We start from the raw sequence: 144,179 nt of genomic DNA, 5'->3' as shown, positions 1-144,179 counted from the left end.
GCCACCATTGTGGAAAACTGCAGTGGGTTACACATTGAGAGAAAACTTCCATCTGCCCAGTGCCGTCTGCTAGGTGGAGCATCCTGAAGATGTATAACTGTGTAAATAAAAACATGGAAATAAAAATGTCATACTATTTTTCTTTCCAAATAATATTTGAATTTCCTCTCTCCAGCAATCTCCTAGCCTTATAGCATGCTGTCTAAGTAACAAAAAACAAAACAAGACAAACAATAAAACTAGACTCCCTAATCATATCCTTTTTATCTTCCTAGTTGTAACGGAAGCTTTATTGGAAAATCCGCTCCTGGGCCCCCTTCACACAGAGTGGAGGGAAGATGGAGAAAGCGAAAAAGGTTGGCTGAGGTACGTGTTTGGGAGTTTTATACTCCTTTAGACACGCGGGCTGGCAACGGGCTGTCTATGCCCCAATTATGTAGGAATGTCCATTCAGGTGTGCCATTGGTCAGCTGGAATGCTGCCAGGCTGATGACGTAACTGGCTCCTGTGGCCCCTCCTGTTCCGGGCTGAAGCCTGGGCGACATACTGGGTCTGGAGCTGACCCAGCTCCTTGCCTCCAGTGCCCTGGTAGCAATCATTCCGGACTCTTGGTAATAGGAAAAGGGGCGATGAAGTCGTCCTGGCTACTTCCTGCTGGAGAGGGACTTAGTCCCTAACTGTGTTCTGGAGAGGGCTCTTTGGGCACCAGAATGTAGGGGTGGAGTAACGGTTGAGAGTGACGCGTGAAGCTTTGAGGACTTTTTCTTTGGAGAACCTTAGAAAACAAGGGGCAGTTGTTAATAAAAGGCCTGTAACTATTAGTGGAGTTAGCATGGCATGAGCCGGGTTACTAGGGGGATTCCCAGATGTTAAAACCTGAATTTTTGCTCATATCGATCCCTTGTCGATTGGAGATTTTTTTTTTTTATCCCAGTTTCTACTATGCCAGATTCATTAACATGATAGCAACACTGTTCCTGTGGAAAGGCACAGGTTCCCCCTTTGCTTGTGGTCAGAAGATCCAGGGCTCGTCGATTCTGGGGTGCCACTTCAGCCGGCGAGTGATTTGTCACTGTAGGGATACCAGGGACCAGGCTGAGTCCTCTGTTGCTGGCTTGAGGACTGTGTGGAGCTCGGTGACCTTGATGATGGTGTGACCAGACCTCCTGCACTGAGGTCTGCTGCTGGTAGGTGTTTCTCAAAAACTAACTAGATATTGACTTTTTAAAGAATGTTTGGGAAAGTGTGAATGTATCTAGAGGAATAGGAATTTGGGGGGAGTTGTTTCAGCCATTACTTTAAATCTTATTTGTTTTCTCACTTTCAGGTACATTAAAATGTTTCTCCCTAAATATGAGCTCATATTTAAATATTATTTCAGAGACAGACGTTCCTATTACAGTGACATTTGCTTTAAAAATGATATAAGTACATGAGCAGAGTTCACAGAAAAGATGTCAAAGTGGCCCTTAAACAAGTGAAAATATGTTCTACCTCACTGAATACAGTAGAAATGTCTACTAAAGTTACTCTAAAATGATATTTTTCACTGTTTAGAATGGCTGCTGAGCCTGGAGCATCTTCCAGGCCTCCCCTGTGAGTGCAGGGGCCCAGGGCTCCTTTCCCAGACCCTAGCAGGGAAGCCGGCTTGGAAGTGAGCACCAGGGATAAGAACAGGTGCCTGCCTACTGTGCAGCTTGCTGTGCCGTGGTGCTGGCTCCAGGTCCGGGGATATTTTCTTTTTGAGGTGTGGAGAAAAGGAGTATAGTTAAATTTTTAAAAAAGAGAGTGTTATAAAATATACTATAGCACAAAAATAACCCTTTCCCTCTTATTTGTAATTAAAATGTTCGTTTCTGGGTTTAGATCTTGTTTATCCTCAAGGGGAAATGTAATATTCAAATGATTCCACTAGAGGGAGCATGGTGATTATAGTATTAAAAAATCAAGAGACTTAAGCAAGTGCATTCACCTTATTTTATCTTGTGATCCTCACCAAATTTTTTCTGTATGACCAAGCGAACCTTTCACTTTTCCATGTTTTTTGGCAAGCTGAGCTTATTAAAGTTCATTTTTAAATTAGTCTGTAGGCATGCTACATCTTGAAGTCCTCAGAATGTTGCCTCACACAGGACTGGCAATCTTTCTTTCATAATCTTGTCCATAAATTGATTTGCTTTAGTCTGGTTTCGATTTATTTTGTCTCTCAAGGCGATGGTTATTATAATTAATAACTAATTAATTTTCAGTGCTTGCTTTGGCCTTAGATTAGATTTCCTTAATTTATCTGTTTGTTTTTTCCTTAGCCCCAGTTCTTATCAGTGTTTGGCTTTATTTCACCTTAAACAAAAACATTATGTTTTACTTCTTCATAATCAATTACAGATGTCTTTTCTGCGAGTATTATCTTTAGTCCTCCATTTTACTCCCCATTAATCACACTATTAGCTAATCTTTTCCCAAGGTGTGCTTGGGTTTCCTTATATGTAAAATCAGTTTGTGAACAGCAGACTGATGGAATTGTAACTCCTTATGAAGAGTTGTGACCTTGTGGGAAAAATCAATCAGGGGGTGGAAATTGGGGTAAGGGGAATCCCAGACTATACAGAATTGTACGATAAATTTCAAAAATAAAAATAAAAAAAAGAAGTTTGTAATATTCTCTACCTCCAGGAACTATTGTGACAATGACATGAGTTTGTCATGTAAAGTACCTGACAATAGTACCTAGCACAAAGTCAGCACCAAATATAACTTAATTTCATTATAAAGATTTTTAAAGTATTTTAAAAATCTTTTTTTAGCAAACCATATTTTTAAATGTCTTTCGACCATCTTTATCCACTTTAAGCCATTTCTTATTTTCTTTTCTAGCCTTCTTTAGAAATAAAAGAAATATAAAAGATTACTTAATTTGGTATAGTAGTCCAAAGCTCTAGCTATAGGGCTGATAGGCATAACGACATTTGTACGTATGAGACCACACTCTTGGGCATGTAGTATCTTTGCAGGCTTAGTTTTTTCATATGTATGAATACTTATGACTTAAACTATTATTTATCATCACCATCCTTGTCATTGTTATGGTTTCTGTTAAGAGCATGCCACTGCTATGTTGTATCATGATGCTGGCGTTCTGTAAATGTGTGGTAAGTACTTACTGAATCTAAACCTCTTAGCAAATTGACAGGTACACTCTCTGTGACTTCTCTATGTCAGGGCAAGCCTCCACACATCTTTAGACCACACAGCTTTATGCCGAAGACTAAGGAGTGGTTCGTATTTCTTGCCTGCAGGCCTTAGTTAGCTGTGGAATGTGAAAGCTGTCAAAAACGTGATGCTACGTATTAATAGAGATAAGCTAGGGATAAGAACTCTTTCTGCAAATAATCTGCTCTCTGGAATTCTGCAGTTTTAAATGCCATGTCACATTCCGAGGGGGCATACCTGATTTTAGGAAATGTTTTCCTTTCAATTTAGTCTTAGATCAGAGCCGCTCCCGCAGTATGTTCTTCGTTTTTTTGTTTGTTTTTTCTGTCCTTTCCTCTCTCTCCCTTTGTCTGGCCTCCTCCACCATCCTCCATGTTCCCTGCTCCTCTCCCCTCCTCTTCTTGTCCATCCACTGGTGTTTCTTTCTCCTTTTTTCACAACCTATTTTTAGAAATCATACTGTCAGAACTTGAGTTAATATATTTTGAAAAACATAGCATTCATTCTAACTTGGTTTTATGACCAGGGAGTATTTTGCTTAAGTTTATTCATCAGTCTGAAGTAACTCACTTTTTTATAAGTTGTGGATTGTTTCTTAAAGTATAAAATATTTTCATGCTTATATTAGTGTATGTTTTCCTTTCCTGGTTTCAAAAACCATATTATGAGGGAAAGAAGAAAGAATGGGAGGAAGGAGAAATGGACAGTAATGCCTCCTTCCATCCACTCTGTCTCTTTCACATCCACTTTTTTTTTTTAAAAGATTTTATTATTATTGGAAAACCGGATATACAGAGAGGAGGAGAGACAGAGAGGAAGATCTTCCATCTGATGTTTCACTCCCCAAGTGAGCCACAACGGGCCGGTGCGCACTGATCTGATGCCGGAAACCAGGAACCTCTTCCGGGTCTCCCACACGGGTGCAGGGTCCCAAAGCATTGGGCCGTCCTCGACTGCTTTCCCAGGCCACAAGCAGGGAGCTGGATGGGAAGTGGAGCTGCCGGGATTAGAACCGGCGCCCATATGGGATCCCGGGGCGTTCAAGGCGAGGACTTTAGCCGCTAGGCCACGCCGCCGGGCCCAAGACATACTGTATTAATTTAACTGTTCCATTAAATGTATAGAAAGAATAATCACTTTTTTTTACTGATTCTATAAAAATGATGCATGCTCATTTATAAAAATTGCACAGAATACAAGGAAAGAAGAGAAACAAGCAACAGATTACCTGCAGGCCTCTAAATATAAGTAATGTCACCACTTAACATTATTTTAAGTACCAAAGTGGATAGGCACAGATGAAAGGATGGATATATAGATTGTTAAAAAGAAATTAAAGGGAGAGAATATAGAAAAGGAATGAAATAGCTATAAAATATTGTACACATCTTCAATGTGCTACCTTTTTTTTTTTTTTGTTAAGGAGAAAGGAAAGGAGAAGAAGAGGGAGAGAAATGGGGAGTGAGGCAGAGGAATGGAGTCAGGTAGGGAAGTTTCATTATATTATTACAGATGTGTCTACTAACTACATTGAATCTGTTCTTTCTATTAATATATCAACATAAAAACTGATGAGAATTATTTTGCAGTAATTTGTTGATTGCATATCACATTTGTTGTGACCCTGAGAATCTAATGTATTAATAAGTTCCTTTAAATAAAATGAAATGTACCTTAAAAAAAAAACACATCCACTTTTAATTGAGTGTTCAAAATATAAGTGTAAATTCTTATTGTGCATGATTTTATATATAATATACATTGTTATTTATAATTACTTTTTGTTTTCATTTTAAAATTATAGTTATTTATTTTAGTTTGTTTGAAGATTTATTTATTTTTATTGGAAAGTCAGATATACAAGGAGGGAGAAAGACAGAGAGGAAGATCTTCTGTCTGATGATTCACTCCACAAGTGGCCACAACAGCTGGAGCTGCACCGATCCAAAGCCAGGAGCCTCTTCCGGGTCTCCCACACAGGTGTAGGGTCCCAAAGCCCTGGGGTTCTTGACTGCTTTCCCAGGCCACAGGCAGGGAGCTGGATGGGAAAAAGGGCACTAGGACCAGAACTGGAGCCTATACGGGATTGTGGCACATGTAAGGCGAGAACTTTAGTCACTAGGCTACCACACCATGCCCTATTTATCTTAGTTTTTGACTTTTAACATATCCCATATTTTCTTTGTATGTAGGTATTATATGCATATACACACATATTACTTTTCTGGAAAACAGTTATTAAATTCATATAATGTGTGATAACATGATCACAAAATGAGTAAAGAAGGGTATATTATATGGAGGGCATAATTCAACGAAAACAGTATCATGCTATGTGTTACAAATAATGTATTTACACTTTTTAATAGGTTGTATATTAACACATATGAGAGAGAACATGTGCCATTTGTCTTCTATGTCTGGCGTATTTTGTTTAGCATAATGATCTCTAGTTCTATTCATTTTGTTGCAGGTATCTGGATATCTTTCTTTTTGTGTGTGGTGTGTATCTGTTTATTTGAAGATAGATAAATACCTTTAACATCTGATTAACACAAGAAATTAAAAACAAAGAATAGAAAATGAGGTTTTATTTTATTTTATTGTATTTTATTTTATTTTTAATACTGTTTGCATAGTTGAGACGGATGCATGCCTATGTGGGCCACTGCTTAGGGTGGGGAGGGTTGGGAGGAAGGTGGGTGGAGCAAGTGTTTCCGATTTTGCTTTTTCTCCTCTATCTGCGGCAGGGTGTGGCGGGCTGGTGCCGGCCGAAAGGGGACCCGTCACTGCTGCCAAACTCCACTGACACCCAGGGAAGGGACGGCCTCTTGGTGTCACCTTAGAGACCCTGATGCTCCGAAGGTGTTACCTGAGTGGTTGTGACAGTTCTGAAGCATTGGTTTCATTGTTCCAGGGTTGGGAAAAATCTTTCCAAGGTCTACTGTTTGACAAAGTCCACCCGAGTGTACCCACACTCCCAGACACTTGCTGTCAGAGCTTGGCCAGGAGAGTTGTCCAACCTGTTTTGCTTTCTGATCTTTGACATGGCGCTGAACGTCCTCTGCCGGTCTAAATGAGCCAGGCGTCATGTCTCCTGCGTGCCTCTGGACATGCTGTTGATTGCACAAGAATGAGCGTCTGAGAATGCTCTGTCCTGATATGTGCGCTTCAAGGTCAGATCACATATCTTCAGATTTTCCTCATGGCCAGTTTGAGTCTAGTGATCGATTTGGGGAGTCCCCCGAAGAAACCTTGCCTAGGGTGATTCCAGACCTGACTCTCATGTGTGCCACCTAGTGAGGGGTATGGTTCAGTCTGTCATCTGCGTCAGCCTATACACACATCAGTGAATGCTGCCTGGTCAGTTCCGTCCCCAGTCCCGTCTCCTATACAAGCTGATGGATGCTGTGTCCTAGCGCAATACAACCAGGCACAAACCCAGTCCTAAACCACACCAGTGGGAACTGAAGCCTAGTTTGGGCGACCCCTAATTATCCTCACCAGGCCCACCCACAGCCTCAGTTCCTGCACGTGCCTGTATGTGCAGCACACTACTCTAGTCCATCCCATGTCCTATCTGTCTGGCATATACACCAATGGGTTCTTCGGCTTAACTCAGCTTGACATACCCCCACGCTTGGCTCACACACATGCTGACAGGTGCTGCCGCCTTCCCCAACCTGGCCACCCCCGCCCTGACACTCATGCACACTAGGGGGAGCTACAGCCTAGCAATATAAATTGGTCGTAACAGGATGTGCCTTTGTTAAATGACTTATTCAAAGAGCTTTGTTAAGCTGTGTGTGAGAGTCTGGAAATAAAGAGACTCTTCCCATCTCTACCCATCAAAATATATCAGTCACAGGGGTGAAACCTCTTTTGTTTAGAGACCTAGTAGAGAACTACACTTAAAGAAAAAAATGGATTTAATGAGAAGACATCAATCTAACAGGCTAAGTGACAGTGGGAGTAATTGGATCCTTTTCAGTCAGTGTTTTTCAAACTAGAGGATATGTCCATCAGTGAGTTGCAAGCAACACTAAAAATGATAAAGAATAGAATATTTATTTCTAGAACACTTTTCTTAGTTTCTTAAAGTCAGATTAGATCTCTGATGGAGTATGTATTTGGACTATTGCCATGGTGGTTTGAAACCACTGCTTTCAAAAGAGCTGGATGTAATTCTGTTATTTCTGGAAAGAGAGCAGCAAGGTATCTTCTATTTACTCCACAGTGGCAGCCTATCAGACAAGATCAGCGCGTGAACTCGTCAAGAAACTTCAGCAAAGTGCTTTACAGAGTCAGTCTTACTGAAAGTAATGCTAAGTCATTTGTTTAACAAAGTAAAACAGCTTCATCCTTTTTTGTATTATAGTAAATTTCTTTGGCAGAATAATGTCTTGAGATGAGTCTGTTAATGTGTCTTAATTTGAAATTAGCTTCATAACTTTTACACTGATATACATAAGTATAATATTTTGCATTATCTTTCTATTATTATTGTGTTAATTCTTAGGTAAAAAATAATGGAATTTAAAAATAATTGACAGGTGATAGCTTCAGGAGAATATTTCATGGACAATAAAACTGAATTTGTCGTTCAATTAGAATTACAAAATTGGTTTTCTTCTACTTCTTTCCAGATTTCCAACTACATCAGTATCTCAAATTAGCAACTGCTTTTTAGTTGGCTTTACTTACACACAAATCTTATGTTTCCTATGTTATGTCCTAAAGCAAATACTTTTACATTTTCTTGCAGTCTACTTACCATCTCCCCTCAAATAAAAGGACAGCAGGCAGGTAGACAAAGTCTCTTCATCACTATTTCAGTGTTTTATGTGTTTTGAAATTCTTTTTTTTTTGCTAAAAATATGGAGTCTTATTTTCCTTTTATTTTATGAAAAAAACCTCTAAATGTGCCAAAATAGACTCATTTCTTCATCACATTTCCTGCAAACTTTTTAAAATAATTTCATATTATTACCCTCCTTAAATTTGTTGACAATTTTAATTTTGGTTTGAGATATTCCTTTTATGGTTATTTCATTTGCTGCTACCCTGTTTCTCAACTGAATGAGCTCACTGCCAGATGATTAAACAAAATTGGGTCTTGGGGCCCGGCGCAGTAGCCTAGTGGCTTAAGTTCTTGCCTTTCATGTGCCTGGATCCCTTATGGGTACTGATTCTAATCTCCCATTTCCCATTCAGCTCCCTGCTTGTTGCCTGGGAAAGCAGTCAAGAATGGCCTAGGGCCTTGGGACTCTGCACCTTCATGGGATACCCGGATGAAGCTCCTGGCTCCTGGCTTTGGATCAGTGCAGCTCCAGCCATTGCAGTCACTTGTGGAGTGAATCATTGGCCAGAAGATCTTCCTCATTGTCTCTTCTCCTCTCTGTATATCTGACTTCCCCCCACCAAAAAAAATAAAATAAATCTTAAAAAAATTGGGTACTTCTTAGTCAACTGCATGGACCCATAGAAACTTTATTTGTTTGTTTCACTTTTTATTTGAGGTGAATTGGTCATTGCAAAATATGCACATGTAGAAAAACATCATATTCCATGCAATAAATACATACAATTATTATGTCAATTAAAGCCCTTTATTCTTGGAACAGCACTCACAGGGGATATAAGACTACCACATCAATTTCAGAATTTTTCAAGACTAAGGACATATTCAATAATATAAAGCTTTAAGCCTCTCATTTATTCATATAAACATTTAAAATTTCTATTTTTACTGAGCAGCTTATTAGGTACTGTGACTATTATTGAAGTTGAATATAATAGCTTTTTGTCATAGTCAGTTTCATGAAAAATAATTGCACTTTATAGCCTTTATTGAATAATATATCTCATGCTTGAGATTTATATTTCTACCCAAATACCATTTATCTTTAACATCAGCTTATTATCATGACTAAAGTCTATGTTAATATCAACCCAAACTTTCTGTTCATCTTATAATTTTAGTAGGATTAACATTGTTTAATATTTGGTTGTTGGTTCAAATTGTCACAACTGAACTCCATTTTCTTTGTGGGCTATATCTTTGTTTTACCAGCAGAAAGTTAACACCATCTCATTTATAACTTCTAAGAAAACCAGTAGAAAAGTGGCAATCATAGTTGAAACAAACAAAATAGAAATAGGTTTGGCTAAATTTCAAGTGACATGTGTTAAGATTATTCTTGAATTTTAATCACTGTGATGGTGAGTATTGTACAATTTTCTCCTGGAATATATTTTCATTTTTTCAAAGTTCTTCAATCACAAAGACACAATAATTAGATTTACCTGCTATTTGTAAAACATTAGCTAAGTTTTATGCAAAAATTTACATTCTACATTTTGCAACAGTTTGTAAGTTGTATTATAGTTTATGGCAATCTGGCTAGTTTAGCTTGTTTAGGAAAATGTCCATATATAGAGGCAAGTGTGGTTAACTCTGCCTGTACTTCTTTATACATATTTGTACCCTAGGTTCATTACACAGTTTACTTTATGCATAGAAAGGATCTTTGTTATTTGCGAAAGTTTGTTCTTCAGAGAGGTGAGTGTTGAAAAGCCATGTTCTGCAGGTCAGTCAGCTGGGCTATCCTGATGCAGGTAATTGGGAGGGCTCTGCCTTGAACAGCAGAGGGCTGTCACAAAGCTTTGCTGACAACTTAGCTCAGCTAAGTGCAAGCCAACTCAGGGGAATGTTGGAATTTTCTGAAGTTGCAGAATAACATACTAACCAAGAATAATTCTCTTTTAAACTATACTGATAGAATGCTTAAAGTTTTCATATTGGCAATCTCCAAAAAGAAACCTTTTATTTTCTACCTATGAAAATTTCAGTTTCTAAAACTCTTTCAACCATAAGTCCATGTCATCATGGATAAAATAGAAGAACAGGATGGAGATGAGGTCAATGTGACAGTTGTTACCTTTTTGGGGGACAGCTTAACTATTTTCTAGAGACTATGCTAGAAGCTTTAATGCATTGTTTATATTCATGACAAAAACACCTTATCCCCATTTTATAAATAAAGATGCAGACACATGGAAGTTAAGAAATTTGCTTAAGGTAACAATAGAGTCAGTATTAAACCTCACCCTCTAACTTCTAGACTTGAGCCACTAACAGGGAATACCATATGTGCTGCCTTTGGAAAGTCTTTCATTCGAATTTAGGCAGGATATCCGTGATTACCATATCCTAACAAAGTGAAGAAGGATGCATTACCTGTGGTCCGGCGAACAGACTACTGAGGAGCCAGGCAAGACCAATCATGGACTGCTTCAGTTTGTGGCTGCTTTTCACAGCAAGGGGTCTCGTGATGGCCAGGGAGCGGTCCAGGCTGATCACCACCATCATAAAGGCTGGGGCGTACATGGAGAACAGCTTCAGGTAGCTGAGGACTTTGCAGAGGAACTCTCCTGCATACCACTGGACTGTGATATTCCACATTCCGTCCAAGGGCATGACAATCAGCGTCTCCAACAGGTTGGCCAAGGTCAGATGTTTTAGAAGCACCTTCATTCTAGAGAGCGTTTTCCCCTTCTGAGTCCACTTCTGGAGTCTCAGCAAAAAAGAAGCGTTGAAGGTTGTGGAGAGGAGGAAAAGGAAGAAAGTAATGGTCACTCGAATCTTTCCAGATAAGGTCAGGGTGGGGAGGTTGGCTTGCATCACCAGGATGCTGTTGTTGATGGCTAAGCAGTGGTTCTGATTCTGTTCGGAAACAGCACTGTTGGCCATATTTCTGCAGGAAGAGAGCTTGGAGACTGTGTTCTGTATTTCTGATGGTTTAAGTGAAGCAAAGGTCCTACTTTATTTGTGCCTTCTCTAGATGGAAACATCATTGTATCAGATTTGTGTCAGATTGTATGTCTGAGATATTTTAGACTTACCATGAAAGATCAAGGTGAACTTGTTTTGTGGGTTTTTAATCTGACAGAGTGCTAAAACAACACATGCTAAACACATCCCGAAGGCCGCCTGTAACTGGACCGCTTCGGCAGATGGCCTGGTTTCCACAACGATGTTGCTGAGTGAAGAAAGACCCTTGATGCCTAATTTTGGATTTAAGACATTGTGATGTAATTCAGATCACCTTATGAAGAGATTTTTCTAAGTAAGTGTTCTAACAGCAGCAAAGTTTAATTGGAGAAAATACTAAAGGAAACCCTTGACCTGATCAAAGTCTGTTCTCTCAAGAAATCAATACATTTGTTTAGAACATTTATTTGTTTTATTTTTGAAGCACATAATGTTGCACCTGAATACAATGTGTGAATATGTTAATTTAAAACTGACAGCATTGGGGCCAGCACAGTGGCATCACAACCTAATCTCTCCGAGGCAAAGGCATCCCTATGGCCCTGCCACTCCACTTCTGATCCAGCTCCCTATTTGTGACCAGGGAAAGTCACAAAAGCAGAGGATGGTTCAAGTCCTTGGACCACTGTAACTAAATGGGAGATGCAGAGGAAGCTCCTGGCTCCTAGCTATTGGCTTCTGGCTTTGGACCAACTTAATTTCAACTGTTGTGGTCATTTAGGGAGTGAACTAGTGGATGGAACACCTCTCTTTCCCTGTGTCTCTTCTTCTCTCTTCCTATTTTTCAAATAAAAATAAACATTAAAAAGCTCAAAACATCAAAATCCTGATAACTGACTTTCTCTTCTCTGAGAAAAATATACATTAATATTATCAATAGTCATACTACGCAATAGAATCACAGAAGTTCTTTCTACCTAACTATAACTGTATTCAATAATCAATTTTTCACCTTTATCCCATCTTTTCCCCTTTCTGCCCCAGTGTCTGGTAATTGCATTATACATTTTCCTTCTGTGAAATAACATTTTTTTAAGGTTCCACAGGAGTGGATTCATGTGGTACTTTCTGTACTTACTGTATTATGTAACGTAGTGCAATACCCTCCATTTCTATCCATGTCATAGTGAATGACATGATTCCATTATTTTAATGGCTGCAAGTATTCCACTGTGTATATACACCACAGTTTTTGTATTCACGTATAAGTGGATGGACCCTTAGGCTGACCCATCTCTACCAAACATGATAATATAGAGGTTCCATTGACAGAGTGACTTTATTTCCCTGGAATATAAATCCACAAAGGAATTGCTAGATCACATAGTAGTTACAGATAGATTTTTGTTCTGTTTTGGTTTGGTTTTGGAAGGTCCATGTTGATTTCTACAATGACTACATCAACTTTTGTCCCCACCAATGGTGTGTAACGGTTCCATTTTTCCACATGCTCGTTAGCATTTTTATTTTTAAATATTTCTTTAAAAAATAATTTGAGTGGTAGAAGAGACAAAGACAAAGCAGACGCACAAAGAGAACCCTCATCCTTTGCTTCACTGTTCAGATTCTTGCAATGAGCTGTCTAGATGATACTGAATTTGGGAATCAAGAACTGAGTCCAAGTCTCCCATGAGGGTGGCAGGGATCCAGCTTCTTGAGCCATTACCTGCTGACTCTTAGGATGTGGTCTGCAATTGCAGGAAGCTGGAATCAGGAGAAAGAAACAGGAATAAAACCCAGATGCTCACTACGAGATGCAAGCATGTTAACCATTAGGCTAAAAGTCTGTTCCTTTTTGGATAAGACCTGATCTAACTGGAGTGAGGATATATTTCATCAGGGTTTTTGATTTGCATTTTCCTGGTAATGAGTAATAGTGACCACTTTTCTATGTACTTACTGGCTATGTCTACCATTCTCTGAGAAATGTCTGTTTAGATCTACTGCACATTCTAAAATTAGACCTTTTTTGACTATTGGTTTGTTGAGTTCCTTTTCTGTCTTATAACTTGCAAGTATAGTCTCCCCTCTTTAGTTGTCTCTTCACTTCGCTGATATGTTCCTTTCTTGTGCAGAAGCTCTTTAGTTTGATGTAGTCACAGTTGTCTATTTTTGATTTTGTTTCATTTTGGAATCTGATCCAAAAAATTCTTATATATTCCAATGTCATAAAGAAGTTGCCCTAGTAGTTTTAGTTTTAGGTCTTACATTTTTAAGTCCTTAACAATCATTTTTAGTGTCTCATTTAATCGTAATGGTCAGACTATTATCCATGTTTTTATTAAAATAAGGAAAATTGAGGGTCTTTTTATTATAATTTTTTTGAGTATTGCTTTTTGCTTACAGTTGTCTAGATTTTGAACCTGCTTTAGTTTTATGCTTTACTAGATATTAGAGACAGAACTGTTTTTTTTTAAGATTTATTTATTTTTATTGGAAAGTCAGATATACAGAGAGAGGGAGAGACAGAGAGGATCTTCTGCTTGCTAATTCACCCCCCAAGTGGGCACAATGGCCAGAGCTGAGCCAATATGAAGTCAGAAGCCTCCTCTGGGTCTCCCATGCGGGTGCAGGGTTCTAAGGCTTTGGGCCATTCTCAGCTGCTTCCCCAAGCCATAATCAGGGAGCTAGATGGGAAGTTGGGCTGCTGGGATGCAAACTGGCTCCCATATTGGATCCTGGAGAATGCAATGGAAGGACTTTAGCCACTAGGCTACCACACCGGGCCTGAGAGAACTGTTTAAATACTATTACTGTATTTGTAAACGCTTATACATAATATAATATGGATATTTATATTTGGTTTTATTTAATCTATCATTTCTTGCTAGGACCACTTGGAAACTCTCTGTGTTGATATTTTAGCTTTCATGGTAAGTGATTGATGGTATTATGAACTAGTACTGATAGGACTTACCCTGGGATTTTTAAAATCATCAGTTTGATTTTTTTTATGGTTTGCTTTTATGGAAGCCTAAACAAGAAGAACATCATAGATAAAAGAGAATATTTTTACCTCGATCCATCTTCATGGTTTATGTGTTTATAGTGTCTTACAATCATGTATTTAGCAAACAGCTTCTAAGTGTCTACTATATATACTCTCCTAACCTTTACTGTTGAAAAACAAGGAGCACAGCTTTCAGGGGTCCAAGGAGCTCAGTTGGTGCTGCAGATTATTATTATTATTATTTAAATGTTTTTTTCATTTCGAATTCTGAATTATGTGGTACGATGTCATATAGGCTGGGATTCCCCCCTAACTCCCATCCCTGACGGATTTTCCCCATTTTACTACAATGGTGTAGTCCTTCATAAGGAATCATAATTCTATCAGTCTCTTATTTAAGTGTGCCCCGACATTGTTGGTACAGACAATGTCAGACAGTCCAGCATCCCGTTGTCTACACATGTCCAACAGTTTCATTGGGAATCCATCTTTAGTGTGCAAGCAAAGATGCATGTTCCATTATATCCTCACATCTGTATAGGATAGACCCCAGTACTCCATGACTATACATTTCCATAATTGAGAAGCCATGAAACAAGTTCAACAATTGGTATGAGTTAGAATAGCCACAACAACAACAACAACATCAACAACAAATTACAGCACCATGAAAAAAAGCGCCACTGAGTAACCAACACATGAGTGACAAAAGGAAACACAAAAGTCTCTTGGGAAAAATGTTGCCACCCAGACATTTCACAAAAGAACAATCCCAAATGGCAAATAAACATATGAAAAAATGCTCAAGTTCCCTGGCAATAAGGGAAGTCCAAATTAAAACATCAATGAGGTACCACCTAATGCCACTAAGAGTGGCCCACATGAAAAAAGCACCAATAACACTTGTTGGCGGGGTTGCGGGGAAAAGGGAACCCTACTCCATTGCTGGTGGGGCTGCAGGCTGGTACAGCCTCTATGGAAATCAGTATGGAGGACATTTGAACAACTCAAAATCGACATACCGTATGATCCAGCAATAGCACTGCTAGGAATATATCCACAATGCCTGTTTTACGAGAAACCAACATGCATCCCTATGTTCATAGCAGCACAATCAGTAATTGCAAAAACATGGAAGCAACCAAAATGTCCATCAGCAGAAGACTGGATAAGAAAGCTATGGTTCATCTACTCCATGGAACACTACTCAGCTATTAAAAAAACAAAATGCAATTCTTTGTGGCCAAATGGGCCAAACTGGAAACCGTAATGCTAAGGGAAATGAGCCAATCCCAAAAGGTTAGATACCACATGTTTGCCTTAATTTAAGATGATATGATGTTATGTAAAACATGTTATTTTATGTATGTTATGTTATATGTTGTGTATAAACTAAAATTGAAATGTCAATGAGGTGACCACAGAATGTGGTTAAGAAATCGCATTTTTTTTTTTAACATATTGGTTACTCAATACTATATCAATTAATTCCACAACGAAGTTAATTGTTGCTGATGGTATGTTGGAGCTTTTACTTGATTGGGATGATACTCTGCTAGTTCTGCCCTCGGGCCGGACAGGGTCTCCCCAAGAAGCCGAGGAACTTGACTGGACTATAAGATGCTGGACTCTATGTTTAGTATATGCTTGCGAAGAGGGAATCTTAACTGAACTTGAGCTGTGGTTATGCAACAAGGTGGAGTAATCCACCATGGGGGGAGGGTGTGGGAAGGGGGCGGGGAGAATTCCCAGTACCTATGAAACTGTGTCACATAATACAATGTAATTAACGAATAAAAAAAAAATGATGCCACCGTGTAATCCATGAGCCAGTGATGGATTCAACAAGAGAAAAGAAATTATTTGGAATAAACAAAACTGAAATAAAAAACATCAAAACATGGTTCCGGTGCGATAGTGTGGCAGTTAAAGTCCTCGCCTTGAACGCTCCAAGATCCCATGTGGACGCAAGTTCTAATGCCGGCTGCTCCATTTCCCATCCAGCTCCCTGCTTGTGGCCTGGGAAAGCAGTCGAGGACGGCCCAAAGCCTTGGGACCCTGTACCCGCGTGGGAGACCTGGAATAGGCTCCTGGGTTTGGATTGGCTCAGCTCCAGCAGTTGTGGTCACTTGCGGAGTGAATCATCGGATGGAAGATTTTCCTCTCTTTCTCTTCTCCTTTCTGTATAACTGCCTTTCCAATAACAATAAATAAATCTTAAAAAATATGAAGACACATAGGATACAGCAAACAAACAAACAAACAAACGAAAAACAGTATGGATCAGATTATTGAAGTTACACTTTCCATGTGCTGCAGGTTATCGATAGGTCGACGGGACATACATTTTGTGCCTCCTCCGCTTCCCTCGGCTCTGGATGATTCCTGAATCTTGAGCGGCTTACATAGCTGCTTACCTGGGCTCCTTATTGGCTGTTACTTTGTTCCGAGAAACATCTCTCGTAACTTCCAGATTCAGAAGAAATACTACAGAGTGAAGGATGGAATTGGCCTGCTGAAGTAGCTTTTGAAGATCTAGATATATTTCCTAATGGAGTATTTTGATTCTGCCATTGATAGTTTTGAATTATTACTTTGGAGAGATGGGTAAGTAAAAAATGTGGAAAGTGAGTCTTCTGGGACAACATAACAATCTAGTTATAAGCACAGATACAACGTAACATTTAGTTGTCTCTAATTTGCCATATTTAATTCTTGTGAAGTTGCCATGAAGATTGAATTAGTAAATAGTGAATAAAAATTGCTTCTAGGGCATAAATGATTAGATTCCTATGAACCCATACACCATCTGTTCACATGTCTATTCACTCGACAATGTCTTTACAAACTAGGCACTATCATTAGTGATGAACCCTCACTCTTCCATCAAATGCCTTGTCTGTGTAATGATAGCAGATATTTAAACTATTCTTTGGCTGTTCCCTCACATGGAAGCTTAATTTTTAAAAAAATATTTATTTATTTTTTATTGGAAAGGCAGACATACAGAGAGGAGGAGAGACAGAGAGGACGATCTTCAGTCTGATGATTCACTCCCCAAGTGGCCGCAACAGCTGGAGCTGAGCCAATCCGAAGCCAGGAGCCAGGAGCTCTTCCGGGTCTCTCACATGGTTGCAGGGTCCTCAGACTTTGGGCCATCCTCAACTGCTTTCCCAGGCCACAGGCAGGGGGCTAGATGAAAGCGGGGCTGTCCGGATTAGAACCGGGGCCCATATGGGATCCCGACGCATGCAAAGTGAGGATTCTAACCACTACGCTATTATGCTGGGCCCGGAAACTGAACTTTTACCACACTTTTACCACACAATGTTGTCTTTAGAAATGTGCACCCAATCAGGTTTCAATGGCCATTGAAATGTATGAGAGCTTAATGGAATGTGGGACAGAATGTACAAGTCCGTGGTACATACTGGCAAGCATGGGAACCAGGGTAGGACACAGGCCTGGTGCAGGTTATGGGGAGTCGTCCCGACTAGGCTGCAGCTCCCACTGTTTTGCGTGAGGACCGAGTGTGAAGTGGGCAGGATCGGGCTGGATTACAACACCCACTGGTTCGTGTGAAAGACAGGGCTGGAAATAGAACTGACCCACAATTGCAACTCCAGCATATGTACAAGCTGATTGGAGTGACGGACCATGCCAGACTCTGAACTGGGAAGCACACACAAGAATTAGGTCTGGGGTCACCTTAGACAAAGTTTCTCTGAGGATTCCTCCAACAGAACTGCTGATCTCAGAACCCCAACCATGAAGAGACTATGTCAGCCAGTGGATTCTGCATGGATTTCATCAGGCTTGGAGCAGCGAGATTGGCAGCAATTCAGGACCTATCAAAACTGCGTGAGCAGGACCCTCGGAGCATGCCCCACGTCGGGGACCTGGGATGGGCGGGAGGCTGGGTGGGGCTTTTCCCTTCATCTCTTCCCTTACCCCAGATACAGAAAAATAAATAATATTAATGTCGAAACAATCGTCTTATCCACTTTCCTGTAGCCCTTGACTCTTTGTGCCCTAATCAACTATGCAAAGATTGCCAAAATAAAAGAAAAAAAAGGAAATGTGCTCCGAGCTACCATAAGTTTCTTTAGCTTTCTGTTACACCACAGCATTATCTCTTGCATTAAAAACGATCAGTCGTAGAGACTCTTACATCCAGATTTGAAGATACAATGCAGAATGTCTTTCTACTTCCAAATCAAAGATGGACTCCCAATGAAATTGTGATATGTATCTTGACAATAGGATGGAGGACTCTTTGCCATTGTCGGTACCTACAATGTCAAGATACGCTTAAATAAGAGAATGATGCACTTATGACTGTTTATGAAGGACTGTATTATTGTAATGATATACAGGAAATCAGTGTGTGTAAGGGAGATTTGGAGAGAGGGGAAGGGAATCCTAGAGCCTAAGGAACTGTATCATAAAATAATAAAATAAATTAAAAAAAGATCAGTCCTTGCCTCATGAATGCATGAATTTAGTTTACATAGCTTCAGCAGCAAACACTACAAATATCACTAGCACTTCTTGGAGCAGTCATTGTACAGATTGGCAAATTTCCCCCTCCTTTTTCTGAAAGATACATCGTAACCTTCCTGCATGTGAGAACCCAAGACAGGGGAAGAGAGAGAGCGAGCGAGCAAGCCGACAAAATCAGGAGCAGGAAGCTCGATCCAGGTCATCCGTGTGGGTGGCAGGGACCCAAGCACTTGAATCATTGTCTTCTGCATTCCAGCCAATGCAAACACAGGAAACCCGAATCAGGAGCAGAGCTGGAACTTGAACCCAGGGTCTTAGAAATGTATTGTGGATTTACCAGCTGTGTCAACATGACTGCCCTTAGGAAGTTGTTTTAAATGGTGAAATCACCAACATAAGGCACAAAAGTGTGAGAAGCAAGACACTACATAGAGCACAAAGAGGTAGTTATTTCCAGTATCATCAGCACCAACAACATAACTATATAGAACACCTGGTGTCTCCTGAATCCTGGGAATTGCTCGAAGCAGAAGTGGGAGAAAGGTTATACAGACAACGGTGCAGCCCCAACACAGTATCACAGGAAGTGGAGAGCGCTGAGCCAGGAGCTGGGGCTATGGAGACCATGGTAGAAATCTAACATAAGAACTCAGACCTGGAACTTGCTGGAGGGAGTGGTAGCAAAGAGAATTGTACCAACGGCAATAAGTAAAATTGAACTGTAGACATGTGGGTGATACAGCTTAGAAACCTGCCCCAAGAAGAAGACTCTGCTAATCAGAAGTACAATGACCAAGAGCAAAAAAAGAGACAGAGTCACAATGAATCCCCTGAAAAGGAGGAAAAGCCTTTGCCAATCTCAGGGTTAAGTGAGGAAGACATTGAGAAAATGGGGGATACAGAATTCAAAACTAGTTAAAAAGCTTCTTATCAACAAGAAACACATAATGCAGAAATTCAAGGAATATGTCACACAGGAAATAGCACACTGAAACAAAATCAAGTCAAATTATGGGAAATGAAGGACACAATAGAGCAAATTAAAAATTCAGTGTAAAGTCTCAATAATAGAATGAAGGAGGCAATGAAAGAATCTCAGAACTGGAAGATATTTCTTGTCACAATGGTGAAACAATACAAAAGCTTCAAGTAGAGCTAGGTCAAGCTAAAAAAAGTATTCAAGAATCTAGGAACACTATTAAAAGGCCAAATATAAGAGTTATATGGGAGTTCCAGAAGGTGCAGAAAGAGAAATTGGGTTTAAAAATGTGTTTAATGAAATAATGGAGGAAGATTTCCCTAATCTGGAGAAAGAGTTGGGAAACAAGATCCAGGAGGGGCACAGAACTCCCAATACGGTTGACCAAGAATGATCTTCACCAAGACACATGATAATCAAGTCCTCTTCAATTGAACATAGGGAGACGATTCTTAAATATGCTAATGAAGAAAATCAATTGGTTTACGGAGGAATGACAATTAAATTCACAGCTGAGCTCTCACAGGAAACTCCATAAGCCACAGGAGAATGGAGTGACATATTCCTGGTTCTAAAAGCTAAAAAATTTTAGCCCAGAGTAACATACCCAGCAAAGCTTTCTTTTTTCTTTGAAAATGAAAGTTCTTCCACAGTAAAGAAAACCTCCAAGAATATGCCTCTTCCAAAACTGCCCTATAAATGAAACTTGCAAATGCTCTTTTGACAAAGAAAAGAAATAACATCCACCAAAACTAAAGGCAAATGTAAAGAGCATCCAGTAAAATAACAACAGAAATGTAAATCAATTAATAACCCATTGGGCCTGGGATCCCATATGGTCACCAGTTCTAATCCCAGTGGCCCCGCTTCCCATCCAGCTCCCTGCCTGTGCCCTGGGACAGAAGTTGAGGATGGCCCATAACCTGAGGACCCTGCACCCACGTGGGAGAGCCAGAAGAAGCTCCTGGCTCCTTGCTCCTGGCTTTGGATTGGCTAAGCTCCAGTCATTGCGGCCACTTGGGGAGTGAACCATCGGATGGAAGATCTTCCTCTCTGTCTCTCCTCCTGTCTCCTATCTGCCTTTCCAGTAAAAATGGATAAATCTTAAAAAAAATTAACAACCCATTGCTACATGACAGGAACAAATTACCACCCATTCATATTAACCCTGAATGTAAATGGCTTAAACTCATCAGTCAAGCATCATAGATTAGTGGAGTGGATTAAAAACACAAACCCCATCTATTTGTTGCCTACAGGAGACATAGCTCACCAACAAAGATCAGCGGAAACTACATTTCATGGATTTTGATGTTTTTGTTTTTATTTTCATTTCTTCAAAACACCTTTTCTCATAAAATCCTTCACTGACTCACAGATCATATAGTAGCATCATTTTCTTCAAGGTTTTTAATTTTCTTTTTCATTTCTTCAACAACACACTAGTCATTCAGTGGCATGTTATTTAACTCCATGGTGTTGTAAATTGCTTTTTCCCCCCTTCCTTTTGTTGATTTTGTGTTGTGGATTTTCTTTTGGGGGGATGTGTAGTGACTGTGTAGTGGAGATTAACATGTCCAGATATGAGGATGCATTGCAGTGTGCATCTCTGCTTCCAGATCGAGGATGGACTCCCAGTGAGACTATTGGAAGTGTCTTGACAATGGGATGCTGGACTTTCTGCCATTGTCTATGCTTTAAATGATGGACTTGTGTCTGTTTATGAGAAACTATACTGTTGTAATGATATGGAGGAACTCAGTAGGTGGGTGATTTGGGGAGGGAGTAGGGGAAATTCCATGGCCTATGGAACTGGATCATAAGGTGATAATAATAAAAAAATGAAAAAAATTTTAAAAATTAAAAAAAGAGGTACTTGTGTGCTGTGTTACAACTGAAACAGGAAGGTAGAATACCTCCTTGTTGAACCTCTGCTGCAAAACTGTGCAAGGCATTGCATTAACCTTTCACCATCTGTGCATGCACACTGTAAGTGATCACAACATCATCACAAATATCAATAAGGGGATTACAGAAAGTTTCATCTAATAGGTCAAGTTTTAGGAATCATATTTGCAAATAATGATAGGGATCTGTAAATACGAATCATAAAGTAAAATCAAGTAACTAAAAGAAAAATTAAAAATCCTACTGGAGCTTCCATGTAAGTTGAACTGTTAAAACAAATAGAAACCATTCATAACATAAAAAATAGATTTTGAAAAATTTTTAATGTTTTACAATACACCAGAAAAGATACGGATTAAACCATCAACTATCAAGGTTTTAATGGAAACAGAGATATTTTTTAGTATCATATATATACGATCATAAGATATTACTGCCTTAGCTTTAATAGATTTCTTATAATCAAATAATTCTCATTAAAAAAAGTAGCTTATTTTTCTGGAAAACTCAAAAGACTTTGTAGGTGCCTCATATCAGTTACTCTGATCAGGGCCATATATTTTAGCAAATCAAAACAAGAAAGGTATCCATTGGATAGATTTACAAATCTGAAGAGCTACCTATAGGAGCCACAAAGAAAAAAATGTCCACGATAAAATATGATTTGATTGAAATATATTTTCCTTTTGTCCTCTATAGATAGAGCAAAAACAAAAAAATATCTGGGAAAGGAATGCCTCATTTTTTTCCCCCTTCCTTGCTTTGTCCTCCTCCAGCCTCCCTCCGTTTTTTCCCCTCTTGTCTTTGTCAACGATGGGCTGATCTATTTTTCCAGAAAATGTGACCAAGCTCAATCTTGAGGGATGTATATCTTTGTGTATATATATGTGTATATATCTAAAACATGATATTTTTATGTATCTCATCTATACATGTATATATATGAACAGGGGGAAAAAGTGCATGATAGTTGGGCTGGATGGCTCAGAGAGCATTTTCATGTTTTCAGCTGCTGGGGTACCAGGCTGAAATGCAGAGGTTAGGTTAGGAGGTTCCAGTGCAGCTGGAAAAGGGTCCATGGGAACAAAAGTCGCACATAATAATTACCTTCTGATCAGAACACGTTTCCGTACTAAGAGGTTTAAGATTTATTTATAAGAAGTGCCTTGGATATAGAGTCAAATGTAGCCACCTGATCATGTGTTGCAGAAAGAGTATTGTATAGCAGAATGCTTTGAAAGGATTTGGGGGATTTTGAGATTTCAAAATTCGAAGCATTTAATCTGTTAAAAAAAAAAACCCTTGATGCCACAGAAGGCATAAAGCTCTAATGTAAAAGGTGTGGCCATGAAAGTAGCTGAAGTGGAGGGTGAATGAAATTCCATGCAGTTGAAGATTTCAGTTGTTGGATAAGTCAACCCCATGGATTTTGAATGTCCATTGATTCAGTAGTGATGCTCATATCATAGTTATCATTTACTGAGTTTTCCAATATATTTCTGAGCACAGGCACTTTTCTAAGCACGTTGCAGACATTAGCATGTTAAATCCTTACAACACTGTGAAGGTCAGTACTATAATGGTTTTCACTCTTGCTCTGTCTCTTCCTCCCCCTCTGTAACTTTAAAACAAACAAATAAAAACAAGTGTTGCATTTATTTATTATACAATGAAAATAATATACTTTAACTTTTACTTATAATTAATAACATGTAAGAATTATATTTAACAATGCAATCAAATATCATTAACCACTGTATAGTAGATATTGTACTTGTAGATTCCAAAGAAAGGCTAGATAAAGTTCATATGATCTTTTCACTCACTTAATTTACAGCATTCACGTGGATTACTGGTTATTCAAAATTGTGTACCATTTTTAAAGGATTTACTTATGCATTTGCTTGATAGAATTACAGAGATCAGAGAGAGAGATAGAGAGAGGGACTCAGTCCTCAAATGTCTTTAATATCATGGGCTGAGCCTGATTGAAGTCAGGAACTCAAGTTTTGTTCCGGTCTCCCACTTGGGTGCTGGACTCCAAACACTTGAGTCATCTTCTCATTGTTTTTTCAAGGAATTAGCAGGGATCTGGATCAAAAGTAGAGCAGCTGTAAATCCAACCAGTGCCCCTTTGTGATGCCAGTGTCATAGGAAGTTGCTTAGCATGCTATGCCACAGTGCTAGCCCCAGTATACTATTCTTTTATTGACAATCTATTGATGCAGATATCAATTTTATTTGATAAAGTAATATGATTCTAAAACACAGTCATCCTAATCTCATCTTCTTCAGAATTAGAAGTTTGAAAGTTGAATTTCTCATAATAATAAGTTTTTATAAGGAAAATGTGGCATATATACACCTTAGAGCACTATTCAGCCATAAATAATGAAATCCTTGTTATGCAGCAAAATGATGCAACTGGAAATAGTTATACTTAGCTTACAATACAGTTAACAAGGCAAACAACATGTTTACTCTAATATGTGGTGGCTAATACAGAACAAAAAAGTATATGTAGGAATGAAATGGTCACTTTGAAATACGACTGTCATTTTTAGATCGTGTTTATACTACAGTGGAACTGTGGTCTTCGCTACTAACACAGTAATATCTGCTGAATGATAACCCTCTTACTTCAAGCAGGGAAAACTCATGAATGAAGATTTTGTTTAATAAACACCAATATACAAATTATTTGCCAAGAACTATTTGTTTGAGTATAGATACATAGTCACTGAATATGAGGTAGGTAATACTATTAGTCTCCTTCTGTAAGATGAGGAAGTGAGGCCACCCAAGGTCACACAGCTAGGATGGAGCCATGGTTTGAATACAGGTAATTGCTGTGTTACACTGCTTTAGCCTTCCTGGAAAAACTCACTGACTTGACTTTCTCCCCTAATAAAACATAGTGATTCATCTCAGACTTAATGGTAATAAGTCTTTTTTGACAAGCATTTTTTTTATAAAATGAAAATTTTCTTAAAATTGCACTTAAAAATGATTTATTTAATTGAAAGGCAGATTACAAAAAGAGAAGGAGAGACAAAGAGAGAAGTCTTCCATCTGCTGGTTCACTCTTCAAATGTCTACACCGATGGGAACTGAGCCATCCAAACCTGGGAGCCAGGATCCAGGAGTTTCTTTCCAGGTCTCCCACATGGTGTAGGGCTCAAGGACTTGGGCCATCCTGCACTGCTTCAGCAACTTGTAACTAGTGAGCTGGATGAGAAGTGAAGCAGCTGGGACATGAAGTGACACCCATATGGGATGAGAGCACTGTAGGTGAAAGGTTAGCTTGTAACCTTGCTTCCTCTGCCAATTACATTTATAAAATGAATGTAATGTGTTTTTTCTTAATCTTTGGGGTATAATGCTAGAGCAGAGTTGAAATCTGTATTGTATTTATTAGGAGTTTTAAAAGAATTGGTAGTAAAATATAGCTATGTGATTTTCATCTGAAATGTTTAAATTAATTGTTTCATTTGATTGTGTAATTTGGAAATTTATTTGTATGCTTTTCTAATTTAGGAATGACAACAGGAAGTTGAAGTATAAATAACCCTTCTTTATGAACCAATTTCTCCTGATATAGACATCACTTATGCTAGGCTTTGTTATAAAGAATAATCTCCTGAATAGGGGTCCATATCTGTGATAAAGTGGTTTTTTTTTTTCCATAATTTTCCCTCATTAGATCAACAACGCATCTTGCAGGGACAAGGAAAATTTTGTTGAAAGTCTTTGAATAGCAGAGCATGATTAATTGGAGTTTCTTACAGTGTTATAGTTTTCTATAATTGTTTTTATGTTATACTTTCATCAGAAAAAGTGTTTAAAAACTACAGAGGCTTTTTTTTTTCTGTCACAGTAATATGCCCCCAAATCAGTTTACTTATATTTAAATACTTAATCTACCTGCTTCGAATGTTTTAGTGTAATGTGAGAAGACGTCATTTTGGAATCGTGAAGTTTAGGCATGATATTCTGAAACAGTGAAGATCCAATTGAGTTTACTATACTGGATTTATTTAATTAAAAAATATGCTCATGTGCTCGTATTCAAGAAAAACACAAGAAAATTCTTTCCCAATCCAATTTCATATAATTAGGGGTAGAATGGGAATTGCTGGTTTTTATTTTTAGACTTATTTTTATTTTTATTTGGAGGGTAGATTTACAGAGGGAAGGAGATGTAGAAACAGGGAGATCTTTTATCTGATGGTTCAGTTCCCAAAATGGCTGCAGTAGCCAAAGCTGAGCTAATTCAAAGCCAGGAGCAAGGAGTTTCCTCTGGGTCTCACTCATGGTCGCAGAGTCTCAAGGACCTGAGCCATCTTCTGCTGCCTTCCTAGACCAAAAGCAGGGAGCTGGATCAGAAGTGGAGCAGCCAGGACATGAACCAATGCACATGTGGGATGTTAGCACCACAAGCATGAGATTAGCCTGAATGCTACTGTACCAGCTCCAGATAAAAGTTATTGTTTGTGTTTTTAAAAGTTATACATGTACCTTTTGAAACAGGTTGGGGCGGGGAGGGAGTGTGAGAGACAGAAAAAGAGAGAATGAATGAAAGATCTTTCATCTGCTGATTCACCCTCCAAAATGCCTATAAGAGCCAGGGTTTACACCACCAGGGTTTGCCACCAGTCAGGGTGGCAAGAATCCAAATTCTAGAGTTGTCCTCTGCTGACTACTCAGAGTATGCTAATAATAAACTAGATCAGAAGCAGGGTACTTTAAAAATTTTATTTTATTTTTTTATTGGAAAGTCAGATATATAGAGAGGAGGAGAGACAGAGAAGATCCTCTGTCTGATGATTCACTCCCCAAGTGGCCGCAATGTTTGGAACTGTGCTGACCTGAAGCCAGGAGCCCGGAACCTATTCCAGGTCTTCCACATGGGTGCAAGGTTTGGGCTGTCCTCGACTGCTTTCCCAGTCCACAAGCAGAGAGCTAGAGAAGAAGCAGGGCTGCTGAGATTAGAATCAGTGCCCATATGGGATCCTGGCTTCTACAAGGTGAGGACTTTAGTCTCTAGGCTACTGTGCCAGGCCCAGGAGCAGGGTGCTTGAATTTGATTCAGACATTCCAATATGGGATGTAGATGTCCCAAGCAGTGGCCTAACCCACTGAGTCACAAAACCCATTTGTAGATGGGAATTCTTGTGCAAGTGATTTGAGATGATGCTCTGAGGTGACTCCTTCAAGCATGTGGGGTGAGCAGATAGGGCTTAGGAGAAACTGAACCAACCAATGGCTGCATCTAGCCTAAGTCTGATCACACATAGACACTGAGACATGATTGGAGTGATGGAATCGCCACTCCATTAGTTGTGAACTTCTGTATCAGTTACTCATTGGCTGAGGACCACCTGTTAGGTGGGCCGAACTTCTCAGGCATATCTGGGTGGTGATTCCAGTAAACCAATAGTAATTGTCAGACTACGGCAGTTGTGAGCCCTTGACAGTCAATAGGTAGTTGAGGAGAGTTCATGTTTGTCCAGGTAGCCTGGATAACCACTCATGTTCATTGCAATCAACATAATTTCATTCCAGGAAACCGTAGAAAATCATTATTTGAGGGCAACATCACTCCATATGGAGATAACAAGTTAAACCTTATTTTCATAATGAATATAGTATATTAGAAAAAAACCCACTATTTTGGGAATCAGGAGGTCCCAGGTCTATTGTATGACCCTCAAGCCTCCTGTTTCTCATAGTTAACTTTTGTGAAATTCACAATATGGAGTTTAGAATGTTCTCTACCTTCAAATTAATTTTGTATTATTCTTGTTTGTTGCAGACAGTCTACTATTCATTAAAATGCTTTTTATTTAATAGATGTCTTATTTAATTCAATCACTGATTCTTTAATTCATTTGCTGAAAAAATATTCATTATATAACAGACTTCTAGGAAACTATATCGCATGGGTTTTGATGTTTTCTGTTAGTTTCATCTCTTCAAAATACCTTCTTCTGATTAAATTCTTCAGTGACTCGTAGATCATACAGTAGCATCATTTTCTGCAAGAAGGTTCTTGATTTTCATTTCTTCAGCTACACGTTAGTCATTTAGTAGCATGTTATTCAACTTTATGGTGTTGTTAATTTCTTTTTTCTTCCTGATGTTGATTTTGTTTTGTGTCTTTTCCTTTAAGGGGATGTATTGTAGCTGTGTAATGCAGTCTGTCATATCTAGTAACATGTTATTTAACTTCACGGCATTGTAAATTTCTATTTTTGCTTCTATTGCTGATTTTGTATTATGACTTTTCATTTGAGGGGATGTACAGTAGCTGTGAAATGGAGACTAACATATCCAGATGTGAGGATACAATGTAGTATGCATTTCTACTTCCAGACAAAGATGGACTTACAATGAAACTGTTTTCTATATCCTGACAATAGGATTCTGGACTCTCTGCCATTGACCATGCCAGCAATGATGGACATGACTGTGTATGAAGAACTATACTTTAGTAATGATATAGAGGAACTAGGTGGGGGGGGATTTGGGACGGGGATAAGGGAAATCCCAGTAGCCTGTGGAACTGTATCATAAAATGATGATAATAATAATAATAATAACAATAACTAAAAAATGTAAAATGTGAAAAAAATGTAAAAATAAATCCATGTAGCATTTTTTTCAAGAGATGACAATCAAGAGCTTTCCAACCCCCCCTCCCTTCCCGTTAAAAGTGGAGCATCGGTCTAAGCTAGGCAATTCTTGTCAAATAAACATTTTTTTGGTGAACTTCTAAGATATTAATATGTAGAAGGGTTAATTCTCATAATTGATAAAAAAGGTATGTCAAACTAACCTAAACAATCAGATCATAAAGAAATTTTGTTAATCTATCCGTAAAATTCACAACATTTTAGAATATTAAACTAAATTGATTCATAATTCTTATATAACATTACAGAGCATACTTTTAAGTGTCAGTTCTGGAATGGAATTGTATGCTTTTAAAATTCCAGTTGGATGAATTATAAACTCTATGGTTTTTGTAAAATAGTTTGATTTCTCTATATATCATTTTTTTTCCTTATCTATTTAGTTGTGATAGCAGGGGAATTATCTTTATGGTTGTTTTGGGAAGGTTCAATTTAATTATATATAAAGTGTATTTAGAACATAGGAAGGACCCAATAAAAGTTTATCTTATTATTGACAAATTTTTGGGATGTTATGAAAAATTACATCGTAAGGAAGGCCATGAGTGGCAGTTGTAAATGGTCAGTGTTGAAAAATAGAAAGATTGGCACCAGCACCGTAGTGCAGCAGGCTAATTCCTGAAGTGCGGGCATCCAATACAGACCTTGGTTTGTGTCCTGGCTGTTCCATTTCCAGCTCAGCTCCCTGCTAATGGCCCCTGCACCCACGCAGGAAACCCAGAAGACCTCCTGGCTTCCAGCTTTGGGCAGGCTCAGCTTTGGTCATTACCATCATGTGGGTTGATCCAGATGATAGAAGACAACTGTCTTTCTCCTTCCTTCTCCCTTTCTCCCTCTCTTTGTGTATCCAACTGTATCCCCCTCTTTTTCTCTGTAATTATTTCAAGTAAAAATAAACAAATCTTAAAAATAAAAAAGAAAAAATTAAGCTCCCATTGCCATATTGGTGGACTTACCATCTGAGAAACTACCTTGATGAGAGAAAATTAACTGGACTGCCTGTAGAGACCATCATATTTAGATGTGAAGATAAAATGCAGTATGCATTTCTACTTCCAAATCAATGAAACTGTGAAATATATCTTGACAATAGGATGATGGACCCTACAATGTCAAGATACACTTAAATAGGAGAATGATGGACTTAATGCCCATTTATGAAGGACTGTACTACTGTAATGATATAGGGGAAATCAGTGTGTGTAAGGGGGATTTGCAGAGGAGAAAGGGCGAAATTCCAAGGCCTATGGAACTGTATCATAAAATAATAAAATATGTTTCAAAAAAAAGAAAAAAAAGATTGATTTTTGTGCAAATACTTTTTGGAATCCATATGACAATTTTCAAGAAGTTGGGATGCAACGTGTATATTATGAAAATGCTGGGCCTGGCGGCATGGACTAGCGGCTAAAGTCCTCGCGCCAGGATCCCATATGGGCGCCAGTTCTAATCCCGGCAGCTCTACTTCCCATCCAGCTCCCTGCTTGTGGTCTGGGAAAGCAGTTGAGGACGGCCCAATGCCTTGGGACCCTGCACCCATGTGGGAAAATGCCATGCTTTAGTTGCAACATTTGTACCTAAATAAACACTTAATTCTGTTTTCCATCAAAAAGAGAAAATATATTGGATTGCAACTAACCTATAGGTTTGGCATAATATTCGACTTGTAGATATGTATGCCTTCAGCTTAGAACTTTTTATATGTGCAAAAGGACAGTTAAGCAAAGGAAAATTTCCATATTAATTATTCTGGTGGATAATTTGTATTATTGAGAGGATGGGAATAAGTCAATAAACACTGGTCTATTCATTGCGACAAATGGATTATTATATAATTTTGTGTTACTGAAGGTAAGAAAGACATAAATTGAGAAGGGATTAGCATTAGCACAAGGACTGGAAAAAGTACAAGTAGATTTTTGAATAATTTTTATAGCCTGTATTACTGCAAATGATTACACTACAACCTATCAGTAGGCTGACTTTTTTGTATCCGTTTCTTATGAGCAGAAAATTATACACTCAGAAGTTGGTTTATTTCTAAATTGCCTAGTCAGTGATTTCCCGAGATTTTGATCTGAAAATTAACAGAGCCTTCTCTTTAATAAATTGTAATCCATATTTACTCACATAGTTACTCCCCATCTGGAAAAGAGTAAAGGGAAAATTGCATATCCTGGTTCGGTCTCAATGAAAGTTTGTCAAAGCCTAATAGTAGGTTTTCATGTTTCTAAGATTGTTTTAAAATTTTCAACATCAAATTTCCATAAGGTGATATGTAGCTTGGGAATGACAAGCATACATAACAAAAGCACAACCTTTGTGCTATCATCCACAGAGGACTCCCCCACTAAAGACCAGTTTTGGACATGATCCAGTCCCGGTAGTATGTCACTCGGGTGTAGATGCCAGGCTTGTTCGGAAGAGCACATTCATCTCCCCAGCTTACGATACCAGCAAGGAACCACAGTCCTTTAGAATCTTCACTAACTAGTGGTCCACCAGAGTCACCCTAAGGAGGAAAAAGTAGGCAGAAATATATAATCACTGCAGTTTAAAGGCAAATAGTGCATATTTTCCCTTTCGTAGCAAAGAGAGAGAAGAACAGAATAGTCCTAGGTGTTTCAATACGAAAATCATTTTAGTCTAGGATATTTTTGGATCCTATAATAGTTGATTTGAATCAAAGAAGTCAATGTATGTCTTTTTTACATAGCAATACAACAATGGCAAAAATATGTGAAAAGTTTCAGCTTAGTTAATATCCAAGAGTATTTGAAGGTATTATTTCTATGCATCCAGCGTGCAGAGAAACCCTCTGATTATCTTCCCAAGCTCCCTTATTTCTCAGAAGATGATGGAATAAAGGAATGTTTGTATTTAGCTACCACCCAAACTGGACTGTGCTCTCCCGTTCTCATGTAAATACTGCTCTTCCAGAATTGTGTGAGTTGGCTAGATCTCTACACTTATTGTTTTCATCTGCTTATCTTGGGCTCATTTCCCCAGAATAATGGAGTACTTTAATGCTACATTTTCCTTTGCTCTGATCCTTCCAATTATCCTGGATAATTTTAATATCTATTGCATGTTGCATCGAATACTTTTTCTTCTGCTGTTACAAGCTATTTTGTTCTTTTGCCTGTGTTCTTTGCCCATGCTTCTTCCACTTACACAGGTATGTTAACTTTGATTAACTTGAGCTAAATCCTTGCCTTTCATGCATCAGGATTCCAAAAGGCACCAGTTCTAATCTCAGTAGTCCCGCTTCCCTTCCAGCTCCCTGCTTGAGGCCTGGGAAAGCAGTAGAGGATGGCCCGAAGCCTTGGGACCCTGCACATACATGGGAGACCTGGAAGAGGCTCCTGGCTCCTGGCTTTGGATTGGCTCAGCTCTGGCTGTTGTAGCTGCTTAGGGAGTGGATCATTGGATCTTTCTCTCTCTCCTCCTCTCTGTATATCTGACTTTCCAATACAAATAAATAAATCTTAAAAAAAAAAAAAAAAAAAGGAAACTGAGAGTCTGTAACAAAATGGTTTCAGCTGGAAACCCTTATCCTTAGTGAAATAAGCCAGTCCCCAAAGGACAGATATCACGTGCTCTGTCTGATATATGGCAACTAACACACAAAGCACACACAGCAAAAGCATATAAACTCTACAAGGGAAAATAATGGAAAAATGGAAAACAATGGATGTTTACAGCATGTGTCTATTCCCACATAATAGTAGGATTCTCATTATTATTTATAGTTACACATTCCACTACATTATTTTATTATCTTTCTTTTCTTGTACTTGCCATGTCATGATACAGTTGTATATTATAAAGTTAAGCTTGTGATAGTGAAACAAATGACTCTGCTATTACAATAATTTGGAGACAAATAGTAGGAGGGGAATATAGGAAAGACAGAGGGGTAGGGACAGAGATGGTCCTATGCTTACAACTGTATCGTGGATGAAGGAAATAAATGTATTAAAATAGTAATTAACAATGAAATTCTGACATTTACAGAAAAATGGATGAAAGTGGAAATCATTATGCTAAGTGAAGAAAGCCAGATACAGAAAAACAAATTCCATGTGTTTGTGGAACCCAAGAAATATACAGAGTATAAAAGTTATGTGGATGTCATATTTTTGGTGTACTAATAGTTACGAATATTGTCTTCATTGATTCACACCATTTACATGACAATATATCCTTCTTTCCTCATTTTATAATCATTATCCTGAATCCCATCTTATGTGCTATTATTAGTGCTCCTGTTTTCAAGAAAAATATTCAGTAATAAATATGAAGTACATGTGGAAAATGATAAAATTATTACATATTAAATGTAAAAACGCTCCCAGAAGCACACAGAAAAAAATCAATATAATTTTACTTAAATATTTTAGATGTCAAAAATATTTAGGGTATTAAAAATTGAGAAAACTGCCCTGGTTAATCAGAAATTTAAAATTGCAAGGCAAGGATTGGCATTGTGGCACAGTGCATTAAGCTGCCACTTGCTGTGCTTACATCCCACATGGTAGTGCTGATTCAAGTCCTGGCTATTCTGCTTTCAATCCAACTCCCTACAGTGACAGCTGACCCAACATTTTGGATCCCTGACGCCCAAGATGGAGATGCAGATGGAGCTCAGGACTTACGGCTTTGGCCTAATCCAGCTCCGACTGTTGGAGTCATGTGGGGCGTGAGCCAGGGGAATGGAGTCTCTCTCCGTCTCCTCTCTGTCTCCTCTCTGTCTCTTTCTCAATTCTTTTTCTCAATGTTGCGCTACCCCGTTGAAAAATATATATGAGATAAAATACAATGAAAACAGTTTTCCTGAAAATGAATGAGGTGTACTTACCTGGCAGGCATCCACACTGCCCTCCAGGAACCCTGCACACAGCATTCCAGGTGTAACGACTCCGCCATATGCCTTTGCGCTGTTACATATTTTATTATCTATAATCTTCACTAATCCTTTTTGGAGTATATTAGGACTTGCCCCTAAAGGAAGAAATGTTTATAGTTTTTATTGATCCCTCTGGTATGTAACTTTAACACTATGTACAGCTTCCAAATCAATGTAAAACATGTTTTAATTAAAGCTTAGTTTCATGTCTTGGTAATAAAGAAACAACTAATGTTTATGAACACTGTGAACATTACAATATTTAGATAGTATTATAAATCTATATGTAAATATTCAGAAAAACCTAAAAAGTACACCTATGTGTGATGGGATTTCTCCTTTTGAATTATTTTGAACTTTTATATTTATTGCATGTGTATCTTAGAAAACCAGATTTAAAATTTATATCCTGAACTACACATTTTATTCCTGTTTTTAGCTTAGTTTCTTACTGTAGCGCTGAACCTTGGAATAAGTTTTAGGTGTATTTTCAGCTACTAAAATACAGTTGTGAATATAAATGACCAATAAGTCTTTACATTTTTATTGCCATGAAGAAGCACGTATTTAAATACAAGGCTACTTGAAAAAGTTTGTGAAACACGAATGAAAAGTCCGAGTTAATTTTGGTGCAAAAACTTTTTGATGTAAAAAAATGAATTTGGAAAAAAATTCACTAAAATAAACTCACACTTTTGGTTCCATTTTGGCACAAGCTTTTTCTGAAGTACATTCGTGGTATTTGTTAGAGTCTTACCTTCTCACTACCCATTGCATCAGAAATGCTTATTCCTGAAGTAGGCATTTGACTGGGCTAGTAAGAGTCCAACACACCATATGGGATTACTTGTATTTGAGTCCTGACTCTAGCTCCTGGTTCAAATTTCATTAAATGTTCACTTTGGGAAGCTGTAAATGACAGCTCAAATACTTGGGTTCCTGTCACCCACATGGGACACCTGGATTGAATCCCTGGCTCTTAGCTTCAGACTCATGGTCATCTGAGGGATGAACTAGTTGGTAGGAATTCTTTGTCTATCATCCCTATCTCTGCCTTTGAGTATATTCCCCTGTCTTTCTCTTTCTTCCTCTCAAATGAGTAAATAAAGCAATTCTATGTAGTTCCCATTTTTCTTACATTTGCATAAAGCATATTCTGTAATTTACTTTAGTTCTTATATTTGATGATTGCTGTCTGTCTTCCTTTGTTGAGAAAGAAAATTTCTCTGCCTCTTGCTAAGAAAACATACAGGGATATTTGTTTATTTTACACATTATCATATGCAAACCATCTAGAGTAATACTTGATGCAAGAATTGCAGTAAACATAAATGTTTGTTGAATGAATAAATAAACGAAATGGAGGCAAATAAGTTACTCAAATAATACATTTCTGTAAAAAAAAGCCATTTTATGGGGACTTATGTAAATAACTATGAAATTATAGTGTCTGTGTGAATATTAGGATACTTTTCATTGTTACACTTTATACTCTTTAGAATGATCCATAGGAAAAAAACGTTTAGAATTAGTTGTAATTTTCCGTACTTTACAGCTCCTAAAATTGAAGTCCTGGGACACAGGAATGTTAGGAACTCACCATCAGACTTCAATGCTCCCCATCCTGTGACCACGACTTTTGTATTGGGTGGGAATCTGTAGTGAGCTTCTGGAAGACATGCTCTTCGAATGTTGCTTGCATACAACACTGGGGAAGATAGACGCACAACAGCAATGTCGTTGTCGTGTGCAGGGTGCCGGTAATTCTCATGAATTATAATCTCCTCGACAGTCCGTTTTATTTGTGGGTCACTTAAGAGAAGCCCAAAACTTACAATCCAATCTTTGGGATCATTTGCACTAAAAAAGTGGATATACTTATTAAAATTCTTGTATGTTAGAGTCATAAGCACTTATACCTTAAGCTACTTAAAATATAACATTTGTTTTGAGTGCCCATGGTGCTTAAAAGCATATAAAAATGAAGTTGGATGAAGAGAAAAAGTAAACATAATGATCACATGAATAGATTTTTATTAACGAATAAACAATTTTTCAAAAATAAAACCCTGGACTGTCAGGCATGATGGCTCAATTGGCTAAGTCCTCACCTTGCAGGCACTGGGATCTCATGTGGGCACCAGTTTGTGTCCCAGCTCCTCCACTTCCCATCCAGCTCTCTGTTTATGCCCTGCAAAAGCAGTAGAGAAAGGCCCAAAGCCCTGGGACCCTGCACCAATGTGGGAGACCTGGAAGAAGCCTCTGGCTCCTGGCTTTGGATTGGCTCAGCTCTGGCCACTGTGGCCATTTGGGCAGTGAACCTTCGGATGGAGGATCTTTCTCTCTTTTTGTCCTCTCTGTAAATCCGCCTTCCAATAAATAATAAATAAATATTGAAAAAACAACCTGGAAGTGAGACTATATTTCTTGTTTTATATTCTAAATGATCAAGGAGGCTTAGGAAAGCAATTTTAACAGCGCAATAGAATTAAAAATGGACAAATATGGAATAGAATAAATTTATGGAGATGAGGAAATTAAGGCATTTTGTAATCTTTAAAACTCTAGATTAATAGGAATGCATTTTAAATTTTAATTTTTACTAGTTAATCAAGGATTTATATTTTAAAAACCGGAAACAGTATTTTACTAAAAGAATAATCAAAATAGCAAACAGTGTTTTACTAAAGGAATAATAAGCTCAGCTAAACATTTGAAGGGAGTTGATTAAATCTGAGAGAAATTTTTGTTTAAAAAATTAAATAAATGCTACAGAAAACCAATGGAAATTAATGAAAAAGAATCATCAAACAAAAATGTTAAAATATTATAGGTAAACAAAGGAGACTTTGGGTGCAACAACATGTTGTTTGAAAGTCATCATGTCCATATCTGCCATGTTGCTGATAAATCATTGAACAATTTTGAGGCTGTGCTCTTACTACTGGACAGTTGGCAATACAGTTGTGTAACTACTGTGTTGGAAAGTATGATCAGATTTTGAGTGGATCTGAGGTCTTCCCCTGGGCCAGAGCTTACTTTATGAAACAGTGAGCAGCAGTGACAAGCCAGTTATTACTGATCAGAGTGGCTCCGCATCGGTGGACATGATTCTGTTGAAGGCTGGCTTGCCAGGGCCATTCTCCTTCCTCAGCATCCAGGCCCCCTGCAATTTTGTTGCCAGTGGGAGTTATTGTGCGACGTCCACAACCTGATCAAAATAGAGTTTATTAGTATTGATGCACTTGTGCACACACATTGCTGCAGTGAAAGGATAAGTGTCTGTATTAACCGAGGGAAAGCTCACAATCTTAAGAGAAATTAGGATGGATTTAACTGTTGACATGAGGTTTCCTCTCCTATCCTCATGGTTCACAATGCACTTCCTGTTAACCTGATGGAAGGAGCTAGGTGGAAGTAAATGTTATGATTTAGAAGACAAAAATTCTATATTACTAAATTATACAGGTAAGTATTTTTTTTCATCCTAGAGGGCAGTTTTTGGGCAGTGAGTCTATGAAAATCACCACAGGAAAAAGAGAATGAATATGAATGTGAATGAGGTACTGATGAGACACAGAGTGAACAGGAATGTATTCACACTCAGATCACAGCGCACAACACTTGGATAAAAGGAGCAACGACTTCTTTCCAAAGTTCTGTGCTGATGAGATCAGGACTGTGATTCTAGTTGCAGAGGAACTCTCATGAAGTGATTAAAGCAAATTGGTAGTAGTAGTACAATTTCATTAGTATTTTCTCCAGCTTGATGACTTTCCTTCATAGACTCCCTTGAGTGCTTTAACTTTGCTCCAACTAAAGCACTGAGCTTGTCTCTTGCATATCTGCTTTTTATTGTAGATGTTATTTTATTAATAAACAGAGTAGAGGAATCATGTATATATTATTATATGTCTATGTGTATATATTTTTTGTTTTGTTTTGTTTTTGAAAAACATGAATCTCTAGAAGCTACCATGAACTTACCACATAAAAGGAGCTTAAAATATATTTGTGAAAGTAATGGTTCAGCAGTGTAATCATGAGGCTTCTGGAAATAAAAATGGTAATTGATTATAAAATCACTTTCCTCTGATGAGTATGCTCCAAAGAATTGGAGAGCAAATAATTGGACAAAATCAATGTAGGAGGCATGGATTAAAACAGTGGCTCTCAGAGAAAGTTTCCACACTTTCTCTCTGGAAGATATTTGGCAATGATTAAAGACTTTCTGAGTTGTCACATTTGGAGGCGAGGGACGACTACTACCTCGTGGGTACAGACCAAGATCGTGATCAATTTCATCTAACACACAGAACATCCCTGGTAACAACAACATTAAGGTTAAGAAACCCGTTGAACTTGACTGGACAATAAGATGATGGACTCTATGTTTGGTATATGCTTGCAATGGGGGAATCTCAACTGAACTTGAACTGTGGTTATGCAACAAGGTGGAGGAATCCACCATGGTGGGTGGGTTTGGGGAGGGTTGGGGAGCATCCAAGTACCTATGAAACTGTGTTACATAATACAATGTAATTAATGAATTAAAAATAATAATAATAATAAAAAGAAACAATTGGGAAAGTGAAATGGTCAGTTGTTGCAGGGAGGTACTAATCGTATGCCACCAGATGTTGAGATAGTCTTCCCTGAGACCGAAAAGGCATTGAAGGCACAGTGGAGGGTAACATATTTTTTTTTGAGGCCTTAACTAGTCCTTTGAGTCTTATTTCACGTATTTCTTTGATTCTAGGTTATTTTGTTGTTCAGCCCAAATCTCAAACCTCAGGGCAGCCTCTTCATAAAAATCACTCCGCCGAGCGGGTGATTCTGTGACCCTTGTTTCTCACTGGGACCCCTGGAATGTTACTTCCTTTGCTCTCCCATTCTCTTTTCACTCCCTTAGGATGGACACTGTGAAGGAAAAAAACACATAATCCAGTAGCCAGAGGCAGCTCTGGGTCCCTTCTCTTTGGGTCACTCCTAAGGGAAGCTTGCTTCTACTCAACTTCCGCCAGAGGAATATAAAAACAGAGATGAGCAGAACCTCGCCTGTGTGACTGCAGTTCCCAGTTTCTGCTTACTCAGAATTCCTAACTAATTTGTATCCACGCATCAACGCCCATTCTAAAGTCTCACTTGCTCATGATTGTTTTGTTTGTCAAGCTTTCTGCCAGCACTTCGGCATTTCACCTTGTTATTGCTGCTGCCAGTCTTACCTGCTACCTTACAGCTTTGGTATAATATCGAGAGAGATCATACAGCACATTTCAGGGATTTAAAGTTATAATGAAGTTTGCTGGTTCATACTTTCAGAACGTGAGCAAGTCTTGTGAGTTTGTATTACCTCTCCATTGTCTTGTTAATACATTTTAATTCACCTTTGTCACATACCAAAACTCTCTTCTTTAACCCTGTTCATTTTTTATACTCCTCCCTCCTTTTTAAAAAATTATTGAATTCCTAGATCGGTCAAGTTGGATTTAGAATACTGAAATGATGGTTGTTTAGTGTTCTAACTGTGAGAGCAGAGGATTGAGCCAATCTTTCTTAACATTCCTTCCATTATTCACTTGATCGGATTTTTTGAACCTGACAAATTCCTGGTTGTGGATTTTGATATTTATCAATATTGACTTTAATTGGAATGATTGGTTTTAACGTGTTTTATTAACTTGCTTGAGCTTTTTGAGTTAAAATCTATGAGAAAGCAAAAAAATCAAATATTGTTTTTGCATTTAACTTTTGGTCAAGCTTCTCAGAAATAATTGCATTATGACTTTGGGAGATGGAGAGCCTGGGGTTGGTGTCACCTGGTTCTTGTGGGTGATTTCTCTAATCCAGTGGCCTCTACCAATCTCAGTTTCCAGATAAAAGCAGTGTGTTTCCTGGCAGCCTGCTCCAGGTTTCTGTGACCAGAAGATCACATTTCCCAGGGCAGATGTTGGGAAAATGGAAGCAGACTGTCTTTGGTCAGTAACAGAAAAGCTGCTTATATCTAAGGCAAATTATTATTATTATTTTTTGCACACTAGGCTTTGTTGGCTCTTAAGACTGAATTCTATAGTAAATTCCTGGACCTGGAGTTTCCAAGAGGAAAACAGAAAATACAGATAATTGACATTTCTTGAGTGCTTGTTATGAGCCATACATTCTTTTTGATGATTTTCTTGTGTTATTCTACTTTATTTTCACAATTAGAATGGAGTCTTGGAAAAATTAAATAACATGTAAGTAAATTCATCTAGCAATTTAAGTGGCGTATGTGAGACTCAAAAATTATGAGTTTCATTTCAGATTCTTAAGTTCTTAGTTGTTACTGCTGGTCTCCAGGCACTTTGTGCCACGTGGTTACGTGTAGCTTAACTTACAGCTGTGATACCAGTCAATCTGAGACCAACTACAGTGTCCTTCATACAAACTTCTAAAAGCAGGTGTCCTATTGTACCACTATATTGACCCGCAAGTGAAAATCCTTTCTGGCATCCGAGGAATTTTTACTAGGATGATAACTCTTGGTTGATACACTTACATGTATTGAGAAGATTTTCTGCTTCCAGCATTGCAATATCTACAAGTCAAGGAGAGAAAGTGGAAATATTTACATTTATGAATATATTTATTTTAATATTAATATTGTTTTGGGAAATACATTATTGCAGAGGCGTAATTCTTATTATCCAGTCTTTTAAAAAACATTCTTTTTTTTAATTTGCAAAGGAAACAGAGAGAGTGAGAGAGAGAGAGAGTGAGAGAGCTATCTTCTCTCTGATAGTTAACTCCCCAAATGGCTACAATGGCTAGAGCTGGGCTAGTTGAAGCCAGGAATGAAGAACTCCAACTTGGTCTCCCACATGAGTGCAAGGACTCAGGAAGCTGAGTTCCATTCACATTAGAAGGGAACTAGATCAGAAGCAGCATGGCTGGGACTGGGGCAGGCGTCCCATGTGGATCAGGAGTCACAATCAGAATGTTAACCCACTGCACCACAATCCCTGCTCCATATTATTCAATCCTGAATATATGCTTCTATGTTCATAAATTAGAACAGAGGATTACAAAACTTTAGTATTTACTTTTTTTTTAAAAGATACCCAAATTCTTCATTACTTATTTTAAAAAGTGGTCCAGGTCCTGAAAATTATGGAAATGTTTGAAAAATAATGATCTTACATTACTTCCTAAATTCAAATCATCAGAAAAATGAGTAAATTTAATACCTTTTGTGAATCACTTTGGATAATTTTTGCTCATTGCCTATTTTTACCACAGTTGTGGTGACAGAGTTGAATCAGTTCTTTAAAAAATTTTTTTAGAATGGTTTTAAATTTGCAAAACAAAAATTGTGAGGTACTGCATACAAAACATCGACATATGACTCTGTTTCCCCAGTTGATCTCGAATTACTTTATTTGTCATGATTAATGAATGGGTTAGTTCTGTTCAGGATTAACTTCCTGGGTCAGCACCTAAGACTACTAACTATTTTCCAAAAGAAAGGCACAGGAAGCTTAAATGCAAAACTAGAAAGTGGGGAATTTTGTGCTGTAGAACCATCGATCAATCCAAGATGAGAGGTGATGAACAGAAGTTTTTGTGTTTAGTTATAATGAAGAATACAGTTCCAAAACATAGTTTATTAGGTCCCACAGATTGAAACTAGAATTGTCTTTAGTGATGCTTAACTGACTCTCCTCAAGTTCAAAGACTAAGCAAGTCTTTGTCTTGGGTCCTGCTGTTCTGGACTATAGTCTAAGACACTCAGACAACTATTGAATAGCTGTTCTTTGCGGGGCACTGTGCTAAGTGCTTTAGGTGCATGTGCTGCTTTGCTCTCCAGGAAAAAAAGCACCATAATCTCATGGAAGAAACCAAGTCTCAACGGGATAAAGTGATTTTTTAATGGGGGCTTGGCAATAAAGAGGGAAGGAGTTATTGTTGCTCTACCAGAACTTTGGGAAATCATCTACTTCCTTACCCTCATCTATAAGGCAACTCAACTTTAAGGGGAAGGTCAGTAGAAGGACTTTATAGAAAGCAGTAGCTCACTTTTCCTTCCTTCCTTCCTGCCTTCCTTCCTTCCTGCCTTCCTGCCTTCCTGCCTTCCTGCCTTCCTTCCTTCCTCCCTTCCTCCCATCCTTCGCTTTTTCTCTCCCTCCCCTCCATCTCTCTCTTCCTCCATCCCTTTATTTTATCTATCAATAATCTATTTATCCAGTTGCTTTACAAATCTAGAATCCACAGGACATACATTTGGACTGTGTTTTTCCTCATGGTAAAAGCCCCAAAAGTCGTAATTCTTCCTTTGTAGCAATCCTGCTTTTTAAAGTGCTTTGTATGTGTTAGGTATTTGACATTTGTACAATGGATTAAATGAACTACTTTTAAAATTCTCGTCAATAAATGGCAGACTCAGTAAATTTTCCAAAATTACACAGCTAATATATAAAGGACTTGGAATTAAAATCTCAGGTAATCTCATAATGGAGTCCATGATGTTAGCCACTATACTGTGTCACCTCTTTCTGTGCATAGTACTACAGCATTGATGCTAATAGCTCTGGGCAATGATGTGTAAGCCCCTGCTGTAGGTGGTAGCGACCTTTCCCTCTTTTTAGCAGTTGTGTGAAATAAAACTCACAACCTTGACATTTGCAGGTACTGGTGTTAAGTAATAGAACTAATGAGTAACATAAGAAGGCCAGGTTGTTCAATGAGGTATGAACAGCATCCTTGACTGCCTAGATAAACTTGTCACAGATTCATGAGACACAGTTTCATTCATGTGGCAATCAGTGAAGATTTCTCATGCTGAGAGGGACTTGAATGAGAGGCAGGTGTCAAATTGCTTCACTGATTTGGAGAACTGTTTTGGTCAGTTGCTGGTTCAAGCTTGTACCTGTGTAGCTTTTGTTTAATTTTTTGAGGCATCTACCTTTTGATGAAGGGTAATCAGAAAAGAGTAAAGGATTCATCAAACACAGAGATTAGAACAACACAAAGCATCATTTGTTCTTAAGATGCTATACGTCACTGATCTTCATGAAATTTTAGAGCGGCATCAAAACAAGTGAAACTAATGTAAAACTAAGAAAAACCACAAATCTGGAAATGGGCCTCAGGCAGCACTTTTTGGAACTGTATAATGTTTAGGAACATAATATAAAGTTACATCTTGAAATTTGAGTTCATATCTTAGCAAATGAGTTTCTAAAAATAAACCTTTGTAGAAAAATATCTCTTCAAATTGGAGAGTTAATTTCCTTATCTCCATTCCTTTGATGTCACCACACACAGATGACCTCTGTGATAAAGAAGGCTCTAAGAAAGAGTATATAATATCCCAGGAAAAGTTATGTTTTTATAACACAATGGCTTTTTGTTGTGGTAAAGTATGTTCAGATCTTGTTTTTGGTGTTTCTGATGTTTCATGCAAATGAACCATTGGTGTAAAAATCCACTCCTCTCTCTGCCCCCAACAGTTTAGTCCTTCCTCTAAGGGTGGCACTAGCATTTTGTCCTTGTGCATATTTGTTGTAGCAGGTAACTCGTGGCCCAGTTCCAAACTGTGTACTCTGGTGACTACCCTTTGATCAAGATCTGAGAGACATTTATTATCCTCATCTTTTAGAAATGTTCAGAATACTGTCAGGTGACTAAGATTAAGAATTAGATTATACATGAGAAGAAGAGAGATAATGTCCATTAATGGTGCATGGAGAAGTAAGTTGGATGTTAAAAAGGCTCTAACAATTCAGAAATTTGAGTCTAGATTCTTGAGCTAAAGAACATTGAGGAAGGTATCATGGCACACAGAATATTTAAGGCAAAGTAATATTACTAGTGGTTAAAACTAGCTGTCCTTAAATCTTAAATGATATTTATGGACAGAAATGCTATTTTCATCTGTATAACAAAGCACCATATTAAAAGATGAAAAGCATATAAAGTCTTACCTGAAAATCTAAATGTAGAAAAATCTATAAGTAAAGAACCAATTTTACCCTTTAGCTTTTGATATAAAATGCTTTCAACCTTATCCCAATATTTCGCTGCATTATTTTTATAAAAAGATTCAAACTTCAGCACAGCATGTATTAACACCTTCCCTTTGGATCGGCTGCAAAACATAAACAGGTAAACAAATTATGCTTTAAATGCTGAACTCTATTATCCTCAGTGGCAGAGATGTGCAGTTCCTACACAAGTAAAGGTTAAGGTGATAACAAAGTGGAATTATATTATACTTCATTAACTCTCTTAGTTTCCCAAGAGAATGGAAATGGTGCTTGATAGACATAGCAGAAGCAGTGTCAGGGGTCATTGGGATATTTTTAACATTATTCATAGTCCATATAAAATTGTCAACTTAAAGTTTGTCTGCTGTACATTTCTGAGTGCCTTTTGTGGTTATATTGCAGGGCCAGACTAAGGAATATGGCCTTATATGGCCCACAGGCCAGATGTCTCCCACTCCCGGTAGAGCGTGATTTACATTCAGGAGAACTGGATTTGTAATTGGCCAACTCCTTGACAAGAGATACCTGCTTGCTTTTTCTGTACCCAAGCTCTTCATCTCTGAAATGGCAGTCTTATTTACTGTGTCATTGCAAATACCACTATATATGGGAAGCATCTTTAGATAACGTGTGTATTCAAATCTCAAGCACTGTGCACACTCATTTCTTAATAAAATATATGCATGTGTTGTGAATGAACTGAGGACTGTATAGGAAGGGCCAGTGGAAAATAGTAAAGTAACAGATAACATGAGAGAATTGCTTTATTATTTTTCCTTTATTTTAATGCAAGCAAAATTTGCAATAGTGGGTCCATTGTCTCTCATCTGTTGGGAATCAGTACTGACAGCAAAAATATTAGCATAGAGCACTTTCATTTGTAATTCTGACTTGAAGATGCAATGTGTAAGCCAGAAATTTTAAAAGCAAATAATTCTGCTGACTATACAATCTCTAATATGCTTTGTTCTGTTTCTGTGTCTCTTTATCTTTTCTCAAGCAAGACTCTGCATGTTTGAAAATAAAGAGCAGTTGTGAATCTCTATGTAGCTCAAGGAGGAGTCTAAAAACATTTACTTCCAAGCCTTTGTAACACTCATGAACACAAAACAAAAACCATATCCATGATCTGGTATTTTCTGAGTAAGCATAATTTTTATTACTGTAATTTTTAAGATAATTTAAAATAAATGAATTAGCTATTTTTATGTCACTGTGTCATTTTATGTTTTAAGGTATATATGTATCAGAAACTCTTCCTTAGGTTGTTGCAAATATACTATTTTTACTTCCTTCACATAATATTAAATTGTTAGCAATTTAATGCAAATGTATTAATTATTCTCACTGTTTTTCTGCTTTTTGCTTCTCAGAGGTCTTATCTAATCTGTAGGGGGACAGTTCTCTGTCCCTTAGGGAGCAGACAAGACATATCACGTAACTGTTTATTTTAAATATTTTGTCCAACCACAGGGGTCATGCTGAACTTATCTCTTGGGTCAAATAACAGTATGAAACCAAAGCTAAATCTAGACATGTGTACTGCAATTCTGATATCAATGGGGTCATATGATCCTCTTTTTAATTGGAAATATGACTTATTTTAATTTTGTCTTCTCATGATTCACAAAAACTCTGCAGTTCTGTGTAACAAAATGCCTATACTTCTTTGCCACAGGAAGCTTTCCTTTCTGTTCTGAACTTGCCATTCATTGGTTCCCTTGACAAATCTCTATCAGTTCAGATAATATGCCAGGCCGACCACAGAATCTTGTTTATATTCCAGTAGGAGAGAAAGCCTCTTTGAAGTGAGATCTTAACAATGAGAAGAAGGGCGTCATGCTAAAATCTGGGAGAGGAATATTCCAGGAGGAGGAAACACCCCTGCAAAGACCCTGAACAAGATGGGCTCAATGTTTCCTGCAGCATCACTAAATATTAGAGACAATCCTCTTCCTTTGCAATTTCCATGGGAGAGTGGGGCCTAACTTCAGTGGGCACCTTTCTGGGAACTGTAAAACTACTCTGTGTCACTAAGAAACAGACGTTTACTTTTCCTGTGGTAAAGCCAATTAGCAGCTAAACATGGTGTAAGCGCTTTCTTTTTACCTATGTCTATAAAACCCTATCACCCTTTGTTTCAGTAGAGTTGGGTTCTTCCCTCTCATTGCATTAGCCTTTAATCATGTTTTCTTTTCTGTTTATCTTTATTCAATGTAGGTTTATTTTGACAACCCCGTGATGGGAACACGTAGAGTTAGTTGACGGGAGGAGTAGTAGCAGATGAGTAATGAATATAAAGTTTGAGTGAAGGTGATGGCATGAGTTGGGGCTAGAGAGACAGAGAGAGGGTGGGGGGCAAGGACCAGGTTAAGGAGGGTCACGTGTATTTCTGAATTACTGTGGGAAACTTTGAAGGTGTTATAAAAGGGAACAATATACGGCTCTGACTCATTTTTTCTGCTGCGTGGAAAAGAAGCAAAGCCTTCATGTTAGAATGATTGATACAAAATTTAGATACAACCATTTGTGTTCAAATTACCGCTATATTATTTACTAAATCTGTCAAGCATCTTGCTGTGGTACTGTCTTGTGGTCTGTATTGTCTAGAAGATACTTAACCTTCTTTTGTTTTAGTTTCTGTAAAATTTTAATATACACCTATATATTCCATATATATACATACATACATACACACATATATATTTCAAATGGATATCATCCCAAACCAAACTAAACCAACCAAACAAGCAAAAATGTTGGCCATTATGCATGGGAAAAGGGTACATTACTACACTGCTTAGAGGAATGTAAACTAGCACAACAATTATAGAAGACAGTATGGCGATTCCTCAGAAATCTGAAAATAGATCTGCCACGTAACCCAGTCACTCACTTCCGGGAATTTAACCAAAGGAAATTAAATCAGCATATGGTAGAGGTTTTTTTTTTGTAACCACCACATTTAAAGCACCTCAATTCACAATAGTTAAAATATGGAATTATGTCAGATGTCCTTCAGCTGATGACTGGATAAGAAAAAAATGTGAAAAAAACATATACACTATGGAACACTACTCAGCCATATAAAAGAATGAAATCCTGTCTTTTGCAACAAAATGGATGAAATTGCAGGTCATTATGCTCAATTCCCCAAAGATGAATAGCATATGTTTCTATTGATTTATCATGATTAGAGAACATTAAAAATATGATATACATGAATGAAATTCACATCTTGAGATTTGATTGTTATTTGTAGTTATTGTCTATACTATTTTATTTACTATTCAATCAATTGCTTATTTAGTAGAGGATTAAGGCTATAATTATAAAGTAAATTGAAAGTATGTCATTGAAAGAATTAAAATAAAAATTAGAAAAGAATGGAGTAGAGAATGTGAATCTGAGAGGGAGGGGAGATAATTCTGTTCCTAGAACTATATATGTGAAATAAATTAGTATCACTTATATGAATAGCTTTAAAAATTAGAAACCAATTAAAAAGGAAAAATTACTTAAAAGGAAAATAACCAAGGAGAAAGAAAAAAAGAGAACATTTAAGCTTACAGGCATCTTGGTTAAGTTTACCATGTTGGTCTTACAAAAAAGCAAGGACATCCTTGATATTTTGATTGTGGTCACAATGAATCTATAAATTGCTTTGAATAGTATGGATGTTTTTGTGATAGTATTTCTTCCAATTCATGAACATTAAAGATCTTTCCATTTTTTTGATACCTCTATTTCTTTCCTTAATATTTTGTGATTTACACGACAGAGATCTTTCATACCATTCCCACTGAAACCTTTGGAGCTATTATTGATAGGACTGAATTTGCAAGCTCTTTCTCAGCTGTAGCATTTTTTTGTAGTTTCTGCGTACAAAGGCTCCATGTTTCCAAACAGATGTAACTTTTACAAGCCAGCTACAGGTATTATTTTAGAGTATTCACATTCAGAAATTTTTTGCTGGAATTTCATGCAATTTTCCCATTGACAAATGAAATTAGTGCATTTGAGGAATACCTTCCACTGCAAATTGTTTGTTAAGCCATTATGTATTATATCTCCTCTTTCCAGAGCAATTCTGTCTCTACCTTCCTCTTGAGAATTCGGTAGAACTGAGAGTACTAAATAAACATTTAAAAGGTGATATTAGGTCTTATTTTGCTGTATCTTATCCTGACTTGAGTTTCCATGGGATAATTAGGGTAATTCTTATACTCTTAATTCTGTAGCTCCTGTGCAGCATCAATCGCAGAACTTTGATTATAACTTTTAATAGTTAGTAATACTGATGGCAAATACAAAGAGAAACACAGCACATACAATGCACAAGAAGGAGGGTACTATCATTGATCTTATAAATAAAGAAGAAAACCCAGTATGCTTCCTTGAGGGAACCTAGCTGCCCATACAGAGTATGTATTGGCCTGTATGATTTTTCTCCAGTGTATGCGATTAATACAGGATCATAATATTGCTCATTCAGAAGGACACTGCTTATTGGGATAATAAATATGTTAATTTGCTTGGGACTCTGGAATGCTTACATGGATTGTGGACATACCAATTGGTTATGCGATCACTTGCTTAATGACTAAGGTGCTTTATTTATTTTTTTAAAAGATTTAAAAAAAATTTTTACTGGAACGTCAGATATACAGAGAGGAGGAGAGACAGAAAGGAAGATTTTGCATCTGCTGATTTACTCCCCAAGTGGCTGCAGTGGGCAGAGCTGCACCGATCCGAAACAAGGAGCCCGGAGCCTCTTCTGGATTTCCCACTCAAGTGCAGGACCCCAAGGCTTTGGGCCATCCTTGACTACTCTCGCAGGCCACAAGCACAGAGCTGGATGGGAAGTGGGAATGCCAGGATTAGAACTGGTACCCATATGGGATCCTGACGCGTGCAAGGCAAGGACTGTAGCCACTAGGCTACCATGCCAGGGATGTTACTAAGGGTTTTGAGAACCCAAATTCCAATTTATTTCAACCCTTCAGTTGTATGTCAAGCAGAAATTTTTCTGTTGCATATGAGATATATAAATGAAGGAAAAATTTCTTCTTCCTGCCTTTCAGTCAGTTGTACATACCTTACTTGAACAGTATGAGATTTGACATACTGTCTTCGCAATTCAGATCCATGAAATGTTTCATTCATCTGATATAAAACAAAACAGTGATTTGCATTTAATTTTGTCCATTTTAAGTTTTTCACTTCAGAAAACTTTATATAACAGCTTAAATGATACTAACATGCATCTGTTATTCAGCATTACCAATTATCAGTATATGGTCAGTTTCCTTTTGATTCCTTCCACCTCAGAGGAATTAAATGATTTCTGTAAATCACCCAATTTACAGTGTTAAGATTTTCCCAACTCAAGAGGAATAGCTTCTAAAATAGTTAAGAATCATTAATCAAATATTTCAAAATAGCTTGTATAAAAACACAGGGGATTGATACATGTCTGAGACAATACGTATGTCACTTATCATTTTCATTATGTATTGTATACGTACATTAAATGTTATAGTGTGGAAAATAATTAAAGTTACTATGCATGAATAAAAAGGTTATTATACTTCAGAAAGAAAGTTTAATAATTAAAGCACATCATATCAGTTTGCAAGGATCATTGCCATTTTTGCTATCTAGTTTTGTGACCTGGAAATCGAAATTAAATATATATATGAAAATTAACTTTAAGGTGATTGAATTTATACTTAAATATGATTATCAAACTGGCATAAGATAAAAAGCACAATAATGACTTGTTGATGGAAGTGCAGGCAAGACACTTGCATACACTTACTGCTGGAAATAGAAGTGGTTTTAATCTCTTTGAAAGTAATGTGTTAGCATTTCTTAGAATTAAAAACCCCATTTAATTAAAAAAATTTTAGTCTGGAAATCTTTGAATAACTGCAGTGATTGCATGTGAGGATATTTTTTACAATGTTGATTACATTAGTAAAAAACTTGAAATGGTGACTGTTTAGAAATGCAAGTGATGTTGGAAGCATTGTGGTATATTCATTTATGAGTAATACAATAGACCCTTATACCTACTTGGAGGGATTTTTGTGGCATACAGAGAAAAAAAAACTTATGAAATTCTGTGCTTAATTCCATTTTGGCAACATAGGACAAATATCTTTGTGTCTTATTTTCCTATATGCCAATATATAAGCAAAGAGTGAAATAAGGAAAAAATATATGTGCTGTTGTTCATGTGGGTTGTTTAGAAATGGTATTTGGGACATGTGTGGAAGGAGAGGAAGAACTGGGAAAAATCAAGCCAAAAAATGTCTATACTAATATAATCCTTTTTATATGAGATGTTCTTGTGCTTCAGTTGATGTGGGTTATTTATGTTATTCCTTTTCTTCATTTATATATATATGCACACACTAGGGAAATGAAAAAGTCATCATAGGTTTCTTTTCTTGGGGTGTGTGTACATACATGTATATATACACATATATATTTGTTTACATTTTAACTTATTTATTTATTTATTTATTAATTTTGATATTTTTTTTATTGTTAATTATTTTGCATTATGTGACAGTTTCATAGGCTCTGGGAATCCCCTCATCCCTCCCCCTCCCCTCCCCCCGGTGGATTCCTCCACCTTGATGCAGCATTACAGTTCAAATTCAATCAAGATTCTTTCCTTGCAAACATATACCAAGCATAGAGTCCAGCTACTTATTGTCCAGATGGGTTGAACAGTTTCTTGGGGAGACCATTTCTGGTCTGAAGTTTGAGCTGGCAGAATATCATCCCAGTCAATTAAGAGTCCCAATATAACATCAACAGCAATTTGCAATGTTATAGAATTGACATGGTTTTGAGTAACCAGTGTATTAAAAAGAAAAAAAAAAAAAAAGGAAAACAAGTCCTAGCCACAAACTATGATTAGCTCATTGACATCTCAATTTTAGTTCATATACAGGACCGGCTGCTCTATACCTTAAAATGGCCATAAGGCACCATTCAGCTGTTTTGTGTCCATTTCATCTTAGTATTTAGCCAGTTGTTGTGTTGAAGTAAAATTTTGCTGATCTTGGCAGATTTTAGGATAATCCAGACTGGCTTGTAACTCTAACAAGATATATGTCAACATTTTAGGTGCAGAACATTTTTTTTGGGGGGGGGGGATGTGCAGGAAAATCCTCAACACCATGGTGAGGAGTAACTAATCTTTGTGACCCACCCAGTGAGGCATGAGCCAATCCATGCCAGCTCTTTCCTGTCAGATTTCAAGCTCTACTTTCTGTTGTTTATTTATTTTAGTTTTTTTTTTTTTTTTTTTTTTTTTTAGTTTGTAGGATTGTTTGCTGTGAGGGGTTTTCGAAGCGATCCCGATGGTCATTGCGAGGGGGGGGGGGTCCAGAGGTGGAGCCAGGCTCGGACCAGAGAAAGCTCTCCTCCCTGGTCCCGAAGGACATTTATTGTTCTGTTTCTGCGGACCACTCAGGGCTCTGGTTGTCTTTCCAATGACGTTGGTTTCTGCACGGTAGTGTTTGGACTTCTTCCATCCCCTGTGGAAGCTCCGGTTGGGGGTGGGTGACCTCAGAGTACTCGGCCTCCGAGGGCATCCAATTCCCTGTGGCCTCCTTGGCAGTTGGGATATAGTCCTTGTTGCTCTTATTAATAGTTTGTGGTGAAGGTCTGGGAGTCTTCATGGTTGGGATCCAAGCTTCCTCCTTACCACCTGCTCCACTCTGGAGTACTCCCCTGCTCCACGCACATGACCTCCTGCATTTTAACTTATTTATATAAAATAAAAAATGTTCAAGTTTCACTGTATAGATTCTGGAGCATACTGATACTTCTACCCTCCTTCCTTCTTCCTTTCCATATTCCAAATTGTTCTCTGCACAATTTTAAAAATAAAATTTAAAGCACGACATTCATCAAGGTTAAGAGCCCTATTATAGGTTCAATAAAATTCTAACTGTTATTTTTATTTATTTATTTTGTATTATGGAGCCTTTATTAACCAAGCTTGGTGATGGCAGAGCCCACTAGAAATTAGCAAAGGACAAGTCCATGTGGCAAGTCCAGTGAAAGTCAAAGCCCTGAGAGGCACAAATGGTCATTACCGTGAAACCAGTCTGTTAAACTGAAGACTTATGTCCCAGCTTCCCCAGCAATATAAGCTATCTTAAGAGACATGCAGTGGACAACCTGGACAGACTTACAAAGCTGAAAATATTTGCCCTTTCTTGAGCACTTTCATTTCTTCTTTAATTTTTAAAGATTTCTTAATTTTTACTTGAAAATTAGAGTTACACACGCACAGAGAGTATTTGGAGCTCCTGGTTGAGTAACTGGGTTGATTTTCATCTTATTTACTGAGATAGTTAGCACTGGGGAAGGAACTGATTATACGGTGAGGACACTATCTTCTGTTTTTGGGGTTTGTTCCTGCTCGCAGGCCCCGAGACCACTGAGGGTGAGGTGGTGATATTCTTCAGCCACAAACTGGTGAAGGATGCCCACTTATTGGGGGAACTTACAGGCTTAAATAGTAATAGAAAATGGGGAAGGTAGAAGGGCAGTCCGACGGTTCTCACATCCAACAATGACATTGTAAGTGGCATGTAAGCATACCTATTTCTCTGGACCCTCCAACCAACTCACAAGTCACGTTCTTCATGCAGGGCTGGAAGCTGAGCCTCAGGTCTTGGGCAGGCAGACCTTGACTCAGAGAACAAAAAAGCTAGCACCTAGGCTAAAAGCTATGCCCTGGGTGGTATTCATCACATGTGATTGGCAAGCAGGATATGGGTAGGTTTTGACTTCTTAGAGTTGCTTATCAGAAGTCCTAGCACAGCTCATCCTCACACAGAGAAGAGAGACTGGGGTGTGGCTCACTGCTCTCTGCATGCCCAGTGAACAGGCCAGCTTGGAGTCCTGATTCCCCTGGGGACACAGTGTGCCTAGGCCTCTCACATGGGCTAGACAGAGATCCAGCGGTGATCACCCACATTCTCTTTTAGAAGTTGTCAATGTAAATGGTTTTCATTTACATTGAATGAAATGAGTATAGGGAAAATGAAGCTAGAGATTAGAGAAGGAATGGAGAGAGAAGGAAGGGAGAGAGGGAGAGATAGAGAAAGAAGATGGGATAGACCACCTGTTATGTCCTTCTTTACGCCACAGATGACCAAATGTGCACAGCCACACTAGACAGAGTACGGGAGCAGAGACTTCAGTTTAGGCCTCCCATACCAGTGGGAAGAATCCGATTACTTCAACCTTCTCCACTGCCTCCCAGTGACTAAATGCCTGGCTAAGAATTGAACCAGGCGCTCCCACGTGGGTTACAGGCACAAATACGGACATCCTGAATATCTGGAGTTGATTTTTCCATGTGCTTTTTTTCCAGTTATGGAAAAGAAAACCAACATATTAGTAATTTTTTATGAGGGTGATTTCAAATCACCTGAGATACAAATGATAGCTCTGTAATGTTCATTTCATTTTTGATAAACCCTGTATCTTAGTTCCTTTGGGTCTGGAAACTTAGTGAAAATGACTTTCATTAATCAGCTACATATTTTATTTTAAACATAACTTGGATCAGAGAGTGCAGTAATTTTTGAGTTATCAACCATCTTAGAATTCTTATATTAACCTTCTAATACATGTAATAGAATGAACCTAAAAGATTTTTTCCTAAAATGAAGCAGCACTGTCAACACGTTAGGTGGAATAGACCCTGAACATTTTCATTTATTTTGTTATCTTTTAAAATCATACATTTCTTCCTCTGTTGAATTTGATCATTTATATGACATTGGATAGGCTTTCCCAGAGAGGGGCATATGTGAAAATATGTATGTCCCTAGCAAGTTCAACTTAGCTCAATGGAAAATTTATTGATAAATGTCTTGGTTTTATTCTGACCTAAAATGTCTCCCCCTGTTTTTGGCTCTGATAAAAGACTTGGTTTATAAGCTTGATTACCCAGTGTGATCCGGTGATTTAAGTGCCTTTCACCTACCAGTGTTGCTTTGGGCATAAACAACCCAATATATTTATAGTCATGCTGATTTTGGTTGAATATTTTGGAATGTTTATTGAATCTTATGGAATTTATGTAAACTGAGGTGTGCTCAAGATTTTCGAAAAGCTGTGTGTTCTTAAATTATAGGATCCTAAGTCAGAGTGGAAGCATATTTTTAGTATGATTTTGGGTAAATTAACTTCATGATGGCTGCACTGTCATAAGCAAAATGATCTGGATCAGTACTGAAAGTTCGTGAAAATAGGAAAGTAGTGACAGATTTTTTTCTCCCCCTAAATTTCTAGGGTTTTTATTCACTTTTATTGGATACCATGTCTGCTGGAGATCTACATATAAATAAGATTAATATTAAATGACTTTTGATTAGGAAACTACATATCTAAAATATGAAATTCCATAAGACCTGTAAGACCTAGTAAACAATATAACTAAGACACATCTTGATCCAATTTTGCTTTTACTGTGAATCATCACATGAATTATATCATGAAAATCAGTTGAAAAATAGGTTGTATTTATCATAATGACTTAAAAGTAGGTTTGTCTAATGATTCACAACTCTCTTGGTACATATTATTATCATCAGAACTTAGGAATGTCATGTGTATGATAATAACTGTAAAATGTGGAGCGTCATTGTGCTCCACAAACAATGGGAAGATGGGCATGTAAAAGCAGGCGTGCCAACATGTGTAATGAAAAAAGAAAGCTCGAGAAACATATAGTGAGTGACTTAGCGCCAGTGAATTAGAAACTAGGAATGAGAATTGCTAAGGAACCCGAAGGAAGCTGTCAGGATTGATAGTGGACCAGCCAGGATTTGAATCAATGGTGCTAATTTACAGCACAAATGATGATTTGTTAGTGTAGGTATTTTTGGAGTCATTCTAAAATTATTTACTTACACACACACACACACCTATATACACATTAATTTTGTTATATACCTAAGTTCATTGAGAATATGAGTAATGCTCTCTGGTTGAGGTAACTTTTAGTTGAAGAAACTAAGATGCTGGGAAATTAAACATCACCTGTCTATGATCATAAGGCTGGTAAGTGATTACAAGAATATTAAGTTTAAAGCCTATTTTTTAAATTGTTATGTTGAATTGCCTCTGTATTTTTTTTCCTTTTTATCACAATACTAAACCTAGGGATTTCCTGTCTTTATTTTCTATAAAATATTAGGAAAATGGCAAAAAGCTTGCCGGGAACATCAAGACTGAGTTTATTATGGCTCAGGAGACAGTGGGATATGATTGGATGGTCACAGGTTCAGCCAATATCTGGTTGTATCAGAAGATGTCTGATCAGATAGCTGCAGGGGGAAGTGGGAACTGAGTGGTCCTGCCATTGATCTTGACAGAGTTCGAACTGGTTTCAGAATCATTTGACTTAATTATAGCAGCATTCGCTACTGAAAATATGTCATAAATATGGTCAGGCTCTTTCATTGATCACTTACTCAGATAAATGTGTACTCTTAATTGCTCCATAGTTTTCACTGAACCCTAAGGACTTAAAAGATGGTTTTTGCTTTGGACCATATTTCCTGTCTTTGTTTGGTCCTTCCTTTTGCTTGCAGGACTACCTAGTAAAAGGAGCAGAGACAATATATCCTTAGTGACGCTTTCTGGAAGTGTAATATATGGAACTACTTCACAAAGTTTTATAGAAATGGAACTGAAAGATTACTTTGGTATAAAAAATAATTTTAAAACCTGTGAGTTTTTAAAAAGGTATTTCCATGAAATTTTTGAAAACACCTGCTATATATGGATTTTTACATGCAATGAAAGTTATCTTTTTTGTTTCATTTTCCATGAACTTTCTGATGTATTATCACATGCATATTCCTCCCTTCTATTTGTTTATTTGAACAATAATTGACTGTCTCACATGTCAGGCATTTCCTGGGAGGTCTTAAAACTTGTCCTTCTTATTTTTCCCTGCAATTGTTTGCTAACTGACTTAATGAAAGGGCTGACTCTCCTAACCTGGAGCTAAGGTAGCATTAGAAAATTGTTTCCAACTTACAAGATGACCAGTAAGGTGCTAGTGCTTCTAAGAACCGGGCATTTAAAGGGCAAGGCACAGAAAAGTTCGACTTACCAAAGACACAATTTTTTTATTTAGGCTCATATATTCTTCTGAGTATGGTTTTTTAAACTTGCTGTCATAGTCAATGTTGTTGATTTTAAAGCTCACATGATAGTAGAAAGGTGTCTTTCCTGAAGAGAGAAAAGAAAAAAAAATAGTTCTCACTTATGCAGCACTTGTGTTCAAAGAATATCGTGTGCAATTGGACAATCCAATGAAATTTTAGGTTTATTGACTCTTTTACAAAAGATTTATTTAATCTTTATTGGAAAATCAGATATATAGAGAGGAGATACAGAAAGGAAGCTCTTCCATCTGCTGATTCACTCCCGAAGTGACTGCAATGGGCAAAGCTTCAATGATCCTAAGCCAGGAGCCCGGAGTCTCTTCTGGGTCACCCACACGGGCAAGAACCCAAGGCCTTGGGCTGTTTTGGATTGCTTTCCCAGGCCACAAACAGCTGGATGGGAAGTGGGGCTGTCCAATTAGGACTGGCGCTCATATGGGATTCTGGCATGTGCAAGGCAAGGACTTTAGCCACTAGGCCACTGCACTGGGCCCAGTTTTGTTGACTTTTAAATGTTCTTGATGCCTAGTGATTGTCAAAATTATTTTGGTAGAGAGATGTTAATTGAATTATAACATTTTCTGAGAATCAGATTTTTTGGTGAAAAATTTAATTTACCTTTTTCAAGTCAGGAAAATATGCAGACAGATATGTTATTATGAAAAGAAATGGCATTAAATATAGATAATTATAGTTTGTGATCACACAGATTACATTTTAGGAAATTGGCACAGTCAGAGGGTTTATCGCTTATGAAGTTCCTATGTAATTAAAATGAAGAAGAGAAAGTAAAATGAGACAAGATTTGTTAGTATTGCACATGAAGTGGAGAGGAAAAAGAAATGAAACCTACAATTACATAAAAGTCAAACAAAGAAAATAGCATGAGGGCTAGGTTGGATTATACTTTTGAATATGTGTAGTCGAAAATGAACCATTATAAAATGTTCAGGTTCTAAGATATTCCTCTATTCTGTGGACTAGGAAACCGAAATAAGAAAGAGAGAGAGAGAGAAGAGAGAGAGGAAGAGAGAGAGAGAGGAAGAGGGGGAGAGAAAGAATGAGAATATGGTTGGGGAAGACAGAGAAAGCAGTAGAGAAAGGGGACATTTTGTAACATTCTGGTATTTTCATGCTCCTGGACATATAATGGACGTAGTTAATTATTTGGACAAATCCTTATTATCGCCTCACAAGTAATCAAATGCAATGTAGAATAAGAGAGTATCATTTTTGGGTTAAGTTGGTCAAGATGACCAGTGCTCCTCTTGCCAAAAAAAGACCCCAAACACAAAAAATACTCATATTTTTGCCAGTGTGAATGCTCATTTGAACACATTTTTGGAGGTCAATTTGGGCATACTGTCAAAAGCCTTAGATGTATTCTCATTTTGTTTTCTGCCATTTCTTTTTCCTTTTATATTTTATTTTCAGCATAATGAGTTTCTGACAAATTTGTGTATAAAAGTGAATTGGGATCAGGCATTCGGTAGAGCAGTGGAAACACAGACTGGGCTATCTACATCTCATTTATGGGGACCTGACTCCCAGTCCAAGCTCTACTTGTGAGTCCAGCTTTCTGCTGACGTGCAATCTGACAAGCAGCAGGTGGTTCAATACGTGAGTCTCTATCACCTTGTGAGACACCTGGATGGAGCTCTCGGTTTCCAGTTACTGCTGGACTCAACACTGGTTGCTGCAGACATTCGGAGAAAGAATCAGTAACTGTGACCCCTCTCTGCCTGCTCCTTCCTGTCTCTATCTTTCAGATAAATAAAACTTATGATAAAAATGAACTATTTCAAATAACAAAAAATTAGAAATGAGCTTGGAAATTAGACAATGTACACAATAAACTATAATCTATTCATATAATATAATATATTACGGTCATGAATATTTTAGATGAATATTTACGGCATGAATAATTTAAAGTATTCTATCTCAAAAACAAACAAGCAAAAAAAGAAATAGAGGGAAAGGTGGAAATGAGGGAGGAAGGGATTATGATTAAGTTCTTAGAATTGTATCTACATTCTGAATAGGTTTCATCGCAATTGGAACGGCGAGATAGGCAGCAATTCAGAACTGTTGAACTATCAAAAATGCTTGAGCAGGACCTTCGGAGCATGCCTCACGTTGGGGACCTGGGATGGGTGGGAGGCTGGATGGGGCTTTTCCCTTTGTTTCTCCTCTGACCCCAGATACAGGGAAAAAAAATGATATTAGCGTGGAAGCAATGGTATTACCCACTTTCCAGTAGCCTTTGACGCTTTGTACCCTAATCAACTATGTAAGATCATTAAAAAAAATAAATAAAATTATATAAAAAAGAATTGTATCTACAAATTGCATTGAACATGTTAAAACCTAACTAAAAATTAAACTGAATGATATTTAAGAAAAACACGTTAAAGTCAGTGAGAAGATAGGAAGCAAATGGACCAAAAATTTTAGGAGTGTTTCTCACGGCTGTTGTGATGATGAAATTCACCAGTCTTCTGTTTTCAATGTCAGCATCCTATATGGGCACTGGTTCATGTCCCAACAGCCTCACTTTCCATCCAGCTCCCTGAGTATGATCTGGAAAACAACAGAGGATGGCCCAAAGTCTTGGGATCCTGAACCTGCAGCGAGCCCCTGAAGAAGGTTCTGGCTCCTGTTTGAGATTGGCTCAGCTCTGGCCTGTTGCCCCGATTTGGGGAAGTGAGTCAGTGGATGAAAGATCTTTCCTTCTCTCCCTTCTCTGTAAATCTGTCTTTCTAATAATAATCAAATTATTTCCTGAGTAGATGGTAGGATTATTGACTGTTTCTATTTTCTTACTTGTGTTTTTCTGTATTTTCATTGTATCTAAGTGAATATTATCACGTTAATTCAGATGGTTTTGAGAAAAGTATTCTTTATATATAATGACTCCTTTTAGCCACTGATTTTCTATTTCTCCTCTCCACACTTTTTCCATTCTTTTTTTCTAAAGATTTATTTATTTTTATTTTGGAAAGGCAGATTGGCAGATTTAAAGAGAGAAGGAAACACAAAGATAAATATCTTCCATTCACGGGTTCACTCCCCAAGTGGCCACAATGGCCAAAGCTAAGCTGATCTGAAGCCAGGACCCAGGAGTTTTTTCTTGGTCTCCCACATGGGTGCATGGCCCAAGTACTAGTGCCACGCTCCACTACTTTCCCAAGCCATAAGCAGGGAACTGGGTCAGAAGTGAGGTAGTTGGCATATGAACAAATGGCCATATAGGATGCGAATGCTTAGAGGTAGAGGATTAGCCAGTTGAGCCAACATGCTGGCCTACCATTCTTAATGTGTGTATGTATATATATATAAAATATATATATATTAAAGATTTATTCATTTTATTACAGCCAGATATACACAGAGGAGGAGAGACAGAGAGAAAGATCTTCCGTCCGATGATTCAATCCCCAAGTGAGCCGCAACGGGCCGATGCGCGCCAAACCGATGCCTGGAGCCTGGAACCTCTTTTGGGTCTCCCATGCGGGTGCAGTGTCCCAATGCATTGGGCCGTCCTCAATTGCTTTCCCAGGCCACAAGCAGGGAGCTGGATGGGAAGTGGAGCTGCTGGGATTAGAACCGGCGCCCATATGGGATCCTGGGGCTTTCAAGGCGAGGACTTTAGCCGCTAGGCCACGGTGCCAGGCCCATATTTATGTATTTTTCCTTGCCATATGTAAAACAACTCCAAAAGAATATTTTTGTTGTTAGATATTTACACAAATGCTATATGTCTTCTTATTTTTGCATTAAGTATGTCATGTTATAATACTGTGATTTGAATCCAGGGGCACTGAAGCAGTATTAGGTTACATTAAATTGTGTGGCTACTACTTGGTTATTAAAGTTAATAATTTGTGAATTATTAGCTTATTGGAATGATGCATATGACAGAACTCTACACAGCCACAAAAAGAAAAAAAATCCTATCTTTGGCAAAATGATTGTGACCTGAAACTACTAAACTTAGTGAAATAAGCCAGACACCAAAAGACAAAAAATCATACATTTTCTGTGATTTGTGGTATGTAGTGTATGAAGTATAAAAAAAAAGCCATTTAATATATATGAGTAAAATTGAAAAACAAGATCAAAGGTAAGTGAATGACAGGTATTTTGAAGGAGTTCACTCAGCCAGCAGTCACATTATGGTTGCTGACTACAAAATGTGAAACAGAGGGTGAGGACTTGGATACCTGTCTGTTCTACTCTTCTACCTTCTTTCTCTCTTTTTCTTTCTTTCTCTCTCTTACTATTTCTTCCTCCCTTCCTCCCTCTCTCCCTTCCTCCCTGCCCCCCTTCCTTCCTCCCTTCCTTCCTTCTTTAGATTTGTTTATCTTCATTGGAAAGTCAGATTTACAGAGAGAAGGAGAGACAGAGAGAAAGATCTACCTTGTGCTGGTTCACTTTGCAAGTGATTGCAATGGCTGGCACTGAGTCAATGTGAAACTAGGAGCCAAAAGCTTCTTCTGGGTCTCCCACATTGGTGCAGGGGCCCAGGGCTTTGCTCCATCCTCTATTGTTTTCCCAGGCCACAAGCAGGGAGCTGGTAGGGAAGTGGAGCAGCCAGGACATGAACTGGCGCCCACATGGGATCCCAGTGCATGCAGGACGAGGACTTTAGCCACTAGGCTACTGTGCTGGACTCTACTGTTCTTCCTTTATTGAAATATTTGGTTTTTGTTGAAAAAGAAAAAGAAAATTTAAAATACGTAATAATGCCTAAAAGAAACCTTTATTTGTAATTTTAAGGTTTTTGGAAATAGTTTCTAATAGTAGCTCATGGCCACATTTGCATCAGAGACAGATCTCTGTAAATTATGTGGGGAGATGAATTATGGGGAATATGAATGCAGTAGGTTAAAAAAGGGCAGGTTTCCGGCATGATAGCATAGTGGTTAAAGTCCTTGCCTTGCACATGCTGGGATCCCATATGGTCTCCGATTTTAATCCCGGCAGCCCCACTTCCCATCCAGCTTCCTGCTTGTGGCCTGGGAAAGCAGTCGAGGACGGCCCAAAGCCTTGGGACCCTGCACCCGTGTGGGAGACCCGGAAGAGCTCCTGGCTCCTGGCTTTGGATTGGCGCAGCATTGGCCGTTGCTAATGTTAGTCTTTATTATGCTGTTATTATACATTCCCTTAAATGAGAAGCCATGAAACAAAGTCAACAACAGATATGAAGCTAAAAACAAAAATTTACAGAACCATGGAGTTGAAAAACATGCCACTAAATAACCAACACATGAGTGAAGAAATGAAAAAGAAAACACAAACGCCTCCTGGTTACAAGATGGTTTTTGATTTTCATTTTTTTAACAACATGTTGGCCATTCAGTAACATGTTATTTAACTTCATGTTGTTGTTAATTTTCAACTTTATTCCTGTTATTGATTTTGTTTTATTTCTTTTCATTTAAACGGTTGTATAGTAACTGTGTATTAGAGACTAGCATACTGAGATGTGAAGATACAATGCCGTATGCATCTCTATATTTAAATCAAAGATGAACCCCCAATTAAACTGCTGGATATATCTTGACAATATGATGCTGCACTGTCTGTCATTGTCCATATCTACAATGTCAGTATACACTTATAAAACCGAATGATAGATTTAGGGCTGCTTATGAGAGACTATGCTATTGTAATGACACAGGGGAAGTCATTGGGGGGAGGGGTTTTAGGGAGCAGAGAAGAGAAATCCCAGAGCCTATGGAACTGTATCATAAAAGAAATAAATAAACAAATAAGAATATATACCACAATTTATTTATTTTCATTAGAAAGACATATTTTCAGAGAAAAAGAGAGACAAAGATAGATCCTACATCCACTGATTCACTCCCCAAATGGTTGCAATGGTCAGAGCTGAGCCAATCTGAAGCTAGGACCTAGGTACATTTTTTGGGTCTCCCATATGGTTGCAGGGTCCTAAGGCTTTGGAATGTGCTCCATTGCTTTCCCAGACAACAAGCAGGGACCTGGATGGGACGTGTAGCAACTGGGACACAAACTGGATCCCATATGGAATTGTGGTACTTGGAGGTGTAGGATCAGCCGATAGAACCATTACACCAGGCCCAAGATTGCTTCTTTATTCTACAATGCACACCTTTATTTCCCTTTGTATAAATTCTTTTCCCTTAATAAGGTGACATGGATGTTTGTTTTTAAATATTTATATACTAGGGCTGGTTCTTTGGTGCAGTGAGTAAAACTCTCATTTGTGGTGTTGACACCCCAAATGAGTTCTGGTTGAAATTCTGGCTGTACCACTTCCAATCCAGCTCCCTGGTAGTGCCCCTAGAAAAGCAGTGGAGGTTGTTCCAAGTCCCTAGGCCCTGTACCCGTGTGGGATAGCTGAATGGAGATCCTGGCTCCTGGGCCTGACTCAGCCCCAGCCATTGTAGCCATTTAGGAGAGAGACAGTGGATGGGAACCCTCTGTCTCTCACTCTTATTCTCTCTGACTCTGCCTTTCAGACAAGTGAAAAAACTTTTTCAAAAAGGTTTATTTATTTATTTACTTGAAAGGCAGTGTGTGAGGGAGAGGGAGAGTAGGAGCACAGGATAGGGGTACTTCCGTTTTCTGTTTATGGTTGGGCCAGGCAGAAGTTAGGGATAAGGAAATCCATGTGTGTGAGCTACAATAACCAAAGAATTTTGGCCCTCTTCCATGGCCTTCCTGGATAATTACCCGAAAGACAGGTTGGAAGTGGGGTAGCTGGATCTCCATCCCAGTCAGTATGTGTCAAGATCTCTTTCAAGTACCCTATATACACAAAATATTGTTCATATAGATTTAATAAACAACACTTTTTGTACATGTATTGTTGCTGAATTTCAAGCACAAGTTATGTGATGAAATACCAATTAATTTTTAAAAATTGCCAAATTTACATTACGTATTTTTCTTATTATCTTCCAAAGTAGCTATTTTCTTGTGAGAATAAAGAAAAAAATTCCTTATGAAAATATTCTTAGTATTGAAGAGTTTAGGAAAAAGTTTATTAAGGAAAATAATGAGCAAAGACTCAGGGAAGTGGGTACAAAAAGCTATTTTGAACACACAGATCTCGTTCTTTTCTGCGAAGTATGAATAGGAAAAATCTTTATAGACCATCTTTTCCTTTTTACCCTGAATATAAGGAATATTTTACTTTTCAGTAGAGATTTTTTTGAGAATAAAATAGTGTATAAAGAAAAAATGACACACATAGGAATGAGAAATGTTGGATTAGAATAACAGATTATAGGTTTTCATATTTGTTACTCACTTAATACCTCTTCAGAGAGTTTTAAGTTCAACAAAGTAAGAATGATTATATTATTCATTAGTGTATTCCCAGCATTTGAATCTGTACGAAACTTTGTTAGTTTGCCCTAAATAAAATTTACTAAAGAATAAAGTTTTCAGGGCCTGGCGCCGTGGCCTTGCCTTGAACGCTCTGGGATCCCATATGGGCGCTGATTCTAATCCCGGCAACTCCATTTCTCATCCAACTCCCTACTTGTGGCTTGGGAAAGCAGTGGAGAACGGCCCAAGGCTTTGGGACTCTGCACCCGTGTGGGAGACCTGGAGGAAGTTCCTGGCTCCTGGCTTTGGATCGGCACAGCACTGGCCATTGCGCTCACTTGGGGAGTGAATAATCGGACGGAGGATCTTCCTCTCTGTCCCTCCTCTCTGTATATCTGACTTTGTAATAAAAATAAATAAAATCTTAAAAAAAATTAAAGTTTTCAGACAGGAACAATTTTGGGGGGTGTGGGTTGGTATGCTTAGTACCTTAATTGTAGTATCACAGGTCTTTACATTTATTAAAACTCATCAAAATGTTTTTATTAAACATTAAAATATTTTAAAACTAGCAAAGTCTGAAGTAAATGTTTGTAGCCATTGCAATTTTCCTCTCTGAAATTGTCTCATTAAATTTTTTCTTCCTTTTTTAAATCAAAATTCCTAACTTTCCCAATATAGTATCAATAACTCCATGTGATTGGAAAGCCAGACTTAATGAGCACTTACCAAACGCAACAAAGTAGACAATGAGTCCAATAACTACTACAGCAATCACCATCATTAAGATACCCAAGGTAATCTTGCCACACCTTGTGAGTTTCATTCTTGTTTTTGACTCCATTCTTCTAAGGGAAAAAGGGTATGAAAGCAAATGTCATTATGAGGTTAATATAGGACTTTAAGAAATAAATTGGATTATCTAAGGGTAAAAGTATATTATTTATATTGACTATGGGTTCAAGGACTATTGAACTTGAAGAGCAGTGTTGAGTTAGCAAATATAAGTATTTGGCTGCTTATTTTTCATCACACATGAATCATGATGGTATTAGGAAATCAATATTCATTGATCTAGCAAATATTTGTGATGTTTTACTGTGTACTAGACACTGCTGTCTTACTAAAGATGTCTTTTCTTATGGAGCTTGTATCATAAAAGTGGAGGTAGGCAACAAACAAAAAGATAATAAATAAAATATATAATTGATAAAAGTACTAAGTACTACAGAAAATAAAGTAGAGGTAGGCAAAGAAAGCCTGAAATATGGGGGAGAAGGAAGAAAATGAACGAATCAGCAGGTGTTGGTTCTTTCTCCCAATTTCTGTCTCCTTCTGTGCCACTCTGCCTTTCAAATAAGAGAATCTTAAAAACAGAGTGACAGGGCCCGGAACTGTGGCCTAGTGGCCAAATCCTCACCTTGAACAAATTGGAATGGCATATGTGTGTCGGTTCTAATCCCAGAGGCCCCACTTCCCATGCAGCTTCCTGCTTGTGGCCTGGGAAAGTAGTCGAGGACGGCCCAATGCCTTGGGACCTTGTACCCACATGGGAAACCTGGAAGAGGCTCCAGGCTCCTGGCTTCGGGTTGGCACCACTCTGGCCATTGCAGTCACTTGGGGAGTGAACCATCAGAGGGAAGATCTTCCTCTCTATCTCTCCTCCTCTCTGTATATCTCACTTTGCAATAAAAATAAATAAATCTTAAAAAAAAAAACCCAGAGTGACAAGAGTAGGCAAAATCTGAGTATATCTAAAGCATGCGGTGGATTTTTCCAGGCAGAGGAATTCCTCAACCAAGGCCTCCAGTTATGGGAATGCTAGGAATGTTAGACAGTATGATTGAAAACAGTGAAGAATGGGAATAATAGTGAAAGTTAAGCCCAAGCATTACCCAAGTCCAAGTCTTCTAGAGCTTTGCATGTCATGATAATAATTTGGGTTTTTCCAAGTGAAATGGTAGCAATGGAGTGTTTGAAAAAAAAAAACTATGATGATTTAATATCAGAATGAGACCAGTCTGACTACTCTATAGATTTAACTGTTGGAGCAAAAGTTGAAGCAGAGGAATAGATAGGAAATGAATACAATAACCCACCCAGGAAGATGATATTGGCATAGACATGAAACGAAATTTGGCTATATTTTCTACATAGTGTTGTCAGTGTTCTGAAGGCTTGGTGTGGAAGGAAAGTGGAAAAGACAATTCAAAAATGATTTCTAGGCCCTCAGTTTGAGGACTTCAGAGGTGGTGTTATCATTAGCTGAGATGGAAAGACTGGCAATAAAGCAGGTTATGGGGATATGTATACATTCATTTTTATTTATTTTGTATTTGATGAGCTGTTAGGCATACAATTGGTGATGCAAGTTGTGTGGTTGTAAGTTGAGAATAGAAGTCTAGGTTGGCAACGTTTTCATTTTGTTGTGGACAATTTTCCATATGCACAAAGTAGAAGGACTAATATCTTAAAAAAAAAAACAAACAGAAAAAAAGACCACTTTATTTTGTAAAAGTCATTTGGGAAAGAAGGAGGGAGGGAGGGAGGGAGAGAAACATGCTCTCTCATTTGTTAGTTCACTCCCCAAATGCTCCCCCCAAACCCAGGCTGAGTCAGATTTAACATCAAGAACCAAGAACTCAGTCCTGGTTTACTGTGCCAGGGAGGGAGTGGGCAGGTAGAATGGGCAGAGCCCAACTATTTGATCTATAACCTGGTGCCCTCAAGATTGTGCATTAGTGGGCCTGGCACCGTGGCCTAGCGGTTAAAGTCCTCGACCTTGAATGCACTGGGATCCCAGATGATCACTGGTTCTAATCCCGGCAGCTCCACTTCCCATCCAGCTCCCTGCTTGTGGCTTGGGCAAGCAGTTAAGGATGACCCAAAGCCTTGGGACCTTGCACCCATGTGGGAGACCTAGAAGAAGTTCCTGGCTCTTGGCTTTGGATCGGTACAGCACTGGCCATTGTGCTCACTTGGGGAGTGAATCATCAGATGGAAGACCTTCCTCTCTGTCTGTCCTCCTCTCTGTATATCTGACTTTGTAATAAAAATAAAATAAACCTTTTTTTTTAATGTCGACAAATGTCTTGTTAGAGTTACAAGCCAGTCTAGATTATCCTAAAATCTGCCAAGATCAGCAAAATTATACTTCAACACAACAAACGGCTAAATACTAAAATGAAATAGACACGAGACAGCTGAATGGTACCTTATAGCCATTTTAAGGTATATAGCAGCCGGTCCTGTATATAAACTAAAATTGAAATGTCAATGAGCTAATCATAGGTTGTGGTTAGGACTTGCTTTTTTTTTAAATTTTATTTATTTATTTTTAACATACTGGTTACTCAAAGCCATGTCAATTCCATAATATTGCAAATTGCTGTTGATGTTATATTGGGACTCTTAATTGACTGTGATGATATTCGACCAGCTCTAACTTCGGACCAGAAATGGTCTCCCCAAGAAACTGTTCAACCCATCTGGACAATAAGTAGCTGGACTCTATGCTTGGTATATGTTTCAAGGAAAAAATCTTGACTGAATTTGAACTGTAATACTGCATCAAGGTGGAGGAATCCACCAGGGGGGAGGGGAGGGGGAGGGGTGGGGGGAGTCCCAGAGCCTATGAAACTGTCACATAATGCAAAATAATTAATAAAAAAATAAAATAAATCTATATAAAAATTGTACATTAGCAAGAAGCTGGGAAATTTGCCAAATGAGTGAATTTTTTTTATTAAGTTTATTCATTAATTACATTGTGTTGTAATTTCGTAGGAACTGGGATTCTCCCCACCCCTCCCCACACCCTCCCCACATGGTGGGTTCCTCCACCTTGTTGCTTAATCATAGTTCAAGTTCCAAATGAGTGAATTTTGATGTGACACGTTTTGGTATATATTTTCCCATTTGTTTCAAACATGTCTTTCTTGAATTATCTGAAAATTGATTCTTATATATCAAAAAGTGGAATGTTGACATGTTACCAATAATTCAGTCTGTGGCTACACAGAAATCCTCCATTTGTTATATCTCTATGAGGGATATAGAAACTATTTTTATATGAATTTGACTAACGGGGAACTTTACTTGACTTCAAATTCCCTCCAATATAAACTTCCTAGAGTGAGGAACTCATAGCCTTCTGGAGTTGGAAAGATTTCCTAAATCCTCCATTTAGGTTTTGTAATTTAAAGAACAACAACAACAAAAATTAAAGGACAATGTTTCTAAAAAGACATTTCACATCTAAAGAAGGTAAGAAATACAGGTAGAGATTTTTCTTCTTTTCATTATCAATATATACACATTTACGGTTAGGATGAAAGATGAAGGCTTGACATTTCTAATCAACATAAGGATAATTAAATAATAAGAGGCCATCTTATAATTTTCATTAATTCCTTTTTCCAAATCTACGATCACTGAGTGACCCATGTATCTTGATTCAAAATGCAAATACATAATTAATAAATAAAAATTAATTCCAAAGTTGAATAATAAACTATTTTGGGTTTCTTCTACGTTTTGTAAGATTTTTGTATTTTTTTACCTAGTTGCAAAATGTTTTGTCAATTTGAATGTCTGAGCTAACCTGTGTGGTTGTGGCAGTGGTAGTGTGTGTGTGTTCTAAAATTTAAAAGGAAAATTCCACTTTGTCAACATTCAGATTCTTTGTTTTAAAGCATTCCTGAAGAACAATGTCAGAAGCATGAATTCCATTTTTTTCTTAAATGTTATTGTTAATTTTCAGTAGAAATTGGATCATGGATGAGTACTGAGAACAGAACCCCCCCCAAAAATAGTGTTGATTTCAGCAAAATGTCTTAATTTTTGTTTGGGTTTTATTTGCTCAAAAAGTATATCTTTGAAACAATTTAGATCTAGTATCAGGTAATAATGACATAGAATTATTTAAAGATCTGAGAAATAGTGGCTTACTGCTGTGTATGCCTAAAAAATTCCTTGAAAGAATGAAGTCTGGATCTGTTTTCATACTGTTTCTAATATAGTCTTTAAAGTTCACTGGGAACTGAACAAGGGATATGTGGAACACGCATGCAATATATTACTTAGAAGCTGAGATGAAACATTGTAGCACTATTTGGTTTTTAAATAAAAATTAACAGCGTCTTGATTTTATGGAAAAAAATTTCAATATTTCTGTCAAAGTCAATTACATTAAATTTTAATTTGAGTGTGTAAAGAGGTGTTATTTGAGATATTCATCGGGGATTTCACTGGTTCTGATAACATACTGGTAATTTAGAATCTAGAAGTTTGGCAAACATCAAAACTGAATTATGAATTAGGCTCAATGCATACATTTTGTTGGAGTGTCAAGAATGACTGCAGTGGGGATGTAAACATTTATTTTTGTGTTAATTTGATTGGCTTAAGAATAGAAATGTAGAAAATATTTGTTTATTGGTGTGAATCATGGAGTCAGTCGGCACATTTCTTGGGCTTTCAAGCCAAATCTTCTGTAACCATATGACATGGTAATGGGGCGGAACAAAATCCTCTCTGTTCTCAACTACAATGTTCTATTACACCACTAAATATGTGTAGTAGTGAGGCATTACATTTTTCTAGTTTTAAAAACTACTACCTAAGCTTTGTTCGACCACTTCCTGTCATTAAAAAGACAAATTGTAAACATAAGTATTAATGTCTCTGTTTCAACATACAATATTAAAAGTACATAGGTACAATTGCTTTATTTTTCACAGTGAAATAATGCTTTAAAAATGAACTCTTCTAGGCATTTTCAGATTTCATCATTTGTTTATGTCATTCTCTGGAGTGGATTCATGTGATCGACACATTTTCCACAAAATTAGTAATCAAAACTGTATCTAATTATTTAAATTTGTGTGTATTAATACATTTTATTTTCGTTTCGCTCCTATGTTTATAAAAAATTGAGGAAGCAGGTGATTTTTTAGAACCATGAAATACAGATTGAATTGCTTTAGTGAGTTAGGTCTCTATAGAACATTCACCAGAAGAGCAAGGCTAAGCCCCCTGCCCTCCCTCTCTGACCCACCTGTTTCGTAGAGGTGTCCATGGCTCCTCTCTCAGTGGAGGTTGCTCCTTTGTCATCTTCCTCTCAAATGCTGGGTGGCACAGTCATTCTTCACCTATTTAGCTTACGAGAATCTGTGACTTTTATGTGTTTTATGATAATGGGTATAATGATAATACTGAGAACTTACACAACTTTTCATCTTCAAAGCGCTTTCCTGACATTTACTAATTGATATTAAAACCTTAGTAAAACATGAGTAGCATACATGTTGCTCCATAAATAATAAAAAATGAAATGCACTGTTGTGACGGAGGAAGCAGTGAGGCCACGCATTTAGGAAGGACAGTGACCCTCTCCTGTGCTGCCTGTCTACTCACTGGAGAGCTGTGGCTCTCTTCCCACTCTCAGAACCCACTTGCAATGATAAGGGTAATTTATTTTTTGCTTTTATGTGTAAAGCCAGTGGCTCTCTAAAACCTAACACCACATTAGGATCTGAATGTTTTCTAACTTATAACTCCGTTGCCTCCTTCTGCTATATATCATCCTTTCATAAATTCTTCCCTGAAATTTAACTGCAGCCTTAATATTAATCCCCATTAAAGAATGTTTGATTCCTTGAAATTCACAGGGTGTTGGTTTTTAATTAAAAAAAAAAAGTATGGGTTTAACCGGTAATTTTCCCAAGGTTTTGGACAGCATTCTGGTTTGTTGCAGCCAATTTTGACTGGTGTGTAGTCAAGATAGCACAACCTGAATGTTCAGCCATTTGAAAGAAAGAGAATTTGCCAGAGGCCAGGATCACTATTAAAGGAGAAGTAAGTTATTACGATGGAAGAGAGGCCTGTTTTGGGTTAACAGTTTTTGTTAAAGAGGCTCAACCTTACAATAGTATCAAGCAGAATTATTACCTTGACTGTGCTGCCTCCCTTGTTTCAAGAACTTGGACAGGGAAAACAGACAATCAGAGAAACTATGTGTGTATTAGGATAAAAAGACCTTAATGGCAATTTCTGTGTCATTTATTAGTGTGGTTCTGATCAGACCTATCTACAGCCATTAAAAAATCTTTACACTAATTATATTTGTCTGAGCACCCCAGTCACAATATTTTTTGTGCCTGTATTCAGAATACCTAGAATATTCTTCTGACCCTCACTTGACTATATAAATATCATATTATTGTTGCCTTTGGATATCAAATATGATGAGTCTATGTTTTTTATATTGTTGATTAAAAATGTGCTGTACACCTGTGGCATCAGAATATTGTTAATTATACAAATAGAAATATGATATTTATGGTCTAGTGCTGTAGTCTCGTGGCTTAAGTCCTCACCTTGTATCCGCTGGGATCCCATATGGCAGCCGGTTCATGTCCTGGCTGTTCCACTTCCCATTCAGCTCCCTGCTGAATGAATGACTATGAAGTAGAGGGAGAGGATGTTGATGGGAGTTGAGATGAGATTAATCAGAAGCAGCCAGATTGTGCAAGGACTGGAAGTCTGTTGCAGAAGTTTGAATTTGATTCCAGAGCAATGAATTGCCATTGAAGAGTGTGAACAAGACAAGAACGATGGTTTGTTAAAATAACTTTGACTTCTTATTTAAAGAACAGTCAGAAACATGGAAATGCTGGAGTTGGAAGTAGAAAGGGCAGCTAAAAATTATTTCAGCCATTGAAGTGCAAGTGCTTTGAGCTGAGGCGGTGAGATGGAGATATGTAAACTTGAGGACTTAATGACCATCTGGATGTAAGCACAGGGGAAGTGGAGAAATAGAGACCAATACTGAATGACTTATCTCGTAGAAAGATATATGTCTTTCTTCATCTCTTTTAGTGTTTTCACATCAACGTCTATATTATCTGATATGATAATGGCTACACAAGCTCATTTTTTCCTTTCCACGAGTCTGTGATATCCTTTTCTATCTTTTCACTTTCAGTTTCTGTGCATCTTTGTTGGTGAGATGTGTCTCCTGTAGGCAACAGACAGACGGGTCCAATTTTTCATCTAGTTCACTAACCTATGTCTTTTTATTGATGATTTTAAGTCATTTGCATTCTGTGTTCATAGTGACACATAGTGATTTGATCCTGTTATTTTAGCATTGAATTTTTTATTGTTTGATTTAGGTTTCTTTTGTGGTTTTGTTGAGGTCTTCTTCATGTTTGCCTTTGAATTTGTTAGGGAATTTTCATTTTCCTCTGTCTGTAGTGGTTTCCTCTATCTTGTGTGGTTTTCTTAGCTTTATATGGTTCCTCTTCCAGCCTTCTTTCTGACTGTTTTAGCATTTTTGCAGTGGTGTCTTCCAGTTTTGAGATTCTTTGTGTCTCACTTATTCTATTTGTGAAGCTTTCCAATGAGTTTTCTTTTTTATTTACTGTACTATATTTGTGTCTAATAATTCAATTTGGCTTTGTTTCAATGTTGTTATTTCTTGTGTAATATATTCCTTAAATCTTTGAACTCCAGTGTGTGCTTGTTATTGTTTTTAAAGAGTCTTATAACAATTTAAAAAAATTCTTTGGTAGTTTCTTGATGTCTCCATCAGTTAATTCTGGGTTTGAAATAGTCTTTTGCCCTTTTGTGAGGAAAGCATCGATAACATTATTATTGTGTCTGTCTCTTTTTTCCGCTTGGCCATTGCAATTCTGATTAGCAGATTTTTCTCTTTCCAGCTTGTTTTTGAGCTGTGTCATCCACACATCAGTGTTACTGATCCTATTCACTGCCTGGTTCTCCATTTGCATCAATTGTGCACTCCCTCCTGTGAGTTTCAGTCCTGGGCTTCCATGCTGCTCTTCTGCTATAGCCTCCCTAGGAGGGGATCCTGGGTAGCCACTCTCCACCCACCGTACTCCTGTGTTGTGGCCACACTGTGGTCTGTTCAGCCTTTCTCTGGTTTCTGGTTCCAGCAGTACCAGGACTAGGAAAACACCAGCTGTGATTTAAACTAGATCACAGGGCTATCAGTGGCATCTATTGCATGGAATTTCCTTTTCCATTGTTTTAGAACAACCTGGAAGTTAAATCTAGGGGCAACCTAGATCTATTTTGGGTGGAAGTCATAGGATGCCAAGTTGGTATTATTTTCTGATGGGATCACTGCAATGCATTAAATAAAAATTAAAAATATTTATTTTGATGTTTAGTTGACATTCAGGAAAGATGAAATTTAACTGGTTTTCAATATAATAAGCTTAGAGGGCAAAGATTTTATAGAAACATTTTTAATTTAAATGCCAACAAAGCTATTATATACAATTCATTAGCTATGCAACCATAATTTGGCTTTTGTTAATAAATATGAATATATATATGTATATTCACTGGTGGTAATTGATATTTTAGCTATATTTCCAAAAAATATCTAACACAAAAAAGCTACTTTTATGTAAATTTCTCCATTATTACCTGGAATACTTTATTGCTTTATATATTTAAAATACTCAAGGCCTTGAATAGAAGTATAGTTTATAGTAGTAAAAGATTTGGAAAAAAATTTTTTAAAGATTTATTTATTTTTATTACAAAGTCAGATATACAGAGAGGAGAGACAGAGAGGAAGATCTTCTGTCCTATGATTCACTCATGCAATGGCCGGTGCTGCGCCGATCCGAAGCCGGGAACCTGGAACCAGGAACCTCTTCCAGGTCTCCCACGCAGGTGCAGGGTCCCAAGGCATTGGGTCATCCTTGACTGCCTTTCCAGGCCACAAGCAGGGAGCTGGATGGGAAGTAGAGCTGCCGGGATTAAAACCGGCACCCATATGGGATCCTGGCGCGCCCAAGGCGAGGACTTTAATCGCTAGGCCATGGCGCCAGGCCCAGAATCTGGTAAAATTTTAAGGAAGAAGTGATAAATCAAAGTGGAATAAAATGCTCCAGAGATCTTTTCTGACACATCAAATCTCACAAAAATGATTTATTATGAGGACTGGTAGCAACCTAATCCTCTTCCCTTGGTGCCGGCACCCCATGTGGGTGCCGTTCATGTTCCAGCTGCTCTGCTTCTGATCTGACTCCTTGCTTGTAGATTAGGAGGCCAGTGGATGATGGCTCATGTCCTTGAAACCTTGCACCCACCCGGGAGACACAGAGAAACCTCCTGGCTTCTGACTCTACAGCAGCTCAGTTCTGGCCTTGCAGCTATTTTTGGTGGTGAACCGGTGGATGAAACATCTTCCTCTTTCTCCTTCTCTCTCTAAACCTGCCCTTTCTAATAAGAATAAATAAATTTTGGGAAATAAAAATTTAAACAATATTTTATTAGGAAGAAGCATGCCATAGATTTGAGGAAGGACAATCTTTCTGCACCTGTACGGATTCTTCCATAGGTCTTAAAGATTAGCAGCTTCTAAGACTTCCAGAGACAGCACTCCTGACTCGGATGATAGACAAGAAGGACGCAGTGAACAGGTTTGTATGAGTGGATTTCAAGTGCAAGGGAAAGAGAGGAAAGCAAGACACAATCTATGTGTTGCCTGCAGCTGGAAGCAGCCTAGTATATGGAAGAGCCATATGTGTTTTATCATCATGCCAATAGCAAGAATATGTTTATAGAGCCATGCAGAAGAGGACACAGAAACTTAATTTGTTGAAGTGCCATCTCTGAATTATGCAATTTAAATGAAAGAAAGTCCACAGATTTTGGGGGAATCAGGGTTGTGAGTCTATTTGTATAATGATACTTTGAAATTTAAATCATCAGAGCATGATTAGCATCTTGTTTAGTCCATTAGGGATAGCTTTTCATTGTAACATAGAGGAAGTTGCATTGAGTCTTACTCCAGGTTAGAAACTCGGAGTGGGAAACTCAGTGTCAGAAATAATCCAAGTAATGTCAACAATTCATATCTAAAGGATTAGTGTACAGGCCTTAGAATTTGAAACTTGGTTTGAATTCCTGCTATGACGGATTATCAATCCTGTAATGCAAAGATATTTTATTTGATTTCTTTGAAACTCAGATCCTTCCTTTTAAAAATAGTAATAAAGTCAACAATAAACAACTCTCCTGGATCTAGCATATACACGGCTTGGTAGATGGTAAATGCTTCGCAAACATTAAGTGTTATAGCTTTCTTTATTACCAGATTCCTTGCTACTTTTCTAATTTATAAGAATTTTTTGGTGAATAAAATTTTACTTGTTTTTTATTAATGATAATTTTTCTTGCATAGTTTTGTTTGTTTCCTAATATGTGAGGAAAATATAGTATTCTAGATGCTGGAACATGTGGTCTCTGAAGGTCATGCTTCATGAGATCTCAACAGGAGTTAAACAGTGAGCCCTAGTAAGCAGTCAAGCTTCATGTAAAGTATGTGCAAGTACTCTATTGGAAATGAACCAATCATTCATCTTTTATCATCTGGACCTGAATTACCTGATAAGGAAACCAACCTGAGGTACATGTCCAGGTATTGAACAGGCTGTATACCTGAGGGATGTGGCCAGGTACTGTATAGGTTGCAGCCGCAAGGAATCCAAGGCTGTTAGTTCCACTGTCACGTGGTTTCCCCCAAATCCTGAGGAAAAATGAAATCCTAATTCCTGTAGTTTCCATTTAGAAACAATCGATACACCCTTTGGAGTAGGACAGTTAATGATGAGTGAAATTAAAATAGATCTGAGGTGGAGCAAATGTTAAAGTTGTTCGAGAGACTGGAGGAATTCTGCAACTGAGCTTTTGTAAGAGAATGCGAACAAAACTGCTGCCAGTGAACACATAAGTGTCCTTGTAAAACAGTTTTATGTGGAGCAAGTTTAAACAGAGCAGAAGTAGTCTTGGATGATTTACCAACTGTAGTGTTAGAATAGACCTTAAAATGTAACTACCACATTTTTGATAGATTTAGTACTGTATTCAGAGAAATTACATCTGTTTTATAAGTTCTACCCAAATGATCTCCATAATTGTGTAACAAAAGCTATCTTCAGAGTATGAGAGATATGATTTATTTTTTAAAACAAAGAAATCAAGAAGCATTTTTATCGGTGCCTCGTTTTTCCTGTGAACTGAGGAAGAACTCTTTGCCTTATCTCTATGTGGGGAGTTTGAAGTTGACTTCACTAAATGAGAAAATGGAGATGCTGCCAACAACAGTGTGACCTTTGAAAAGTTCCCACATCATTTTCTCTTTCTTACTCAGGTACTGTTGGGGCAAACTATGAAAAGGAGTCAAAGCAGTCTGTTCAGAAAGAGGTGGTCTTTTATATAACTACTCAGCTGCACCAGAAGTAACGATAACTCTTCATTCAACAGGGCTGGAAACTCCAGACGCACAAAGCTCTCAGACTTGTTGCAGAATAGGACTTTTCTCAGCATGATGTATACATTTAGAAAAAGATGTCACATTAGCTATCCTAAAATTAAGAAAATGTAAAACAGGGTGTAGACTGTATACATTCAGCGAGTTAAACTCAGTGAGAATATATTTTCAAATAAAAAATATCCATTTATTGTTTTATCTTTTTTCTAAGTCAAAAAGTTTTCTGTTCATCTTCCAATTTATTTATTTATTTATTTTTATTTTATTCTTTTTTTAAAGATTTATTCATTTTATTACAGCCAGATATACACAGAAGAGGAGAGACAGAGAGGAAGATCTTCCGTCCGATGATTCACTCCCCAAGTGAGCCGCAATGGGCCGGTACGCGCCAGTCCGAAGCCGGGAACCAGGAACCTCTTTTGGGTCTCCCACGCGGGTGCAGTGTCCCAATGCATTGGGCCGTCCTCAACTGCTTTCCCAGGCCACAAGCAGGGAGCTGGATGGGAAGTGGAGCTGCTGGGATTAGAACCGGTGCCCATATGGGATCCTGGGGCTTTCAGGGCGAGGACTTTAGCAGGTAGGCCACGCCGCCGGGCCCCATCTTCCAATTTATTAAGATGATCAGATTTTGTTTTGCTGCAAATGATACATGTGATATAGAGAAAATTACTGCTTAAGCTTTATTGATAAGGAAATGGAAGCACCACCCATGTCTGCCGTGATCCTTGATGAAATCAATGTGAATGAGTTAATAGTGAAAATGGTGGTGCAGTGAACCTAGCTGTACTGAAAACAGCTGTAGGCTAAGTTAAAGAAACAGAAACCAAATTGTCTTCTGCCATTATGGCACAGCAGGTTAAGCTGTTTGTGACATTCACATCCCATATCATATCACTGGCTGAAGTGCCAGCTATTCCATATGCAATTCAGCTTCCAGTCAATGTCTCTGGGAAGGCCACAGAAGATGGCCTCAATGCTTGGGTCCCTGCTGCACATATGGGAGACCAGGTGCCTGTTTCCTGGTTGCAGCCTGGCTCTCGACTGGGTATTGCTGCCATTTGGGATATGAAGTAGTGAATCTTTGCTTCTATCCTCCCTTCTCTGTGTCACTCTGCTTTTAAGATGAATGAATGAATGAATAATAAATCATTTTAAGAAATTGACAAGAAGCAAAAATATTTGATGACAACAGGAAATATAATCCAGTACTTATATTTGATAATTGCTAGTTGTGGAACAACTAAAATCAGAAATTTGAATTAGTTATTACAATTATTGTATATGAAATTTACCTTCATTGCACTCAAAAATTGTAAGATTTTGGCATAGTGTTAAGATTTTTCTTTACTGATGATAACTGCAATAAAACATACTTTTCATAATTACATGCCACTCCTGAAAAATATAAAGTAACAGATGTAAGCAACTTTCTGATATTTTTTCCCTCCACAAGTCTAAACATCATTCAGGTGTAGTAATATCCAAAAGGTTCACTAAATTTATTATTGTGTATCCTTTAATGAGAGGCTAAATTTGCTAGTTTTCTTTCTCAGTTCTAATCAATGAAATAGATAACAGGTAGCATACAAAATATGTTTACTCTAATAGAATCAACATCGGAAAACAAACTTCCATGCTCCTAAAATAAGCATCCTTAAAATGTTAAAGGATGTTAATTTTGGAAGTTCTCTTAAGAAAAATTATAAATTAAAAGGCTGCAACATGTTAATTTTAATGTTACTGCCTTATGAGAAGAATTGAAATCAGAAAAGTAGAAAGTTAACAGCAAAGAAAACTTGGGATATTAGCTTTAAACTTTTATCATTTCATTATGTCATATAATTTATGCATTTGCTTTATTATTATTATTATTTTTAAAGATTTATTTTATTTTTATTGGAAAGGCAGATATACAGAGAACAGGAGAGTCAGAAAGGAAGATCTGTTCAACGATTTATTGCCCAAGTGGCCGCAATGGCTGGAACTGCGCCAATCCGAAGCCAGGAACCCAGAGCTTCTTCCAGGACTCTCACGTGGGTGAAGGGTCCCAAAACTTTGGGTTGTCCTCAATTACTCTCCCAGGCCACAAGCAGGGAGCTAGATCGGAAGCGGGGTCACTGGAATTAGAACTGGTGCCCATATGGGATCCCAGCGTGTGCAAAGTGAGGACTTTAGCTGTTAGGCTACTGTGCTGGTCCCTCATTTGCTTTGTTATTGAAAATGCATTTGCTTAACGATATCTGCATCATTAGAGCTTTTACCAAGTGGGATTATAAATTTATGTTTTATATTCAGAAACTGATACTTTTGGAGGAGTTCTAACTGTGGAAGAACTCTTTGCAGAAGCTTAAATAGAAGCATGAGCACTAGAAATTATTTAGTATAACACAGTGTTGCCATTGTTAAGCAGTACTGATAGAGGTAGAAAAATTTGGATGGAAACATTTATTGAAAGTTTAATGTGGTTCATGAGCAAGAATAAAAGCCATCATCATAGTTTGTTAAAAAAATCGTTTCGGGCTTGGCGGCGTGGCCTAGTGGCTAAGGTCCTCGCCTTGATCCCATGTGGCCGCTGGTTCTAATCCCGGCAGCTCCACTTCCTCTCTATCTCTCCTCCTCTCAGTAATAAAAATAAAATAAATCTTCAAAAAAAAATCGTTTCAAATTGTTTCTTCAAGTAGTCTTCCCTAATTGTCCTGGGAATAATTGACTGCTTCACCCACCAGCTCTTGAACATCTGTCATTTGCTGTAACAGAAGCCTGAAAAACAATACATGTGCAGAAAAGTAGAATAAAATGTGAATGTAGAATGTAATATAAAGCAAAATATCTGTGGAACTTTGGTAACAACCTGGAAACTCTCTGTCTTTCCCTGTCAGTTATAATTCCACATTCCATCTTACCAATATTAATGGTAATCACGATTTGGTATCTTTCGTGAATAAATTTCTTGGTTAGAGACAGGTGGTTGGCGTAATAATTCAGATAATGCTGGGGATTCCTATATCCCACATCACAATGCCTGGGTTCCAGTCCTGACTCTGCTATGCAAAAGATTTCTAGCTTAATGAAGTCCTATCTGCTATCACTTTTTCTCAACAAACTATTTCAATGGGTTTCCAACTTCTGTGATAATATTTTGGTCAAACTGATTCCATTAAAATGTATTGATTTTTACAGTGAATAACCTATAATAAGGATGTGCCTCCCCAACAAGAGCAAATGATCCACAAAATACTTCTCTTTCCATTTTAAAATTTTATGATGTATACATCATTGTCTTTAATCAGTCCTTTACAACTAAAATTAAATGATCATTGAGACAAATAGCTCTGAGATTTTTCTCCTTTCACTGATTAGGAATGGCATTCATTTAGCTTTTAGGCACAGCACTGCCTTACCCCCAAATTCCAAATTCTTACCTGGATCAATATCAAAAGCAGTTGCTCTAGTTTTACAAATGATTATGGATTTATTAATTAGATCACAAATTATTTTACCCATATCATTGAATTGCCTGTCTGTCTTTTCTTGTATCTTGTACAGTCTCCGTAGGATCATTATTTTTAACTCCTTTTTAGGGAGTTCACAAATCTGTCACTGGGATCACTTTGTGGAGAGTCACTGTATTTCATTGGTGGTGTTTTTCATGCTTCTATTTCCCTGCATCTGTGCATCTGGTAGAGTGATTGTCTTCTCAGTTTTTGGAGAGCAAAGTCCTAGAGAAAGACTTACCAATCAATGTATGTATCTTACAGTATTCCAAGATGTGTTGGATTTGGTTCCTGGTAGGAATAATGCTATGGCCTTTGTGTAGTATATTCACTTACGATCAACATAAGCTGTGTGTGTGTGTGTCACCGAATGACACTTTTACAAGTGGGAGTACTGTGTGATATGAGTGTTCAAGGGCTTCTCTTTAATAGGTTAAATACAATGTCTCCAGCTGGGGTTTGAGTTAGAAATGGAGTTTTCTCACTGGGTGACATGTGGCGCCATGCATAGTGGGAACATTGCATCCGTGAGGTCTTGTGCACATGAGGGTACTGGGTAGTCTGCAGGCTTTTTGTGCTGGGCATGGGATTTACATTCGCTCCTGGTTGAGCAGGAGTTGGTTGTACTGGGGCATAAGTATCACCACCACTCTGTGCTGCACTCCAGTGCTCTCTTGGAGATATTCCAGTGGGAATACACTGGGCTAGTTATTGTATCGGACATTTTTCCATGGAGAAAGATGGGCATTGTTCTTCTCTAGTGAGACATCTTTTTCCACATCTAGGTACAATATGTATGCTTATTATGTGTATTGTGCAGTAATTAAAATTTTCTGCTTAGGGATAGTTTATATTTTCAATTAAAGCTGTTTAACAAGCAGCAGGTGCAAAAAGATCATGTTGAAGTTTGTCTTACATGATGGTCTCATGTGAATAATGCCTTTTCTGAACCAGAAAGAAGATTTGAAACTTTTGTGTAGACTTTGTAAGTCTTCTAAAAGCATATCTTAAATCTTCTAAAAGCATATTTTAGTTATTTTTCACAGTTTCCTACACTTGTGCAGTTCAGAATACAGCCATGCATTTCATAATGGTGATGTGGTCAGCAATGAATCACATATATGGTGATGGTCTTATAAAATTATCATGGAGTTGAGCATTTCCCGTGACTCAGTGGCACTTTACCCATTGTAACATTTTAGCAGAGTGCATTGCTCACTCCTTTGTGGTGATGCTCATACTAGTGTGCTGTCATTTGTGTAAAAGTATGGCATATACAATTATACACAGTACATAATAATTGAAAATGATTGCAAATGACCATGTTACTGGTCTGTGTTTTATACTGTGATTTCATTGTTTTAGAATGTGCTCCTTCTGCTCAGCTATAAAACTGCTCCACACAGGCTGCCCAGGAGGTGTTTCAGAAGGCATTGTTATTGTAGGGAAGACAGACGCGTGAGTGCTGTTCCAGCCAAAGATTTCCCAACATCCACATGGAAATGGAAGACTGATACTGATGATCCATACCCTGTGTAGGGCAAGGATAATTTGTGAGCCCGTGTCTTAGTTTTTAACAAAAATATTAAAATTAAAAAACAAAACTTTCAAAATAAATGCATGCAATAAGGATATAAAGACAAAATATTTAGCTGCAACTGTATAATATGTTGTATTTTAAAATCACAAAAGTGTAAAGAAAAACTTCAGAGAGTTTAAAAGCGTATGAAGTAAAAAGGTTACAGTGAAAAAAGTGATTCCTGAGAAAAGAAAAATGTATTTGATTAAGTTAGTAGATCCTGAGTGCACGATGTTTATACAGTCTACAGTAGCATGCAGTGATGTTCTAGACCTTCACAGTCACTCACCTGTCACTCCCTGACTCACCCACAGCGACTTCCAGTCCTGCAAATACTGCTCTATTACCATTAAGAAAGCCTTTTGTAGCATATTTTATGGTGTCTTTCATATGTTTATGTTCTCAACAGTGATATTCTTTGTAGATTTGTGGCCTGCTTGCAATAGGTTATACCATGTGGTCCTGGTATGTCCTAGATTATGCCACATAGGTTTGTATGACTACACTCTGCTAGATCTGCACAGTGGCAAATTGCCTCACGTTTTACTTCTCAGAAGATACCTCTGCCTCTGAAGTACATATGATTATGTGAGTGTAAACCTGCACTGCATCTTGGAATATTTGTTTCATTGTGAAGGCTCCCATGTTATGTTTGCTTATACTGAATGTGTTGTATTGCTTTTCTTCTGTTGATGTATTTTATGCTACTTTCCCAGTATGAAAAATCTCTGGAGATGTAAATGAAATGTTGTAGTTCCCCTAAAATTTCAAATGTCTTCTTTTATATTGTTATCTTGCCCTTTTATCCTATAAATATGTCTTTTGAATAATAAGCTTTTGTATTTTTAATAAAATCAAATTTAGTTTTTTTCTGTTTAACTTCTAGTCATTGCAATGTGTTGGTGTTTGTGTTCTACTATCCTAAAATTGTTCTTATTGCTATCCCTACATCTATGTTTTCTGTCTTATAATCCCTCCTGAATTATAGATATGCATTTACAGTTGTTGGCTTGATACATTGCTTGTCTATTAAAATGTAACAGATTCAGAAGGAAACTCTTGATTCTTTAGAGCCCTGAAACCTAGTTTTTCTCCCAGATTTTCTCATTTTAGTTGTGCACATCTAAAACTTGATTTTTTCTTCTCTTCAGTTCCTTATTTAATAAATTTGTTATTTCTCACTACAAATATTTCCAAAATTCAAATGTTTTCAACATCATCTCTGCTCCTTTTAACCTAATTTTTACTTTATCTTTTCTTTTGGTGTATCCAAGGATGTACTAATTCTCCCTTCTACATTTATCTGCTTTTAATTCTTTCTCTTTAGAATAACCACGTTTATCCTTAGCAAGTGAAAATTTTGTCACGATTGCTCGTCAAATGCTTAGTCATGTTTAGAATAAAATAGGAATGTTATGTGGTGTCAAGCCTATTTTGCCCATCTCATCTAGTATCAACTTTTCTTCTGTTACTTTTGCATGATCCACATTGTCGTGTCACTATTTTCCCAAAGCACTAAGTTTATAGACACCTTAAGACCTTACACTTGCTTTTGCCTCTGCCTGGCTTTCCTCTTTGTTAAAACTCAGTTTGATCAGCCTAAAATAGTGCTTGTAAAACAGTGCTTGTTACACAAAAATGCTAAAGCATTATTAAAACTCAAAAAAAAAAAAAGGACAGATAGATCCATGAGTGTTTAGGGGGAAAGACTCCTCTCTTAACCCTTATGAATGCAGGGCCTAAGTAGGTGAGAAACTTGCTGTTCTCCCATGTGCATTAGAGGGAGCTGAGTCAGAAGTAGAGCAGCCAGAACTTGACCTGGAACCATATGGAATCCTAGTGTCACAGCCAGCAGCTTCACCTGAGAAGCCACAACACTAGCTCCAGGATCTGATATGTGTGTTCAAGACACCCCCTTACCTCCCCAGCCCCCCCAAAATATTCAAAACATTTATTCAGGTGATCATTCACATATTGCCTACAATGTTTTTTACCTGAAAATAAATCTCTTCCTTTAAAAGACAAATAGTATCTTACGGGAAAGAACCACCAGAGACGTTGGGTGAAATGACCTATTTCCTGCTCAGTATTTGACTCATTCTTAACACATGGAAAGGACCAGGTTTTTGAAGTTCGATTTATGCAGATAGTTTAAAAAAAATCATATTGGATCTCTGAATCATTTCAGACTTAGCAAAACTGGTGAAGAAGGAAGTGAGCTAGAGTCAGCGGAGGGTTCAGATTTGTAATCTGAAAAGACCGTAGTTTCCTTTTACCTAAACACAGAGTAATTATAGTTCATAGCAAATTGATGCTTTGGAAGACTCACTTTTGATTTTACTATAAGATTAATACATTTCCAAATTGTATTTTGTGAACCCCTTTCTTCTTTTGTTGTCATGGATGAATGTCAGTATTTTTTAAATCACTTCAAACATGGTTTTTATATTGTATATTTGCCAACACTGCTATTCTAATGTATTAATGGCAAGGACAATGCCTTGTTTGTAGCTTTTTGCATTCCTAATGTCTAACAAAGAACCTGGAACATAATAGAACTCAAATTTGTTAATGACTTAAATTCTGTATTTAGTACGTATAATTATTGTAATAAATAACTAATTGTGTAAACTTCCTGGGATATTTCTCTTTTCATTAGTTCTCTTCATCATTTTAAACTTGAGAAGATGTAAGTTGAATATTACACATGCAGTTTTGTCTTTTTATTGGATAGCATGTTGACTTTCTATATACTGAACACAACTCTCCATGGTAGAAATCAGAGGGCACTATGGGCAGTGTTGACTAGAGCTTCCAAAGTGATTTTTGAAAGCATGAAAGGTTATGGACTACCAATGCCCTGAAAATAATCCATGTTTTTTTTTTTTTCATGAAGTCATGTTGGTTTCAATAAACAGGAGTCTACATAATAAGACAAAACAATTTTTGAGTCCAAAACAGTGGCTTAATTGGCTAATCCTCACCTCTCGAATGCTAGGATCCCATATGGGCACTGATTTTTGTTCTTGTTGCTCCATTTCTTATCCAGCTCCCTGTTTGTATGCTGGGAAATCATCAGCAGATGGCCCAAGGCCTTGGGACTCTGCACCCATGTGGGAGACCAGGAAGAGACTCCTGGCTCCTTGCTCTGGATTGAATTCAGCTCTGGCAATTGTGGCCACTTGGATAGTGAACCAGCAGATGGAAGATCTTGCTGTCTCTCCTTATCTGTGTAAATCTGCCTTCCCAATAAAAATAACTGAATGTTTCTTAAAAAATTCTCCAAATTACTACAAGTTTCAATAAATACTTGAATTTCCTCTATTTTTAGATAAATAGACGTAGTCTCTTATATATAACATTTTTTTTCTGTTGGGAATAAGCAGAAGTAAGTCTGAAATAATTTGGGGGCATGTGCATATTCATAGAAACACACACCTGCATAGACACCCAACATTATTCCCTTGCGGCGTGGTCTAAATTACCACTCTAATGTTGCCCTCCCAGGGTGCAGCCAGGGAGTGTCAAGCTGGATGCTTGCCTCCGTTGTAGACTTGATTACAAGGCAGCAGAAAGCACCACACCTTCCAGTCTAGTTGGCAGTCCTGTCACTGGAGAACCAATTACAAGAATTGCTTTTTATTGTCCTTCAGAAACCATAATTTTTACAAATAATTGCAAGGGAAAAGGTTGTGAAAGAGTTTATTTGTAGCCAAGTGTACCAGAGGTTTATTTGTACAATTCACCAACACTTAGATGCTTGTTTTCTTTAAAAGTGTGTATTGGGAAATACAGCGAGCTTTCACCACAGTGATTGGAACTTCCGTGATACCTAGGGTAGAGTCAGATTGTGGATGTCTTGAAGATCATGAGTGCTCGGATGCACTCGGAGCCCATGAAATCAGTAATATTAGTGTTTCAGACTATGTGTATTGCAGTGCTACTAAATTTTAATGGGCTTTCTCTAATTTATGCTCATTTGTGGAATATTTGTGTGTTTGTGGGGAAGAGAACAAACAGAAAGAGGTGAGATAGAGATAAAGATAGTAATAGAGGTGATAGAGACATCCATCTCTCTTGAAAACAGTTTTATAGATAAATTAAGCTATTTAATTGCTCTTTAAAACAACACTTCTGTCGATGTTTCTTTCATTTTCAATTCGTAACTTAGGTTTTGCAATTAAGGATCCCCCTTTCCCTGGAAACTGCCAGTAACGTAAAGTTGATAGTAGGAAATTCTTCCTCATGGTTAAATCTTTAGCTTTCAAAATTTCTGTTATTTCGTTGTTGCAAGGTGCTATGCAGTCACCAGATACCTGAGGAAGATATCAACCTATATTTCCTCAACTTCTTTCTGGAGGAGATAACTTCAGATAAGATATTTTTGATAAATGTTCATGAGAACAGTGTCTCTTTGGTCTAAGTTGTGAACTCTAACTTCGATCTGAAATAAATGACATACATCAGTTCCTATGAGAGCATGTTCTTACAGGACAAATTAAGATTGCTTTGATACTCTATCATTCTTTCACATTCTTAATTTCAGGATTCATGTTTCCTATAAATTGTTGAATCATTAGAAGTGCTAAGTAAATTGTTTTTTTTTTTTCCTTTTCTTGCCTCACACTGTTCTTTTCATCTTGAACGCTGTTCCAGCACTTCTTCTGCCTAACTTTGTACATTACGTTTGCTTGTTCACTCGTCAGCCTTCAGGAGACCTTCTCAGGGGAGCTGGGCGTCCACAGGGCACACCCTCCGGGTGTCTGGTTTCCTCACTAGTAGCACCTAAGGAACTTTAATGAAATTGGTAACTCTGTAACTAGTTCAATGTGTTTCTTATTTCAGTCATAGTACCATGCAGCGTCCTTACATTTGTCTTGAGGAAATATAAAAAAGGAAATACTAAAGAAAGATTAAATCCTGCACAACAAACCATGTTTATGTGACAGGATGTTTGGGAGTTTTGGACAGACTCAGTTGTGTGTTGACTTTTCCCAGAGGTGTACTGATGATGGAGCTACACTCCAGTTTGCTCTCTAATCCAGTCGCGATAGGCTGTCACGCGCGTGTATACTCCTGGTTTGTCAGGCAAGCCACACTCATAACCCCAGCTTACTATCCCCACCAGGAACCAAAGCCGCCGGGAATCTTCCTGCACCAGTGGGCCTCCAGAGTCACCCTAGAGGAAACAGATTTCTGGATTATTTAAGTGTGAAGACAATTCAGGAATACTGAGTATGTGTGTATGGCAGTAGAAGTTACATTGAGTCCATCGTTAAAGTCAGCTGTTGCCTTTTGAAAATTATACCAACTCATACAAAAAACTGGAAATCCTTGCCTTCTTGGCAAGCCTGGGAAGAGGATGCGAACCCATGTCCCAGAGTTCCCTAAAGTACTGCCTGTTTGCACATCTATTCAACTTTGATGTCACCTCCTTCAAAAAGCCTTCTCTGATGACTTCGTTTCTTCTACCTCCTCCAGCTCTGGGTTCAATTAGGTTTTCATTTTATTGTATTCCCACATCCTGTGTATATCTCTGTTGCTGCTTGATTACTTCTTGAAAGAACATTTAAGTGCCTGTTTGAACTTACTCCCTCAAGTTCATTCTCATTGTAGCAGTTGCACATCTCTGTAACATTCATTGTATCTACAACATTTGCTATGCATATGCTTCTCCAGCTCTACTCTAGGGACCTTTAGCAGTTGGAGCACACCTGTTCTGGACACTGCTATAGTCTACACTTTAACCCATTGGTGATGTTAAAGAACTATTTATTTTGGGGGGGGTTAGAAGATGTAATTATTTTATTGGAAAAGGAGAAAGAGAGAGAGAGAGAGAGAGAGAGAGAGAGAGATCTCCCATTCATTGATTCATGCCCTAAATAGCCAGAGCAATTGAGCTAGGCCAGTCAAAAGCTAGAAGCCTAGAACTCCATCCAGGCCTCTCATATAGAAGGTATTTGTAGAATGAATGGTGTTTGGGAAGTCTGACATGTTTTCCTATGCTTTACATTCTGTGTGATGTCTGATACATAGTGTGTCTTCAGAAAGTAGTCATTTGATGAATAATTGAGTAAATGAATAATTGAAAAAATCATATATAGTGGGGCTGGCGTCACAGCTAAATTGGCTAATCCTTTGTCCACAATCGCTAGTTTCCCATTTGAGGGCTAATTCATTTCCAGGCTGTTCCACTTCTGATCCAGCTCCCTGCTTACAGCCTGTGAAAGCAGTGGAGGGTGGCCCACATCCTTGGGACCTTGCACCTGCTTGTGAGACCTGGAAGAGGCTCCTGGCTCCTGGCTTCAGATCAGTTCAGCTCTAGCCACTGCAGCATTTGGGGAGTGAACCAGTGGCTGGAACATCTTTCCATGTCTCCTTTATTTTTGTATATCTGCATTTCTATTTAAAATAAATAAATCTTTTCTAAAAATAGAGATTTATATAGAAATAAGGAAAACATTACTTGTGAGATATTTATCACCTAATTATAATAACCAATGGACCAAAAAACGTACATGTGATCATATAGTTTGGGAAGCAAATTCTGTACATCTTAAACACTGTGCATCTAACACACTGTACAAATGGGTTAAATCTATGGATCTAGCACTAGTCAGCCCGGGTTCAAATCATTCACTTACTGCAGTAAGTTATTTAGCTATTTAGTAGTTCTCTGACTCAATCTTCTCATTCATGCATTAGTAAATGATGCCTGCATGAGTTTAAATTATTTTAACACACAAAGCCCTTTCAAGTACCTCCAAACTATGGTTAATGCTAATAAAGCCAGCTACTATTACTGAGCACACATCTCGAATAGCTGGATTTTTTGGACTACTTTTAGTAGTCAGCTTTTCCATACCTAATTACCAGTACAGATGGGGAGAAAAGTCAACGTGTGAATCACCAACTTGCCTGACAAGTACTGTGTGCAGCTGTTTGTTTATATTCTTTTTGGTATAGGAAAGCATGTTGTGATTGAGGAATACAGCATAAAATAATTAAACTAGATAGCATGTCACTCATGTCAAATACTTTTTTTGGTCGTGAGAACATTTGGAGTCTCTTAGCATTTTTAAATGTATAATACTCTATTACTAACTAATCTCATGCTGCTGTGGGATAGTACTTCTTTAACTCTTTTGTAGATAGAAAAGTGTAATGAAAGCATCTTGTCTGAAAAATCTGGATCATAAATTTTGGGATGCCATAACAGAGAATGACACTGTGGTGAATGTTTGTACATTTCTCGGGTATAGACATTGATGATGATGGTCTTGAATTTACCTGGCATGCATCCACTCCTCCTTGAGATAATCCTGCACACATCATTCCAGACAAGACAGCTCCATTGTACATTGTTGGTGTGTTACACACATCGTTACTTATGATGGTGACCCGTCCTTGTTGTAGATAGGTAACAGTGTCTCCTATTTAGTGTAAATGCAGAAACAAAAGGGACTTCAGGATATGTATGTTAAAGCTGAATTGGAGAAGGAATAAATATATGTGAAAGCTATTTCTTTTTATCAAGGAAGGCACCTGAAAATGTACCTAGGGTTTTCTTGCTAGCAAAGAATTCCATGGTTGAGAAGGGGTTCCTTCAGACAGGAGAACATTCAATTTTTTTTTGTAGTAGTTTTGTATTACGATAACTCTTAGCCCATTAGAGAAAACAAATTTATTTTGAAATGAGCTTTAGAATAGAAAAAAACCCATATTGATTAACCTTTAATCTCAAAGCAAAAGAAAATACCAGACTAGCTTGAGGGCTAACTAATCAGCAGTACTCAAAGAAGCACTGTTATAATTTTCCACAACTAGAAAATTTGTATTTATTATGTCAAGTTATTTTGTGCCCCTCATAAAACCACAATGAGCATAATGAAATACTTTCTAGGATAACTTAAGTTTGGATAACTCCTTGGAGAGATGATTTATAACATGAGTAAAAGTCAAGACAAATTACTGATTCTATCCTTCAATTTTCTGGCTAATACTCCTATTTTTCCATTTTATTTTCACATTATGTTCTGTTTAATATCTATTTTGTTATTCAATAATCACATATGAACAGTGCTTGTGTACATGTGAAATTTTTTGCCATGGGATCAATATTTATTTGACTCAAGAATGCTTTAAAGGGTGGTTTATATTTTAAGAACTGCTAATGACTTCAGGCAATATATATCCACATGCATATGCCATTTCTATCTTATAGAATCTCTAGGTTATTATAGAACTCACATTTTTCATCATTTTTTGCATTTACCTATTACTATAATTGCAAATTCCGCATAATTTCTGAGAATATGACTGCTGAAGAAACTGAGGGCTTGACAGGGTTGATAGAAAATTGGATCATTTTGTATATAGAACTTCTCCAGGTGTTACTTAAATAAAATAATTACATAATCACACATAATAGGATATTTTATCGATGTTAAACTTTCCTGTTTTTGTTTGTTTGTTTTGTTGCTTTTTCCTTAAGGCACTTACCACCATATTCTAGAGACCCCCATCCTGTTATATAAGCAGAAGAGCCAGCGACAATGCTCTGAGTGGCCTCTGGGAGACATACACTGTGGATGTTTCTGGTGAATGTGACAGCTCCATTAAGTTGCACAGCTGCAATATCATTTTCATGGCTTGCATGTCTATAGTTGCTATGGACTATAATTGCCCTTACATTTCTTCTCTGTGTAGGAGCTGCTGTGGAAATACCAAAGGTTGCAGACCATTGACGGGGGTCAGAGTTGCTAAGAAAAAAGACAAAACAAAACAAAACAAAAACCCATGAAAACATGCTATTTTGAGAGAAAATGCGTGAGCATTTCAAAGATTTTTGGATCTTGTGTTTTCCACATCTCACCTCCTACCATTATGTGGGGAATATTTATTTTGCAATTTTTGCTGTATGTCCCTATTTTGTCAGCTACTAAATGAGTTTAATATCTTGCTAGTAGTATTAATGGTCATTTATCTAAAGAAACAGAGAAAGATTTTAGAAAAAAATCTTGAGATGAAGATAGTTTTCTATTCTAATGAAGAAATTGTGATACTTTGTGGCAACTGGAATAACTAATCTCCCCCTTGATTTCTTCCTAGTCTACATTCTCCCATTCAAGTAGCTAAGCCTGAAATAATGGCCATTTTAGTTTAAAATCATTCCCTTAAATCTTTCTTTTTATCTTTTATGGCCCCAATCCAGAAGCCCATTTAAACAGCAGCAATAAGGGATATCATTAACTGTATTAATGGATAGAAGGTTTTCCTGACCTAAATGAAATGTGATGCTTGTTGACAATTTTGCTATTTGTTTGTACATGTGTAGAGACACATTTATATGGAAATAAAGAGAGAGATAAAGAGAGAAAAATAAGAAGAAGAAAAATAAGAAAAAAAATGAGAAGAAGAAGAGAGAAAAGATTAACATAAAAATATTAAAAAAATCATTGCTATCTAGCAACTGGAATTTTTGGCCAACTCCCCAAAACACATGCAATAGGTTAAAAAGGGATGAATTAATTTAAGTTTAAATTAAGTAAACTATATGCTACTTTACAGACAGATAGGACACCATGAGAAAAATGCTGGCAATTTATTTTTCTAGAATATATACAAAATGTTTGTTAAAAAACCAACAAAGGGAAAAGAAAACATTATGAAATGGACTAAGAATAGTAGATAATTGGTGGAAGGGGAAGTCCAAACAATTCTTAAATATATGAAAAAATACTGCAAGAAGATGCAGTCAAGGGAAGGGGTCAGGTATCAAACTTTGGTGTCCAGATAATGAGACAAAAGTGTACATAAGTGTATTGATTTGCCTCTTAACCATAGGCCAAACACCTAATCTGAGGTACATGTGTATTTAAACATACATTTTAAACGTCAAATATTTCACATGTTAGTGAGAGACCTGTGGGTAGAGGGAGGGTAATGGAATTGGGATCCGGGGAAGGCAAGAAAAAATTACAAAAAAGAGATCTTGTACAAGCTAATGATAATGAGGATCTCTGAACTGGATGCCGATTAACTCAGCACTATTCCTAATGTTGGATAATGCAACCAAATGATTTAAGAGTTTCCTCCAGAATCAAAATGGCAGAAGGGGGTAAGGAAAAGCTTAAATAGATGGAGAAATATTAGCCAGTGTGAAGCAGACAGGACACATTCCAGGAAATAGAAGAGGGCAGAACAACAGCAGAGGGGTACCTGAAGACTGACAGACACAGGAAAGCCGCTAAAACAATGGTGTGGTGTTGCAGGGACAGATACCCCAGCAGCATCCACAAGTGACTGCAAACAAAGAGCTGTGTACCAACTGCAATAAATAAAATTGAACTGCAGACCTGTGAGTGACACAGCTTAGAAACTTGCCCCAAGAAGAATGTACAATGACCAAGTACAATTACCAAGAACAAAAGAAGAGACAAAGACACAGTGAATATTACTGAAGACTCCCGTGCAAAGGAGCAAAACCCTTTGCCAACCTGAGTTCACTGAGGAAGAGATCAATAAAATGGGGAATACAGAATTCAAAACAGTTATTATAAAACTTCTTATCAATAACAAGAAACACGTAAGGCAGGTATTCAAGGAATTCAAAGAATATATCCCATTTTAAATGAATCAAATTAATGCTGATGTATCACAAATGAAGAACACAGTGGAGCAAATTAAAAGTACAGTGGAGAGTCCAAAATAGAATGAAGGAGGCAGAAGAATGAATGTCAGAATTGGAAGATACTTCCTGTCACCGGGGGGGGGGGGGGAACAAACAAAAAGCTGGAAGCAGAGCTGAATCAGGCCAAAAAAAGTATTCAAGAATTGGAAGACACTAGTAAAAGGCCAAATATAAGAGTTATGGGAGTCCCAGAAGGTGCAGAAAGAGAAACTGGTTTTACAAATATATTTAAAGAAATAATAAAGGAAAATTTCCCTAATCTAGGGAAAGAATTGGGAAATAACATCCAGGAGGGGCAAAGAACTCCCAACAGTCTTGACCAAGAGCGATCTTTGCCATGACACATGATGATCAAGCTCTCTTCAAAAGAACATAAGGAAAAGATCCTTAAATATGCAAGTAAAAAAATCAATTGACATATGAAGGAATGCCAATTAAACTCACAGGAAACTCTATAGGCAACTCTACAGGAGTAGAGGTAACTCTATAGGCAAGAAGAGAATGCAGTAACATATTCCAGATTCTAAAAGAAAAAAATTGTTATCTCAGAATATCATACTCAACAAATCTTTCCCTTGTCCTTCAAAATGAAATAACATTCTTCCACAGTAAAGAAAAGTTAAAAGAATATGCCTCTACCAAACCTGTCCTACAAATGATACTTCAAGATGTTCTCTTGACAGAGAAAAGGAATAGCACCCACCAAAACCAAAGGAAAACCTGAAGAACATCCCAGTAAAATAACAACAAAAGACTAAATCAATGAACAACCCATTGCTAAAATGGCAGAACCAAATTACCACCTATTTGTATTAACCCTGAATGTAAACAGCTTAAACTCATCAATCAAACATCACAGGTTAGTAGACTGGATTAAAAAAAAACCTATTTGTTGCCTACAGGAGACACATTTTATCAACAAAGATCAGTGGAAAACCTATCTCATGGATTTTGATTTTGATTTTTTTGTTAGTTTCATCTCTTCAAAACACTTTCTTCTGATTAGTTTCTTTTTTTTTATTATTGTATTGTTGTTGACAATCTTTACATAGTTAATTACAGTTAAAGGAAAAAGAAAAAAAAAAAGAAAAAAGGAAAAAAAAGGTTCAGGGGGATAGGAAAGTGGGCAATGCCATTATGTCCATATTGTTTCCATCCTGCATCTGAGGTAAAGGGGGACATTGAGGGAGAAGCCCCACCCGGTTTCCCGCCCACCCCAAGTCCCGGATGTGGTCTTTAACGATTCATAGATCATACAGACGCATCATTTTTTTCAAGAAGGTTCTTGATTTTCTTTTCCATTTCTTCAGTGACATATTAGAGATTCAGTAGCTTGTTGTTTAACTTCATGATGTTGTTAATTTCTTTTTTCTTCCTGTTGTTGATTTTGTTGTATGGCTTTTCATTTGAGGGAATGTATAATAACTGTGTAATGGAGACTATCATATCCAGATGTGAGAATACGATGCAGTATGCATCTCTAGTTCCATAGGAAGATGGACTCCCAATGAAACTGTTTACTATAGCTTGACAATAGACTGCTGGACTCTGCCATTGTCCACGCCCACAATGATGGACATGTGACTGTATATGGGGAGTTATATTATGGTAATAATATAGGGGAACTCAGTGAGGGGGTAAGGAATTGGGGAGGGGACAAAGGAAATCCCAGGGTCTATGGAACTGTATTGTAAAATGATAATAATATAAACAAGTAAAAAAAAGTTTCCTGGAGTTTAGATGGTTGCATTAATATTAAATAGAAAATAGGAAGAATATTTTTTAGAAAAACACTCTTTATAAGGTATGGTAGTTAGTGGAATAATTGAATCCTAGATAAAAATCATTCAGAAAATGTTAAAAAGCAAACACATGTATTTTTTATACTCCTTTTTTCCTGGGTCATTACATTTTCCCCCAAGCATTTTATTTATTTCTTTTCTTACAATTCCAAGAATATATTGACATTCCTTTCCTGTTTCCCTCCCTCTAATGTCTTTGCAAGGATGATTCTAAGGAAATTCTCCCCCTTCTTCCTTCCTTGTCTTCCTTTCCTCTGTGTTTCCCTACCTCCTCTTCTCCTTTTTCCTTCCTTACAGCCAATGACTAACAGCATGGTTTTGGAACCAATTAAATTTGAATTTAAATCCTGACTGTGACACATATTAGCATGGTTATTCATGGCATCTCAATTTAACATCTCTGATTCTTCGTTTGTCTATTATGTGTGACCGTGTTTGAAACTGCCCTCTTCGTTGTGATGAGGCAAGTGAAGTATGTCAGGCACAGTGCGTGGCATATTATAAGTCTTCAGTTAAGGAGCTATTATTCTCATTAGTTATAGTTCAGCAACCCATTACTATGAGTCTACTTGGTATAAAGAATTCTATGAATCTCAGGGAATGAAAATAGACATAATTACAATCTCTGTCCTGGAGGAAGCTGACAGAGACAAGAGAACTAACAAATCATGAGGACTATTGTAAAAGATAGGTAAAAAAAAATTCTATGGGAATGGAAGATTGAGATAAGAGAGTATCAGGGTAAGCTTCATAGAAGAGGTGACAGTTGAGTAATTCTCTCTTTGGGACAATATCATTTCAATGTACCTTAATGTAAGGCTTGCCCAATAAAATCTCATTGATGGTTCTCAGTGACAAGATGCTAATATATGGCTAACATAATTCATCAGCTCTAGTGGCCTGACAGCTTTGCTGGCTCAAAAATACTAATCATTAGAAGGGTTTGTAGTTGAAAAATTCAAAGGCGTTCCATTGGTTTGTTTAGTAATTTGTGGTGGTATTTACCATTTTGACTTTCTTTATATTGTCATCCTTCACTTAGTCCTTAGTGGTTGAGACTTAACTGTACTTAGAATCCAGTATTGTTTGTGCTGCATGCCTGGTGATAGTAATAGTATACCAATAGCAAAAAGTAGAACTTTAGCTTCACAAACTGAGACTGTATTTGAAATCAATTGGTGCCATTCTTACGCTTAGGTCTTTCAAGTGTCAGTAAAAGTTGAAATCCTTTTGTAAGTTTTGTTTCTCATGTCCTCTAGGATATAGCAATAAACCTGTCAGTGTAAATCAGAAAGTGCATGATCCTGGCGGTATCTTTTAAAATAAATTCCACATAATTGGAGTGCCTTCGGAGGCCGAGAACTCCGAGGTTACCCAGCCCCATCTGGATCTACCACATGGGATGGAAGAGGCCCAAATCCTTCCATGCAGCACCCAAGGTCATCGGAACAACAGCCAGGAGCCCTGAGGGATTTGCAGAAATAGAACAGCAAACTTCCTTTGGAACTAGGGTGAGGAGCTTCTTTTGGTCCTTACTTAGTTCCAACTTTGGATCCCCTCCCTCGCTTGCAATGACCATCAGCATCGCTCCGGAGGGGCCACCCCCCAAAAAAACCATAGAATAGATAGTCAGAGAAATACAAGGAAAGCTTAGAACCAAACAGGAAATGATCAACATGGATTCACTTATACCTTACTAGATAGGACATAAAGATTAGTTACCCCTCAGTAGGGGATGGAGGATTTCTCTCTGCACACCCTTCCTAAAACTGTTCTGCACCTCAACTGTTGACAAAGGCCTTGTTAGATTTATAAGCCAGTATAGATTATCCTAAAATCTACCAAGTTCAGCAAAATTATGCATCAACACAATAAACTGCTAAATACTAAAATGAAGACAGACATGAGACAACTGAATAGTGCCCTATAGCCACTTTTGGATGTATAGCAGCCGGTTCTGTGTATAAACGAAATTTGAAGGGTCAATGAAGTAGTCACAGGGTGTGGTTAAGAACTTGCACTGTTATAATGTATTGATTACCCAATTCCATGTCAATTAATTCCATAATGTTGTAAATTGTTGTTGATGTTGTGCTGGGGCTTCTAATTAATTGGGACAATATTCTGCCAGCTCTGCCTTCAGACCAGAGATGGTATCCCCAAGAAACTGTTGAATTTATCTGGACAATAAGATGCTGGACTCTATGCTTGGTATGTGTGTGCCAAGAATCTCAACTTAATTTGAACTGTAATACTGCCACAAGGTGGAGGAATCCACCATGGGGGGAGGGTTTGGGGAGGGGATGGGGGAATCCCAGAGCCTATGAAACTGTGTCACATAATGCAAAGTAATAAATAATTTAAAAAATAAAATAAATTCCACATTTATTCATTGCCTATGAACATACTGAGTTGTAAGACAGACATAAGAAAGACTTAGAATCTTTTGGGTTTTCTTCAAACTTTTGTTTAGAAATTGCACATTAATTTTGTTAACCTTTAGGCCTTCTTAATTTGACAAACGATTTTGTGATAAGTACTGTATTTAAAGATATTGCCCTGAAATCTGAAAAAAACATTTAGAAGTTGTGGACATTTTACAGTGTTTCAAGAGGAAGAGATGGAGAGTTGGGAAGGATAGTGGCATTGCAGGGAAGCAGCAGATCAAGCAGGTGCAGTGTGCAGACAGACTCCTCGGGGGAGCGGTAACGCTGCCTGGCTGATGCTAAAGTTTTGAGAGATGACCATGGAGGCTTTCTGTATGTCATCCAGAGGTTGTACTTTAGAAGGTGATGACAGGTTATTGCATGAGTCTGAGAAGACAATGGATATGGTCAAGGACATACCTGAGTTGAGCATTACTAAGTTTAGTACCCAACGGTGAGATTTAGGATGTTTTATAATAAAGTAGATCAGAGGCCAGTAGGTTTTAATGATGGTTAAATTTAACATCTTTCTGTTTAGTGTGACTTTTTTTTTTAGATCAGTGGAGCTAGTTCATGAAACCTACTCTGCATTGACAGGTTATTACTCTTGTGTTACTAGTGGTCTTAAGTCATCTTCATAAATAACTCACGTAAGTTGTCTGAATTTATTATATTTATACTAATCATTATAAATGAAAGTTGCCTTTTGTCTATTTCACTTCCAGGTTTAGAATGCACACACATTTAGTATAGGGTAGGGTGTTATTTTTGTTTGCTTCTATTAGTAGCTTCTGTAATATACAATACTATTCTCATCAGACATTCAACAATTTTTAAACAAATTAATGGCATTTAGGCAATCTCTAGGCAGCTGTCAGCCTGGCTAGCAGCTTCTATGATATTGTGTACAAATCTCACAACAATTCATTTCTGTTAACATCAAACATATGTTTACACTAATATGCTAGTTCTGTCAATAACATCAAAATATGAGGAATTTCAAAAATATAATGGAGAATGAAATTTAAAGACAAATGTACCTTGTTGCAAAATGTTTGAAACCTGTGCACATAAGAACTTCTTAAAAAATTCATGGAAAACACATCAACAATGAAAACTATGTAGATTTCAATTTTTTCTTGTTGTGCCAAAATAAATTTATCTTTTAAATTCACTTTTTTGAAAACCTTTTTGCAGTTCTCTTATAGATTAAAGTATTGATCTACAGCCATACCACCCTGAACGCACCCCATCTCGTCAGATTAAAGTATTGTATCTAATTTGAAGGAAAAAAATTTATACAGTTTCAGGAAATTTCTTAAGTTTTAAATGAAATATTTTGTCCTGCAAGCCTTTGCATCTTGTCATATGTATCTCAGAAAACAGGAACAGATAATCTAACTAAATGAAATTGCTCTTTTTTTTTTTTTGCCCTGAATTATTTGCCTTATCTAATTACATTTATTTCTGGATGTATTGGGTGGGAAGTTGATGTACATTTCTGTCCCAATTGCTTTCATACGATATGGAAGGCAAGCTTACCTCCGGAAGCAGTGAGCTGCTGTCAGGATCCACGTGCTACTAATCAGGACGCCTCCACAGTGGTGAGCATTGTTGAGCTGTAGACTGACTTGCCAGGGCCAGTCTCCCTCATCAGCTTGGGAGCCTCCAATGATTCTCTCTTCAGACAACGTTATTAGGTCTGGCCGGGCCCCACATTCTATTGCAGTAAAGGATATTAACGGCTTCAGCATGTTAGGAGCACGAAGATGCACTCACATTTGGAAGATGATGCAATTTGTCTACCACTTACTGCTTTTACATCCCTGATGAACTATTTCCTGGGACATGTGAGATTTTTCGCAAAGTGTGATCAGTTAAATTTTTGGATTATACTTATGGCTGTTGCTGCCTATAGAGTGCATTTTAGAGTACATCTGCAATTAATTTGGCATGTGGGTTGCAAATTCTGGAGCGTTTCAGCACTCTCTAGAATTTCTTAAGAGTGAAGGTTAAGATTGGTTCGGGTTAGAGTTGCCAGCTCAGGCCAGACTCCTGAGAAATTCCCTTCTCTATAGCCTTGCTATTCAGAATGTGATTTATAGACTGGCAGCGTGTGTACCCACTGGGAGCTTGTTGGGTATGCTGACTCAGTTCCAGGCCAGAAGACAAGTAAAGACTTCTTGACAGTATTACAGTTCATCTTAGAACTTCCAGCATACCTCCGGAACTGACATTGCTATGAACAGACATTGTTATGAACAGACATGCAAGAGAGAGGTTTTAAGGCCACGGAATATTCTATAGGGGGTCTGAAGTTTTCTTCAAATGTCTTTTTAAAATGTCTTAATAAAGCCATCAGCACTCCAAAAACCAGTGCAGAAATAAGCTTGGAAGGACTGATCGCAAACCCTAATTCCTTTCCACACCTGTTGTCACCATGCTTTTCTCTTGTATAGACCATTGCTGAGAAGTTAATCACTACTAGCATTTTCTATTGTTAGGCTGGATCTCAAAGAGTGTCCTGCTTAAATAGGAAAGCTACCTGAGGAGTCCCATGCTGTTAAAAATACACATGGAATATTGGTTCCACCGCAACATCCTCCAAATTCCCTAATGGATTATTTAAGACAATTTTAATTCAAAATAAGCGTGAATTAAATTTGTAGAAACATCCATGGGGTAGCATCACTCTGTAAAGTCCCTTAATCATTTCATGCACGCCAGATTTTTCAACTCTATTTTGTTGGCAAGAGAATCTAGGGATTGTGTTGTTGCTATCCTAACCTCAGAGTAAGTAGTAGAATGATACTGGATGATAGTGGGCTTGCACTATGCGCAATCCTTTCAGGTTACAGAAACCAAACTGACAGGACATTTTATTATACCTCATGATTAACCTGAATCTGCAACGAAGCAAGCTATTTTGACAGTGAGAAGAAGCCATGTAAATGATATCATTAAACATGGTCTACAAGTCTGCATAAATGCCACTACAGAACTAGAGCAGTAAAAGCCTTCCAGGGCTGCCAAGAAAATATTCCTGAGGTCAAACTTGAAGGCAGAATGGGTGGAACTCCATTGTTAGGTCATTCCATTTGTAGAAGGAGGAAATACCTTAAGCATCACTCCCTGAGCCAGTGGGACCAGCCTTGTTTCAGCAACCACTCCCCTGGGTGAACTTAGTGTAAAGGACTAGACTGTCAAGTTCCTTGACAGTGAACTTGAAAGGCTAGCATTCTGCTGCCTTACATTTTGCCGAATCATATATATATAAAAATCAAATACTTACGTTGGGTGAAAATGTTTTCTGTATCCTGGTCAGTAATCTCTAGAAATTTTAAAACAATGAAAATAAGATCAGTAAAATACCCTCAAAATTACTTCATTTTCATTTATTGCTTCAGAATTACTTGATGCATTTGCAGCTTTCTGCTGCAAAAATCTCTCATTAATGGAGTCTGGAAGTCTCTGTTTATAAACTTCTCCTAATTTATTTTTGCAAATAGTAATGTTTGTTCTATTTTTTTGCCATTTATTTAAAAGATATCCCATCTCTTAATTCAGTTTCAGTGGGAAAACATAAACATGTATTACAGATACAATTTGGTGGAAGCTGTATCAGGAATTAATTTTTCACTTATCCTGGTATTCCTGCAATAATGTGTAGGCATATACTAGAGTATTTCAAAAAGTTCATGGAAAATGGAACAAAGGATAGCTTATTTTGGTGTAAGGAAAGTTTTAAATCTTATGTATGATGGATCCTCATTAGGTTTGTGGAAAATACATTTTAAAAACATATGGATTTCAAAAAATTTTTGCACCAAAACAAACTTATCTTTTAGTTTCCATTTTCTTGCAAACTTTTGAGGTATCACTGTACGTATGAATTACTCCAATGATACTATTCTCATTGCTGTAGACTTAACAGTGAGAGCAACACAGGAATAGCAGCATCAAATTATTTAAGGAAAGAAATTAGTTAAGGAATCATTCAAATAAATTGAAAAGTGAGAGAACAGGGAGAGTAACTAATGCTAATTGAAAGAGAATTACAGAAGTTATCTTGCTGGAGGAAATAACAATTTAATTATATTTTGAAGAAAAACTTCAGGCTCACAGAAGGAAATAGGTATTGCATATGGGTGAAATAGCTCCTATTTGTGGAAGTGTAGGATGTTTGTAGCAATAAAGTCAGCACAGCTAGCATCCGTGTTGTACCTAGGGAAATGGGTGGCAGCTCCTAGAAAGGAAACTTTTGGTGTGACGGGATGAAGCTCTGTTGATTTTTATTCGACTTTTATATATAGGACAATTTTCTCTGCATGCTCTATAGATATTTCAAACTCAGTGTGGCCAAACTTCCGCCAAAATTTGCGTTTTTATGCTACATGTCCTCCTTTAGAAATGGCATTATTTCCACCAATAGCATGTAATCTGAAATTATTTTAGACTCTTCTGTTGTTCCTGGCCTCCAGGTTCTATACCTTTTAAGTACCCTTTGAACTAGCACCATCCTCTGCATTCCTTTTGCTACATTTTGGTCCATGATTTCATCTTCTGGCATTCGTATTATTGCAATACCCTTCCAATAAAAGGCCTGCAAGTGACCTGCTATTGTTTCTGTGCTTTTTTTGCTTCATCTACCTCTACTTAATTGGATTTTTTTTCCCTGAAAGTTTAGATAAAAGTTATTTCCTTTCACATTAATTTTTAAATTAAAAACAGTTTTTAAAATTTTCTCTAAGATAAACTCAAACTTCCCAAAGCAGATTATCATGCTCTCTAAAACCAGTTTATGCAATATAATTTTCCAAGAAGGATTTCACAATGGGTGAGTATCATATTTGCTTTACAAGCATCACTGGGGCCAAGTAATGCTTGGAGACATAAAATAAAATGAGATGACCATTGTTTTTCTTTTTTTTTTTAAATTGCTTTCATTATTTTCCATGATACTGCTTTGTGGTATAGGGATTCCCCTCTCCTCCTCCTTTTCTCCCTCCCCATGTTCCCTGCCCATCATTTCCTCCCATATTATACAGTGGTGCAGTCCTTTAGTAACAGTTACAAGTTTACCAATCTGCTATTTAAGTGCATCATGGCATGATAGGTTTAGGAGATGGTAGAAAACCTAGTATCCTATTGTCAGGGTATACTTAACTATCTCATTGGGAGTCCTCTTTTTGTCCAAGGGTGGAGATGCATACTGCAATATATTTTCAATTCCTGGCATGCTATTTTCCTTTGTACAGTTTATCTAAAAGAATATATGTAAATGCTTGTTCATCTATTTATTAATTTTACATTTTGCATGAAGGTTGCCCTAGATAAGAGAATTCATATTGTACTTTTTCTTTTGGGATTGTCTTATTTCACTGAGCATGATGGCCTACCATTGGGACCATTTTGTTGCAAACAGTAGCATTTCATTCTTTTTACTGGTCTTATAGTATTCTGCAGAGTAAGAGTCTTGAGTGAATCCTGACTGCCTCACGTGTTGATTAAATGTTATTCATTTTTTTCAAGCAGGGACAGTAAAAATATCGATGGGATATGATGGCTGCAGGATTAAAATAGAGGGGACAATGCATATAGGCACTTTAAATATGTGTAATAAATATTAAAGTCTCTTTAAGTAAATATGTTGATGACAATGAAGAGGATGATGACAACACAAATCAGTTGCCATTACACCAGGACTCACACTTCATTGTTCTGCCAAAACATCATGTTTACTGCAGGTATCTTTTTCCCATGCTCCCCAAATCTGCCAGTTCTTTTCCTCTCATCTCAAAACATGGAAAGATTATCCATTTGTCAAAGTCAGGGTCCATTCTCCTTCATATAGCTTTTATGACTATACCAAGCACAGAGGTCTCCTTCCCTGGATCCTTGCAGGGTTCATTGCTTTTACTGGTCTTGACTATACCCTATGTCAATCGTCAAGTCTGCCATCTTAATGGCTATTTTGTGTTGGTTCATCTTTTACTTCATCTACCAAGGAGTTTCTGGGAGGTGGATACTATTTTTACATTGGTGTCCTATTTTCAGGTTACCTAGTGCTTTGGGAAGAATTTCTTAATATATGGGATCAGAGGTAATCTAGCACATGAGCAACAGCCAGACAGAAAGGAAGTGACCAGACCATGCAGTTGAGTCCAGGATGGAGGGTGAAAGGGCTTGAAGGATGTGGGAGATAACTTTGTAGGCTTAATGCAGTGATTGCTTACCAACGAATAGGAAAACATTTCAATATTTAAAAAATGATATGTTAACAGGTACATACTAGTTCATTTTAAGAGCCACCAACAACATGATTTATTAAGCTAGTAGCACATTGCAAAGTTGGAGGGGCTTTCTTTCATGAAAAATTTCTATCAGCTTCATAACAATTATTAATTGAATCTATTATTTGTTAGACACTGGATGTTTGAAGGAAAGAAGGATGAATAAAGCACCCCATTTTTCACTTTTAGTAATCTTGCAGAGTAGAGTGAAGCCAAATAATACAAAAATACTCAAATATTTCAATTATAATATTTCAAAGGAATATTAAGAAGTCCTTGAGATGAGTCATTAGCGAAATTGTTCTTTGACATTAAGCATCTACTTATCATTCTATTGGGTATTCACAAATGGAAGAAAAAAATCCCTCTTGCAGAGTGGTAGAGGGGCAACTAATCATGAATTTTTAGCAAACAAAATTTACCACTCAAATGCTAAAGGATTAGTTGAACCTTAATATTTGGTAGATATGCAAATATATTAGATAGATGTTTATATTATATTTCATGCATGTTTATAAAATTTATTTTCACCAAGGAAGGTCCATTTCTCACTTTAACGTGTATGTTTTAATTGATTTGCTTGAATGATGTACTGAAGTGAAATGTTCTATAGGAAATGATACTTGCCTGTTACCCCAGATGAAGGGTTTATTTCCAAGCTTCCAGAGTTATTCAGCATTTGCTGTAAAATAGCCTGAACCCTCTTTTTCATTGTATCACCATTGTTGTTTCTAGTGAATCGGAATTTCATGACAACATCTGCTATCACATTATTGCCATCTTGCCTGTGAGTAAAAGAAGATATTTTAGAAAAGAGATAATTATGATTTCTTTCTCATATCTATTTATATATTTGTTAAACATTTTTGAGGAATCCACCTGAGGAATTTAAGAAAAGAATAACATCTTTAGAAAAGAACAACATCATTATATTTGTGTATGTAATAAGATACAACTTCATGCTACCCCACAAATTTTATTTCATTCATAGAACACAATATCCATCATAGAATACAGATGTTCTTGAAGTCAGAATGATATAGACTTTTCCTATGTGACCTTGCGTACTTTATGTAAGTTTTTAAAAAATGATTTATTTATCTGAAGGGCAGAGTGAGAATAAGAGAGAGAGAGAGAAAGAGAGAGAGAGAGAGAGAGAGCGCTCTTCTGTCTTCTAATTCACTCTTCAAATGGCTACAATAGTTGGGCCATGGCCCAGTCTAAAGTCCAGAATATCCTGGCCTTCCACTTGCGTGGCAGGAATCCAAGCACTTGGGCCATCTGGTTTTTTTTTTTTTTAATTATTGTTTTCCATGAGACAGTTTCAAACAGCCTTACCTTCCTCTCTCACTGCTTTCCAGTCCCACTGTTTATCCCCATAGTATCACAAAGGCACAGTCACTGAGTTCATGTTTATAAGCTTAACTTTCTAATATTTAAATGCATCATGACATGGTAAGTATAGAACAAAGTAGAAGACAGAATCATAAAGTAATATTTGAAAGTATCAATAGTATAGAAAGTTATGTTTCCATAAGGGTTTTAGTATCTTTGTTTCTAGACTTGAGAAGAATGTCATACATATTTGATTGGTAGCACATTGAATCTGTAGATTGCTTTCAGTAGTAAAGACAGTTTGATAATTCTACAAATCCACAAAAAATTTTTTTCTATTTTGGGGGGATTCTATTTCTTCCTTGAGTATTTTGCCATTTTTACCATAGAGATCTCCTACACTTTTGGTTAAATTTATTCAAAGGTACATAAATTTTTGCCGCTTGTATGAATGAGAATGATGTTACAAGTTCTTTCTCAGCCATGGAATTATTTGTATACAAACAAAATCTATTGATTTTTATATGCTAATTTTATATCCCAAAACTTTACCATAATTATGAGTTCCAATGATCTCACAATAGTCTTTTAGTTCCCCTATATTCAGAATCATGTTATCTGCAAACCAGGACAACTTGATTTCTTCCTTTCCAATTTGCATCCCCTTAGCCTCCCCTTCCTTTTTTTTTTTTAAATATTTATTGTTCATTTTTATTGCAAAGGCAGATATACAGAGAGGAGGAGAGACATAGAGGAAGTTCTTCCCTCCAATGATTCACTCCCCAAGTGACCACAATGGCTGGTGCTGTGCCGATCCGAAGCCAAGAGCCAGGAGCTCTTCCAGAGACTCTTCCAGGTCTCCCACTCAGGTGCAGGGTCCCAAGGCCTTGGGCCATCTTTGACTGCCTTCCCAGGCCACAAGCAGGGAGCTGGATGGGAAGTGGAGCTGGTGGGACTAGAACCGGCACCCACATGGGATCCTGGTGCATTCAAGGTGAGGACTTTAGCCACTAGGCCACAGTGCTGGGCCTAATCCCACTCCTTTTTTAAATTACCAAATCTTTTTTGGATGAATAGGAGTGGTGAGAGTGGGCAGTCTTATCTGGCTCTGTGTCTTAGGGGAAGTACCTCCAAATTTCCCTATTTGATACAATGCTGGCTATGTATTTGCCTTATATTGCCTTGATTGTGTTGAAGAATGTTCCTTTTGGTCTCATTTTGTTTAAGGTTTATTTATTTATTTATTTATTTATTTTATTGTTAATTATTTTGCATTATGTGACAGTTTCATAGGCTCTGGGAATTCCCCCCTCCCTCCCCCTCCCCTCCCCCCGGTGGATTCCTCCACCTTGATGCAGTATTACAGTTCAAATTCAATCAAGATTCTTTCATTGCAAACATATACCAAGCATAGAGTCCAGCTACTTATTGTCCAGATTGGTTGAACAGTTTCTTGGGGAGACCTTTTCTGGTCTGAAGTTTGAGCTGGCAGAATATCATCACAGTCAATTAAGAGTCCCAATATAACATCAACAGCAATTTGCAATGTTATGGAGTTGACATGGTTTTGAGTAACCAGTGTATTAAAAAGAAAAAAATAAATAAATTAATTAAAAAAAAAAAAAGGAAGATCAGCAAAATTTTACTTCAACACAGCAACTGGCTAAATACTAAGATGAAATGGACACGAAACAGCTGAATGGTGCCTTATGGCCATTTTAAGGTATAGAGCAGCCGGTCCTGTATATGAACTAAATTGAAATGTCAATGAGCTAATCATAGGTTGTGGCTAAGGTTTATTTTTTATCATGAAATTGTTCTATTTTTCGAATGCTTTCTCTGCATCTTTGACTTTTATTTTTCAGCTTGTTACTATGATGTATCACATTTGCTGATTTTCATTTGTTGAACCAAACCTGAACATGGAGATAAATCCTACTTGGTCTAGATTTTTTTCTGTGTTGTTAGATTTGATTAGCTAATATTTTCTTAAGAAAGAATTTTTGCATATAGTTCATCAGGAATATTGGGCCATAGTTCTCTTTCTTTTTCTGATTTTAGAATTAAGGTGATGCTAACCTCATTTAAGGATATTAGGATTCCCCCCTTTCAGTTGTTTTAAATGATTTGAAAAGAATCAGAGTTTGTTTTTGAAAAGTTCAGTAGAATTCGGCAATAAGGCCATTCAGTTCTGGATTTTCCTTTGCTTGTGTGTGTGGGAGATTTATCATTGTTTCAGTCTAGATCTTGGTAATTGGTCCATTTTGATTTTCAGTGTCATCTGGACTGCATTTGGGTAGATTATATATGTCTGGAAAAATCTATACATTTCTTCTAGGTTTTCCCATTTTTTGTCATGTGGCTGTTTGCAGGACTTCCTACTGATTCTTTGTATGTTTGTGTGTCTATTGTTACATTTCCTTTTTCATTTCAAATTTTATTGGTTCGAGTCTTTCTTTTGGTCAGTTTTGCCAGTGGTTTATTAATTTTTGTTAATTTTTTGAAAAACATCTGTTGAATTCACTGATCTTTTGTATTTTTGTTTCATTGTTCATTTCTCCTCTAACTTCAATTAGTTCTTTCTTCCTAATAACTTTGGTTATGGTTTCTTAGTGTTTTTGCAGACCCTTGAGATGTATTTGTAGGTAATTTATTTGATGCCTTTATGATATATTAATGTAGATGTTAATTGCTGTGAATTTCACTCTTATCACTCCTTTTGCCATATCCCATAGATTTGGATACGATGTACTCTCCTGTTTACTCATTTCCAGGATTTTTTTTCATTTGTCTTTTCCATTTCTTCTATGACACTTTCTTCATGCAGTAGTGTATTGTTCAGCATTCATGTATTTGTGTATGTTTTGGAGTTTCTTAAGCTGTTGATTTTCAGCTTCATTCCACTGTGGTCAGAAAAGATACGATTTTGATTTTTTTTTCACTTTGCTGGGACTTTCTTTCTGACCTATTAGCAGGTCTATCATATATTCCGTAGAGTAAGTTCTAAGCAACCGAGGGATGAAATGTTATGTAGATATCAATTAGGCTTATTTGGTCAATAATGTTGATAAGTTCTGTCAGTTCTTTGTTGATTTTCTGTCTAGTTGCTCTGTCCATTGAGAAAGGAGGGTGTTGAAGTACCTCAGTGTAATTATATGGGAGTCTGTGTCTCCCTTTAGGTCAATTAATAGTTGTTTTAGATACATTTACTATTGTCACACCTACTGCTCAATTGATCTTTTGATCACTATTTATTGCCCTTTTCATCTCTCATAAAAGATTTTATATTTTGTCTGGTATTATAAGGGATGTAATTGCTTGTTTTTCCTTTATGATATGGAATATTATGTACTCTTAACAAAAATATTAAGGAAGTATTTTTGCATGAAGAAAATTTAACTCTGAGAAAAACTGTGAATATAAGAAGAAATAGAAAGCAAAGAAAATGACAAATTATGGCTGTAATTTTTACCTACACTATTACAAGTGCTCATATGAGTAATAATTACAATGATGAATCTAGAGGCATTAAAAGCAAAGTGCACCTGAAGCATCATAACAATGGTGTGAACAAAAGTTCCAAGTTTCCTGAATTGTGTGGGATGAGGGTAATGACTTAAACCAATTCTTGTTTACAATTTAATGATAATAACTCAGATAAAAGAAATATGTGAAAAAAGGGAAAGAAGATGAAGAAGACTCAGTTGTCCAAGAGAAATCAAACCAATTATAAAAGGAAGCAATAGGAACATTAGGAGAAAGAAACTAAAGAGAATATGAAACAAACCTAACGCTAATTCCTCACAGTAACTGTCCATCAAAGTTTTTAGTTAAAGACAAGGATGATCAGCATGCTCTAAGGGAATTAAATCTGTATGTTTGCTTATTGCAGAAAAAATATAGACTGCAAAGATTTATACTTTTCAAAAATCAGGGAGTATGAACTATATTAAGCGAAAATAACATTAAGAAAGCCAATGCAGTCACAGTAATGCTAGAGTAAGCAATATTGACTTATGTCTTTAAGATTGAAAAATCATCAATTATGGATAAAAAGGAGTAAAATACCTTGATCAAATTAATAATTCATGAGTAAATGTGATTATTCTAAATATATAAACATATTAACAGGCACACGAAAAACTGCTTCAGATAACTAACCATCACGGAAATACAGATGAAAGTCACAATGAAGTTTACCTATCCCCAGTTAGAATGACTATCATCGAAAAAACAAAAAACAACAAATGTCAGCCAGGATGTGGGATAAATAATATCACTGTCCACTGTTGCGAATGTAAGCTAACACCACCATTCTGAAGGACAGTTTGGAGATTCCTGAGAGATCGCAAAATAGGTTTACTGTACAATTCAGTTATCCATTCCTGTGATTTTACTAAAACAAAATGAAATCAGCATATCACTGAGCTAACTATGCACCCATGTTTATTGCAGCTCAAGTGAAAACAGCTAAGACGTAGAATCAACTCATGTCCAGGAATGGGTGAGGGGATAAAGAAAATGTATATATCGCTGATGGAACATTACTTATTCATATTGAAGAATGAAATTTTCCCTTTTGAAACAAAATGGTTGTCAACTGGAAATCATCATGTTTAATGAGATTAGTGTCCAAAAAGACAGATATTTGTGAAATCAGTTGGGGGGCGGATAGAGAAGGGCAAGTGGGGAGGATGAAAGGGGAAATTCCTGAGCCTATAGAACTGTATCACAACAAGTAATAAAAATAGGTAAGAAAAAAAGTAAAACCTGAGTATAGCAATATTAGTAAGAACGTAAAACAACAGTGTCTTTCAGACACTGTTTGTTGAAGTGAAGAATTTCACAACCATTTTGGAGATTACGATGTCATTGTCGATCAAAGATGAAGATGCTCCACCCTCATAATCCAGACTACTGTTTCTAGATATTCACACTTGGAAAGTCCTCTCTGTTAAACATGAAAGAGTGCTCATTATAGGATTATCTGAATATAAAAAACTAGAAAAAAATGTAATAATGTAAGTGTTGAGTGAATAAACTGTGTTATGTTCATACATTAATACTATAATGAAAGCATGCCACAATTAAATAACTGAATTTAGCTGGGTTAACAGAAAAAAGTCAAATAAATTTATAGAAGGATGGCACAATTTACATTGCAATTGAAAAATATTCAAAACAGTGGTACATATCAGTCATGGATATGTTCATATATAGTTGAAGCATAGGCACATCATAACAAAACGATCATGGAATCCTATCCTCCTTTACATTCAAAAGCCATTCTACCTTAAAAGTCAATTCTACCTTAATGTTTTAGCAAGAATCCTGTTACTGTTTGCCATCACTGTTATTATCTAATCAAAGCCATCATAATCTCCATGGTTTTTAAAAACTTTGTTGCAATTTCACCCTACAGGATCTCCAGTTTGTTTCTTGCTCCACCACTTTGTATGACCCATAGGCTAGACTTCTGCATCCATGCTTTAAAATCTAAAGCTGAATCATGTCACTATGTTACATTCACTCAGACTAAAATCCAGATCGCTTACCTTGGCCGACAAGACCTACACACCTCGGCTTTGGATTGTCTCTGCCCAGAGTTACCTCCTACCGTGTTATCCCGATGCCTTTGCTGGAAGCCACACAAGCCCTTTGTTGATAACGTGATGTAAGTTCCCAAGGCACCTGCTGGTGCTTCTGCCTGAACTACTCTGACACATTCCGGGTGCTTCTCTTTTCTTCACGCATCTACTTCAACATTTCTTCAGTCTTCCCTGTTTGTCTCATATGAAAGGTCTCATTTCTCTACCTTTAACTGATCTTCCTTTACCCCACTTTATTTTTCTTTGTGACAGTCATTCCATGAAGGATACGTATTTACATGAGCTTTTTAAAATCATCTGACATCCCTGACTAGAAGCCAGTCAGTTTTGCACATTGTTAGTTTTGCTTTGAGTACAAATTCTCTACCTAGAACTGCATGTAGGGTCTGGCACATAGCAATCACTTATAAGGTTTTCATTGACTGAAAGCTAGTGGCAGGTGAGGAAAATGACATGATAGTGACATCTAATGGAAATTCCAATCATGTTTAGTTTATTGTTTTTTTAACTAAGATCTAAAAATGTAGTAGAATGTTGCTTAGACAAATATTGATGTTTGATAGAAGGCATGCATATTATTATTTTCTGTGATGTTATCTATATGCAAAATAATGTATCTGTGGTACTGGGACGTGTGCGGTGGCCTAGTGGCTAAAGTCCTCGCCTTGAACGCGCCGGGATTCCATATGGGTGCCGTTTTAATCCCGGTGGCTCCACTTCCCATCCAGCTCCCTGCTTGTGGCCTGGGAAAGCAGTCGAGGACGGCCCAAAGCCTTTGGACTTTGCACCCATGTGGGAGACCTGAGGACGTTCCTGGCTCCTGGCTTCGGATCGGCACAGCACTGGCCATTGTGGTCACCTGGGGAGTGAACATCCAACGGAAGATCTTCCTCTCTGTCTCTCCTCCTCTCTGTATATCTGCCTTTGCAATAAAAATAAATCTTAAAAAAATAATATATCTGTGGTAGTATTGACAGAAAAGGGTCATTTCATCTGAGACCTGAAATATGAGCAGGAAATGAATGGATAAAGGTGAATAAGTCTTAACATTTGTTTTCTGCATTCTGATACTTTAACATCTGCGCTATTTGCTGAATCTGTGGGATAACTGTTTCAGCTTTCCTTCTTGAGCAACTAGATTCCAAGCAATGCTCTTGATTGGGCTAGGTAACACTAGTTGGATAGTATTTAATAGGGGAGAAATGATAGCTAGAGATGGGTATATTAAATCTGAATCATCTGCAAGGAATATCCATGGAATTATATAAAGTGAATGTGTCTATATATGCTGAGATGGAAGAGGACTTCCCATAGCCACATTAGACTAACCAGGTGAAATTGAAGATTCTGAAAGGAGAGAATGTGGACTGAGTGCACAAAATGCTGATAGTACAGTCTGGTCTTCAGCAAGAATGCACAAAGAAGGAATAAGAGCTGGCAAAGACTTCAGGAGCAGCTGCTGGAGAGGAAAGAGGCAAATCAGACATAGGGTCATAAGAACCAAGGGATGACAATATATCCTGGACAAGCCAATGGGGACAAACACCACACAGAGGCCAAAGAAGAGAAGTAGCATGATTTCTCTGGGATTTATGATTTCAATGCTAATGTTGAAGTTAGCAAGAGAAATTAATATTTTCTGATGTGGTCAGAAGTCAGGCTGCAGTGGATTGGTCAATAACTGAGAAGTTAAAAAGAAAATGAAGATATACCAGTGGCCTATTAGTCCTCCGATTTTGAAGGTGTGTCTTTGAGTACTAGTGACTAGTACAGAGGCTTTCACACATACACAAAAATCTAATGGAAAATGGCACTGAATAGGCCGAAATGCATTTTGAAAAATATCCATTCCATGGCTCTTGCTACTCTTCCATGTCCTGAGAATTTATCTGATATACTAGATGACTTTCCAGAGAATAAGAAAAATAATTTTTTGTGGTGTTAATATTTGAGAAAAATTTAAAATAGAACTCTTCTATCTACCAAAGATTTTTGCACAGTGTGTTTGCATTTGGGGCACTTGTGGGAGAGTAGATAAAGGTGATTATTTTAGTCAGACTTCTTACATCATATCATATGGAGAGGACATATTTAGCTAAGAAAAATGGCAAACAACTAGCACACATATTACTCCTCTTCCTGTTATTAGTCTATGATAGACATGTATTGGATTTGACCATAGCATTCTTTTATTATAACATTATAGGAAGATAAAATCAAAGTCTACTTTTGATGCTTGTTGTGGCATACTGATTTTGGATGGCTGTCAGGAGCCATGTACTATAGCCACACTGAAGCCATTTTGAATATAGACCTATGGGACAGTGGAAAACCCCCAGTTGGCTAGATGCTTGGGAAAGAGGTTATGAAACTAATCACACGCTTAGTTTCAATTGTTTCTAGCAACTGTTGCAGAATGTGATTTATGCTATATCTACCAACATCTTGTACCTACACTATTATTGATATAGTGGTTACTATTGTTGATATGGTGGCTGCTCAAGAACAATCGGTCTGGAGACCATGGCTTGCGTCCCAGTTTCTCCTTCTCTCTCTGAGCCTTAGTTACTGAAGAATATAAAAATCCTCAATCGAAAATAATAAACTGACAGCTTGATCAGACCTACTGTCTTGCTGTCCATTCTTTGTGTCTCTTGTTCCTTCATTCTCTCCTAGGTTGATTGCGACCCCCGTTGACTGTCCTGCTGAACACAACAAACAGATGGCTGCTTCCAGACACTCAGTATTATCCACCATGTGTACAGTCTGTCCTATGAATGGTGTCCACTTTTTTATACAGCAGGTTGGTCCTGACCTTAACTTCAACAATCTCTCCACTCTTTCTTCTTCTATTTGAATTGGAGTGTGATGGTTATTAGCAACTAAATAAAGCATATATGCCATTTTGTGTGGGGGGCATTGCTTGTTAAGCATCAAAATTTTTATCATAATTACAAATTATACCAATGTGTAATTCCCTATTTATGCTGTGAATAAGAGTCAATTCATGCAAAGTTGCATCTACACTTAAATGTGTTTCATATATTCCACTTACCTCAGTTTGACAACATGAGCTCGAATGAACTGATTTTTTAAGCTTGATCCTTGGAATGTTTGAGTAATCTGTATAGAGAAAGTAAGACAAGATCTCTGTAATTACAGTTCTCTTTTCCAACCTTGCAACATGGGACTGATACTAAGGAGGAGTAAAGATCTAAATTTTCAGTTGAGTTCTGTATGGTTTCATCAAAAAACACATGGTATATGTCAGATTGAGTCTTTACCGGGAGTCATTCTAACATGTGGGATATTTACTCACGAGAGCTTGTATTATTTGGCTTGGTCGTTGTTATTAGAGGGGTTGGGGGTGCGCAGAAGTCAAGTTAACACTAGGAAAGTCTGTTTATATAATTGACAAAGGATGACACTGCCATACCTTGTTTCTTTAGAGGAATGAAGACCTATTGAGTCAGATTAATGTGAATATCAATGAAAAACTTTCCATGAAAGTACAGCCATCAAAAGCATTCAGAAATGTATCTATGCACAGCTGTCTACTACAACCTACAGAAGCTAAGCATCTACTTTTAGTAAATTTTATATTAAGTCCCTGGCCTTTTCTCTCCTTTTAAAATTAATAACCTGTTCAGATAAGCTTACTTTCACAACTTTTTTATTTTGCAAGCCATACTTTCGACTCATGCATTATGTTGGAGAAAAAACAAACAATTGAAAGTAGCTATCTCATGTCTTCCCTCTATGGAGGGTTAGTGACGGTGCTAATTTTGTATTCTAGAATAGTGTATAATTCTGACTCTGCATAATAAAGTCTACAAAATAAGGATAGTATTAATTATTTAAATATATTCTAACAAAGGAAAAACAATTAAATGTGTTAGTAGAACAAGTTATAAACATTCCATACAAGATATTTATAATCATGTTTTTTCCATTTCTAGAGGGAAAATGTCTTATTAGCATCCCATGATGTGTCCAATAAGTCACATTCTTTAGTACTTCACCATTCAATAATTGTATTTTGGTTCATATTATTCATGAGGTAAATTAAAGGAGCAATGTCTTTATTATTTATTATGGTCTAGTTACACTTTATTTCCTGTTTAGTGGAAAGATGTGGAAAGCTCAGTGTTGAAGGAGACAATATAGTACCCTATGTGACAACACGATCCGTCCATTATTGCAAGTGTCTCCAAATATTTTTGGTTAAGCATTCCTGTGGTTAAAACATCTTATGCGCGAGCCGAGGGCTGCGGGAGAGGACGTCTAGCTCGGATCCCGAACCCAGTCCGCCATGTGCCCATGGCTCATGGCGGGCTGGGCCCGGACATGCCTGGGTGCGGCCTGCTTCCTTCTGGGGTGAGTACGCCGAGGGGGGAGGCCTCCGTGACTGGGCATGTCCGGGACCCACCCACCACCCTCATTGGGTGGTGGGTGAACGGGATTGGGGAGGGACGCAACCTTGGGCCTGCAGGATCTAACCTCCGGCTGCCAGCGGCGAGCCGCGGGCTGCGGGAGAGGACGTCTAGCTCGGATCCCGAACCCAGTCCGCCATGTGCCCATGGCTCATGGCGGGCTGGGCCCGGACATGCCTGGGTGCGGCCTGCTTCCTTCTGGGGTGAGTACGCCGAGGGGGGAGGCCTCCGTGACTGGGCATGTCCGGGACCCACCCACCACCCTCATTGGGTGGTGGGTGAACGGGATTGGGGAGGGGCGCAACCTTGGGCCTGCAGGATCTAACCTCCGGCTGCCAGCGGCAAGCCGAGGGCTGCGGGAGAGGACGTCTAGCTCGGATCCCGAACCCAGTCCGCCATGTGCCCATGGCTCATGGCGGGCTGGGCCCGGACATGCCTGGGTGCGGCCTGCTTCCTTCTGGGGTGAGTACGCCGAGGGGGGAGGCCTCCGTGACTGGGCATGTCCGGGACCCACCCACCACCCTCATTGGGTGGTGGGTGAACGGGATTGGGGAGGGGCGCAACCTTGGGCCTGCAGGATCTAACCTCCGGCTGCCAGCGGCGAGCCGAGGGCTGCGGGAGAGGACGTCTAGCTCGGATCCCGAACCCAGTCCGCCATGTGCCCATGGCTCATGGCGGGCTGGGCCCGGACATGCCTGGGTGCGGCCTGCTTCCTTCTGGGGTGAGTACGCCGAGGGGGGAGGCCTCCGTGACTGGGCATGTCCGGGACCCACCCACCACCCTCATTGGGTGGTGGGTGAACGGGATTGGGGAGGGACGCAACCTTGGGCCTGCAGGATCTAACCTCCGGCTGCCAGCGGCGAGCCGAGGGCTGCGGGAGAGGACGTCTAGCTCGGATCCCGAACCCAGTCCGCCATGTGCCCATGGCTCATGGCGGGCTGGGCCCGGACATGCCTGGGTGCGGCCTGCTTCCTTCTGGGGTGAGTACGCCGAGGGGGGAGGCCTCCGTGACTGGGCATGTCCGGGACCCACCCACCACCCTCATTGGGTGGTGGGTGAACGGGATTGGGGAGGGGCGCAACCTTGGGCCTGCAGGATCTAACCTCCGGCTGCCAGCGGCGAGCCGAGGGCTGCGGGAGAGGACGTCTAGCTCGGATCCCGAACCCAGTCCGCCATGTGCCCATGGCTCATGGCGGGCTGGGCCCGGACATGCCTGGGTGCGGCCTGCTTCCTTCTGGGGTGAGTACGCCGAGGGGGGAGGCCTCCGTGACTGGGCATGTCCGGGACCCACCCACCACCCTCATTGGGTGGTGGGTGAACGGGATTGGGGAGGGGCGCAACCTTGGGCCTGCAGGATCTAACCTCCGGCTGCCAGCGGCGAGCCGAGGGCTGCGGGAGAGGACGTCTAGCTCAGATCCCGAACCCAGTCCGCCATGTGCCCATGGCTCATGGCGGGCTGGGCCAGGGCGGCCAGTGCGCCATTTGGCGCCAGGCTGAGCCTGCTGGCCGCCCGGCCGGGGAGCTCTGGGGTATTGGACATCTGAATCGCTGCTGAGATAGCTCTAGAGTGACCCCACTGTTTCTGGGATCTGAGTCAATCCTAAAGATTCCCAATGCCAGTAACTCTTCCTTTGAAGAACTTCCAATCCCTTAATAATGCTGAGCTTTGAACACCTATCAAGTAAAAGATAAGCTCCGGCTTGTGTAGCAGGCTGGCACCTAATGGTCCTCGGAGCAACCACGTGCAGGTGCGTGATTTACGGCTAGGAACGGTCCCAATCTGGGATGCTACAGCTGGGATGAGGTTCCCACCAAGGGGTGTATGTGCTGGAATGGGGGCTGCGTTCTATCTAGGAAACAGTTGCAGTCACCCGAGGCAGTAGTGTGGGCTGGGATTGGATGCACCAGGCCGGTTCAGATCCCAGCACCATCTGGTGTTATGGAGAAACAGGGTAGATGTGGGACTGACTAGGCTGGGTCTCAATCCCCTTCTGAGCCATGTGTGAGCTGTATGTGGGTATGGACGAGCCATGGCTGGGCTGAAACATCCAACAACAAGAGTCAGAATGGGGTGAAAGCCAGCCAGGAAAAGCCACTGTTCCTGCTAGGACAGGAGGTGAACTGAGTAGGGTTGGCTCAAGAACCCCCTGGCAAGCGCAAAATCTGGCATTGGGAGGGGTTCTGATGGAGGAGCGTGGGCAACTCCTCTGGCAGGACACAGTCCCTGCAGGTAAGCGCGAGAAGCATGATTGGAAACAGCCCAGAATAGGCCATGGAAAGTTTCCCACTGGCATGCATTCGGCATGGGTCAGGAGCAGACCAGGCTGAATCAGTTCATGCCATCCTCTGGCAAATCCGATCACCAGAACAGAGTGTGGAATGGGCCGGGTTTGGTTGCGACAAAACCAGTACACATTATGGAACGCCAGGGCGTGGTTGCCTGTACTGGATATGAATGCAGCACCCATCCAGCACACGTGAGATCCAGGAAGGGAGGGGCAGAGCTGGCGGGGGGGTTAAGGGGCTGGTCCCCTCGCTGGACAACCACTCCCACTGGAGAGTGTTGGCTGGGATAGAGACAGACACGACTAAGCAAGGCTACAACACCTGTGCGCTGCATGTGGACAAGATCAGGGCCACAGCATCAGCTGGCAGAAGCTGGCACTGGGGACTAATTCTGTCGAGTCAAATCACAGGACCACCTAAAGAGTGCACAAACCGGGACAGAGAGACCTGGGAGGGAAAAAGTGGGCTCCCCCTTCTTGGGTCACTATTCCCGTGGGAGGGCATGAAAACTAGGACGGGGCTGGGATGGCTAGATAGAGAGGTACTCAACAATATCTGTGAGGGCTGGATGGTTGAGTTGGTTAGATAAAACCAAGCTTTAATACCCATTGACAAGTACCAGAGCCAAATGGGATGGGGGACAGATTGGTCTTCTGCTACACATACTGGCAAACCAGGGTAGGGGGCGGTCTGGTGGGGGTTATTGTGGGTCGCCCCAACTAGGCTACAGCTCCCACTGGTTGATGTAAGGGCCGAACCAGACTGGACTGCAACACCCATTGGTTCCAGTGCAACTCGGGACTGAAAACAGAACCAACACAGCAATTGCAACCACCAGCTGATCAGGGTGATAGACTGTGCCGGGCCCTGTGCTTGCTAGAACATACAAGAATCTGGTCTGGGAATACCTCAAAGTATCTTTGGAGATCTCCCCACTTGAACTGCTGGACTCAGAATTCTAACCAAGAAAAGACAGAAGACAGAATAGGACAATCATTCATCTCAGCTACATGTTGGCAGCGAAATATGGGACAAATGGAGACTTCATGATGGACCATATCAATCAGTGGACCACCTCATCGAGCGAAACTGGCAGTGACTCATAACTGGAGAACTATTAACTCCACTTGAGCACATATCTCAGAGCATGCCCCACATCCGGGACTTGGGGTGGGCGGGAAACCGGGTGGGGCTTCTCCCTCAATATCCCCTTTTACCTCAGATACATGATGGAAACAATATGGACATAATAGCATTGCCCACCTCCCTATCCCCCTGAACTTTTTTTTTTTCTTCTCTTTCTTGATTTTCCTTCAACTATAATTAACTATGTAAAGATTGTCAACAACAATACAATAAAATGGATTATAAAAAAAAAAAAAATCTTATGCGGTCAGCCAAAGGTCACCTTGATTTGTAAGGTACATGTGCAGTGACTCTGTACAGCTAACAATGGGCATTATAAAACACTCACAAATAATAAATCAAAAAGGCCTAGTCATAAAATATATGCTTGTTATATTCTACTTATTTAGAAATAGTATCAGTGTTACAATGTGACTGGCTAGAATCTGTCATTTATAAACAGGATGCAATGGTTCAAGTCCCTAATTCTAATTCAATTTTGGTATGTGGTTTTAAGCACTGAAAATGTCTCCATGCAATTATGTGGCATAAGGTTTATTACTGACGGAACTAGCAAATCATGCCACTAACTTTTCAGTCTTATTTGTCAGGAAAAGCTTTGGTTGAAATTGGGCAAATGACTCCTGTCTTTGATGAGACTAAATGAAAGATGTTGCACTATATATGTATCTCTCTATATAGATAGATACAGATATACATATATTTATCTATACATATCTATCTATCCATCTATCTATCTAATAAGGAAATATGTTCAAAATTCATCAAACATGACAGTTCCTTTCATCAACTTTTATGTGTAATGCCTCAGCACTTTCATCAATACCATGTTTCATATCTTCAGTACAATGCTGTAAGTTAATCCCAAAAGGAAAGATACCATATGTTCTTTGTGATATAAGGCAACCTTCACATAAATATACGATCAATAGCCCTTTCAATACTGTTTATGTTACATCCGAGGGGTTTTGATATTTTGTTCTTATTTTCATTTCTTCAAAATATGATTTTTCTCTTATTAAATTCTTCATGGACACAGCTGATATAGCAGCATCATTTTCTTCAGGAAGGTTTCTGATTTTTAAAATTTCTTCAATGACACATTTGTCATTCAGTAGCATGTTATTTAACTTCATGCTGTTGTAAATTTTCTGTTTTTTTCCTGTTGATTTTGTTTTATGGCTTTTCATTTAAGGGGATGTACAGTAACTGTATAATAGAGAAACATATTGAGATGTGAAGCTAAAATGTAGTTTGCATCTCTATGTCCAAATCAAAGATGGAACTGTTAAACACATCTTGACAATAGGATGCTGGACTCTCTGCCATTGTTCATACCTGCAATGTCAGGACATACTTAAATAGCAGAATGATGGACTTAATAACTGTTTATGAAGGACTATACTATTGTAATAATATACAGAAACTCAATGATGAAGGGAGGAATTTGGGGAGAGAGGAAAGGAAATTCCAGACCTATGGAGCTGTATCATAAAATAATAATAGAAGTAATTTAAAAAAAGAAAACCTAATCATCTAACTTTGTGAAACAACTATTTTCAAAGCCTTCTCTTCAAACTCTTCTTGTGTATCTTGAAGAAACGGTTTATATGTGTGTTATGTATTAAATGCTTCTTAAGAAACAGGCCACTGACTTACATTACTTTATCTAGTACTGTGGTTTTAATGAGCAACAGATAAATTCCCACATTATATTACTGTTTGTTCATTACTGTGCTTGCATATTACCTTCAAATTACATATTTTCATACTGGTTTTTATGTCATGGAATTCCACCCAATCCCTTGTTGATTAGGGAGAGATCTGGGTTTACTTTTAGATTGGATAATTTACATTTGCGTTTGTAACCTGCCCATGAGTGAGCTTTGCTAAGTGCAGCAAACGGATGCTGGAGCGTAGATAACCCCACATTTATTGCCACCGCTCTCCTGTCCTTCAGGACTTACCGTGCTGACCATCTAACATACAACCAAACAAGGATGCCTTACCAATCCATTCAGTAATAGTAACAGAGCAAAATTCCTTCCCTTCTGTTTCTCCAAAAGATTATGTAAGAGAAAAACCTGAGCGACCCTGGAATATTTTCTTCCATCACTGCCATAAATTGTTAATTTTCTCTTGGATCTGCAACCTTGTTTAAGAGGCCCCTGGAGGCTGCACCTTGACTATAACCATGTTGTTGTTTTTGTGTCCAGGACTTAGCTCAGGAACTGACAGAGGGAATGCATGAATGGATAAATGTTTAAATGTGTAGTCAATTTGTTAACTACATGTGCTGAAAATGAATTTTGTCAAAAAACTGAAGGTATAATTGAAGTGATAAAATTAATTTGAAATGAATAATGCATTCTTTCTCTTCTATATCCTATTCTTTTGTGAAAATATCATTAGATGTACTTGAAAACAAAACGATAATTATTGTTTGTAGACTTCCATTGAAATTTCATCCCTGATGGAAAAGGAGTGTTGTAACTGGTTCAGTTGGCTATAGGTCTGACTGAAGTATCTTGATTTATTTGCAGACACCTATCTAATTAAAAGGCACTCGTTTGTTTGGAGCCACATAATTGGCAAACAGGTGCTTCATTGTTACTGTTTGGTCTTGTTCATTTATTTAAAGACAGTATTTGAGCACCTCTTGCGTTCCACATATGGTTCAATACCACCAGGTGTTGAAATGCAAATAAGGAGTCCCACAAGGAAAGACAGACACTAATTAAATACTCATATGCAGCTAAGTAAAATTATAATCTATAAACACATCAACACAGTTCAATGATTGAATCCAGTAATGATGTTGGAAAGACTTCTCAGAGGAAATGTATTCTGGGCTATGATCTTCTGCAAGAAATCAGAGGAGGTTATATGAAAGCAGAGAACGCCTCATGGGTTGAGTGACGGCATTTGCACAGTGTCCTGGCAGCAGCCAGCAGATGGCGCTGAAAGAATGAGAAAGGTCCAGGGCAACTGTACTAGGAAGAAGAAAAGTGGGTGGGAGTGGTAGCAAGGCAAGGCATTGCAGGTCTTGTCAGCAGGATAAGCTTTGAGTCATTACCACAAATAATTGAAAGCCACTGAATTGTTTACAAGAGGGTAGCATAATCAAATCTGCAACATAAGAATAACCTTTTGCTGTATACAGGCGGTCAGTTTCAAAGAAATAATGCAATCAGGCAAATTATCTATGTGTTTGATATTTCATGGTAGAGTTGATGGCTTGGATAGGCATTGCAGCAGTGGATATGAAAAGAAGTAATGGATTCGGGGAAAATATCAGTAACAGACTGAATAATTAGAGCAATATAAAAATATTTCAAGGATGAAGTCAATAAGAATAAAAATTATTTAAAAAGCTAGGGTTCTACAGGAACATTGTCTTGACTTTGAGATTTAATATAGTTGAGGTTTTCTGGAACAGCCTGGTAAATCTATCAAGCTAACAATTGGCTGAGAAGATTTAAAGTGCAGAAGGAGGGTCTAGGCTGGAGACTACGTAAGTCACCGATGGTTGAGTTCATGGGCATGGGTGAGCTCATCTGGAGATAGACATGGTGTGAGAAGAGAGGAGAAGATATTTCAAAGCTTTGAAGGATTTCAACATTTAACAGCTGTGTAGAGGAGCAGTAAAGGACACAGAGGAGGCAGGAGTGACCAGAGAGGTTAGATACAGGTGACTGGGGGGATTAATGCCTTTTGAGAAAATCATAGATTTTTAAAAATTAAAATGTAGTATGAAATCATCCAACCCAGTCACTTAATTTTGCCAATAAAGAAACCAAAATAGTGAGGCCACTGTGGCCATCTGGGGGAGTGAACTAGTGGTTGGAAGATCTCTGTTGCTAACAAAGACTCTGAAAATAAATAATTTTTTTTTGAAAAAAAATGAATTAGTATAAGAAAAATTTCTGAGGCTATTTCCTCATATTTTTTATGGGACAAGGATAATGATGATATGTTATAAGTGGGTAATGTGACTTGATTTGGAGGTTAGGACACTATGGGTTAATTGGATATACCATTTTCTGGTTGAATGCCATTTGGCATGTGACTTTTTTATAAAATATATTTATTTTGTTATTCCAATGTACAGTTCCATAGGCTCTGGGATTTCCCTTTCCCCTCTCCATATCCCTGCTTCCCTGGCCACCTCTAAGTTCCCCCATGTCATTACAATAGTGTCACAATCTCTCACTTTGTTGGAAAGGGAGGAGGAGAAGAACGGAAGAAGGGAGAGGCAAAGGGAGAAAGAAAGTCTCCCCTCCTCTGGTTTATTTGCCAAATGGTGGGGACGGGGTGGGGGTGGGTGGCGGTTTGGGGGGCGCTAGGCCAGGACTGAAGCTGGAAGCAGTAAACCAACTGAGGCCTCCCTTGTGGTTGGCAGAGGCCCAAGCAGTTAAACCAATACTGCTGCAACCCAGGGTCAACCTCGATAGGAAGGTCGATCTGGGCCCGGGCACCCTGACAGGGGATGCGGGCATCCCAGCCGACGTCGTAACCTCTGGGGTAAATGCCCATCCCTTCACTGTGTCTACGTGCCTTTCTACACAACTGGTTTTCTAATTCATATGTATATTCTGAGTTGAAAGGTAGCTCACTTACTTGAAAATATTTGTAATATAAAGCACTGTGTATTATTCATGTGATTTAAGCATTCAAAATGCTCTCACAGATGCTTAATATTAAAGATTAGTTAGGGAAATCATATATTAGAAGACTCTCAAGGGAAATTTCTTCAAGAAATTTAGATTGGCCAGTTGATTTTATTTTGAAACAATGGGATCTCACATTACAAATGACCTAACTAATCACCCCTGTGCATTCCTGAAAACAAACAGGTTGGGAGGTGATCACACTGGGGGAGGAGGTGGCTCTGGTGAGCCAAAGATTTTCATATTTTATAGTGTGGTTCCTAACTCAGGTTTTTAGCTTCTTGACTCTTTTTGGAACAGCTGTAATGAGCTTCCAAGTAGCCTTATTGTGTGTGAGCTGAACGCAAGTCTCTCAGAGCCTGTTTCAATCATAGTTTTCCACCTTAAGACTTTTGCTGTTAGATTTTAGTCATTGAGTACCCTATTCATTCTTAAAAATATTTATTTATTTGAAAATCATGGAGAGAAAGAGAAAGGAAGAAAGAGAGAGAGAGAGATCCATTTGCTGGTTCACTTCTCAAGTGGTGACAAAGGCCAGGAGCCTCATCCATGTCCCCATGTAGGGGACAGGGGCTCAAACACATGACCCACTTTCTGCTTCTTTCCCCAAACCCTTAGTAGGGAGGTGGACTGCAATGCAGCAGCTGAGACCTAGCCAGTGCCCATACAGGATGACTGTTCACAGATGATGGCTTTCTCTACTGCATGACAACACCAGCTTCACCCTGCTCATTGTTATAGCCAATCAGAACATTGCCTTTTATTTGAAACTGCCTCTGACTTCCATAACCAAGTATAATTAATCCCCCTTGCACATCTCACCAAGTTCATGCCTGTGTTGCTCCCCTGCCAGTTCCTATTATATATTTTGCTTTGTAGATTAATTTAGTCTCTTTCTCATTAGATTAATCTTAAGTGAAAGATCCATATCTCTGCCCTTCAAAAAGATGTTTACAGTACGTGGTTGATGATAAATAAATATTGTTCGTGTAGGAACAAGAGTTTTTTTTTCTGTGTCACAAACATGTTCCTCATCCTTAGCTCGTCTACGCTAGATTCCCTTTCCAAATCATTGGGATTTAGTTATTCATTCTCACCTCATTAACCATGTAAGTTACATACTTGTCTTCACTTTCTCTGTTCCATGCTTACCCTTCAAGCTTTTCATATCTTAACTTCTCGTAGGGGAAAACTGTGTGGGCCAAGCTGAATAATCAGTTCCCTGACTGTGACAGTTGTATTACAGATAAATTTAGTGGTTCTCAAAATGTAGTCCCTGAGCCATTTAGCATCTTTTTTCTGGCAGGCAGCCCAGGGACTTTGAGAAAGAGTGCAGTCTTGCTTTGTGTATTCCCATCCAAACTACATTGTTACTGATGTGGTAAACACATTTTACCATATACTTCCTTGAGCTTTTAATTATATAGGGCAAGAAGAAAGAAGGCAAAATGAAAAGCATTTAAAAAGGCAATTTTGTGCTTAGCTTGCACAAACAATAGACTTCTAGTCTTGGAAATCATAACCAGGTGAAATGCATTTTTCAAGACCTTCTAAAATTACTTGCTAATAACTTAAGAGGACGACTTAGTAACACTATCCTAGTAAATGAAGTTGGAGAAAGCACAGAGAAACTGATCTTTCATCATTGCAGGGGGAAATCGCGGAGCACCTGGCAACAGAAACCCAGACAAAATTGGTTTATTATCATAATAGTTTTATAATGGGATAAAACTAAGATAAATATCAACTTACCATGGTTTCAATTCTTTCACTCAAAGACCTGTATTCCTGTGTAGCTGGTGAACTTAACTGATTGCTGTATTGAACATTGAGAATTTGAAAGCTGCTTTGATAAAAGCAAGATTTTTGAGCTGGAAGAAAGGAGAAAAAGGACAGTCCCATATTAATATTTAGTAGAAAAATTTATTTAGGATTACACGATTATAAAACATTTTATTTCCTTAGGTGGAAGAAAACTCCAATTTAGCATAATTGTGATGATTACAAAATTATTTTTTCAGGTTTTAGGATTTGCAAAGCCAGCCACCCTGTGAGTGAGCATTAGAAAGTTCTTCACGCCTATTTGGAAAGGATTTCTCCTATGTTAATATCAGGCAAGGAAAGAAAATTGTGGCTTTTTATTTTTCAGAGACGGGAAAAGTTGGCTATCTCAGCTTTGGGAGCTCAAAACCTTGGTTTCCAATGCTCCATCAATACAACTTTCTCTCACTAGACTGCTTCTACAGAGAGCCAGATTGAAAACTCTTAGCCTCCCTTGGTCTGGACAGCAATGCCAGTGGGAGGGGTGAGATCAAAGAGGATCTGCAGGTAGGGGACAGCATTGTGCACAGCCATTTAAGCCGCTGATTGTGACATTAGCTTCTTGCTAATGCAATTGGGAGAGCAGTGGAAAATGATGCAAGTACACGAATCCTTACCAGCCATGTGAGAGACCCAAAAGGAATTTCTGGATCTTGGCCTCTGCCTGGCTCAACTCGACTGTTAGAACATTTGGGGCATAAATAATGGATGGAGGATTTTATGTTACAAGTATTTCAGGGCATGAGCATTTGGCTGAAGAGTCAAGATGGTTCTGATTACTAGCTTCCTGCCAGTGTAGATCCTGGGAATCAGCTTAAATTTGATTGACTGAAGTGATTATTTCTTACTACTAATTTTCTCTAACATTAAGAATTCTTTTAAATTGTTGGAAATTTTCCAACCTGTACATCTGTAAACATCTTTACCTATTTAGGTAGGACAAAGAATAAATAATATTCTCTTTTATTTTCTATCTTCACTTTTTCATACACATCCCTCCACACCCACATGTGTGACTTGAATGTTTTAACAGAATTACAGCTAAATTGAAAGAACTCAAAGAGTATCTTAAAGGAAAAATTATGGTGAATTCTATTATCTATGAAAATTTGACAAATCTACAGTAAAGCATTTTAAAGAATATTTACATAGATTCTAAGGAAAGTTGCTAATAAGTGAGCAGGGCATAATTTTTGTGGCATGATAATAATTTAAATACAAAAATTATAAACGAACACATGGTTTTTAAATATTTGTCTTTATGCCTTTCTGTTTCTCACAGGAAAACTCATCTTCTAAACATTATAAATGCTGTGTTTATAAGTTTGTGTTTTCAGGAAACAGAAGCAAAGATTCAATTATTGAGTTTTGTTTGTGATATTTCTCCTCAATGATTTTATCAAGTATTATTAAATGAAGAGAGAAGTCATATTAATACAACTAGAAATGAGCAAATTTCAGATTCGGAGAAATTTCAAGTGATTTTTGTTTCGTCGCTAAAATAATTCTTGACTGGATAAGACTATTTTGTGTTCTAAAAATGCCCACATAAACAAAAAAGAAAAAATAATGATTGAGGAAATATATAGAAATGAATGCATATTTAGAGAAGAATACAAGTAAGTTATATAATCTTGCAATATCAAGAAATAAAAGTAGTATATAAAAAAAGAAAATGCCAAACCTCCATTAGAAAGTGTGTTCAGTAATTTAGTTTGAAAAGTAATAATTTTGTTGTACTCACCAAATGCTAAAAAGTAGATAAGTAGAGCTACAATCCCTGCCAGGATCACCACGGATGCAACGACAACGACAAAGATCACGCATGGATTTAGGAACCTGGAAGTTGATGATCCCCGTGCGGGCCTTGGAACGAGAAGCAAGGATCACAGAGGGTCACTCATTTCAGACAAAGAAATCATCACTGCAGGTCGCAAGATCTCCTTTTTTTCCTCAAGTATTTTATTTGTACATCACACCACTTAGAGGAATATAATACTGAAAATGAACCTGAACGTAACAAAGCTTTTCTTAGCGAATATTGCTTTTGATGTATAGTTTTCAGCACTACTAACTAATAACACTTAAAATGATTTGGTGGGAAAATAAGGAATGAGAAAGAAGAATAAGAAATAAGAATAAGGAATCTTGGCCCATGGTTTGAAATTACTTTTCTTTCTTTTGCTAGTTGATCAACTCTGTGGGTTTTACTGCAATAACTTATAAGATCCCTCCCTTAGTGAACAGTTCTGGCCATTTCTTCCCGGATGCAGTGAGGAGAGGCTTGGAAGGAGCATAGTCATGGGCGAGAAAGCAGAAATGGGGTTGGTGATGGGGGCAGACCAGACTAAGCAGGGCTACAACACCTGTGCGCCTAGATCAGGGAAAATGTGAGCTAGATCAGGGAAAAGTCAGGCTGGGTTGATTGTTCCTAGTGGTGCAAACTACAATTAGAGTGGGTGAGGGTTGGTTGGGCTTAGCCACAGCATCAGCTGGCAGAAGCTGGCACTGGGGGCTAATTCTGTCAAGTTAAACCACAGAACCACCTGGAGAGCACATAATCCGGGAGTAGGAATGGCCTAGAAGGAAAATAGTGGGCTCCTCCCTCAGGGTTACCACTCCCACTGGAGGGCAAGAAAACCAGGATTGGGGCTGGGATGGCTAGACAGAAAGGCACCCAACAACATCTGTGTGGGCTGGATAGTGGAGCTGGTTAGATGGAACTAAGCTTCAATGCCCATTGACATGTATGAGAGCTGAATGGGATGTGGGACAGACTAGACTAGTCTGCTGCACATACTGGCAAACCAGGGCAGGGGGCGGGCCTGGTGGGGGTTATTGTGGGTCGCTCCAACTAGGCTGCAGCTCCCATTGGTTTATGTGAGGGCCGAGTGTGTGCTGGGCAGAATCAGGCTGGACTGCAACACTCAGTGGTTCCAGTGCAAGTCAGGGCTGGAAACTGAACCGACCCAGCAATTGTAACCGCCAGCTGATCGGGGTGATGGACAGTGCTGGGCACTGGACTTGCTAGTACATACAAGAATCTGGTCTGGGAACACTTCAGACAAAGTTTCTTTGGGGATCTCTGCAATTGAACTGCCAGGTTCAGAACCCTAACCATCAAAAGACAGAGGACAGGAACAAATCAATCAACCACCTCAGCTATATGTTGGTAGTGAAAAACTGGGCAAATGGAGACTTTAAGATGGACTATGTTAATCAGTGGATTTTTCAATGACCTCATTGTGCTTGGAGTGGCAAGACTGGCAGCAATTCATTACTGTTGAACTAACAAAACCACTTGAGCAAGACTCTTGGAGCATGCCCCACATCAGGGACCTGGGGTGGGTGGGAGACTAGGTGGGGCTTCTCCCTTAAAGTCCCCCTTTACCTCAGATACATGAAGGAAAAAATATGGAAATAATAGTCTTACCCACTTTCCTATTGCCCTTGAACCTTTTTACCCTAATTAACTATGTAAAGATTGTCAAAAATATAATAAAAAATAAATGCAGTCACAAATGCATAGTGTTCATTGTATATGAGTTCAGAAAATATTACTGTCTGCTCAGTGTAAAGTCGAAAGCGGGCAGTTTTAGGGATTTGTAAACTGAAAATACTAAGTACGTTTCAAATAAATTAATCCTCCTGCAGCAATTACGGAGTAGCTCTGTTTCCACAGATAAACTGATAAGTCAAGGTCTGTAAGTGTGGAGTAAGAAGCATTGAAACACAGGATTAAGTTGAGAGCCCTAACCTATGCTTGTCATAAAAACCCCAAAGCTGAAGTCAACTTGAGCTTTCATGTACTTCCCTTGGTCATGACTGTAAAGCCAGCATTGCTTTTAGTTAACAGAAAACATCTCAAACTCAACAAATGAAAAGCACCATGAGACATATGACTCAGTAATCAAAGGGTGTGGAGCCAAAATTACCTTAATCTCACAAGCCATAATTAATTGCACAAGAATGAATTGTTCCACCCCATAGCAACAGGTAAGGAAATGCCTGCTCTCTTGTTGGTAGTACAATTTACTGTTGAACCTCTATGTGTCACTTATTACAAAGCTTATATACACTTAAGTAGGTTGTGCACAATGTTGACTTGATAAACTTCAACTCAAAATTATGTTTGCAAGCACTGCCTGAGTTTTGACTCATAAAGTAATGAAAATCTATGACAGAACGTACTTTGCTTTTGAAGCGTGATCCTAATCAGTGATGGTTTTAGTGCTTGCATTCACATGGCTAAGTAAACATTCAGCTGTATTGTGTTTAACTCACTTCCCTCTCCCTTTTTTCATATTTTTTATTGACCTATAAAAACTGCATGGATGTTAAAACTTATCATCCTACGCCTTAAGGTGAGAATCTATATCAAGTATTGTACACATGCATTGCCAGTCTTCACACTAGTCATGCAAAGTCTACATTTTTGTCCTATTTAGAAGATAGTAAAAGTGAGGCTAGGAGAGTAAGCAAAGTAGTAAGGGGTCTGGGATGGGTTGGAAGACCACTTAGGGAGGCATTCAATATGTTGGCTTAGACAGAAACGTGACAATAATTATGGGGGAAGATGTGCCCAGAGTCTGAAAATATTGTGAAATTATGCCCATCCTTAGTGTAACAGTCAAGACAGTCTATGTCAGGCATTATTTTCAGAAAAATGGCTGATAGGCTCTGCAACTAGAAATTTTAAAATAATACTTCACCATAGTTTGTAAGGAGCTTATATCAAATATTATTGAATACTGGCAAATACAACCATAAATTGGGGAATAACCTCTTTCATCTAGTACATGCCTACCAAAATGAGGGTTATGGTGATTTTTTTCAAGACCAACTCATTTAATTCATGTAAAAGCCCAAGTTTACAGAGGAGCAAACAGAGAGTTACAGATTAAGTTACTAAGATTAAGTTACTGTGGTTGATTGCAATTTTGAAGGAATCATTTTTATTTACTGGAAGTCCAGGAGCATTATTTCTCTAGTTTGTTCTTAGTATAGCAGCAGTCACTACTACTACATAATTTAAATATACATCATAGAAATTACTGACTTAGAAAAAGTATATTTTCACTGAATTCTAGTGTTTGATATACCTGAAGCTGTACTAAACAATTATCAGAGAAGAAAACGTTGTACGTGGGTTTTGGGTCTAATAGTCAAGAGACTCTCATTCCGTATCAGGGTGCCTGGTTTGCATCATCGCTCTGATTCTTATTGTAGAGTCCTGCCAATGTACACCCAGGGAGATAGCAAATGATGACTCAAGTAGTTGGTTTGCCGCTGCACAGGTGCGATATCTTTACTGGGATCTTATTCTACAGATATTCACTTCCAGAAACAACTTGTAAACATGTGAGGACGCTTCAAAAGCTTTAGGAAAATGTCTATTATCTCTTTTTTAAACATATATTTATTTTCATTGGCAAGGCTGGTCTACAGAGAGGAGAGACAGAAAGAACTTTCATCCTCTGGTTCACACTACAAGTGACCCAAACGACCAGAACTGAGCTGATCTGAATCCAGGAGCGAGAAGCCTCTTCAGGTCTTCCAAGTGGGTGCAGGGTACCAAGGCTTTGGGCCATACCCTGATGCTTTCCCATGCTATAAGCAGGAAGCTGGATGGGAAGTGGAGCAGCTGGCACACAACCCGTATGGGATTCTGGCACACTGAAGGTAACGATTTAGCTAGTGAGCCATCATCAAGGCCATGCATATTTTCTTTTAACTTCACTTTCCCGCAGAACTTTTCAGATTGCCTTTAAACATTTTCCATGAACTCCAATTTCTTTCAGCTGACACCTTTCTGTGATCACACAAATAACTTTCTACCAAAGGAAAAGAATATGTCCATCCCCCAGTGAAGCACTTTTGGAGAAAACATAAAATACTGATTTCAATTCTTCCTGTATAGATACTGACACTTTAATGTAAAACTTTTATATGAAAGACAGAAAGAGACAGACTACCTTGCTGGTTCACTCACTGGGCCACTCCAAAGTCAGGACATAGGAACTTAATCAATCTGCATCTTCCATGAGGGGTGCAAGGACCCAATTATTTGAACCCTCCCCTGCCACCTGCCAGTGTGTGCATTATCAGTAAGCTGGAATCAGGGGTAGAGCTGGGACTTGCACGCAGGCGCTCGCGTCGAGGATGTGGGCAACTCTAGCATGGTTCCAACCACTATGTCAAACATCCATGTTATTACATGTTTGTTTTCCCCCAGTTATAAAAACACAAATAAGACAAAACTCATTAACTCCTTCCAAATGGCAGGTGAAACGTGCTGCATGAGTATTCCAAATGCTATGGAAATTGAGATGCCAGAAAACTTAACTTTATCAGGAAAGAGGAACTGTTACCAATCTTCATGGAAAATATGGCAAGTGGGCTACATGTTGAGCTTAGAGTTATATTCAAACTATGAGAAAGAGTATTCAGAATCAACTCATTTTACTACATTTGAATTAAAAGTATAGATGTTCAATGTAAAGCTCTATGTGTGGACAGAGACACACCTCAATTCAATTTCATAAAGATTTTCTGTTACTATAACCTTGGGTTCCTAGTAATATATAGAAGTACTTAAAATAGTGTATATATGTATACTTAAAAATTTAGTCAGTTGTCAATATTTACAAACAGGATCACACTTTTTCCACATGAAATCATTTTTACACCCAAGGCCATAAATGCAGTGATCTATTACTCTAGGAAAATGAAATTTTATGTCTTACAAATAGAAAGAGCCGTGAAATATTCTCTTGAATTTTTTGTAAGCCTATGCTTACAAAGCCTAGTCAAATTAATAAAAGCCAGATAAATAATTACTCATGCTGGATGACTGAGTGTGTGCCTATTAAATGGTTAACAGAAGTACCACACCTACTTTATTAAACCATCACTCAGTAGCTGGTTATTTTAGGTAGTTATGGCATGATGTAACGAGACCAAAGTCAAAAGTTCAATATTAGATCGATTTTTTTTTCTCACTAGGTCACTATGTATGGACAGCTAAGTAATATTACTTACTTTTGCACTTGCAGGTAACAGAAGTGGCAAAATAAAAATTTCAAAAAGACTACAGGCTACACCACCTATGGGGCTGTGGTCCAAGTTAAATGCTTTTTTTTTTGCATAGAGTAATGCTTTTTTGTTTTTGCATATTGTAACAAAGAGCTTTAAAAATTACAAGGCAGCCATTGCAGCCACTTGGAGAGTGAATCAACAGATGGAAGATCTTCCTCTCTGTCTCTCTTCCTCTCTGTATATCTGATTTTCCAAAAAAAGTAAAAAATCTTAAAAAAATTATACAGCAAAACCTATATACAACTTTATATCAATACTTCCAGAGATACAGACAAATGAGCAGTTTTTAACACTACAAATGCTGTTGGTTGACTTGAGAACAAGTGGTACAACAATCATGAGGTTACTAGGCGAGATACCTAGAGTGCTTAGTGCTTAGATACCTAGAGTGCTTGTCAAGTTCATAGCTTTTGCCTCCTTCAAGTTTTTGCTCAGTTGACATGTTGGTGAGACCTTCTTAATTACTCTCTTTAAAATGACAGCCTGGGACCAGCAGTATGGTCTAGTGGCTGAAGTCCTCACCTTGAGCGCACCGGGATCCCATATGGGCACTGGTTCTAATCCCGGCAGCTCCACTTCCCATCCAGCTCCCTGCTTGTGGCCTGGGAAGTAGTCGAGGATGGGCCAAAACTTTGGGACCCTGCATCCGCATGGAGACCTGGAAAGAAGTTCCTGGTTCCTGGCTTCGAATCAGCGCAGTACTGGCCCGTTGCGGTCACTTGGGGAGTGAATCATCGGACGGAAGATCTTGCTCTCTGTCTCTCCTCCTCTCTGTATATCTGACTTTGTAATAATAAAATAAAATAAAATGACAACCCTTTATTTGTCTTTATTACTATTTGCTTTTTGTTTCAAGTGCTTATCGCCTTCTAATCTAACATCCTATGTACTTGTTTCCTTTTGTTGTCTAACTTCCTCCACTGCAATAGAAGCTCTGTAATGGTGAAGGGATTTCCTCTCTGCCAAGTCCAGAATAGCACCTTTATTTAGAAGGCAGTAGTTCCATCTGCGTAACCAATCCACTCAAGACTGGTTCCGAGAGAAACAGGGACCAGAGGCACTGATTTTGATATTTAAACAAGCTAAAAAGGAATGTGGCATATGCCTAAGAGAAGCGTCCTTATTCATGAATCAGTCTGATTTTGTAGCCTTTGTAAGGCAAAGAACTTCTTGAGTGTGGAAAGCTGATTCAAAAAAACTGTAAGTGCTTCCTTTTCAAATCACAGCTCTAATATAGATCTGTACCAAATCTTTGTTGCAAGAATTTCCTGAGATCCTTGCTTGATATTTTACCTTATTCGAGGATGGGGAGGTGAGCCACATCATGTCTTACCTTTCTCAAGCAAATGGTTTGATTAGGAGAATGGTATAAGAGGTTGGGGCACAAGTCAGTAAAATTTGCCTAATTTCTCTTCACTCAGCATTTCCTCGATACTCAATAATAGAGTCAGCTTTGTGTAATTGCTAGTGAAACATTATAATGTCTACTTGGCATTGTGTGAAGAGCCAGTCAAAGACTGAAAGGCATATTCTGGTTACTTGCTACACTCAATATACCTGTGCTTTTAGAAGGAGGATCATTTTTACTACCATTATATGAAAGCCAATGATCTGTTATTTTATGTCAGAATGCTTTTTGAGAAATGAGTGTCTTGGGTACTTGGGTGTCTTTTAGGATGAGGAATTTTGGTGGTGATGACTGCCTATTTATGTAAATAATTAGAAACCACTGAAGGGCTGATACGATGGCTCAACTGGCTAATCTTCTGCCTGCAAATGCCAGTGTCCTATATGGGACATCCAAGTTGTTCCACTTCCAATCCAGCCTTATGCTTATGGCCTGGGAAAGCAGGGAAGGATGACAAAAGTCTTGGGACGTACCCTGCACCCATGTGGGAGACTTGGAAGAAGCTTCTGGCTCCTTGCTCTGAATCAGCTCAGCTACTACCAATGCAGCTATTTGGGGACTGAACCAATGAATGGAAGGTCTTTCTATCTCTCCTTCTCTCTTTAAATCTTTCTAGGCATGGCATGATGGCCTAGTGAATAAATCTTCACCTTGTAAGTGCCAGGGTCCCATATGGATAGCAGTTCATGTCCCAGCTGCTCCACTTCCCATCGAGATCCTTGCTTGTGGCCTGGGAAAGCAGTAGAGGATGGTTCAAAGCCTTGGGACCCTGCACCCGCATGGGAGACCTGGAAGAAGCTCCTGGCTCTTGGCTTCAGATCAGCTGGGCTCCAGTCATTGCAGCCACTTGGGGAGTGAGTCAGAGGATGGAAGATATTTCTCTTTGTATTCTTCTCCGTATGTCTGACTTTCCAATAAGAAATAATAAAATTATAAATCTTAAAAAAATCTGCCTTCCTAAATTAAATAAAATATTTTTTTAAAAGAAACCATTGAGGCCTTTTTGCTTTGTGGTTGTGCCCTGCCAGCTGGGCCCTGGGCTTGCAAGGAGCCTGGGGGATGGTGTTGATGGGGGCCTGTGAAGACCTGGGTCTTACATCCAGTCAGCCAGAGCAAGCTTAGGGATTGCTCCATATGCTTGGACCTGGGCAGGGTCAGAGGAAGGGACAAGAGTGGCCGTGGTTTGTATGCTGGTCTGGTGTGCTGAGGGACTGGGCTTAGAAAATTCTGAATTACCTAGATCTTGGGTGTGTAGATGGGTATGGTCCCAGGTCTGCACACATGCCAGGAGCTCTGGACCCTTGTGATTGGGTAGAACTCCAGGCCAGTATACCACCCCAGCAGAAAACTGGGTTTAGGAAAGCTGGACTGAGCAACCCATGTGCTTGTGGGTGAAGGAATGATCAGAGAAGGGGATAAGGAGATGGGTCGAAAGCTGTTTGTAGCGGAAAAGCTGGAAGACCTTTATGGATCAGACTGATGAACCAGCCCACGCGGCAGATCTGAGCGGGGCCAATTACTGTGGCTCACTGCCAACTACCACTCAGTGATGTACACTATAGCTAGGACTGGGGGCCTACCTGGTGGAGCTATCACAATACTCACCAATCAGAGTTGGAACAGAGGATGGGTAAGGTTAGGCTGGGACATGGCATTAACACATGAGAGAATCAGGTCTGGGGACAGATTCTGTTGGGGTTATGTGATCCCACTCTTATGGAACTGCAATTTCTTCTGGTTTGCTTAGGAAATGGGATAGCGATGTGCTGAGCTAGGCATGACCATGGAGTCCCCTGACATTCATGGATACACGGGTCAGGACCAGGCCAGGCTGGTCTAGACTATAGCACCCGCAGGCACACCCAAGACTAGGGTGGGAGGTGGGCTGGGCTGCAATATCCACCAGCTCATACAAAGGCCAGGACAGAGGGGGCAGACTATACAGGCTAAAGACCTAGAACCTGCTGGCATATGTGAGTTTAGGCCTGGGAGTGAACGTGGTGAAGAAGCTGGGGAAACACCCCCTGTGGGATATAGCTCTTGCTGGTGAGTACGTGATTCAGGACTGAGTGTTGGTTAGGCCAGACAAGGTAGCTTCACCCAGGAGCAAGAGTGTGGCAAGTTCTGGAGATGGGTAGCCAGGGCAGGGCTGGGCCAACCTTAGCCCACTCAGCAGGAGCCAAATTGGAGAGTGGGTCATGCAGGCTAGGCTATCACACCTACCAGTTTTCATAAGCCAGGGATAGGAACAGACTGGGCAAGACTAGGCTCTTGCACCCACCAGTGAGAGTTGGGACTGGGGTTGGGCCAGGACAGGCTAGGCTGAGGTATCTGATGGCAAAAGCCGAGACAGGGGATGGGCTATGCCAAGCTGGGTAAGAGCAATCACCGGCATGTGCAAGATTTGTGACTGGGAACAGGCCTGTATGGGGAGCTAAGGGGATGCCACATCTGGGTGGTGGTTCCCACTGGTGATTGCTAAAGCTGGAATGGGGGTGGTGATCTCGGCTGGATATGGTTGAAGTATCACTTGGCATGGGTGTGTACTGGGTCTGGGATGTGCCATTATTGATTAGACTTCAGTACCCACTGGTACTCGTGAGAGCTGGGTTGGTGTAGGATGGGCTGGCCTAGGTCTCGGCACCTGCTGAACTATGCAAGAACTGTGTCTGGGTGTGTGCCAGGTGTGACTGGGCTGTAACACCCAATAGTAAATGCTGGAATGGGTAGAGATCAGTTAGGTAAGACTACTGTTCCTGCCAGGACAGGAGATGGATTAAGTCAGTCTGTACCAAGGACCCGCTAGTGTGCGTGAGATCTGCCACTGGGAAGAGATCTGATAGAGGAGCTTGGGGAACTCATTTGTCACAATGCAGTAGCTGCATCTCAGTGCAAGAAACAAGACTTGGAACAGCCAGACCAGGCCAGGTTATGGTACCCACTGGCATATGTGTGGCTCAGATCTGGGGACAGCCCAGGTGGGCTAGTTCATAACACTAAATGGCAGATCTGAGAACCAGGATGGGGTGCAGGTCAGGCCGGGTCATGCCACAATACCAGCCAATTCACATTAAGGCTGTGACTGGGGGCTGGCTGATCTGGGCTTGCATGAGCTGGAACTGGTGGACATTGGGCCGGACCAGGTTTTGGCACTTGTCTGCAAATTCCAAGTTGAGACAGGCCGTGCCAGCCTGGGCCGCAGCACAGACCAGCACATGTGAGACCTGGGGTGGTAGTACAAGCCCAGTAGGGGAGCTGTGGGTAGGTTCTCTTGCTGGGCCACTGTTCCCACCTGTGAGTGTGAGAATTGGAACTGAGGGCAGATCAGGCCAGCAGGGTTACAAAACCAGTTGGCCTACAAGTGAACTATGTTAGGGGAAGAGCCATGCTGAGCTAACTGATTGTATCTACTGGTGTATGCATGAGCCAGAGAAAGTGCAGGCTGGTTGGGCTTTGTTGCAGCATCAGCTGGCAAGTGCTAACACTAGAGGTGGGGGAAAATGGGAGAAGGCAAGCCCTGCTAAGCTAAACTGCAGAACCACCTGGAAAGTGCAAGATCTGGGAGTGGGCCCATTGGGGAAATTGTGGGCATCTCTCTGATGGCCTGCAACTTCCACTGGTGAGCATGAGAACAGGGCTGGGGGCAGGCCTGGCTGGGTAGGCGATAGCTCTTCCAGCATGAGTGTGGGCTAAATAGTGGTGTTGGTCGAATTGTGCTTGGCTTCAACACACTTTGATATGTATGAGAGACGAATGGGATGTGGGACAGACTCTGGACCATTCTGCTGTACCTTCTTGTGAGCACAGGAATCAGAGTTGGGGGCAAGCCTAGTAGGGGTTATTGGATATTGCTCCAACTAGACTGTAGTTCTGCTGTTGTGTGTAATGGCTGACTGTGTGGTGGGCAGGACTGGGCTGGGCCACAGCATCCATTGGTTTATGTAAGAGATGGGGCTGGAGACAGAAATGACCTAGCAATTGCAACTACCAATGTGTGTGTAGGTTGATGTGGGTGACAGACTGAATCGGACTCCATACTGGCAAGCACACTCATCGGACTCCATACTGGCAAGCACACTCATGAGTCAGGTCTGGGAACACCTCAAGAGGTTTCTTTGGGGATCCCCACAATTGAACCTCTGATAGAGTCAGAACTCCAAGCATGGGAGAATTGCAGGATCTATGATGTGACCATGCAGTGCATATGTGAGAACTGGGCTGCCTCAGTGGCTAAGCCAGAGCAGTGGACGGCATCCCAGATGCACAAGCAGAATATGGCTGTCCACTGGCGCCTGCAGAAGACATCTGGTATCATACCAGAGGAAGCAGGACAGAACAAATTGGACAACTACCCCAGCCAAGTGTTGACAGCAATATCTAGGTGAATGGAGACTCTAAGGTGGATTATGTCGGTCAATTGACTTTGGAAGGATTTCCCTATCCTTGGATTGGTGAGTTTGACAGCATTTCAGAACTATCTAAACCACCTGAGCAGATTCCTCAGCGCATGCCCCACACTGGGGACCCTGGAAAAACAACGGGGGACAGTTCCCCAACCTGGGTGCTGAGTTGGTTGGGAGGCAGGATGCAGCGTCTCCCATATAAAAGGCTTTCAAACAGTTCATGAAAAATATGTTACTGAAAAACTTTGCATGGATTCATTTTTTTGCACCAAAATAATCATTTTAATTTAACTTTATACTGCCTTTTTGAGGCATCATATCTCAATAGAAATGTTACAAAATAAGTCTGTCTTTGATAGTTAAACTAGTGCAATAACAAAATTACCAAACTTCTTGCAGGTGATTGATAGTGATGATGGACTTTAGTTTCCAGACATAGAAGATCAATTAGCAGCCCATTTGGTTCAAGTTTCAGTAGCTATTGGAACCCAGGTCAGTATTACTGTTGATAACAAGGATTATATTACAAATAACAGTGCAAAGATCCATGTTTGAAATTATTTTCTTTTTATGAAGTTTAAAGTACTCAATGCTAGGGTAATTTTTCCTTCTACCTTAATTTACAAATGGTGCATTAAGAATTGTTTATTAACCCAGTTAGACTCATGGAGTTGTGTTACACAATTGATGTATTCCAACATCTGTCATGTGTTAGAGTAGAAAAAAGGCTGAGATAGCCTAGGGGAAAATTGGTATTCAAAGTCAAGCTGTCAAAATGACAAACAAAACAAAAAACATCGCTTTTTCACACCTTGCCCAGTTCCCCAATTATTTCCCTTTTGTATGCTAACTGATGAAACAGCGCTGTCTGAAACTTCTCTGCTCATGGAAATGTTTGTCAACCATCTAATACTTTGAGGGTCACAGCATTCTCAGAGTGCAGCAAAATGCCATCCTGTATGTTCTAACTTGCCCAAAGCATCGAGTATTTGTGCAGGAAAGGAATGGAGAAATCTATTGCACATTTGGTTTAGAAGACTTGCTTATTCACATCTGAGCCCACAGGGAAGCTTCTTGCTGTACCTGTCACCATTCTGTTTTGCATGCTTTAAGATAATCCTGTAACCCTTTGTAGTAACTGCATAGTCTGGCAGATCTAACTTTTAATGAATCACTTATTAATATGCAAACTATTGAATAGGATTTTGCTCATTATCAAGCCCTCAGATGATGCTCAAGGATTACATTTGGAATGCAAAGGTTAGATAAGATTATATTAGAGTAGCTCAGAGCAATGGGATTCAGTGTGTAGTGTTTCCTTCATATCCTGAAGTTCAAATGCATAAACAGTCCTGTTTTTTTGTGCTAGATCATTATGAAATACTTAAAAAGTTTAACTTAGCATTCACATATATATGGATCATTCATATATGTACATATTTGCTTATATATATAAGCAAAAATAAGCTTTTATTTCTGCAGAAAATAAATGGATGGAGGATTTAGCCCAGTGTGATCACGTTGGTGATGCTGTACAGCAAGCATCGGGCTATTCTCCACCTATCATTGTGTTTGCAAGGGTATCCCAAAGAGACAAGTAACTGGGAACGCAGAACTCTAGAGCAGTACATGACTGTATCATTTGCTCCAAGTACGTATATCCTCCAGTGTTTGATTTGGTTGTTTTGTATACACACAAAAATATTTTAACAGTTGCTGAGGAACCAGGATTATTTAATCTGAATGAAAGAAAATAAAGTGTTTTAAAGAACATATTATAATCTTTAAAAATGTAATGAACTTGAATGGGGTGGTGGGAATGGAGGCATTATGAATAATGGAGTAAAAGAAATAGTCAAGTAATTCTAAAGATTAAAGAAGTGAAAATCTACTATTAGAACCTAAAGCAAGACATTCAGCAAATATCGAGTGGAATTCATCAGAGGAGATACTATTGCAGAATTTAGCGAGGTTCTCGAACTGTTCTCTCCGGGCACCTGGTTGAATGTTACTATCAGTAATTCAGGGAGTAAGGGGGGCTGGAACCAGCACCCCATTTGTATTTATCATGCTTATTCTATTGAACCACATCTGGTAAATGATAATCATTCCTGAGGAAAATTAAGAAGATGGCTTCCAGTGATTCACGAGCCAAACCTGAGGTTATTTGTTTGAAACGCTCTTGAGTAACGTGTAGTCGCAACAACATATTTTTCAAGCAAAATCTCATGCTCAACCCTCTGAGTTTAATCCACATGGCCTCTTGCCCAGCTTGTCTTTGGAAGCAGAGAAATGAATTGAACTTCTCAGGGGAATTTTCTCAGAACTATTTTGTGATTAAGGAAAATGAGCAGAGTGCCACAATCTACAAAACAAATTATTTTGAGTCCTATGCAAGAGAATGTATTTCTCAGAACTCGTAAGAAATGATGCAGATACATTCTCTTATCCAAGGGAGGCTGCGGGTAGGGAAGTGAGGCACCAAGGAATTGTGTGGTAAGAAAAAGCTACTGAACACCAGACACACTTTTCCTTTTTCTGGACTGAGTTCCCTCTTTATCATGGAGTCCGTGAGTTTCCTGATCGCCTTCACACCGCTCTTACCTCCCCACACCTTGGCAGGACAGCTCCTTCTCACTCCCTCTGTTCCCATGATGAACACATCTTCCTTTCCCTTTCACATTCTAATCTGGTGACTAGTCTCCAACTCTCAAGAGAATTTCTTTCCTTTCCTTTTTTTTTTTTTATGCTCTAATTAGCAGGGCTAATGCGGATCTTGGGTCTAACCAGAATATTTGTTCAACAGATATGTAATGCTTGCTTAATAATTCAAGGGACTGAATGCAGGGACATAGGAAAAACAACAACAAAACAGTAAGACCCTACATAAGGAATAATTTGCAACCACTAACTGCCAAAAGGCCAGCTTTATGTCAAAAAAACCTCTGCCTAACTAGTGTCAAGACAGTTAATCTGGGAACCTGCTGATAATCAGCTAAACCCATCCTCTCTTACTGCCGCCCCCAACTCACTTTTCCTTTAAAAAATACTCCTGTTAGCTTACAAAGTAGCTGGGTCAACCAGGCTCAAATCTCTCTTCTGTCATTTACTCATCTTTGAGCTGGGGAAATCCCCTACTTCCTTAATTTCCTTAAATGCAAAACAAAAATAACTGTATTACACCTGGAGGTCCATTCTAACATTATCTGAATCAGTGATTTCTAACCAGGCCCCCAGTAATGTTTGACATAAGCCCTATGTCAATGCAGAGTAATTGCAATAAATGAGAGTGGGGACTGATTGTAATTTGTTCTCCACATATTTTCAATAATCTGTTATTCAGTGAAATTTATAGTAAGAGGAAGGATTAACGGATAAAAGTAATGCCATGTCTACTCTGTGACCATCATCATCATTTCCAATGTAAATATTAATTCCTCCATGCTCTCTGAGCAAATGTATTATGTTTACTCAGTTTATTCTATTTTTATATAAAAATCCTCATGAAACTATTGCTATTCAAAGACTTGTTTTCTTTTAAATTTTTATTTATTGTTTTTGAAATGCAGGGAGACAGAGTGAACACAGAGACATATCTCCTACTGGTTCACCAACCAGATGCTCAAAGCAGCTGGGGCCAGGACAGATTGAAGCAAGAAGCTATAGACTCAATGCAGGTCAGAGTTGTCAGAGACTCAGTTGCTGGACTTAACAGTGCTGCCTTGCTTCCCTAGCAAGAAGCTGGGATCATTAGTGGACCTGGGAGAGACTTTTTTTTTTCTTTTAATTGATGCACAGATAATATCCCATTCCATTCCTTCCATAGAGGTCAATCTTTGTAGTACTTGGGCTACTGATCCAACAGATTTCAGGCAAAACAGTAGTTGTAGTAATCAGAATGCTATCTAACAGTACATTGCTTACTGCAAATACTGGTGAACAGTGGTCAATAAGCAGTTTTATATTCCTTCTTAAAAAAAAAACTAACAGTAAACTATGGATAACTGAATTTTACAGGCACACCCCTGTGGTCACCAGTAATTGACAAAACTTCTCTGAGCTTTGATTTCATCATCCATAACATAGTAATGATCCTACACATTCGAGAGTTATTAGAACCAAATAGGATATTGTTTATATAATGCTTAGAAATTTGGCATATGTTCAGTCTTAATTTTTATATTATATATTCTTATATCCTATATAAAAGCTTGTTTTAGCTGAAAATGTAATTTTTAAAATGTGATAGTACTGTTACATGCTTTATTTTAAAATGTTTAATTGGGTCAATGCAATAGCCTAGAGGCTAAATCTTCACTTTGCATGGGCCAGGATCCCATATGAATGCCAATTCAGGTCTTGGCTGCTGCACTTCCCATCCAGTTATCTGCTTGTAGCCTGGAAAAGTGCCAGAGGACAGCCCAAAGCCTTGGGAACCTGTGCCCACATGGGAGACCCCCAAGAACCTCCTGGCTCCTGGCTTCAGATGAGCACAACTCCAGCCATTGTGGCCACTTGGGTAGCGAACCAGTGGATGGAAGACCTTTCTCTCTATCTCCTTCTCTCTGTAAATCTACCTTTCAATAAAAATAAATGAGTCTTTAAGAAGTATTATTTGATGAGTAGAAACCATGAATGTTTAAAGTGTACAACATGATCTAATACTCTATAGTGAATTTTTGTAAGACTGGCAGTATTCTGTAAATCATAGAATATTAGCAATGGAGGTGAGCTTCAGAAATTTGCATGCCAGGGTGGGCATTTGAAGCAGTGGTGAAGACGCTGCATGGGGCGCCACATCACATGTTGGAATTCCCATGTTTGAGCCACAGTGCTGCTTCTGATTCTTGGTCCTTCTAATGCAAACCCTACCACTTTGACCCAAGCCACCTTTATTCCTTCTCTGAAATTCCTTTTCCAACTTGTCTCCTTTAATTAAAGAATATCTGTTTTCTTGATGGGAGTCATTCTCCATAAGGAGCCAGTATTGTCTTTGAAACATTCTAATAAAAGCAATGCCTCTTCTGTGTTCAAGTCTTAGCAATTTTACATTTCCTTATAATTCCAAGCGCTTCGTGGGACTTTCAAAGCCCACTAGAGTCTCTCTCCTGAATACACTTAAGTTTCTGCTTTAATATCACTTCCTCAGAGATGCCATCTATGGTCGCTTTAATTGGTTTAATTCCCTTTACCATAAGACTTATATCTGTCTCATTTTAAGAAATTCTTGAAATTTTGTTTGAGAGGTAGAGAGACTGGAAGACAGAAACAGACGGAGAGCTCCCATGTGCTAGTTCACTCCCCAAATGTCTGTAATAGCCAGGGCTTGACTGAGGCTGGAACCAGAGTCCGGCAACTCAATCTAGATCTCATACAGGCAGAAGGGACCCAACCATTTGAGCCAGTAACTGCTACCTTTCCGTATCTGCATTGGTAGAAAACAGGATTGTGACTTGGAGCCAAAAGTTGAACCTCAGACCATTACATAAGGGATGTGGGCATCATAAGCTGTGTCTTAACAAACACACACCACTAGGTGTGCCCGCTCCCAGTGGCATTTCTTTAAAAAAATCAAGTGAAAGTACATATGCTCACCCACGCCCAACCGGAGCTTCCGCAGGGGATGGAAGAAGTCCAAACACTACCGCGCAGAAACCAACGTCATCGGAAAGACAACCAGAAGCCCTGAGCGGTCCGCAGAAACAGAAGAACAATAAACGTCCTTCGGGACCAGGGAGGAGAGCTTTCTCTGGTACGAGCCTGGCTCCACCTCTGGAGCCCCGCCCTCCCTCGCAATGACCATCGGGATCGCTCCGAAAACCCCTCATAGCAAACAATCATACAAACTAAAAAAAACCCTAAAATAAATAGACAAACAACAAAAAGTAGAGCTTGGAATCTGACAGGAAAGAGCTGGTGTGGATTGGCTCATGCCTCGCTGGGTGGGACACAAAGATTAGTCACTCCTCACCATGGTGTTGAGGATTTTCCTGCACACTCCCCCCCCCCCCCAAAAAAAATGTTCTGCACCTTAATTGTTGACAAATGTCTTGTTAGAGTTACAAGCCAGTCTAGATTATCCTAAAATCTGCCAAGATCAGCAAAATTATACTTCAACACAACAAATGGCTAAATACTAAAATGAAATAGACACGAGACAGCTGAATGGTACCTTATAGCCATTGTAAGGTATATAGCAGCTGGTCCGGTCCTGTATATAAACTAGAATTGAAATGTCAATGAGCTAATCATAGGTTGTGGTTAGGACTTGCTTTTTTTTTTTTTTTAACATACTGGTTACTCAAAACCATGTCAATTCCATAATGTTGCAAATTGCTGTTGATGTTATATTGGGACTCTTAATTGACTGTGATGATATTCGACCAGCTCTAACTTCGGACCAGAAATGGTCTCCCCAAGAAACTGTTCAACCCATCTGGACAATAAGTAGCTGGACTCTATGCTTGGTATATGTTTGCAAGGAAAGAATCTTGATTGAATTTGAACTGTAATACTGCATCAAGGTGGAGGAATCCACCAGGGGGGAAGGGCGTGGGGAGGGGTGGGGGGATTCCCAGAGCCTATGAAACTGTCACATAATGCAAAATAATTAATAAAAAAAAGAAAGTACATATGCTCATGTTATTCATCAATCTTGTTATCTTTTGGCCAAAACAAATATGATTTTTCAGTCAAAATTCCCATTTGCTTTTCTGAGATTTTCATAGAACAAATGGTTTCAATGATAATTGCTGCCATTCATCTTAATTAATAAGAGTCTTAAAATTCTTTTGTTGCACTTACCATAACTGCAATTTGATAGGTATTCAATTGTCCAGTTCTTTAGAAAGTCTGTCTTCTCAACAAACGATATGAAAGCAGGGTCCAGAATTTTCTATTCTAGGTCTGAATGTTTAGTACCAAATGTAGTTTCCTTACAAGTTAGACACTCAAAAAGCAGATAGTTTTTAATGGGTAAGAATGTATGGATTAAGAATAATAAAAAAGATTAATATGATAAATGCCATAAAAGAAGTATATACACTGCAGTGTTATGAAGGATTCAAGATGGTTTAGTTTGTTATATGATGGTAAAAGTTGCTTTCAACCAAGAGCATTTCAAGTTTTGCAGTGAGTGACTGTGAGCTCAAGGGATCATCGTCTTCTTTCAGACAGCTTCTGTTTATAAAGTATTAAATGTCATAGGACTGGATGGATTCACAGAGAAATAAGGAGAACCTCAGAGTGAAATATGTTGCACTAAATAGCCTTCAAAATTTGGTGGGCAAGAAAATGAAAGAATTAGTGGGATAGTAGAAAAATCAGGAGAGAATATTTTGGAAGCTCTGTGAAGACTGCTTGAGGGACAAAGTGGTACTATACAACAGCTAAGTAAAGTGAACACTGAGATGTGTCCATTGGATTTTGCAATGTGAATGATCATCGAGGATAGATTAGGGCTATTTTCGATTTGTGGGGATGAGATTCTACTTGTCGGGCAATAGGAGAAAACAGGTATAGATGATCATGCACATACTATGGTACCCAGAAGATTATTTTGCTGGTAATTTCCCAGGATATTTATGCTATTATACCTGGTTATTCATACTTACATATACTGTTAGACCTATTCAAGATTATTTGTTGGTGAACAAGTGCCAAGATGGTCATTGGCTCACTTAGCCTATGCTAGGGGCAGCAAGAGCAAGGTTTCGGTGTATGTCTAGGGACTTGAGACCCCCCGCCCCTTGGTTTCAGCACAAACCTTGAAACCATTCTCCTGTTTGAATGGCACCTTGAGACCTGGCAGACCCATAGAGTTGGCAAGAAGCCCAAGGCCCTCCAGATATTTCCCTTCTCCTCAACCTCTTCTGGTTAATCTGGATACTGTCTAATAACTTGGTCGCCTCCTCCCCATGCCTATCCCAGCCCATACCCATCTTGTGATAAACTTGTGACAGTCTTGTAATAAACACTGCAGGATGTGGGTGGCTTCCATAAGTTGTGGTGGGCTACACAGTCCTACCTGGAAAAGTATGTGACAGCTGTATTGATTAGCTAAGCTTGTAATATGTGACAAATGTTTATATCTAATAGAAATCTTATTACTACCCTAAGGCTTGTTTCTGTTCACCCTCCCTATAGAAGCTTGTGCTTGGTTGCTCTTAAATGGACAAGTTCACCATAACTGTCTCTGGTATGTCTCTATTGAGAATGCCTTTGCTGCACCCAGCTACCTGGGTGGGTAGTCTACGGCTCTGGCCTCCCAAAATACTCAGTGTCATATTGTTTGTAATGGCAGATTAGCAGAAGAGTGGATATTTGTATTATGAGATATTCTTACAATGACATATCATACTGTCATGAACATCAACAAAGTGTTACAGACCATATAAAACACAAGTTTGATCTCATTTATGTGAGATTCAAATGAAGGTGGAACTAAACTATGTGCTTCTTCGGGATATATGCATGAATGATAAAACCACAAGGAAAATAAACTAAGGTGTCATTTCGATAAAAATGGTTAATAGGTACAAAAAAAGGAAAATGCTTGGCATCAGTGATCATCAGGATTTAAAATTAAAACCACAGTAAGATATCACCTTATTCCAGTTAGATTGCTTGTTATCAAAGTTACAAGGAATAACAAACTGGAAGATGTGATGGAAAGGAAACCTTACTGATGAGAAAATAAGTGAGTAAAGCCATTCTGAAAAAAAATAATGAAATTCCTGAAGCATATATAAAATATCAGCATGTGATCCAGAGATCTCCCACCGAGGTGTGTGTCCATGGAAGTGGAA

The 144,179-nt window shown here is 38.5% G+C and overlaps 3 protein-coding genes across 4 annotated transcripts in view; all 3 read right to left on the bottom strand.

The window, feature by feature from the left end:
• GNRHR (gonadotropin releasing hormone receptor) overlaps nucleotides 1–10,982 on the bottom strand; it is a 16,176-nt gene extending 5,194 nt beyond the window's left edge. The window contains exons 1-2 of one of the 2 annotated variants that reach the window (XM_004590854.2): nucleotides 10,451–10,982; nucleotides 1–97 (exon numbers count right to left, since the gene is read on the bottom strand). The exon at nucleotides 1–97 is cut by the window's left edge and continues 123 nt beyond it. In XM_004590854.2, coding sequence (XP_004590911.2) covers nucleotides 1–97; nucleotides 10,451–10,963 — 610 coding nt within the window. In that variant the 5' untranslated portion in view covers nucleotides 10,964–10,982. The remainder of the gene's footprint in view (nucleotides 98–10,450) is intronic. The other variant, XM_004590855.2, reaches the window with a different exon arrangement.
• A 19,447-nt stretch (nucleotides 10,983–30,429) lies between these two features.
• LOC101531828 (transmembrane protease serine 11C-like) lies at nucleotides 30,430–84,631 on the bottom strand. Its single transcript, XM_058666656.1, has 10 exons — nucleotides 84,570–84,631; nucleotides 63,290–63,408; nucleotides 55,180–55,298; nucleotides 48,112–48,179; nucleotides 42,951–43,114; nucleotides 39,527–39,565; nucleotides 36,028–36,199; nucleotides 34,589–34,848; nucleotides 32,941–33,083; nucleotides 30,430–30,591 (listed from the first exon to the last, which is right to left on the bottom strand). Exons 1-10 carry the CDS (start codon nucleotides 84,629–84,631, stop codon nucleotides 30,430–30,432), a joined length of 1,308 nt encoding a protein of 435 aa, XP_058522639.1.
• Nucleotides 84,632–84,692: 61 nt separating this feature from the next.
• LOC101531602 (transmembrane serine protease 11D) lies at nucleotides 84,693–135,033 on the bottom strand. Its single transcript, XM_004590895.3, has 11 exons — nucleotides 135,008–135,033; nucleotides 132,133–132,164; nucleotides 124,208–124,309; nucleotides 122,395–122,513; nucleotides 111,163–111,230; nucleotides 101,791–101,948; nucleotides 98,163–98,201; nucleotides 96,413–96,590; nucleotides 88,452–88,711; nucleotides 87,240–87,382; nucleotides 84,693–85,128 (listed from the first exon to the last, which is right to left on the bottom strand). Exons 1-11 carry the CDS (start codon nucleotides 135,031–135,033, stop codon nucleotides 84,967–84,969), a joined length of 1,287 nt encoding a protein of 428 aa, XP_004590952.3. The 3' UTR covers nucleotides 84,693–84,966.
• Between the last annotated feature and the right edge of the window lie 9,146 nt (nucleotides 135,034–144,179).

The sequence above is a fragment of the Ochotona princeps genome, chromosome 7 (assembly GCF_030435755.1).
Source record: "Ochotona princeps isolate mOchPri1 chromosome 7, mOchPri1.hap1, whole genome shotgun sequence".
Classification (NCBI taxonomy): domain Eukaryota; kingdom Metazoa; phylum Chordata; class Mammalia; order Lagomorpha; family Ochotonidae; genus Ochotona; species Ochotona princeps.
The sequence above is the reverse complement of the archived record's forward strand: the minus strand, read 5'-3'. Positions and strand labels throughout refer to the sequence as shown.

Excerpts from the sequence above, each read along its gene's own strand:
- LOC101531828 (XM_058666656.1), bottom strand. The coding sequence starts at position 84,631 with ATGTACAAAGTTAGGCAGAAGAAGTGCTGGAACAGCGTTCAAGATGAA. Across the intron at positions 63,409-84,569 it reads GATGAAAAGAACAGTGTGAG|AAGAATGGAGTCAAAAACAA; the intron begins GCAAGAAAAGGA and ends TTTTTCCCTTAG. Across the intron at positions 55,299-63,289 it reads TGTCTACTTTGTTGCGTTTG|GAAAGACACCTTTCTACTAT; the intron begins GTAAGTGCTCAT and ends TTCTCTCTTCAG.
- LOC101531602 (XM_004590895.3), bottom strand. The coding sequence starts at position 135,033 with ATGGAGTCCGATGAGTGTGCTTGCCA. Across the intron at positions 101,949-111,162 it reads GCTCATGTTGTCAAACTGAG|GCAAGATGGCAATAATGTGA; the intron begins GTAAGTGGAATA and ends TTTTACTCACAG. Across the intron at positions 88,712-96,412 it reads GCAGCTCACTGCTTCCGGAG|CAACTCTGACCCCCGTCAAT; the intron begins GTAAGCTTGCCT and ends CTTTTTTCTTAG.